The 144,179-nt window shown below is 39.5% G+C and overlaps 5 protein-coding genes across 10 annotated transcripts in view; 2 read left to right on the forward strand and 3 right to left on the reverse strand.

Annotated features, from left to right (window-relative positions):
- Nucleotides 1-6,172: 6,172 nt before the first annotated feature.
- Nucleotides 6,173-27,841, reverse strand: LOC133631491 (vimentin A2-like). The gene is made up of 9 exons (XM_062023743.1): nucleotides 27,291-27,841; nucleotides 23,211-23,271; nucleotides 20,324-20,419; nucleotides 19,987-20,154; nucleotides 13,079-13,204; nucleotides 12,782-13,002; nucleotides 9,373-9,416; nucleotides 9,207-9,292; nucleotides 6,173-9,135 (listed from the first exon to the last, which is right to left on the reverse strand). The coding sequence occupies exons 1-9, from the start codon at nucleotides 27,839-27,841 to the stop codon at nucleotides 9,085-9,087; spliced, it is 1,404 nt and encodes a 467-aa protein (XP_061879727.1). The 3' UTR covers nucleotides 6,173-9,084.
- Nucleotides 27,842-37,724: 9,883 nt separating this feature from the next.
- Nucleotides 37,725-50,460, reverse strand: LOC133631492 (oxygen-regulated protein 1). The gene is made up of 4 exons (XM_062023744.1): nucleotides 50,074-50,460; nucleotides 46,639-47,289; nucleotides 46,391-46,550; nucleotides 37,725-43,010 (listed from the first exon to the last, which is right to left on the reverse strand). The coding sequence occupies exons 2-4, from the start codon at nucleotides 47,278-47,280 to the stop codon at nucleotides 38,257-38,259; spliced, it is 5,556 nt and encodes a 1,851-aa protein (XP_061879728.1). The 5' UTR covers nucleotides 47,281-47,289; nucleotides 50,074-50,460; the 3' UTR covers nucleotides 37,725-38,256.
- An 8,294-nt stretch (nucleotides 50,461-58,754) lies between these two features.
- tcea1 (transcription elongation factor A (SII), 1) lies at nucleotides 58,755-74,074 on the forward strand. 2 transcript variants are annotated; one of them, XM_062023405.1, is made up of 10 exons: nucleotides 58,755-58,982; nucleotides 60,966-61,028; nucleotides 61,108-61,213; nucleotides 64,974-65,073; nucleotides 65,150-65,298; nucleotides 66,333-66,389; nucleotides 66,500-66,654; nucleotides 69,368-69,514; nucleotides 73,210-73,281; nucleotides 73,671-74,074. In XM_062023405.1, the coding sequence occupies exons 1-10, from the start codon at nucleotides 58,908-58,910 to the stop codon at nucleotides 73,677-73,679; spliced, it is 933 nt and encodes a 310-aa protein (XP_061879389.1). In that variant the 5' UTR covers nucleotides 58,755-58,907; the 3' UTR covers nucleotides 73,680-74,074. The 2 variants fall into 2 exon arrangements, with proteins under 2 accessions (XP_061879389.1, XP_061879391.1); XM_062023407.1 differs by having other exon boundaries at nucleotides 65,153-65,298.
- Nucleotides 74,075-82,807: 8,733 nt separating this feature from the next.
- Nucleotides 82,808-117,487, reverse strand: rgs20 (regulator of G protein signaling 20). Of its 2 annotated transcripts, none has more exons than XM_062023745.1 (5): nucleotides 117,029-117,487; nucleotides 96,248-96,414; nucleotides 90,668-90,742; nucleotides 90,373-90,607; nucleotides 82,808-85,933 (listed from the first exon to the last, which is right to left on the reverse strand). In XM_062023745.1, the coding sequence occupies exons 1-5, from the start codon at nucleotides 117,233-117,235 to the stop codon at nucleotides 85,745-85,747; spliced, it is 873 nt and encodes a 290-aa protein (XP_061879729.1). In that variant the 5' UTR covers nucleotides 117,236-117,487; the 3' UTR covers nucleotides 82,808-85,744. The 2 variants fall into 2 exon arrangements, with proteins under 2 accessions (XP_061879729.1, XP_061879730.1); XM_062023746.1 differs by lacking the exon at nucleotides 117,029-117,487 and adding an exon at nucleotides 106,063-106,190.
- A 3,629-nt stretch (nucleotides 117,488-121,116) lies between these two features.
- Nucleotides 121,117-144,179, forward strand: part of atp6v1h (ATPase H+ transporting V1 subunit H) — a 53,657-nt gene continuing 30,594 nt past the window's right edge. For all 4 annotated transcript variants that reach the window (XM_062023748.1, XM_062023747.1, XM_062023751.1 and 1 more), the window contains exons 1-6: nucleotides 121,117-121,232; nucleotides 121,631-121,806; nucleotides 133,557-133,656; nucleotides 133,731-133,820; nucleotides 139,033-139,146; nucleotides 139,549-139,653. In XM_062023748.1, coding sequence (XP_061879732.1) covers nucleotides 121,703-121,806; nucleotides 133,557-133,656; nucleotides 133,731-133,820; nucleotides 139,033-139,146; nucleotides 139,549-139,653 — 513 coding nt within the window. In that variant the 5' untranslated portion in view covers nucleotides 121,117-121,232; nucleotides 121,631-121,702. The remainder of the gene's footprint in view (nucleotides 121,233-121,630; nucleotides 121,807-133,556; nucleotides 133,657-133,730; nucleotides 133,821-139,032; nucleotides 139,147-139,548; nucleotides 139,654-144,179) is intronic.

Below are 144,179 nucleotides of genomic sequence, written 5' to 3' on the forward strand. Positions count from 1 at the left end.
AAAAGCTTTTACAAGCGGTGGCCATATTTGATTGGCCGCTGTGGCGAGCCCATAAGTCACCGGCGCCCTAGCTAAATCATTTAAGTATGCCCTGAACTACACCTGTGCCAAATTTGGCGCTTTTAGACAAAAGTGAAGGAAAATTTCCATAAGGGCCTCCACTAAATGGTCAAATCAAGAGTGTTGTACTATTCTTAGGTAATACGATCGCCGAGCGGTCCCTGAAGTATACACGAATATGATCGAAGCATGGCGGAAATTAAATCATGTGTCCTTCCAAACAAGAAAGAGGTGTTAGAAGAAAGACAGCACCATTTGAAGAAAATATTTTAGTGTTTAAAGACATGAAAACATTAATAGAACATGCATAACCCAATTATCCTAATGAATCACTGTATATGGTTCAGTCCCAACAGTATTTAGTCACTAATATTTACATCTTGCGTTCATTTCACATCCACAGGTGTCACATTGATCAGTGATATTATCTACACTTTATTTACAGTATTACCACATTACTTCATGTAATGTAAACATTTCATTCTTTTCGCCAAAATAGGATATACATTTATGAAAATAATTAAACATGTTTAGTATTGTTTACTCATATTTGAAAATAGGAAATAATAATGTGAGGACACTGACATATTGCATGAAATAAGTGTGAAAATATTTACCTTCAAGATTGTTACACCACTGACAATAGTTTCAAGAGACTACATAAGAGCTTAATATTACAAAATTGTATTATATGCAAACTTATTTCAAATAAATTGTTAACTAGAATCAATAATGCGACTCTTTGAATTTCTGTAATTTCATAATATATTTTCACGTGGCTTTTTATTTTTAGAAAAACCCATTTATATTTCGCAAAGCAATAATTGGTTAATATTTAAAACAAACATGCGTATTTCGCAAGCAAATATTTTTTAGCTTACCTCATTATTAACAACCCTGTCTGCAACTGAAGTGGGTGGATCTTTCCTCTCGATGTCTACGGCAGTTGTAGATGTAAACAAGATGAAGTCGGTAAGGTTTGCTCACTTTCGGTTGACATCCAAAAGTACCAGCTAGTGAAAAGTTTGTTTTCCTTGCTTCAAGTTGTTTCATATGTTTTTGGCGTTTCACATGTACTTCCAAAGCCTTGAGACCTCGTGATCCATAGTCAATATTATCATGACACCACGTGCACAAAACCTTTCCGGGACGATCGATTTTCCGAATAAAATCACCGAACAAAGTCGTAACTTCCTTCTTCCCAACAGTATCAGTGATTTCCCTTCCCATCCAGTCCCATCGAAACTTATTTTTGACATGTTTATCAATTTCTTTTACTCGTAAAGCGTCCTTTCTCTCGAGAACCGACATCGTTTACATACGGAAAATGGCCATAATAACCATTATGAATGATGACGTTATTAACGTCATCATTCATAACAGATGTCCTGATTGGTCACAAGGAACATATCGACCAATCAACTACGGCGTAATATAAACTAGTCTCGAATCTTGATTTAGGGTCGGGAAAAAAACGGAAAAACGGGAGATAATTTTTTTTTTTTTCCCCGAGATTAAAAAAGACGGAATTCCGACTTCAGACGGAAAAATCACATGCCTGAATGTTCTTTTTTATTTTTGCAATAACATTTCCAGAATGTGTGGCGAGCCGGTTAACAATTAGCTGCGGCCCGCAAATGGCGGCCCGCCAAAAAAAACTATCGGCGCAGGCGCTTCGATGTCGTATTTGGCAGTGTAGACACACGTTATTTAGTCTTAAACTGTATATATGTAACCGCCGGTCTTTTCCTCCGCGTTGTGTGGGAATTTTATGGAACACGACCGACTCAGCAGCACTTTACTGATAATACACAGAATACAATTGTTGTCAATAACTTCTTCCCATCGTCGAGCCCCTCTCCCGTTATCGTAGACAAAAGGGCGAGTTACGTACAACAGTGAAATAATTTACATACCTCATTATTCAATTGTCGTCAATAACTTTCTGCCATCGTCGAGCCCCTACACAAATGTAATAATGAACAAGAAAGTGAACTTAAGTTCTTAACAAGACAAACATTTTGTGTCGTCGCATGCACACCTACCTCTCCCGTTATCGAAGACAAAAAGGAAGTCGGGAAGGCGTGTCCAACTTATATAAGAAGACAGGTGTCACAGTAATTATTGCAGTAGGAGGGACAACGAGACAATGGTTCCACATTGACAAAACATCAAACAACATTCAGGTATTTACATGTAACTTACACATTTTGTGTAATTATAACAATAATAAAACATTATAAAATACAGTATTTACCAGACATAATTGACCCTGTTACATATACACGTAACAATATCATTGCTAACACACTGCTGAATATTTACGTTTGTTTTGGTCAATTTGACGGAGATGTAACCAATGTTCCCTCTAATTGTTCATGTGTGTGAGCAAAGGCAAAAAGTCCCTGAGCATTGAGTGGAGGCCATGTGAGCAACATCAGACGTGCACACTGTGGCTACACCAGCAGCACACCTGTCCCAAACATGACTAAATAACAACTTACATCTCCATCCATCCATCCATTTTATGCCGCTTGTCCCTTTCGGGGTCGCTGGAGCCTATATAAGCTGCATTCGGGCGGAAGGCGGGGTACACCCCGGACAAGTCCCCACCTCATCGCAGGGCCAACACAGATAGACAGACAACATTCTCGTATTATTATAATCAAATGACAGCAGTCATTTCCATTTCTAATATAAGTGTTTAGGCCCACTTACAATGACAATAACAACAAATATAGTTGTTCATGAACTGTGTACTGGTATTGTTTGTCTGGGTGGAGGTCCTGCTTTGGAAATAATTTGTAGCCCTTTCAGACATTGCATTTAGTTCCCAGTAAAACATTCACATGTTGCACAATGAGATGTAAGCAGGGGATCATGTGTACATTCCTGCAACTTCCTGTTTGTAAAAAATATATTTTTATTAGTATTTCTTTAATATACTAACAGCCTTTCATGATTAATATTTATAAATTAAGATTCCTAATAAATGACACTAGAATAAGCACACATTTGATTGGTAAATCATGGTGTAACGACCTGGAATGACACTTTATGTGTGGTGTTGAAGTTGTCCGACTTTTTGTGTGGCTGTAAACGCATCACTGGCTAAGTGCCATATGAGTTGAGTTGAGTTGAGTTTGAGTTTATTTGGAACATGCAAGCATACAACATGATACATCACAATTTCCAGTTTCTCTTTTCCACAAGTTCGAAAAGGAGTAGGAAGAAGCAGAGCTTATTTAATCCTACCCCTTTTCTTTACATAACAGTTGCAAAACTTTTTGTACACTTCCTGTTCACAATTTTTTCACAATAAACTCCATAAGTAATCACAATAAAAATAAATAAATAAATAATAGTAAGAATTTAATAATAATAATTGGTGAAGTAAGTCATATTTCATATGATGAGATAAGTAAGATTACTTTAAGAATGAATAAATGGATGGATGAAATAAATTGAGAATGTTTGTCATGGTTCTTCTTCTTTGTACTTTGTAAACACTTTAAGTTTGAAGAGTTTCTTGAAGTGTATCATATTAGTACATTGTTTGATTGCTTTGCTTATGCGTATGTTCTCTATATCCAACATTATGTATTATTCTAACTGTATATGTGCATGTGTTGGCGCAAGTGAGAAAGAGCGAGCGGCTGCTGTTGATATAACAAAGTTGCTTTTGGTCTGGTTTGTACTGCAGAAAATGACCACTTTTGCTAGATATCTTTTTTTTTTACTAATGTTTTGGTGATGTGTTTATGGCCGACAATAAAGAGTTTTGCTCAGTAAAGTGATGGATGGAATTCATGTCCTCAAAGCGTCTCGACAGACGTTACAATATTTGAACAATAATGACAAAAACTGTTTTCTGGGGGCGTGCCTTGAAGGCACTGCCTTTAGCGTCCTCTACAACCTGTCGTCACGTCTGCTTTTCTTCCATACAAACAGCGTGCCGGCCCAGTCACATAATATGTGCGGCTTCTACACACACACACACACACAAGTGAATGCAAGGTATACTTGATCAACAGCCATACAGGTCACACTGAGGGTGACCGTATAAACAACTTTAACACTGTTACAAATATGCGCCACACTGTGAACCACACTGTGGTGGTAGTGGGGGGTGTATATTGTAGCATCCCGGAAGAGTTAGTGCTGCAAGGGGTATTTGTTCTGTTGTGTTTATGTTGTGTTACGGTGCGTACACTACCGTTCAAAAGTTTGGGGTCACATTGAAATGTCTTTATTTTTGAAGGAAAAGCACTTTAAACTAGTCTTAACTTTAAAGAAATACACTCTATACATTGCTAATGTGGTAAATGCCTATTCTATCTGCAAATGTCTGGTTTTTGGTGCAATATCTACATAGGTGTATAGAGGCCCATTTCCAGCAACTATCACTCCAGTGTTCTAATGGTACAATGTGTTTGCTCATTGGCTCAGAAGGCTAATTGATGATTAGAAAACCCTTGTGCAATCATGTTCACATATCTGAAAACACTTTAGCTCGTTACAGAAGCTACAAAACTGACCTTCCTTTGAGCAGATTGAGTTTCTGGAGCATCACATTTGTGGGGTCAATTAAACGCTCAAAATGTCCAGAAAAAGAGAACTTTCATCTGAAACTCGACAGTCTATTCTTGCTCTTAGAAATGAAGGCTATTCCACAAAATTGTTTGGGTGACCCCAAACTTTTGAACGGTAGTGTATGTTCTCCCGAAATGTGTTTGTCATTCTTGTTTGGTGTGGGTTCACAGTGTGGCGCATATTTGTAACAGTGTTAAAGTTGTTTATACGGCCACCCTCAGTGTGAAATGTATGGCTGTTGACCAAGTATGCATTGCATTCACTTATGTGTATGTAAAAGCAGCATATATTATGTGACTGGGCCGGCACGCTGTTTGTATGGAGGAAAAGCAGACGTGACGACAGGTTGTAGAGGACGCTAAAGGCAGTGCCTTCAAGGCACACCCCCAATATTGTTGTCCGGGTGGAAATCGGGAGAAATTCGGGAGAATGGTTGCCCCGGGAGATTTTCGGGAGGGGCACTGAAATTCGGGAGTCTCCCGGGAAAATCGGGAGGGTTGGCAAGTGTGCTCTACCACCGTGTGTGCGCAGTTTGCTGAAAAACTCAGTGTACTCGGCGCTGAGTTTAGCTGGCGATTTGGCGACTTTGATGGTCAGAAATGTAGATTTGAACTGCTTAGTAACTTGGCAGTTGATGTGGAAAAAGCAGCAACTAACCTCCAAATGGAGCTGATTGAACTCCAGTGTGATGACACGCTGAAGTCAAAGTATGATGCTGTTGGCGCCGCACACTTTCCACAATTCATCCCTGACACAATGCCTCAGCTTCGCACCCGAGCTGCTCAATTGCTCTCCATGTTCGGCAGCATTTATCTATGTGAGCAACTTTTCTCCTCAATGAAGATGAGTAAAACGTCTCACAGGATACGTCTGACTGATGAACACCTTGGTTGGATAAGGAAGGTTGAGCCCCGACATTAATGAGCTAGCATCCTAGCAAAGATGGCAGGTATCAGGCATTATAACACTGAAATGAGACTTTTAAAGTCATTTTGATAGTAGGCTAATATAGACACTTACGTCATGTGTTGCCTTCACTATAACACTTATATTCGGCTTTCCATTTTTTGCGGCTCCAGACAGATTATTTTTTTGTATTTTTGGTCTAATACGGCTCTTTCAATGTTTGGGGTTGCCGACCCCTGCCCTAAACTTACAAGCTCCAATGGTTCCATGACCGAGTTTTTCATTCAAAACATTCGCATCTCAAAACATCACAGCCCTTTAAAATAATTTTAAAAAAATTTGTTAGGGTTGCCAAACCCCTGAAATAAAATAAGGGACACCTTGCAGGGCTGGTTGACCTTATTTATTTCTTCTGGCCTTTTTTTTTTGTATGAAAGGAGTTTTATACTATCCACAAAGGTTGAATGGAGGCAACTGGACTACTCTTGTTTGTTGAAGATGTTTTAGAGTTGCATCCATTCAACCCTACAAACCCCAAAAGCAGTGAAGTTGTCACGTTGTGTAAATGGTAAATAAAAAGAGAATACAATGATTTGCAAATCCTTTTCAACTTACATTCAATTGAATAGACTGCAAAGACAAGATATTTAATATATTTGCTCATTTGGAATTTGATGCCTGCAACATGTTTCAAAAAAGCTGGCACAAGTGGCAAAAAAGGGTGATAAAGTTGAGGAATGCTCATCAAAGACTTATTTGGAACATCCCACAGGTGAACAGGCTAATTGGGAACAGGTGGGTGCCATGATTGGGTATAAAAGCAGCTTCCATGAAATGCTCAGTCATTCACAAACAAGGACGGGGCGAGGGTCACCACTTTGTCAACAAATGGGGTTTTAAAACAACATTTCCCCGTAATATCATCAAAAGGTTCAGAGAATCTGGAGAAATCACTGCACGTAAGCGGCAAGGCTGAACACCAACATCGAATGCCCGTGACCTTCGATCCTTCAGGCGGTACTGCATCAAAAAGGGACATCAGTGTGTAATGGATATCACTTCAGAAAACCACTGTTGGTCGCTACATCTGTAGGTGCAAGTTAATACTCTACTATGCAAAGCGAAAGCCATTTATCAACAACACCCAGAAACGCCGCCGGCTTCGCTGGGCCCGAGCTCATCTAAGATGGACTGATACAAAGTGGAAAAGTGTTCTGTGGTCTGACGAGTCCACATTTCAAATTGTTTTTGGAAACTGTGGCCGTCGTGTCCTCCGGACCGAAGAGGAAAAGAACCAGCCAGTATCTGTGATGAATGGGGGTGTATTAGTGCCCAAGACATGGGTAACTTACACATCTGTGAAGGCACCATTAATGCTGAAAGGTACATACAGCTTTTGGAGCAAAATATGTTGCCATCCAAGCAACGTTAGCATGGACGCCCCTGCTTATTTCAGCAAGACAGTGCCAAACCACGTGTTACATCAATGTGGCTTCATAGTAAAAGAGTGCGGGTACTAGACTGGCCTGCCTGTAGTCCAGACCTGTCTCCCATTGGAAATGTGTGGTGCATTATGAAGCCTGCAATAGCAGAAGGGAGACCCCCGGACTGTTGAACAACTTAAGCTGTACATCAAGCAAGAATGGGAAAGAATTCCACCTCAAAAATGTGTCTCCTCAGTTCCCAAACCTTTACTGAGTGTTAAAAGGAAAGGCCATGTAACACACTGGTAAAAATGCCCCTGCGACAACTTTTTTGCAATGTGTTGCTGCCATTTAATTCTAAGTTCATGATTATTTACAAAATCAAATTTAGCTGCTCAGTTTGAAGGTTACATGTTTTGTCTTTGCAGTCTATTCAAATGAATATAAATTAAAAAGGATTTGCAAATCATTGTATTCTCTTTTTATTTACCATTTACACAATGTGACAACTTCACTTGTTTTGCGTTTTGTGTTATTGCATGAAGGTGTGCTGTTATTTGACAGTTTCACATTGCACAGCAGGGGAGAAGATAGGTGTTAATCATCATAAAAGAACTGACTGAGTCCATATTAAACATTAATGGCACTGCACGTGTGGATCTTTTCTTATTAGTTTCACACAAACTCTATCACACCTGCTTCACAATCGTATGACTTTATTGCTGCTTACAGGGAATTGTGACATGATTTCTCATATTGGGGACTGCTGCTGCTCGTGTGCTCGCGCCCAAAATGGACTACAAATGAAGATGTTTGTAGACGTCTACAAAGGAGTGTTAAGGCCACGTTGAAAACATAAAAAACGAGTTTAAGTACATGGTTCATTTTTTTTGAGAAAAAAAGTCATATTTTCCAGACAACATTATGATCTTGAGAAAAAAAGGTTTTATAAGACACTGCAGTCACATTTTAATGAATTTTGTCCTGTGATGTATTGTCTTAACTCCCATGAGTGACATTTGGAGCATTTATTCTTACATTCATACTGTTTTCTACAAAAACATCTTGAATCTCGTAAGACTACAACATTTCCAACTCTTTTTTCTTGAATATGCATCTTTTATTGTGGTAAGTTTAAAAGGTAATAGCTGTGAATATAGTCATTCATCAGGTTATTGTATTCTCAGGGCAGTGACTCCATCCCAACTGGACTGTTGAGTTTGTCTTAGAAGACCTTTAAAGGCCTCTCATTGGAGCAGCCTCATCAGTTCATGATCATAGACCAGCGATAGTTTAGTTCTATTGGAGCAGCCTCATCAGTTCATGGTCATAGACCAGCGATAGTTTAGTTCTATTGGAGCAGCCTCATCAGTTCATGGTCATAGACCAGCGATAGTTTAGTTCTATTGGAGCAGCCTCATCAGTTCATGGTCATAGACCAGCGATAGTTTAGTTCTATTGGAGCAGCCTCATCAGTTCATGGTCATAGACCAGCGATAGTTCAGTTCTATTGGAGCAGCCTCATCAGTTCATGGTCATAGACCAGCGATAGTTTAGTTCTATTGGAGCAGCCTCATCAGTTCGTGGTCATAGACCAGCGATAGTTCAGTTCTATTGGAGCAGCCTCATCAGTTCATGGTCATAGACCAGCGATAGTTCAGTTCTATTGGAGCAGCCTCATCAGTTCATGGTCATAGACCAGTGATAGTTCAGTTCTATTGGCGCAGCCTCATCAGTTCATGGTCATAGACCAGTGATAGTTCAGCTTTAAGTCTGAAGGAGCTCGGAAGAAAAGTGAAATGTCTTCTCAGGCAAACTGAACTGTCCAGCTGCGATGGGTTAAATGCCTTGAGAATCTTCATAGAATATTTAGTGGCTCTAATGGTCCTTTGTAAACCTTTGTGTGGTTGACTGTGTGTTGTTGTGTATCTTAACTGTGTCTAAACAAAACCAACATACTGTGGATAAGAGATGGAAACCCAACTACTACTTACACAATCATCACATATAAAAGGCACTTTGAGAAGCTATTTTTGTGTAACTGTGGGTGGAATATAAATGAAAATATTGCTCTTCCGTTGGTCTTTTGGCCCAAGCCTCATTAGTAGTTTTGCTCCATGTCATCCTGGTTCTGGGTCGACTCGTTGATCACCTTAACAAAAAACGAAAACACATTTTAGTTGATTTGAGAGGCTTTTTCCGATCACTTTATGTGCTTTTTACCTGACCGTCTCTGGTCTCGATGGTCTTGATGAGAACCTTCTTGGTTGTTGTGGTTTCAATGTGAGGTCTGGAATCAAGCATGGTTTCTACAACAGGCGAAAAACAACCAGCGTGTTACAACAAAATCCATTCATTGGTGGTACAAAATGTGTCCAAGTAAAGCTACCTCTCAGGTTCAGAGAGGAAAAGTTTGGCAGAGGGGTGTTGATTCTGGAAGAAAAAGAAAGCACCACGTCACTAATTCTCTCTCATGATGTTCTAAACCAAGCCTTGTTTCCTTTCCTTTTCTAGAATATATGCCACAGGAGACTTGCTGGGCTGCACAATACCAATGGTTCACCCAACATAATACTCTTAGGCTTACAGGTCCAGTGGAACCTGTTTATGTCCACACCTGAGACTCACTGACTCAAGTTGACACAAGCAGTCGTCCACTTAACCAAAACCCGTATTAGACTTTGCCAGCACATTTACTGTATTTTCCGGACCATAGGGTGCACCGGATTATAAGGCGCACTGCCGATGAGCGGCTCTAGTCAGGTACCGGATTATAAGGTGCATTAAAGGATTCATATTATTATGATTATTTTCTAAATGTAAAAGACTTCCTTGTGGTCTACATAACATGTAATGGTGGTTCTTTGCTGAAAATGTTGCATATCTTCAAGTCACTTTCTTTTGTGGGCGGTCTTATCTACATGCCTCCACTTGGACAGCGTCTTCTCCCCGTCATCTTTGTCGTAGCGGTGTAGCGTGCAAGGACGGGAGTGGAAGAAGTGTCAAAAGATGGAGCTAACTGTTTTAATGACATTCACACTTTACTTCAATCAATAACGGAGCAGCATCTCCTCATCCGGAAACAACAACAACAACGCCCGAAATGTGTCCCGTGAAAAAACGTCCGACCGGAACTCTCTAATAACTAAAGTTCCTTGGGTGATAATGTAAAGTCACTACACCGGTATGTTTTAGTGCTTTCATGGCGAGTTTACTGACAGATATAAGTAAGAAGTTTACACTACTTTATATTAAAAATGGCAACAGTGGAGGATGAATGTCACATAACAAGAAGATAGAGAAAAAGAAGAAGATTATCGACTGTGGTGTCAGCACGGACTACAAAGGTGGACGCGCGCAATTTTTCAGGACTTATGCAGATCCCAAATAAACATCAGCAAGTACCAGAAGGTAAGACAAGTTTTTTTTTGCAAAATATTGTGAAACCAAATGCCAGATAATGTCTTACCTTATACACACACCATAATAATACTCCTATGTTGAAGCACAGTACAATCCATCAAGCGATGTGGTTTCATAGCTTACCAAAGTCCTACTTAAACATTTTGATAGAATTTTGAGCGCCGTGTGTAATGTTCTACAAACCCCGTTTCCATATGAGTTGGGAAATGGTGTTAGATGTAAATATAAATGGAATACAATGATTTGCAAATCATTTTCAAGCCATATTCAGTTGAATGCACTACAAAGACAACATATTTGATGTTCAAACTCATAAACTTTATTTTTTTTTTGCAAATAATAATTCAATTAGACTTTCATGGCTGCAACACGTGCCAAAGTAGTTGGGAAAGGGCATGTTCACCACTGTGTTACATGGCCTTTCCTTTTAACAACACTCAATAAAAGATTGGGAACTGAGGAAACTAATTGTTGAAGCTTTGAAAGTGGAATTCTTTCCCATTCTTGTTTTATGTAGAGCTTCAGTCGTTCAACAGTCCGGGGTCTCCGTTGTCGTATTTTAGGCTTCATAATGCGCCACACATTTTCGATGGGAGACAGGTCTGGACTGCAGGCGGGCCAGGAAAGTACCCGCACTCTTTTTTTTTACGAAGCCACGCTGTTGTAACACGTGCTGAATGTGGCTTGGCATTGTCTTGCTGAAATAAGCAGGGGCGTCCATGAAAAAGACGGCGCTTAGATGGCAGCATATGTTGTTCCAAAAGCTGTATGTACCTTTCAGCATTAATGGTGCCTTCACAGATGTGTAAGTTACCCATGCCTTGGGCACTAATGCACCCCCATACCATCACACATGCTGGTTTTTTAACTTTGCGTGGATAACAGTCTGGATGGTTCGCTTCCCCTTTGGTCCGGATGACACGATGTCGAATATTTCCAAAAACAATTTGAAATGTGGACTCGTCAGACCACAGAACACTTTTCCACTTTGCATGAGTCCATCTTGGATGATCTCGGGCCCAGCAAAGCCGACGGCGTTTCTGGGTGTTGTTGATAAATGGCTTTCGCTTTGCATAGTAGAGCTTTAACTTGCACTTACAGATGTAGCGACCAACTGTAGTTACTGACAGTGGGTTTCTGAAGTGTTCCTGAGCCCATGTGGTGATATCCTTTAGAGATTGATGTCGGTTTTTGATACGGTGCCGTCTGAGGGATGGAAGGTCACGCTCATTCAATGTTGGTTTCCGGCCATGCCGCTAACGTGCAGTGATTTCTCCAGATTCTCTGAACCTTTTGATGATATTATGGAGCGTAGATGTTGAAATCCCTAAATTTCTTGCAATTGCACTTAGAGAAACGTTGTTCTTAAACTGTTTGACTATTTGCTCACGCAGTTGTGGACAAAGTGGTGTACCTCGCCCCATCCTTTCTTGTGAATGACTGAGCATTTTTTGGGAAGCTGTTTTTATACCCAATCATGGCACCCACCTGTTCCCAATTAGCCTGCACACCTGTGGGATGTTCCAAATAAGTGTTTGATGAGCATTCCTCAACTTTATCAGTATTTATTGCCACCTTTCCCAACTTCTTTGTCACGTGTTGCTGCCATCAAATTATAAAGTTAATGATTATTTGCAAAAAAAAGTTTAAATATGTTGTCTTTGTAGCATATTCAACTGAATATGGCTTGAAAAATATTTGCAAATCATTGTATTCTGTTTATATTTACATCTAACACCATTTCCCAACTCATATGGAAAGGGGGTTTGTATATGTTCAATGGAAATATTTTGGTGTTGTTTACTTCAGTTATATTGCAGTCTACACGTATCTCTTATGTGTGACTGCCATCTACTGGTCACACTTATCATTACACCATGTAACAAATAAAATTGCTTCGAGGTCGGTAAGCCCAACCAAAACTATTCCGTACATTAGGCGCACCGGGTTATAAGGCGCACGGTCAAGTTTTCAGAAAATGAAAGGTTTTTAAGTGCGCCTTATAGTCTGAAAAATACTTGTGACTTTCGCCAGAGACAAAAGTAGAATGTTATTATATTTACTGAACAAAAATATAAACGCTGCACTTTTGTTTTTGCTCCCCTTTTTCATGAGTTGAACTCAAGGATCTGTAACTTTTACTATGTACGCAAAAGACCTATTCCTCTCAAACATTGTTCACAAATCTGTCTAAATCTGTGTTAGTGAGCATTTCTTCTTTGCCAAAATAATCCATTCCATCTCACGGGTGTGGCACATCAAGATGCTGATTAAACAGCATGCCCACAATAAAAGGCCACACTTCCTTCTCTCATTTGGGACATTTCCTGGAAGTTTGACGTAAATCCGGTCATAACTTTTTGTGTTAGGATTACCTGCTCTCCTCTCCTTCCAGCAGCTTCCTGTAGGTGGCGATCTCAATGTCCAGGGCCATCTTGACATTGAGGAGGTCCTGGTACTCCCGCAGGTGACGGGCCATCTCGTCCTTCATGTTGTGAATGTCGTCCTCCATGCGGGCGATGGTGTCCTGGAAGCCTCCCGTCTCCATGGAGAAGTTCTCCTCCATTTCACTCATCTGGCGCTCCAGGGACTCATTCTGGGAGGGAAGAACACACGAGTGACGTGGAATCCCTCCTTTCCATGCGCCGTGTATGACAACATTGTATACTCACGCTTCCCTTGAGGGCATCCACCTCGCAGGTGAGAGCCTGCACCTGACGTCTGTAGTCGTTAGCCTCCTGCTTAGCCATCCTCAAAGCCTCGTTATTGCGGGCCGCCGCTTCAGTGAGGTCGGCAAACTGCTCGTCACAATGCAGAGAGAGAAAGATGGAGGCTGCAGAAATGAGTCCTTCAATAAATGATGTTAGTTTGGGGGGGAGTAAGAGTGGGACAAGGATGTAAATAATGAAAGATGTGATATTGGCTTGCTGTGGAAATGTACCGTAATTTCCGGACTATAAGCCGCTACTTTTCCCCCTCGTTCTGGTCCCTGCGGCTTATACAAGGGTGCGGCTTATTTACGGCCTGTTCTTCTCCGACACCGACGAAGAGGATTTCGGTGGTTTTAGTACGCAGGAGGAAGACGATGACACAATGATTAAAGACTGACTTTTCATATACCGGTAGGCTGGTTATTTTGATAACGTACAGGCGAGTACTTTGTATTACTTTGCACCGTTGTATTATTTGTACTCTGCACGAATGCTGTTCGCCATGTCAAAGATGTGAAAGTTTGATTGAATGATTGAAAGATTTATTGTTAATAAATGGGACGCTTTGCGTTCCCAAACAGTCATCTCTGTCCCGACAATCCCCTCCGTGGTAGCAGGAACCCCTATATACTACGCTAATTACACTATATACTACGCTAATTACACTATATACTACGCTAATTACACATCAAAACCCTGCGGCTTATAGTCGGGTGCGGCTTATATATGGAGCAATCTGTATTTTCCCCTCAATTTAGCTGGTGCGGCTTATAGTCAGGTGCGGCTTATAGTCCGGAAATTGCGGTACTTTGACTTGATGCATTTCAACCTGCCATAACACATAGTAACCACTGGGGGCAGTAGAAACAAGCTACAATCATGGCCCACTCCGTTTCAAAGTTGGCCACAAGATGGCAGTCACGTGCCTCCACTTGGACAGCGTCTTCTCCCCGTCATCTTTGTTGTAGCGGTGTAGCGTGCAAGGACGAGGGTGGAAGGATAATAATAATACTTTTTATTTATAAGGCGCTTTTCTGGGCACTCAAGGACACCGTACAAAATCACAAAAATAAAATCAAATTGGATAAAAAACAACAACAACAACAACAACAAAGATAGAGAAGAAAAGATGATTACAATGAATGGGTGAGGGCGGACCTACGTCACTTCCGCCTACCAATCCCCTAGCAATCGGGAATTCGTTGAAAACAAACCAGCTCACAGCGAACACGGCATTGACAGAAAAAGCATTTAACGAGCGTTGTGGCTTGGAAGTCGGCGTTAAATCCTTCATTTACGCATTTTTACTTATTCGCATATCGTGTGAAAAAACGGAAATGTATTATTTGCGTCAGACTCGTCTCAGTGAACTTTAAAGCTTCTCAGGCTTAGCTTAGCTTGCTAGTTAGCTTAGCCTGCGCGCTACTAAGAAAGAGACGCGGAAGTTATCAACAACAAGATCAAGTGTTAGTGTATAAAATATCGACATGTATTGTTTAAGTACAACTGTTCTTCGCCAGGTGTTCTTTGGCCGCCCTGGCTTACGTTTTCCCGGTGGTGTCCATCTTAACGCTGCCTTTGGTATCCTCTCGTTGTCCGGTTTTCGAAAATAGCTAGCTAGGCTATAGACTATATAGTATATACCGCATGTTATTTTTGTACAACAACAACTTCAGCTGTCGAACGTTATAAGGTACAAATTCAACAAGTACAACATTAGCACGGACGGTATAGCCAAGTTGTGGTTAAGAAGGTGGATTTTTGTTCCTTATATTTACCAGAAACGAAGTGATCCGAACACACGACCCGGGACTTTGGGGCACTCCAGTGAGAACCGTCCTCGTTTTCCCGGTGTAAAGCTGCGAGCCATTTGTTTCGTCTCTGTGGGCTTTTATCGCGCTTTGGCAGAACAAAATACAACCTTTGTTTTCCCTGTTTCCAGTTGTGGTTAGCACTACCAAAAACTACACAGTTTTTCGGCATTTTGGAGGCAGAATGACGGGTTTAACCAGCGTAGGTCGACAGGTTAAAGAGTAATGGCAACGGTTTGTTTTCAACGCCAGTCTTGTTGCTATGGCTCGAACAACACGTATGTAGCTCAGTTGCCCGGATGTCGGCCCTCACCCACAGGCAGTCAGGAATAGGTGTGTTTTGAGTCTTGATTTGAAGAGGGATATTGAATCTAAGTTGCGAAGGTCTGGTGGTAAAGAGTTCCAAAGATGTGGGGCAGACCGGCTGAAAGCTCGGGCACCCATGGTGGACAGTTTAAATAAAGGGACAGTGAGATGGATGGATGAAGAGGATCTTAGGGAACGTGAGGGCGTGGCGACATGGATCAGGTCAGAGAGATATGATGGAGAGAGGTTATGGATGGCTTTGAAAGTGAGGAGAATTATTTTAAAGTGGATGCAATGTTTGATGGGTAGCCAGTGGAGTTGCTGCAGAACAGAGGTAATGTGCTGGATTTAAGGGGTTCTGGTGATCATCCGGGCTGCAGAGTTCTGGAGAAGCTGAAGTTTGTGAAGTGACTTGTGGGGGAGACCAAACAGGAGAGAGTTGCCGTAGTCCAGGCGAGATGTGACCAGGCTATGGACTAGAATGGCAGAAGTATGAGGGGTAAGGGATGGGCGAAGACGATTAATGTTCCGAAGATGAAAGTAAGCAGATCGGGTAATGCTGTTTATGTGGGCTTGAAAGGAGAGTGTGCTGTCGAGGATGACACCCAGACTCTTGACTTGGGAGGAGGGTGAGACAGAGGAATTGCAGAGAGTAATGGACAAGCTGTTGGTTTTGGCGAGAACGGTTTTTGTACCGACAAGTAAGATTTCGATTTTGTTACTATTGAGTTGAAGGAAATTGGATGAGAACCACTACTTGAGTTCACTGAGGCAGTCTGTAAGGGAGGAAGGAGGGAGAGAGGCAGTGCCGGCCCAAGCCTCCATGGGGCCCTAAGCAAAATTTGATTTTGGGGCCCTCTATTTCTGCCAATAATATTGATTGTTGATCATTCACACACCTACTAGAAACTCATTGCGGCTCTGGCAGTGTTGTTTACATGATCCTATTGTCAGCCTGGCATGTCTTTACAAATGACATGTCATATGGGGGTGGCCCAGTTAAGAACATAAATAATACCAATGAATGAACGAATGATGTCCAGAGTGCCACATATGGTTCCTAATCTTAAAATGTAGAAAACATTCAGCTACAAGAGTGGCCTGGGGTTGAACAGTCCAAGTGATAAAGCTTTGTATTTACAGTAAAAGTGTCATCTTGTCTCATCAGTCTTGTACATAATAGTCTTTAATTACTAATTTAGATTTTTAGGTAATTGTTCATATTTAATGTTTACTTTGTACAAAGAGAGCGCAGTCTACTGAAGTAAAATTCCATGTGTGTTAAACATAACTGGACAATAAAGCTGATTCTGATTCACTTGATTATTTTTGGTAACAAAAACCTGAAACAGCAATGTGCAAAAATAATTCGTAGTGCAAGAAAAACAATAAAGTGCAACAATAAAATCACTTAAATATATATAAAAAGGAACACATTCAATTGTACAAAAAACAACATAATTAAATTAAATATCAAGCAAATACTTAAATAATATTAATGAACAGAGTTACCAGAAACAAGGTAACATAACGGTTTATAAACAAATATAAAGTTACTACATATTAAAACTATGTAAATGTACATAACGATGTGCAAAAAATTTGGGGGGAAAAAATCAAAATAAACTACCTTAAATTAAGGTCCTTAATTCACACATTTGACCATCACATCACAGTTTTGTTCCTCTGTTCTTCACCACCCACACCACTCCACCCACTCCTTAAAACCTGTGCTTCCTGGCTTTTCTGGAGGCAAAGTCATTTATGACATCACTGTAAGAAATCTGATGGCCGACTTTGTTATTAATACTAATCACTGCCATGTACGAGTCTGACTCAGACTCGTACATGCAAAAAATAAAAAATAAGAATTTTTTGTTAATTGCTTTTGGGGGCCCCCTGGTGGCCGCGGGGCCCTAAGCAAGCGCTTAGTACGCTTATGCCTTGGGCCGGCTCTGGAGAGAGGCAGTTGGTTTGGTGGAGATGTAGAGCTGGGTGTCATCCACATAACAGTGAAAATATATTTAAAATTTACGGAAAATATTGCCCAGGGGAAGAATTTAATGATAAAAAGCAGGGGACCAAGGACAGAGCCCTGGGGGACACCAGAGGAAACGGGAGACGGAGGGGATTTGAATGAACGGAGTTGAACAAACTGAGTGCGGTCGGAGAGATATGATCTAAACCAGTGAAGGGGTGTGCTTGTGATGCCAATACTGTGCAATCTATGGAGGAGGACAGTGTGTGAAATGGTGTCAAAGTAAAATCTAAGAGGATTAGGATAGTGAGAAGACCAGAATCAGCTGCCAGGAGGAGATCGTTTTTGATTTTTACTAGTGCTGTTTCAGTTCTGTGCAGGGGGTGGAAACCAGACTGGAATTGTTCATATAGGTTATTTAACTGTAGGTGGGAGTGAAGTTGGGAGGAGACAGTTTTTTCAAGGATTTTTTAGATGAATGGGAGATTTGAAATTGGACGAAGATTATTGAAATTATTTGGATCTGAGCCTGGTTTTTTCAAAATTGGTGCTATAGCTGCTGTTTTGAAAGCAGAGGGAACAATTCCAGTAGTGAGAGAAGAATGGATGATATTGGTGATGAGGTGGATCAGGGAGGAGAGGCAGACTTTCACCAAAGCAGTAGGGAGGGGATCTAAAAGACAGGTGGATGGCTTGGATCGACGGATAAGTGCAGTGATGTCCAACTGAGAAGGCAGTGAAAAACTAGAAAATGAATGGATGAGGGAGGCAGGGGGGGGTGAACTGGGGTTGAGGAGAAGAAGAAGGAAGTTATTGGTGAAAGAAGTGTCAAAAGATGGCGCTAACTGTTTTAATGACATTCAGACTTTACTTCAATCAATAACGGAGCAGCATCTCCTCATCCGTGGCTCACTAGTGCAACAACAACGCCCGAAATGTGTCCCGTGAAAAACCGGTCAACTGGAACTCTCTAATAACTAACGTTCTTTGGGTGAATAATGTAAACTCACTACACCGGTATGTTTTAGTGCTTTCAAGGAGAGTATACTGACAGATATAAGTTAGAACTTTACACTACTTTATAGTAGAAATGGCAACAGTGGAGGATGAATGTCACATAAGAAGATAGAGAAAAAGAAGAACCTTATCAACTACGGCACAGACTACAGTGGTGGACGTGCGCACATTTTTGAAATTTTGCGGTCCTTATACACACACCATAGTAATACTTGTATCTCTGACTAGGGTAGTCGTAATGGGCCGACAATCCATCAAGCGGTGCGGCTTCAAAGTCCTACTAAAACATTTTGACAGATTTTGTCGTATGCCGAGTGTAGTGATGTTCTATATTTTCAATGGAACATTTAAAGTTTTGGTGTTGTTTACTGGCGTCATATTTCAGTCTACATGTATCTTTTATGTGTGACTGCCATCTACTGGTCACACTTATCATTACACCATGTACCAAATAAAATTGCTTCGAGGTCGGTAAGCACAACCAGAATTATTTCGTACATTAGGCCAGTGTTTTTCAACCGTGCCGTGAGATACAGTCTGGTGTGCCGTGGGAGATGATCTAATTTCACTTATTTGGGTTAAAAATATTTTTTGCAAACCAGTAATTATAATCCACAAATAATGTGTTGTTGTTGAATGTGTGTACTGTCTGGAGATCGGCAGACTTCCCACGTTATACTCTTCCTTATCAGTAAGTGGCAGCAGGTAGCTAATTGCTTTGTAGATGTCGGAAACAGTGGGAGGCAGGGTGCAGGTAAAAAGGTGTCTAATGCTTAAACCAAAAATAAACAAAAGGTGAGTGCCCCTAAGAAAAGGCATTGAAGCTTAGGGAAGGCTATGCAGAACCAAACTAAAACTGAACTGGCTACAAAGTAAACAAAAACAGAATGCTGGACGACAGCAAAGACTTACTGTGGAGCAAAGACGGCATCCACAAAGTACATCCGAACATGACATGACAATCAACAATGTCCCCACAAAGAAGGATAAAAACAACTAAAATATTCTTGATTGCTAAAACAAAGTAGATGCGGGAAATATCGCTCAAAGGAAGACATGAAACTGCTACAGGAAAATACCGAAAAAAGAGAAAAAGCCACCAAAATAGGAGCACGAGACAAGAAGTAAAACACTACACACAGGAAAACAGCAAAAAAGTCCAAATAAGTCATGGTGTGATGTGACAGGTGGTGACAGTACACCTACTTTGAGACAAGAGCTATAGTGATGCATGCTCGGTTATGCTTTAAAGTCATATCCAACAATTGCGACAACGACTTTTTACTGTCAATATCGGCTGCTGAGTTTCATTTTTTAATGATTTCTGCTGGTGGTGTGCATCCGCATTTTTTCAATGAAAAAAATGTGCCTTGGCTCAAAAAAGGTTGAAAAACACTGCGTTAGGCGCATCGGGTTATAAGGCGCACTGTCGATTTTTGACAAAATAAAAGGATTTTAAGTGCGCCTTACAGTCTGAAAAATACGGTAACCGACTAATGCCTACATTCTCCTAAAATTACTTATTATTTTTGTGTAATATTTTGGTAATTTTTACAATTACAATTGAACATCTAATCAATATTTTGCTGCCCTAAAGTCGAATGTTTTGTTTTTTTAAATTGTATGTTTCAAAAATAAGATGAACAGAAATGCGGGTGTAGAATTGTGTTGCTTTTTAAATTGCAGGCTGCGTAATATATGATAGAATAGAAAGTACTTTATTGATCCCTGGGGGAAATTCAGCTGATGATCCTAACCTTGGATTTGTACCATTCCTCAGACTCCTGGATGTTTTTGGAGGCCAGGTTCTCGTACTGCAGGCGGACGTCCCTCAGAGCGGCAGTCAGGTCAGGCTTGGCCACTTCAGCCATGTCCACTTGTGCGTGCTGCTGCATTTGGATCTGGTTCTGCAGTTCCAGCATCTCCTACAACAGCAGCCACAAGAAAGGCTATGTTGGTCTAACAGGAATCTTGAAGGATGTGTTCCCATCGCCTTCATTGCTGCATCCATTTTGCCAAAGGCATTGTCGCCAGAAACAAAGATTTGTCCGCTATTTCCCGCAGCAGCTCCAAGCACAAGAAGAAGCAGCTTACCTCATCGTGTAGCTTCTTGAGGAAGTTAATTTCCTCTTGGAGGGACTCTACCTTCCTCTCCAGGTCCAGTCTGACCAGGGCAGCATTGTCCACATCCTGGAACATGACACACACTCCTTTAAGCTTGGTGAGGTTCAAGGTTCAAGGTTCAAGGTTCAACTTTATTGTCCCCGCGGGGAAATTTGTCTTGAGCACAGTGCATCATTGCTTTCTTAGCATACACAAAAACAACAGAACAAAAACACAAGCACAGACACAACCACAAGCAGACAACTAACATTTAAACATCAGAACATGGAGCTTGATAGACATAGGTGGCACTTTGATGTAGGCATAAAATCTACAGTATGGAGATAAAGATAAAGTACCAGTGTGCATTGCACTAGAGCTCATGGATAAAGTGCTGTGTGCTAAAGTGCTTAGTTCTAAAGTGCTATGTGCTAAAGTGCTATGCGCTAAAGTGCTATGTGCTGATGTTTGAACAGTCGGATCCTGGATCCACAGATGCGGTTACAGACCGGGCATGTGAAAGAGGTGCTGGGGGGAGCAGGGGTGGCTTGGCGAGCATGCCTCTTCGCACGCTTTGCTGCACAGTGTTGTGTGCGCTGTTCCTCTATATAATCCACTCCCTGTGAAGAGTGGGAGCACCAGAGGTCTCGGCAGGAAGCAAGTTCCCGAGGTGTTCCCAGGCCAGCCGGCAGACATGGTCTTCCCAACGTGTCCTGGGTCTTCCCCGTGGCCTCCTAACGGTCGGACGTGCCCTAAACACCTCCCTAGGGAGGCGTTCGGGTGGCATCCTGACCAGATGCCCGAACCACCTCATCTGGCTCCTCTCCATGTGGAGGATCAGCGGCTTTACTTTGAGTTCCCCCCGAATGGCAGAGCTTCTCACCCTATCTCTAAGGGAGAGACTCGCCACCCGCTTGTACCCGTGATATTGTCCTTTCGGTCATAACCCAAAGCTCTTGACCATAGGTGAGGATGGGAACGTAGATCGACAGGTAAATTGAGAGCTTTGCCTTCCGGCTCAGCTCCTTCTTCACCACAACGGATCGATACAGCGTCCGCATTACTGAAGACGCCGCACCGATCCGCCTGTCGATCTCACCATCCACTCTTCCCTCACTCGTGAACAAGACTCCCAGGTACTTGAACTCTTGAACTTTCAACTATTTTCCCTCAAATATTTAGCCTATGAAGTGTGTTTTATCCGATTACTAGATTGATAGAACAAAATAATCGGTACTCGATTACTAAAACAAATCGATGGCTGCAGCCCTATGGTCGTATGAGCTGTTTCATGTTTACATAAACAAAAGGTCAATCAATCAATCAATCAATCAATCAATGTTTATTTATATAGCCCTAAATCACAAGTGTCTCAAAGGGCTGCACAAGCCACAACGACATCCTCGGTACAGAGCACACATACGGGCAAGGAAAAACTCACCCCAGTGGGACGTCGGTGAATGACTATGAGAAACCTTGGAGAGGACCGCATATGTGGGTAACCCCCCCCTCTAGGGGAGACCGAAAGCAATGGATGTCGAGTGGGTCTGACATAATATTGTGAAAGTCCAGTCCACAGTGGATCCAATACATCAGCGGGAGTCCAGTCCATAGTGGGGCCAGCAGGAAACCGTCCCGAGCGGAGACGGGTCAGCAGCGCAGAGATGTCCCCAACCAATGCACAGGCTAGTGGTCCACCCGGGGTCCCGACTCTGGACTGACAGCACTTCATCCATGGCCACCGGACCTGTGCAACTCCCCCTCCCAAGGGACAGGGGAGAAGAGGAGAGAAGAAAAGAAACGGCAGATCAACTGGTCTAAAAAGGTGAGAATCATGTTGCAGTGGAGTTGTACCACAATGACGAGGGTTATTGTTGTGCTGCTTAATTTAGTCACCAAAGTGCTTGCATTTTCACTGAGAATGTACAGAAAATGTTGGCAAATTGCAATAAAGTGTCAAATGGCACTTTTTCATATAAATACCTCACCCCACCTGCTTTAATGTAACCTCCCTACTGATGAATTCATGAGTGTTGCCATCACCCGGCCGAATTTAGCAGCGTTAAATGGCTCACCTGAGCATAAAAACACTGCATTGTCCTTTCTCAATTATTGTTTGTTCCTTTCTGCGTTTTTTTGCGATGACGCCACACTGCCGTGCTTTGTCCACGTGTTGGCAGGCCGGTCGGTGAGGTATCAGCGAATGAAGCAGCTTAGCGTGGGCTGTTATGCTGCAAACAAAGTGTGCTATTCAACGGGCTCTCCCAAACCGGTGACCGTCTGCCTGACTGAGCGACAACTGAGCGTGCGGGCAGGGAATGCCTCATTGTTGCCCCGCTGTCGCGGTGGCACGACACGTCGACCTTCTTCCTGCCATTCATGTACAAAACAGTCTTTCCGACCCCTACAGAACATGTGCATCCATACGTAAACATGCAAGGATCCTGGATTATATATTTTTCCGTGTACCTAATGTTATGGTATGAGGCATGAGATGAATTCCTGACAAGTACTGAATACCCCTGGGAGAACCAAGCCGGCTGGATTGTCCTCACGCTCTGATAAGCCCATTGGACCCACACTGTGGATGCCAGGGTGCAGCTCATTCAGTGTGACCAGTCAGACTTAAAAAGATCTCTCTTTGCAGGCCTGATCAAACAAGCAGTCAAGCCTGTCTTTTCTTACTCTCGCTACGTTGGATCATGGCTACAATCTGCTGTCGTGTCACCACAGGGTGCATTCCTGGGCAGCCATGGAGGAAGGGAGACAGTCACACAGATGAACAAGGAGACACGGGTGATCATTTAGGTCCGACTCCCAATGGTCGGAGACCTCAAGCTTCCTTGTGTTGTTGCGTGAGGCGTGTCGCAGTGTGTACCTGTCGGAAGGATTGCATGTTCGCCTCGGCCTCCTCCCGCAGGGATATCTCGTCCTGCAACCTGCCGTGACAGGAAGTACATATTCAGTAATAGGGCATCTCTAAAACACTTCATTAGGTACACCTCGAAACTAGGGGTGTAACGGTACACAAAAATTTGGGTTCGGTACGTACCTCGGTTTAGAGGTCACGGTTCGGTTCATTTTCGGTACAGTAAGAAAACAACAAAATATACATTTTTTGGTTATTTATTTACCAGATTTGTAAACAATGGCATAACATTGGGACGGTATAGCTCGGTTGGTAGAGTGGCCGTGCCAGCAACTTGAGGGTTGCAGGTTCGATCCCCGCTTCCGCCATCCTAGACACTGCCGTTGTGTCCTTGGGCAAGACACTTTACCCACCTGCTCCCAGTGCCACCCACACTGGTTTGAATGTAACTTAGATATTGGGTTTCACAATGTAAAGCGCTTTGAGTCACTTGAGAAAAAGCGCTATATAAATGTAATTCACTTCACTTCACACTTCACATACATATACACACAGGGTCCATTGCCAGGGTTACCGGTAATGTGGTCAACATATATAAAAACTAAATAAGATCAGGCTCAGAATGGTTTCTTAACAAAACCTTACTACATATAAAGTGCTTTTTTTGATTGATTGATTGGGACTTTTATTAGTAGATTGCACAGTAAAGTACATATTCCGTATAATTGACCACTAAATGGTAACACCCCAATAAGTTTTTCAACTTGTTTAAGTCGGGGTCCACGTTAATCAACATTAAACTGCCTCAAGTTGTTGTTCAGATTAAATAAAATGACAAAACTTTTCTTCTACATATAAAAAGTGCAACATTAAACAGATCCAAGTCAACCCAGCCTCAGATTAACTTTTCTCCCCCCCAGCCTGGCTAACTTGGCAGTAAGAGGATATATAGGCTCATTGTTCTTCCACCATAGAAGTGGGTCAAAATCTAGTTTTTAATGCAATATGGACTCTAGAAAAACATTTGTTATTGCTTTAGCCCTGCCTGACTCGCCGAGGAGAGGCTGCTTGAATGCGGTGGTGACGCTTCAAATGGGTTAGCATGTTTGACGTGTTGTCAGAAGCAGCTGCTGAACAATGTCGGCAAACCTCCGTCCTCCATTGTTGTATCGCACCGCGAGCCGAAATGTTCCCAAACGGGAGATCTTAATGAGGCAGGAGGGTCTTCCAGCTCTGGCTTTTACAAACGTACATGTTGTCCTAGCCCGGTCGCTGCTAGCATGCCGTGTGTTGTGCCTCGGTGTGCATTGTTTACACAACGTGCGGTACGCTACTTAATATGTCCGTGTGGAAACTCGTTCGGTACACCTCCGAACCGAACCGAAACCCCTGTACCGAAACGGTTCAATACAGATACACGTACCGTTACACCCCTGCATTAAGTATGCAGCTGAGCCGCATCAGAGTGGTCAAAGAGCCGCATGCGGCTCCGGAGCCGCGGGTTGCCGACCCCTGGACTAGACGTATAAGATTTCATGGGATTTAGCGATTAGGAGTGACAGATTGTTTGGTAAACATATAGCATGTTCTATATGTTATAGTTATTTGAATGACTCTTACCATAATATGTTACGTTAACATACCAGTTGGTTATTTATGCCTCATATAACGTACACTTATTCTGCCTGTTGATTTATTTTAAATTGCCTTTCAAATGTCTATTCTTGCTGTTGGCTTTTATCAAATACATTTCCCCCAAAAATGCGACTTATACTCCAGTGCGACTTATATATGTTTTTTTCCTTCTTTATTATGCATTTTCGGCCGGAGCGACTTATACTCCGAAAAATACAGTATATATATATATATATATACACACACACATATACAGCCCGGCCCCCGGCTAAATTGGTTTAACGCAATGCGGCCCCCCCGAGTCAAAAAGTGTGGGGACCCCTGGTATACACAATGTGGATTGTTACGTCCATGCATTGATTGTCAAAAGATGTTTGAGAATTGTCAGAATGTGTACTTTTCTCTATTTTTAAACAAAGAAAACCACCTGAAGCTGTCTTTATTTTTAAATGATCACGCCATGATTCTACCAGTCCGGCCCACTTAAGAGCAGATGTGGCCCCTGAGCTAAAATGAGTTTGACAGCAATGCTGATAATAAGGAGGTGTGCCTTATGCAGACCTGGGCATATTAAGGCCCGGGGGCCACATGCGGCCCGTTAAGCTTTTCAATGTGGCCCGCCGGACATTCCCAAATCATTTTTTTAGATCCGTAAGATGTAAAGTGTAGCTGCCATTATGATGTTTTCTAATGACCCGTAAGTCTTCAACTATACTCAGTATTTCAAAGGTTGGAATCTGCATCATATACTAGTTACTATGGTAATCTAATTACTATGGTAATCACAGTCACAACAGCTCAGATGAGGCACCAAGCAGTGTGGGCGGGGAGCGTTTCCACAGAGTGTTTCCAGAGCCTGAAATGTGGGTGTCAGGGACAGACTCAGAGGGAGATTTTTACAACAAAGTTCTAAAGCTTAGTGATAAATTAACCATAAAAATCCTATTTTTATGGTTAATTTACTCTAAATTTCTACTGTAATTTTTTTTTTTTTTTAATAGTTTATAAAACTGTAGAATTGAAGACATTATGTGTAAATAAACAATCTGCCTGTTATTTGAAGTAATATGCCAGTAATGACAAACTATGTATATTTCTTTTTTTTTTTTACAGAAAAATACCAAATTAATTATACATAGCATTTTGTTTTCTTAAATTACTTTCAAATTCATGTAAAATTACAGTAATTATCTTTCATTAAATATGTAGCTTGTTATATAAAAGTCTATGTCCATACTAACAATCTAAGCGTAGAAAAAAGGTATTTTTCTGCAGAACTGTTTGCATCGTCACTTTATTAAAGGTGGTTGATCTTGATAATTTAGTAAAAATCTGTAAATTTACGATATTTTTCCCGCAAAATGTTTCATGTAAATTTCTGTAAATATAATGTTTTTGATCATTATTTGGTTCACAATGTTTTACTTTAATTTTATGCTTTTCGTTTGGCAGCCTTAACTGCCAGTAGATGACCGTTTTTTTTACAGAATTAATTTTTTTACAGTGTATATCACATATATCAGATTGTAGATGTGTTTTTTTACCCTTCGCGTTCATATTTGGCTGTTTGTTGCATTTTTGTTGCATTTGGCTTGATTGTAAAATACGTGGATGGAGAGGGGGTGTGACGTTCATATGTTGTCAATATTCAGTGTTTTATCCTTCATAGTTAATATTCTTTATATTGATGTACATTCTGGGTGTCTCATTCAGAAAAAATCTGTAAAATAATGTTAATTTTCTGTGGAACTGCCAGCATTGTCACTTCATTAAAGGTGTTTGATCGTAATCATTTGGAAAAACTCTGTAGAATAAAGGTATTTTTCTGCAGAACTGTTTGCATCGTCACTTTATTAAAGGTGGTTGATCTTGATAATTTAGTAAAAATCTGTAAAATTGCGATATTTTTCCGCATTGGTTTCATGTAAATTTCTGTAAATATAATGTTTTTGATCCTTATTTGGTTTACAATGTTTTACTTTAATTTTATGCTTTTCGTTTGGCAGCCGTAGATGACCGTTTTTTTTACATAATTAATTTTTTTACAGTGTATATCACATATATCAGATTGTAGATGTGTTTTTTTTTACCCTTCGCGTTCATATTTGGCTGTTTGTTGCATTTTTGTTGCATTTGGCTTGATTGTAAAATATGTGGATGGAGAGGGGGTGTGACGTTCATATGTTGTCAATATTCAGTGTTTTATCCTTCATAGTTAATATTCTTTATATTGATGTACATTCTGGGTGTCTCATTCAGAAAAAAAAAAGTAAAATTGCATTCCGTTTAAATTGGTCTGTCATTAAATTTTTAGCATTCAATCAGACATTATTGTGAGGTTTTGTATTAGTGTTCCTAAAAATGGACACATTTTCTTTTCTAAATTTTGCCCCCGAGTTTAAAACAATTGCCCAGGCCTGCACTAGTGGAGTAACGGGCGGTGTCCACGCCTACTTTTCCCGGTGTCGGTCGATGTCGTCGGCCAGGTTGTCGCGGTGCACCTCCACCCGGGCCTTGTCGTTGGTCAGCAGGTCCACTTGGCGGCGCAGCTCCCGCAGCTCCTCCTCGTACAAGTCGCCCACTCGGGACGTGCCTTTGCCGCGGAGCTGCTCCAGCTCGGCCAGCAGGATCTTGTTCTGCTGCTCCAGGAAGCGCACCTTCTCGATGTAGCTGGCGAAGCGGTCGTTGAGCGACTGCATCTGCGCCTTCTCGCTGGTGCGGTTGGCCATGAACTCGCTGTTGATGGCGTCGGACAGCGTGAAGTCCAAGTGCTCCGAGGCCAGCCGGGGCATGGCGGCGCTGCTCCGGAGCCGCTGCGTCTTGGCCGCGTAGATGGTGCTGGCGGGCGCCGACGACAGCCCGTAGGACACCCGGCTGGTGCGTACGGGACTGGAGTACTGGCGGCTGGAGTAGCTGCTCCTGAGCGCGCCTCTCTCTCTCTCTCTCTCCCCGCCAAACATCTTCCTGTACGAGGAATGAGGCGCTGCTGCTCTGAACGACGACATGACGACCAGCTTTGTGGCTCGCTGGCCGCTTCACTGCTCTTTTATAGGCTCCATCCTATGCATATTAGGCACCAAAAGGGGCCAATCAGCATGCTTGGGCCGCGCCCCCATTTACGTCATCATGTGGTCCTCAGTGCAGTGAAGTCAACCTGCCGTGTTATGTTTTGTTGTTAGTGTATGACCAAGGTGTCAAACTCAAGGCCCGCGGGCCAAATCTGGCCCTCCGCGTCATTTTATCCAAAAAAAAAAATTATAATTTAATTTTTATTTTTTTTATAACTTTATAAAAAGTTTCTCGTGCGCACGAGATACATGTCTAAAAAATAAAAAAATAAAAATATATATTTTTTTAACTTTATAAAAAGTTTCTCCTACACAAGAGATACTTGTATAAAAAAAAAAAAAAAAAATTGTTTTTCTTTTTCTTTTTATAACTTTATACAAAGTTTCTCGTGCGCACGAGATACCTGTCTTTAAAAAAAAATTTATAATTATTTTTATTATAGTTTTTTTATAACTTTATAAAAAGTTTCTCGTGCAGACGAGATACATGTCTAAAAAAAAAAAAAATTAAATAAAAAAACATTTGAAATCCCCCCCACCCCCATGTCCCTTTAGGGGCTCCGTAGTAAGAAAATAAGAAAGTAAAGAAAAAAAATATAATGTATTTTATTGACACATATTATTTCCAGGCTTTTGCGGACCACATAAAATGACGTGGAGGGCCAGATTTGGCCCGCGGTCCTTGAGTTTGACACCTTGGTCATACACTAACAACAAAACATAACACGGCAGGTTGACTTCACTGCACTGAGGACCACATGATGACGTAAATGGGGGCGCGGCCCAAGCATGCGCACGAGAAACATTCTCTTTTTATAACTTTTTATAAAGTTATAAAAAAATAAAAAAATAAAAATAATTATATATATTTTTTTAGACATGTATCTCGTGCGCACGAGAAACTTTTTATAAATGTCTAAAAAAAATTAAAAAAAATTATAATTTAAAAAAATTTTTTTTTATAACTTTATAAAAAGTTTCTCGTGTGCACAAGAAACTTTTTATAAAGTTATATAAAAAAATAATAATTATAACTTTTTTTTTTTTTTTTATAACTTTATAAAAAGTTTCTCGTGCGACATGTCTAAAAAAAAAAAAAAATTATAAATTTTTTATTTTATTTCTTTTATAACTTTATAAAAAGTTTCTCGTGCACGAGATACATGTCTAAAAAAAAAAATAATTTAAAAAAATGAAATAAAATTAGAAAAAAAAATGTTTTCCCCCATGTCCCTTTAGGGGCTCCGTAGTAAGAAAATAAGAAAGTAAAGAAAAAAAATATAATGTATTTTATTGACACATATTATTTCCAGGCTTTTGCGGACCACATAAAATGACGTGGAGGGCCAGATTTGGCCCGCGGGCCTTGAGTTTGACACCTTGGTCATACACTAACAACAAAACATAACACGGCAGGTTGACTTGACTGCACTGAGGACCACATGATGACGTAAATGGGGGCACGGCCCAAGCATGCGCACGAGAAACATTCTCTTTTTATAACTTTTTATAAAGTTATAAAAAAATATATTAAAAAAATGAATACATTTTAATTGTTTTTTTTATTTATTTTTTTTAGACATGTATAAAAAGTTTCTCGGGCGCACGAGATACATGTCTAAAAAAAAAATATATATATAATTTTTTTTTTTTTTTATAACTTTATAAAAAGTTTCTCGTGCGCACGAGATACATGTCTAAAAAAAAAATTATAATTCTTTTTATTTTATTTTTTTTATAACTTTATAAAAAGTTTCTTGTGCACACGAGATACATGTCTAAAAAAAATTTTTTTTAAATAATAAAACAAATTAGAATTTTTTTTTTTCTTTTTTCCCCAATGTCCCTTTAGGGGCTCCGTAGTAAGAAAATAAGAAAGTAAGGACAAAAAATATAATGTATTTTATTGACATATTATTTCCAGGCTTTTGCGGACCACATAAAATGACGTGGAGGGCCAGATTTGGCCCGCGGGCCTTGAGTTTGACACCTTGGTCATACACTAACAACAAAACATAACACGGCAGGTTGACTTCACTGCACTGATGACCACATGATGACGTAAATGGGGGCGCGGCCCAAGCATGCGCACGAGAAACGTTCTCTTTTTATAACTTTTTATAAAGTTATAAAAAAAATTTAAAAAATTCTCGTGCGCACGAGAAACTTTTTATAAAGTTATAAAAAAAAAAATGTAAAAAATTATTATTTTTGAAAATTTTTTTTAGACATGTATAAAAAGTTTCTTGTGCGCACATGATGACGTAAATGAGGGCGCGGCCCAAGCACGCGCACGAGAAACGTTCTTTTTTTATAACTTTTTATAAAGTTATAAAAAAAAAATTATAATTTTTTTTTTTTTTTAGACATGTATCTCGTGCGCACGAGATAGTTTCTCGTGCGCATACCAAATCTGGCCCTCCACGTCATTTTATGTGGCCCGCAAAAGCCTGGAAATAATATGTGTCAATAAAATACATTATATTTTTTTTCTTTACTTTCTTATTTTCTTACTAAGGAGCCCCTAAAGGGGCATGGGGGAATTTTTAGTTTTTATAATTTGTTTATTTTTAAAAATTTTTTTAGACATGCACGAGAAACTTTTTTATAAAGTTATAAAAAAATAAAAAAATAATTTATAATTCGGTTCTATCCGGCCCGCGTGATGAGTTTGCTAAGTATAAAAATGAGCCAAAATTTTTGAATGAAAGAAACTGCTGTTTTAAATGTGTCCACTAGATGTCGCAATAGTAATTATTTGTATCTTTGTAGATGATGCTACGTATGTACAAAATAAACCACACGATGTTAGTGCACCAGTCAAGGAATATGATCAAACTACATAAATAACACCCTGTAATTTGGTTTCGATATTATTTTTTATTGTTGATAGATTGAAAATGAACACCAATGAGTTGACTGATGAACATTATCACATCATTTATTCAGGAAGTATAAATAACGACAAATAAAGATAGAATACTGCAACATGTAAGTGTAAAAAAAAACCAACAACGTTATGATTTGTACATTTTCAGAATGTGCTTGTTCTATTTTTAAACAAAGAAAACAATCTGAAGTTGTCTTTATTTTTAAGTTATTGTGCCGTGATTTTACCAGTCCGGCCCACAAGAAAATCACAGCTCCCCTGTCACAGTAGTGCAAAATTACTATTTTTGCACCAAAGCCGTACGAAATATGCAAACACAAGGGAGTGTGTACTATGCTGTCGCACACTTCACACAAAGCACAGAGAGATATGACAGTCAGGAAGATAAAAACTCAAAAGATTGAGTGAATGATCATATTTATTCTGTACATTATTTTGAGTAATTCATGTAAAGTACATATTATAACAAGAAGGACCTTGTTTAGACACAGTCCTGTCTCGTGGATCAGGTGGGTCAATCCTCCCCTTGGCCTTAGCAATAACATCTCATTTGACAAATTGCATTGGTGTGCTGCGAGCGTAGCAACACATGTGAGTGTCAGGAGTTGCAAAATGACTTGTGACTAAAAATAACTCTCTCCAGTTGACTTTTTTAACGTTTGTGTTACCTTATCGAGCTGGGGGGGGGGGGGTCACCCAGCGCTGGACTGCAGGAGTGCAAACATCACTGACTACGTTTCCATGAACTAAATTACAAAACCCAAAAGCAGTGAAGTTGTCACGTTGTGTAAATGGTAAATAAAAAGAGAATACAACAAATCCTTTTCAACTTATATTCAATTGAATAGACTGCAAAGACAAGATATTTAACGTTCACACTGAGAAAGTTGTTTTTTTTTGCAAACAATCATGAACTTAGAATTTAATGGCAGCAACACATTGCAAAAAAGGCATGTTCACCACTGTGTTACATGGCCTTTCCTTTTAACAACACTCAGTAAAGGTTTGGGAACTGAGGAGGAAGGCCAGTCTAGTATCCGCACTCTTTTACGATGAAGCCGCGCTGTTGTAACACGTGCAGAATGTGGCTTGGCATTGTCGTGCTGAAATAAGCAGGGGCGTCCATGAAAAAGACGTTGCTTGGATGGCAACATATGTTGTTTTTCAGCATTAATGGTGCCTTCACAGACGTGTAAGTTACCCATGCCTTGGGCACTAATTAAAGTTAAAGTACCAATGATTGTCACACACAGGCCTGGCCCTAACCAATCTGGCGCCCTAGGCAAGATTTTAGGTGGCGCCCATGCCGCCCCCCCCCCCACTTCGGCAGTGAAGTGTATATACTCACAAGAAACCGAGTAGCTTTGTCTTTGACCTTTTTTTTTTTACTTAAAGAAAGCAAATTAACATATTATATGAGAATGTTATGTCATGATTATCTTTAACCAAATCACAGCAGTGCTCAAATTAAAAAACAGCATTCCCTCTCATGTGATATTGCTTAATTAACATTAATGATGTGCACTTTAACAACTAGGCTTACAACTATACCTAATATATAAAGGGGTGGAAAAGTGACTATTACCTGCAGGGCAAACATTAGCTAACCAGAAGGCAATAACAATGTAAACAAAAAACACCTGCTTAAAAGATCTAATACAAATGTCCCCGAGGAATGTAAGGTGGGAGTACTGTAATTACCTAACGTTACATTATTATTTTCCATAACAATTTAGCCCCCTCCACAATATTAACCCGACGTTAAAACAGAACTAGCTATTTATTGATTAGCAATTGCCGAATCATGTAACATTAGCTTAATGCTAAAAAGCCAGGTTACTATCACATTCTGTAACAGACAAATAATTTCATGTAGGCTAACGTTACCTACCTGCTACCTCTGTCTTTTTCTCGTTTCTCCTCTTCTTTTCTCTTTTTTCTTCCCTGGGCACCTGACAGTTTTGGCCGTTTTGACATCTTGTGTTGATTTTTTGATGTGGTAAGAGTCATGATACGGGAAGGGAGGGGGCGCACCGTGCGGGGGGGGGGGGGGGGGGGGGGGGTAATGTTGTAACAAATAATATTTCTATTAAATAGGCTTTACTTTGCATTTTAATTAATGTGGGATTATTTTTTGTATTTAGAAATAATAGTACCAACTTTTTTTTTTTTCTCCAACATTTGTGGCACTGGCGTGGCGCCCCCTGATGGACGGCGCCCTTAGCATTTGCCTATACGGCCTGTGCCACGGGCCGGCCCTGGTCACACACACACTAGGTGTGGTGAAATTTGTCCTCTGCATTTGACCCATCACCCTTGTTCACCCCCTGGGAGGTGAGGGGAGCAGTGAGCAGCAGCGGTGGCCGCGCCCGGGAAAGTAATACACCCCCATACCATCACAGATGCTGGCTTTTGAAAAAAAAAATTAAGTTTCCCAGTTCGAAGATTAAATATCTTGTCTTTGCAGTCTATTCAATTGAATATAAGTTGAAAAGGATTTGTTGTATTCTCTTTTTATTTACCATTTACACAACGTGACAACTTCACAGTTTTTGGGTTTTGTATCATACCTGCTTCCGAGTTATACTCTGCACATTGAGACTGGCGCATGCGCGACACGAAGGGTCCCCTCCGGCGTGTACACCCACTCGAGAGATCTGGTTTTCAGCCGCATAATCCCGGTGTGTAAGTCCAACTTTACAAAAATCGGACACGATCGGATGAAGGTGCTTGCGTGGGTAGTAGGAGGCTTATTCAGAGTCAAACCATTTGACAAATTGGACTAATTTAGTGCATGGACATGTACTGACTGTATCACGCATACAAGGGGGCCCGTACAGGGGTGTACTCAAGTGAGAAAACAGTGCAACCCCTTTGCATGAACTGAAAATGGGCATTCACATGGTCAACCCCCTAGGAAGCAGAAGGGAGGTGTGTGTTGTGCACAAATTCCTGCTCCCAGGCCTCTTTATGAAGCGGCCCTGCCAGTATTGCTTGCAGAGCCAGGCGGGGATTGTGTATTGCTGACTTGTCAGCTAACAAAGGAAAGAGAATGCAGGCAGTCGGCGCTAATTATTGTTTGTTTGCCACCCCTGCGTTTGGTTGGGTCACTGTTAGGGACAAATTGTTTTCATTCCATGCAGGGAGAATTAGGGACCTCTGCCATGAAGGTGGTTGTTTGGGCTATTGTACTCTAGAATTCAAGCTTACCGGTATGTCAAAGCATTTCTACAAACCCCGTTTCCATATGAGTTGGGAAATTGTGTTAGATGTAAATATAAACGGAATACAATGATTTGCAAATCCTTTTCAAGCCATATTCAATAAATGCACTACAAAGACAACATATTTGATGTTCAAACTCATAAACTTTTTTTTTTTTTTGCAAATATTAATTAACTTAGAATTTCATGGCTGCAACACGTGCCAAAGTAGTTGGGAAAGGGCATGTTCACCACTGTGTTACATGGCCTTTCCTTTTAACAACACTCAGTAAAGGTTTGGGAAGTGAGGAGACACATTTTTGAAGTGGAATTCTTTCCCATTCTTGCTTGATGTACAGCTTAAGTTGTTCAACAGTCCGGGGGTCTCCCTTCTGCTATTTTAGGTGCCAAACATTTTCAATGGGAGACAGGTCTGGACTACAGGCAGGCCAGTCTAGTACCCGCACTCTTTTACTATGAAGCCACGTTGATGTAACACGTGGCTTGGCATTGTCTTGCTGAAATAAGCAGGGGCGTCCATGGTAACGTTGCTCGGATGGCAACATATGTTGCTCCAAAAGCTGTATGTACCTTTCAGCATTAATGGTGCCTTCACAGATGTGTAAGTTACCCATGTCTTGGGCACTAATACACCCCCATACCATCACACATGCTGCCTTTTACACTTTGCGCCTAGAACAATCCGGATGGTTCTTTTCCTCTTTGGTCCGGAGGACACGACGTCCACATTTTCCAAAGACAATTTGAAATGTGGACTCGTCAGACCACAGAACACTTTTCCACTTTGCATCAGTCCATCTTAGATGAGCTCAGGCCCAGCGAAGCCGACGGCGTTTCTGGGTGTTGTTGATAAACGGTTTTCGCCTTGCATAGGAGAGTTTTAACTTGCACTTACAAATGTAGCGACCAACTGTAGTTACTGACAGTGGGTTTCTGAAGTGTTCCTGAGCCCATGTGGTGATATCCTTTACACACTGATGTGGCTTGTTGATGCAGTACAGCCTGAGGGATGGAAGGTCACGGGCTTAGCTGCTTACGTGCAGTGATTTCTCCACATTCTCTGAACCTTTTGATGATATTACGGAGCGTAGATGGTGAAATCCCTAAATTCCTTGCAGTAGCTGGTTGAGAAAGGTTTTTCTTAAACTGTTCAACAATTTGCTCAGGCATTTGTTGACAAAGTGGTGACCCTCGCCCCGTCCTTGTTTGTGAATGACTGAGCATTTCATGGAATCTACTTTTATACCCAATCATGGCACCCACCTGTTCCCAATTAGCCTGTTCACCTGTGGGATGTTCCAAATAAGTGTTTGATGAGCATTCCTCAACTTTATCAGTATTTATTGCCACCTTTCCCAACTTCTTTGTCACGTGTTGCTGCCATCAAATTCTAAAGTTAATGTTTATCAGTTTGAACATCAAATATGTTGTCTTTGTAGCATATTCAACTGAATATGGCTTGAAAATGATTTGCAAATCATTGTATTCCATTTATATTTACATCTAACACAATTTCCCAACTCATATGGAAACGGGGTCTGTATATAAATGTCGGCCTTGGCAGAGGAACTGATTCCAATTCTAGTTCCTCAGCAGTGCCTTAGGAAACCTCCGTCAGTGTGCAGCAGGACAAATGCAAAAGTCATAAGTTCTGTGCGTTATTACTTGAAAAACCGCCTCCATCGAGTCCAGCAAAAAGCCCCCTTTGTTTTTATCTCCCATGATGTCTAATCAGCCCGACCTCTACACCCCCCTACCCCCCCAGCCCCCAGCCCTAAGCACCCGGTTGTCATAGCAATCATTGCCAACTGTATTCAACAGAGCTCAGAAAGAGGGGCTGCCCTGCTCAGCACAGCCAAATTAGGCAAATCCAAAAGTGAGGATATACAAATCCACACCATGGGGGTGTCTATCGGTAATGTGGCATGTAGTTTAAATGAACTAGCTTATTGCTGCTCTATCTGTAATGTTTTCAGTGCAGGTTTCTTGGAAAAGTGTGCAAATTATAAAAAAGAGCACATTCATTATGAGGAATGGCCTTTTTGACTGTTAAAGCAATCGAGGAAGGAGGCTTTTCTCTAAATCACCATAGTGACAGACCAAAGCCTTGGATGGAATCCAAAATGGTCACTTTATAACGACTGCGCTCTTGTTCTCTCAATGAATGTGTGTGTGGTGGGGCCTGGGGGTTTAGTGGTTGAAGGAGCCACAGCCTGACTACACCACACTTTTCCCCCTGGAGGAATAAGTTCCCGGTAGTAGCATTAGCAATAAGTAGGGATGATGTTCGAAACCGGTTCTCCCGGTTGTTCGATAAGAAAAGAACCGATTCCATGGACTCGAATCGAGGCCACTATAGTAAAGAAAAAGAGTTGGTTCTTTATTCGAATCCCTGGGAACGAATCCCTTTTTTTTTTTACTAGGAAATGCCCTGTGGCACGTCCCAGGAAATGACGTAGCTCAGTCATTAGGCAGCAGATACAGAAAGCAGCAACAACAATGGACCGGTAAAAACGCCTCATTTTACAAAAAAATACGACGAGGAAACGGCTATCTGCAATTATTGCCAGGCTTCGCTCTCATGTAAGGGGGGAAGTAAAACAAGCATGTTGAAACATGTTCAGGCTGCACATAACCTGAACGTTAGAGAAAGGTGTCGTGGAGAAGCAGCGACAAAGCACGCTCCTCTTCAACCTGCAGCGCCAATTCCAGTGATAGTGCTGGTGAGTAACTAACGTTAAGTGTTGCCGGTTAATTTCCATATCTGCTCACTCGTCGCCTTTAGGCAAAAATAACATTACCTCGTATGTCAATCCAGGATTGCAGTAACGTTAGCTGGACTAACGTTACTTAAGCATAGTCAGTGGCTAACAGTAACGTTAACGTTAGCCTTTTTGTATGTGTCTGATAACGTTAACGTTATCTTGTAGCCTACACCAGTGGTCCCCAACCACCGGTCCGTGGATCGATTGGTACCGGGTCGCACAAGAAATAAAAAAATATAAATATATTTTTATTTTTTTTATTTCTATTTTTAAATTAAATCAACATAAAAAACACAAGATACACTTACAATTAGTGCACCAATCCAAAAACCTCCCTCCCCCATTTACACTCATTCACACAAAAGGTTTGTTTCTTTCTGTTATTAATATTTCTGGTTCCTACATTATATATCAATATAAATCAATACAGTTTGCAAGGGATACAGTCCGTAAGCACACATGATTGTATTTTTTTATGACAAAAAACAAACAAAACCATACCTTGGGTAACAACAGTCAATATTTATTTATTTTATTTTATTTTTTTAGGGGGGTAACAACAGTCAATATTTATTTAATTTTTATTTTTTTACGTATAAAATAAAAGTGAGCTTTTGTTAAACCAAATATTGTGTTTTTTTCCCATAAACAACCTATCTGGATTCGATAAGAGAATCGATAAGGAATCGGTTCAATAAGAGGATTCGATAATGGGCTCGAACTCGATAATTTCTTATCAAACATCATCCCTAGCAATAAGTCAGTAAAAAAAAACAGGTTCATTTCGCGATTTAGTAAAAAAGCCAGCTTGTCACTTTGCATCACATCGAGTGTCAATTGCATATGGCTGGTAACTTCCGGGAGCATCACCCTAACTCAATGACAGCTGCAGCTGACGCCCTCCTCAATGTACCCTCTCCGCTACAGAAACCATCAAGTAGGAAGACAGTAAATAACATTTACATAATTGACTTTACTTCTCCATAACGCATTGACAATAAAGTCCATTTACCGATAGCCTACGGGAATCAAGACCATGTTGTCTTCATGTTTAGAAGTCACATGCTCTGCTGTTGCCAACCTTATGAAAGTCCTCAAAGCTGCTGAAGGCATGAGCAGTACTTGGTCTAAACACTAATAATGTTATCACATTTGTTATCCATGCATGATAAGGGTAAATAGAAATGGCACTTGTATGAATAGAGCAATATTTTATTGACTCATTTACATATTTATACAATATAACATCACATTTTGTCACTTATCAGTCCTTAGCTATAAACCTTCATTATTAGTTGATATTTTATACTGTATAGTATCAAAGAAACATAAAAAAAACAAGGCGGTGTAATGGAATAAACATGACCATAAAGCTTGGTTAATATTTTGGCAGAATTGTGTATTATAAGGAAATGTATCACAAACATTTCTCCAAAAATGTTGTTAAATAATCAAGGGTAAGACTAGTTCTAGTCATAGAATGAGGCAGTACTGCCCACATCTCACATGCGATGATGCATCTAAAGAGTCTTGTGACTGCAGTACTGCCCTTGTACCACCAGATGTTCCTCTTGCTACTTCCCCAGTTAAGGAGGACTCCCCTACCTCAGGGTGCACTTTTCTGTCTGGCACTCTAAACTCCACTGACACAAATGAAGAAAGGCTTCCGTTCTTATTTGCCCAAGTTTTGGAGGTGTCGATAGTTGGCGACACCCTGAAGCCTTGCTCTTCCAAGCTGCTCGTATCGTTGCTCCTGCTTGTGTCACTGGCATCCTCTGGGAAAGGGTCTGAATCACTTCCATGGGGCATGGTGAAGTAGCAGCACCTTGGAGGTTGAGGCTTGGCCATCTCTTCCAGCTCTGATGAGGATATAACTGTGAGAGGGGTGTGCTGACTAGCAAGGTGAGTCGAAGAGTCCTCACTTGAGTTCTCTTGAGTTGAGCTGCTGTCCAAATCCTGATACATGCCTTGAGAAACTGGAGGCGAATTCCTTATGAGGTGATTTTCCTTGAGCAGCCATCTACCTTCGTCAATCAAGACGCCGTCATTGAGGTCTTGGGGCTGTTCTGACTCAGTCACTGGGTCGCTATCCAATTTTGATGTGTTTACTTTGCTACAATAAGACAGAACCTCTCTGGAGGCTTTAGTGAAGGAGTCACAAGAAGATATACTTCCTCCGCTTTGTACACCGTTTGAATTATTTGCCATGGACACTTTGGAGTTTTTCCCCAGATTCGCTCCCTCAGAAGCTTCTTCACTACTCTCCGAAACTATGTCTACAGAGTCCTGACTTTGATATCCACCACTGTCCAAACTTTCTGGTCTGTAGTCGGACAAATCAGAGGTTATTGGGCTCGGAAGGCATGTTGAACCATACAAACAATCCCTTTGGTTCTCAGGAATAAGAGTTTGCTTTGTTTCAGCGATTTGAGCACGATCCGGCTCTATCCTAATGTTGCCACGATCGTCATAGGTAAATATGAGCGAGGAAGACTGCAACGCAGAGTTGACAAAGTCCAGGAGTTCTTGTGATATTTCGACTGGGTGGCTTAGGCTGTTGCTTCTACCTTGATGATGCAGCTGTGCGTGGTTAAAAGAATCATTTGCATTAGCTGCATCCTCCTCACAGTGCTCATCAGACAAATACTTCAGATATGATTCCTTGCTATTTTCAACTTCCACGTTTGCCTCCATGCTTCCATTCTCGTCTATCTCACTGGATTGTGGACTTTTTCTAAAGGTTTCATCAGAGACACTTCCTGTGTTGTCCAACTCTTCATTTGGTTCTTTGCCAAATCCCTCATTTAAATATTCAACATTATCTTCACCATCTGTCCTCTCCACTTGAGTTTGCGTCTGATTAGACATTTCCACTTCCTCGACAGCTATGATCCCTTCTGCAGATTCGTCCTCTGCCTCTTTATCTTCAACTTGCTTTTCTATCTGTTCTGATACAACAGGATTAATTTCTTCTTCATCTGGTAAAGGTTCAGGGGTGTGACTATTATCATGGCAGTCCTCCCTAATGAGTTCAGTTTCTACCTCCTCTGTGTTTTCTTTTTGCACTTTTTCGTTGTCCACTTTTTCAATCATCTCGACAAGATCTCCCACACGTTCTGCCTTGATGTCTTCAACCTGCTTTTCTACTTCGTATACCTCATATGTGTCTTCTCTCCATTCCTCGTTACTCCCCTCATCATCCTGTGCCACCACATCGTTCCCCTTGTCTTCTTTTTCAGCTTTACACTCATCCGTCTCAACACCACCCTCTCCTGCTTCCTGATGTTCCTTATCTGTTGTTCCATCCTCTGAATCAGCTACATCTGCTTTTTGCTCCTCTTCTTCCTCATCTGATTGTTCTTCTTGTCCTGTGTTTGCTTCACTTTCTTTACTTACTGCTTCCTCTTCTGTGTCCCCTTCACTTTGTTTTAATTTAGTCTCCCTTCCATCATGATCTTTCTCTCCTTGAACCACTGCCTTCTCATTCTCCATCATGTGGTCTTCTTCTCCCTTTACCAGTGCCACATTTTTCTCGTCTACTGAGGATTCATCTGTCTCTATTTGCAATACTTCGGATTCTTCTGCATTTTGGCCTCCTTTCTTAACTCGTTCTTCTTCAGACTGAACCATCATCCCCCCAGTGTTATCTTTACCAGTTGGGTTTTCATTGTAGCAAGCATTATCAAAACATTGTTTTGATTCAGTGTCACAGTCTAGCACAACCGACTCCATACCTGGGTGGTTTGTTTGATTACATTGTTGTTTCAAAGGTAAAATTGTTCCTTGGCGAATTGCTGAAGAAATCTCTGCTCTGAGTTCATACGGCATACTCAGCTCCTTCATTAGCTCATCAAGACCCAAACCCCAGACTTCAAATGCATCCCTCTCACAAACTGCATTTTTGGCTTCTAGAACTTTGGCAAGAGATTCGGTCTCCATATTTTCAGTTAAAGTCTGGAAATCTGTCCAGCACTTAATTAGCTCCGAAGACGCTCCACTGTGCAAATCAGTCAGTCTTGCAAGTTGCTCATTCCGGTCCTCGATGGCAGAGATGTCTTGCAGGGATTTCACAATAAACAAGGCCTCAGGGACGACATTGTCCGCTAAAATGTCTCTCACAGCACTCACTAACAAGAATGACAAGAAGGCATTGAATGAAGAGCCAAACAATGAAGCCACATTTGATGAGAAATCAAGTGGACTGACCAATTTGTGGGTGGACTGAATTGACAAACAAAGTTGCTGCAGGACAGTTGTTATATCTTTATTTGGCCATTTGGGTGACTCATTGTCCGTTGAATGGGTTGATTTAAAACATTGATTTGACCCTATGCAATTTGTTTGGTGGACGGATTCGAATGTGTCACTTAGTACCGAATCACCTCTCAGCTTCTGTTCATTTGGCCCCCGTGTAATTGTTTGCCCTCTAAGCGAAACCGATAGACAAGGAGACAACTTTGTCAAATCATTACAATGTGACTTATAGTAGTCTTGCGGGTCGTTCTGGGTTTGGTTGTTTTCCTCCATTTCTGAATCACAACCTATCTGAAATAATACCTTTGTTTGTGAGTCCGTCTCAACTGTGGTTGCCTTCTCAATGTACGCCACTGGGTCTGGAGTAACCTCCTCTAACCAGTTCTCAACATATTGGTGTATTTCGGAGGGGGTTGGATTAAAAGAAGCCTTTGAAACATTCTGGCTCAACTCTAAGGATGATATCCTTTTGCCCTTCGTGGATTTGGTCTTTTTTCTTGAACCAAATGACTTTTGGAGCTTTAAAAGATCTGAAACGTTCTTTTTCATCACAGGCCTTACCGACGGGGTATTGACATTGTGACCGTTATCCTTAGCAGCTTTATTGTTGTTGTGTTCCTCGGTTGAAGCTCTAAATGATGATTCTGATTCCTTTTCATGTCTATTTGTCCGGTCTACTTTACGGTTTAGACCACTTTTAGCACTTTCTGATGAACTGTTTTTCGCTCCACCAACATGGCTACCGATCTTGTCAGTTGATAGATTTGTGCCTTGCTTTGTCAGTCTGCCAGAGCTGTCATACTTTTTACCAGCTAAACCTGACTGTGAGGCCTTTTTGGTATCTGTATTTTTCTGGAGCTTATGTGGTGGGACATTTTCAGTTTTGTTTTCATTCTTAGACGTAGAAGAAATACTGTTTGCCAGTGGCTCTGACGACAATGATAGCATCTCCTCTTTCTGTCTTTGGAGTGAGTCAGCAGTCTGTTGCTGCCTGCTAAAGTCAATTTCATTGCTGGAAGTTGGCCCTGAGGCAGTGGACGGATTGCTTTGTGGTCCTTCTGATGAACAATGCCAAGGTTCATCTTCTTCACCAGACCCCTCCTTTACAAGGTAATTATTGTAGCAGCCTTGACTCTCATAAATATGCATCACAGTCTCTCTAACATCCAAGCCAGTATTTTCTATCTTAAGAACCTCTGCAACTCCTGTGGACTTGTGGAAAGAGGTGTTGTTGAATGAATGTTTTAGAACAGACTTCCGGTGCTTTGGAACAGGTTGGGTGTTGCTGCCCTGTCTTACTATGCAGTATCCCTCAGCTGTGTGTCCTTCAGCAGTCCTCTTTGTACAGGAATAATGGCCAAATGTGCTCTCTTGCACCCCAGTGTCAGTCAGCATCTTCACACTCTCAACAGACGGCTGCTTCTGCACACGACAAGGACCTGGAGTAGGAGTTCGTCTATAACATTTTCTTGCAACTTTTGATTCCTCGCTGTCATTAAAACTAACATCTTCATTTGTGGAAGGCTGATTTTCCTTTTTCTCCCCATCTTTACATATATTTGAGGGTTCGTTGGCAACATAGATGTTTGAGTCAGGTGAAATGTTGCCTGACTCTGTTACTAAGGTACGAACTGTCCTCCTGGGGCGGCTGACCGTGGTGGTCCAGTGGAGCACTTCCTCCTCCTTGATGGTCAGGCGCACTTTCATCTCCACTGTCATGCTGCCGTCTTGATTCACTCGGAAAGATTTCTCGATGTCGTCGTCCAGAGGTAAAATGCAGGCGTGGTGCTCGTTGTCCGCCCTTGTGGTCCCGCACGCCTCCAGGCACGTACTTCTAAATCTAGATCCAGAGCAAAGATTCCGACTGTCCGTACTTCCGTTTCGAGATTTGTTTATCTGGTTGATGATATATTGCTCAGATGATAAGGAAAAGTTTCTGGAGCGTCTTCCACCGGAAAGTAATTTGTTGTTGTCTTTATTGGGCAATTGGGTAGTGAAAGATGGGAAAGAAGAAAGGATAGATGGTTATCACTCTGCTGATAATATCATTATTATCAGCTGTTTGACCATTTCAGCTGCAATTAGTCAACATTAGCATAAAGCTGTTAAAGGGGAACTGCACTTTTTTTCAAAATTTTGCCTATCCTTCACAATCATTATGAGAGACAAAACGACTGATGTATTTTTTTTAATGCATTCTAACTTGTAAACAAATGTAAATAAAAGTCCGCCTGCAATGGAGCCGATAGGATGTTCTCTATTCAGACCCCCAAAATTGCTCTTAAAACCATCCAAAAAATGCCGACAATACTCCATTTACATTTCGTGATTTGAATGTTAACCAAGTATTAGTGATATCGTTTTTATAAGCGCTAACACTGACAGACTATTTTTAGCGGCGACGTGGTCAGAGGGAGCTAACCGCTTGTGCTGCTATGTTGACATCATCGGCTGGTGAGCTGCTTTCTCGCCTCGCAGCTGGTGAAAGTTTATTTTAGATCATAAATAACGCCACTCACCCGGATAGTAGAAGGATGACGGCAAAATCTGCCGAGTTGGTCAACTTTGGCATCTAATTTAGACCCAGGAATGGCGAGAAAGACACAAAAAGACGCTCAGTTCCACCCCCCTTTTTTCATCACGATGATTATGAGTCCTTCTTCATCTAAAAACCTACTCAGTGGCCTAGTGGTTAGAGTGTCCGCCCTGAGATTGGTAGGTTGTGAGTTCAAATCCCGGCCGGGTCATACCAAAGACTATAAAAATGGGACCCATTACCTCCCTGCTTGGCACTCAGCATCAAGGGTTGGAATTGGGGGTTAAATCACTAAAAAATTATTCCCGGGCGCGGCTACGCTGCTGCCCACTGCTCCCCTCACCTCCCAGGGGGTGATCAAGGGGATGAGTCAAATGCAGAGGACAAATGTCACCACACCTAGTGTGTGTGTGACTATCATTGGTACTTTAACTTTAACTTTAACTTTAAATGGGAAGTTTATTCTAGATCATAAATCATGCATCTCACCTGGACAGAACACGTCTGAGTAGGTATTCCGACAAAAAAATCTAAATGGGAATACATGTATATTAGCAGTCGGCATCCTAATGACAGCACACTTTGTACAGTAAGTGACGTTTTATTACGTTTGTTGGCTCCCATAAAGTCTGCAGTGAATAGTATTGATTGATTGATTGAAACTTTTATTAGTAGATTGCACAGTGAAGTACATATTCCGTACAATTGACCACTAAATGGTAACACCCCAATAAGTTTTTCAACTTGTTTAAGTCGGGGTCCACTTAAATTGATTCATGATACAGATATATACTATCATCATAATACAGTCATAACACAAGATAATCATCAGAGTATATACATTGAATTATTTACATTATTTACAATTCGGGGTGTGGGGTATGGAGGAGGGGGGGGTAGGTTTGGTTGGTATCAACACTTCAGTCATCAACAATTGCATCATCAGAGAAATGGACATTGGAACAGTGTAGGACTGACTTGGTAGGATATGTACAGCAAGTAGTGGACATAGAGAGAGAGATCAGAAAGTATAAGAAAAAGTGTCTACATTTCATTATTTACAATCCGAAGAGGTATGATGTGGAAGGGAGGGTGTTAGTTTAAGGTTGAAGTTGCCTGGAGGTGTTGTTTTAGTGCGGTTTTGAAGGAGGATAGAGATGCCCTTTCTTAGTAATCATTGATGTTGTTGAAAACCGAACGCCGTGATGGATTTTTGAAATGAATGCGCCGCTAAATGCTTAAAATTATCAAAATACGTAAATATTACATGTTATTATGAATTGTGCCTGTGACTACATTAAATATGAATGAATGAATGAATGATCTTTATTGTCATTGTGCATGTACAGGTACAGGTCCAACGAAATGTAGGTTGCTTCCCTAAGGTGCTTTGCATTTTAAAAAAAAAGAAAAAACCACACAATATACAAAAACAACACAATATACACAATATGCAATATGGCCTAGGACCACTCTAAGAGGCAATGTAAAAAAAACGAGACAGTAAAAAGTATAAAGTGACTAGTGAACTGACTAGAGAGGAGTAATGCTGGTTCCCAGTGTGCTGAGGGGGTGGGAGTCAGCATTTCCTACCTCCTATGCTGTGCAGGCATTTTGTTTTGGATTAATATGTAAATAAATATGATAAATATTGTCCAGTTGGCATGTAATCGCTGATTGCACAGTCCCGGATCGTGATTGACCGGTGGCTTCCTCATGTTGCACGTGAGGGAGTTTTTATTTTATTTTTAATTTGTTTTATTTTTACATTCCAGCTGCGTTTAGTGCAGTTATGGCCCGGGGGTAGAAACTGTTCTTAAATATATACTGATAGTGTGTATATAAAACTTTGATAGAGGTTTTTGGATGTTTATTAGAGCGTTTTCAATCAATCAATCAATGTTTGCTTATATGGCCCTAAATCACGAGTGTCTCAAAGGGCTGCACAAGCCACAACGACATCCTCAGCTCAGAATAGTTTTATAGGCAGAATAGAGCGACTCCGTTGGGCTCCATTGTAAGCGAACTTTTGATCGCATTTATTTACTAGTTAGAATGCATTAAAAAAAAGAAAAACATTTGTTTTACATAAGGACTGTGAATGATAGGGAACATTCCAAAAAAAAGAATGGTGGCAATGTCTCCAAAAATAAACTGTCATGGTCTTTTCGAACAGTATTCTTGTTCTCGGACTTTTGATTTTTTTTTTTGTAACTACACTACCGTTCAAAAGTTTGGGGTCACCCAAACAATTTTGTGTTTGAGCCTTCATTTCTAAGAACAAGAATAGACTGTCGAGTTTCAGATGAAAGTTCTCTTTTTCTGGCCATTTTGAGCGTTGAATTGAGCCCACAAATGTGATGCTCCAGAAAGTCAATCTGCTCAAAGGAAGGTCAGTTTTGTAGCTTCTGTAACGAGCTCAACTGTTTTCAGATGTGTGAACATGATTGCACAAGGGTTTTCTAATCATCAATTAGCCTTCTGAGCCAATGAGCAAACACATTGTACCATTAGAACACTGGAGTGATAGTTGCTGGAAATGGGCCTCTATACACCTATGTAGATATTGCACCAAAAAGCAGACATTTGCAGCTAGAATAGTCATTTACCACATTAGCAATGTATAGAGTGTATTTCTTTCAAGTTAAGACTAGTTTAAAGTTATCTTCATTGAAAAGTACAGTGCTTTTCCTTCAAAAATAAGGACATTTCAATGTGACCCCAAACTTTTGAACGGTAGTGTATAATATTTACATCATCGAAACATAATAATGTTGGATATGTTTACGACCCACATGACTGTGACTTGATACTTACGAGCTTGAGGCTGTTGCGTAGATGCTTGCACTGCTTCCATAAACATCGCCTGGACCGTCTGGCTTGTCCCATGAAAGCTGTGATTGCCTATCATGAATGGCTCATTGCCTGCTGCCACAATGAATCCAGAGCACAAGATCAGGGCTGCCAGACCGCCAATCTGGAAGAAAAAAAAGTCAAAATACCTCCTGGGAGTCATCACTGAAGGTTACCTGAGAAATGAAGTGAAATGTCATGAAGATACGCACTCTTCTACCGTCAACAGAGTAGAGTTTCAGCACCGGAAACTGCAAAATCTGGGAGAGGTAGTCCAGCAGAGCGTCAAAGGTCGGCGCCGTGCGTTTCTGCAGCACAATCGTGCGTCTAAGTGTAGGATCCTTGTTCCTGATGACCACCAGCCTCTTTGGAGTTCTCACGGCCACACGTCGTGCCACTTTTGCCGGCCTGTTGCCAGTTCCGTCCCCCTGGCGCCTCCACCGCCCCGCAATGAAGGCTCTCGGGGTGTTCCAGGGTACCTGCCGTCGGCTCACCTCCTCCAGGTTAAGAGGCTTGACCCGCCTCTGGTCGGAACAAAGATAGCAGCCCCCGTCCTGTAAATCATCCAATCCCTTTACAAAGTGTGTCCCTCGAGGAGTGGTGATGGTCCGCACCCCAAAGGGCAGAGGCACTTTTTTGGATAGGGTGTCAAGGAGGGCGTCGAATGTCTTGAAGGTGCGGCCATTTATAACCATGCGGTGCCCGCTGAATTTATGATCGCCGCTTTTGTAAAAGCATAGCCGCTTAGGGACTGAGGGGTCCGACGTGGGCTGTACTGATCGGGAGGGTAATGTGTGCCCGCTGGCCGAGGAAACCCTCTGCAGGGACTTGTCCTGTGTGGGCGTGTTGTTCATGTTGAGTGACTGTGGAGACGACACACAACATTTTTGACATGAATATTGCACTCAGAAATATTGTGTTCAATACTGTCAACATTAGGGACGCCTGCACAATCTAATACAAGAGCTGGATGGTCAGCGCCTGAGCGCTGCGGCCGACCATCATGACCTCGCACTCCCTTCCCTCTGTTGCTAGATATCTGGAGATGTACGTTATAATATGTATATGTGCTTTGCTATGGAGGTTTTTTCCCACTCCCTTAGGACCCCAGTCTAGATTGTATTTTTTTACTCATCCTCCCCGAGCGTTTTACCTTTTTCCCATCTTTTACGGGGCCCCTTGTGGCGACCCATCAGCGTTCCTGTTCTGTAACCCTGTACACTGTTTGTTTGTCTAATCTTGAACAGGTTTGTACTGAAAACAAAGTTCTGTTGTACTTGTGCAATGACAACAAAGACCTATCTATCTATCTATCTATCTATCTATCTATCTATCTATCTATCTATCTATCTATCTATCTATCTATCTATCTATCTATCTATCTATCTATCTATCTATCTATCTATCTATCTATCTATCTATCTATCTATCTATCTATCTATCTATCTATCTATCTATCTATCTATCTATCTATCTATCTATCTATCTATCTATCTATCTATCTATCTATCTATCTATCTATCTATCCATCTATCTAATATCGATGTAATCATAGTAGTATCGACTAGATACGCTCCTGTACTTGGTATCATTACAGTGGATGTCAGGTGTAGATCCACCAATGGCATTTGTTTACATTGTGACGCCGGTGAGCTGCGGTGTGTAGTGAAGCATGTTTAGCTATTCCTCGTCCTGCTGTGATAATGTTACTTGTAAGAAACTTACTTTATTTGTCGCCATGGAGGCGAGGATTAGCCGCTAGCTAGCTAGCCATGTCTTACGGCACCTCTTCCTGAGGGTGTTTCAGTGTTATAGTTTCACCTTTATCATTAGTTTTTAAGCCAAAGTGCGTCCATTCTCCCTTTTCTGTCTACACACTGTGTTTGCTTGTAAGTACTCTGTGTGTGTGTGCGCTGTCGAACATGCTTGTCTGCTCGTAAAACCAACAATGACACGACGTGACGACGGCAGGGGGGTGGGGAACCGGTGCTTTTTAGATGCGGTATAGTACCGAATATGATTCATTAGTATCGCGGTACTATACCGTACAACCCTAAAAACAATAGAACCGCAAATCTTTTTTATTGCAACCAAGTCTGGCTATTCAGTCTAGTATAAGCAACACAATATATAAGATGAAACATAATTTAACATTGTTTGGATTTGGAAGTCAACCAATTATTTATATGTTTAACTTTGTAGATTCCACTTACCGTATTTTCCGGACTATAAGTGGCAGTTTTTTTCATAGTTTGGCCGGGGGTGCGACTTATACTCAGGAGCGACTTATGTGTGAAATGATGAACACATTAGCGTAAAATATCCAATAATATTATTGATGTCATTCACGTAAGAGACTAGGCGTATAAGATTTCATGGGATTTAGCGATTAGGAGTGACAGATTGTTTGGTAAACGTATAGCATGTTCTATATGTTATAGTTATTTGAATGACTCTTACCATAATATGTTACGTTAACATAGCAGTTGGTTATTTATGCCTCATATAACGTACACTTATTCAGCCTGTTGTTCACTATTCTTTAGACATTTTAAATTGCCTTTCAAATGTCTATTCTTGCTGTTGGCTTTTATCAAATACATTTCCCCAAAAATGCGACTTATACTCCAGTGCGACTTATATATGTTTTTTTCCTTCTTTATTATGCATTTTCGGCCGGTGCGACTTATACTCCGGAGCGACATATACGCCGAAAAAATACGGTATTTGCGTTCTTTACAAACACTGTGGTTAAAGACAGCAATCATGTTATATAAACAAATCAGTGGAATAGTTTTCACTATGGCGCTTCTATTCAACCACAAGTAGAATACAAACATTTCAAAATAAGCTCTAATTCAGTGGTTCTTAACCCGGGTTCGATGGAACCCTAGGGGTTCGGTGAGTTGGCCTCAGGTGATCGGTGGAGGTCAAAATACACCCGACTCATTGTGTAGATAAAATCTTCTCTCTATCGGCGTATTACGGATACGACAACAGCAGAAGTCAGACTGATTTGCAGGTGTGTAATTTGTTGTGAGTTTATGCACTGTGTTGGTTTTGTTGTTTGAAAAAGGTGATGTTCATGCACGCTTCATTTTGTGCACCAGTAATATAACATGGTAACACTTTAGTATGGGGAACATATTCACCATTAATTAGTTGCTTATTAACATGCAAATTAGTAACATATTGGCTCTTAACTAGTCATTATTAAGTACTTATTAATGCCTTATTCGGCATGGCCTTATTATAACCCTAACCCTCTAACCCTGACCCTAACCCTAACCAAATAACTCTAAATGAAGTCTTTGTTACTTAGAATATGTTCCCCATACTAAAGTGTTACCAAAAACATACAACTTTGTCTTGAATTTGAAAAAAAAACAACATTGTATTTTTCACTAAAGAAGGGTTCGGTGAACGCGCATATGAAACTGGTGGGGTTCGGTACCTCCAACAAGGTTAAGAACCACTGCTCTAATTGATAAAATATCTAGACAAAATGGTGATTGCCTTCCTTGCCTAGAGCAAAACATAAAGCCTCAATATCAACTGGTACAAAGCAAGACATAACCATCGCAATTGAAGCAACTGAATCGACTGAATAGGGAATTAGCAAACATACATTCTACATCTCATCTTACCTTATTTCTCACATTGCAGCGGATTCAGAGAAAGCACCAAGGTAGTATCCGTCAACGTCCAAGCTACGGTCAAAGCCTCTCAGCCGTGTCCCAGAGCTATTTTAGGCCATGTAGCACGGTGGCCAATTTGCTTAATCTTTGTCCGGCATTCCAAAGTAAGGCCAGCATTAAAAAAAACAGCCAAAACATCAACACACTGTATGTGCTGTTTCAGAAATAGATTTGCGTGGAAGAACGGGATTATAACTCTGGTAGACATCACTAACTCATTAGCCACCCGGTTTCCATTTAAAAGAAAAAGCGGAGCTCACTTTTAGGCTTAGAAAGTGGTGCGATGAGGATGGAAGTTAATGGTATCCTCAGTTCAAACGATATCAGGAAGGCATCCTCTCTCCTGCACAGTTGACTTGAACTGCTAGCATCTGCAAGTAGCCTGCATAATCAGATTGGGGATGTCTTGGCCTAATAGGGATTAGTTGGAAGAGTGTGTGCAATTGCATGGTTTCAGAAAGTGGTAGTGCACAGACCTGAAGGAGACGAGGGAAGCTCGCCATACCATGTAGAACATGAAGTAGTACCAACGTTTTAGGGCGTTGTATAGTAGACTACGCTCAATGTCGTTAACAGTGGATCACTTCATGTAGTTTAATTCACTTATATGCAGTTGGTCAAAAAAAGTGCATTTTGTATTTGTGTACCTTTACCTGGAGCAGGGGTCGGCAACCCGAAATGTTGAAAGAGCCATATTGGATCAAAAATACAAAAAAATAATCTGTCTGGTACCACAAAAAAATGCAAAGCTGTAAATAAGTGTTATAAAGAAGACAACACATGATGTAAGTGTCTACAATAGCTATATTAGCCTACTATCAAAATGACTTTAAAAGTCTTATATAAGTGTTATAATGAAGACAACACATGATGTAAGTGTCTATATTAGTTATATTAGCCTACTATCAAAATGACTTTAAAAGTCTTATATAAGTGTTATAATGAAGGCAACACATGATGTAAGTGTCTATATTAGTTATATTAGCCTACTATCAAAATGACTTTAAAAGTCTTATATAAGTGTTATATTGAAGACAACCCAATCGTAAGTGTCTATATTAGCTATAATAGCCTACTATCAAAAATACTTTAACAGTTTTAAACAAGTGCTGTAATGAAGACAACACATGATGTAAGTGTCTATATTACCTATATTAGCCTACTATAAAAATGACTTTAAAAGTCTTATATAAGTGTTATAATGAAGGCAACACATGATGTAAGTGTCTATATTAGCTATATTAGCCTACTATCAAAATGACTTTAAAAGTCTTATATAAGTGTTATAATGAAGGCAACACATGATGTAAGTGTCTATATTAGCTATATTAGCCTACTATCAAAATGACTTTAAAAGTCTTATATAAGTGTTATAATGAAGGCAACACATGATGTAAGTGTCTATATTAGCTATATTAGCCTACTATCAAAATGACTTTAAAAGTCTTATATAAGTGTTATAATGAAGGCAACACATGACGTAAGTGTCTGTATTAGCTATAATAGCCTACTATTAAAATAACTATGTGTCGCAGTCTGAAACAAATCATCGTTGACAGAAATGTTGAAATGTAATATTTATTCTACACATTTTTACAACCATTAGTAAATCAGAGGCTACTCAGAAGGTGAGACAACTCCTGGAAATGACTGGCTTTTAATGGCCAGATTTATTACAATCGTTGGCAAGCTAGATAATGTTTGCTGTGGTCTGGAACAACATGGCTGAAATGCAGCCAATATTACATACAGATAATGTGTCATGAGACATGCAAAACTAAATTACATATAAAGAGGATACAAGTAAAGGAAATTAAATGAGCTCAAATATACCTAGTAAATAGCATGTTAGCATTGATTAGCTTGCAGTCATGCAGTGACCAAATATGCCTGATTAGCACTCCAACAAGTCAATAACATCAACAAAGCTCACCTTTGTGCATTCACGCACAGTATAAAACTTTTGGTGGACAAAATGAGACAACGAAGGATTTGAAGATTTTACATGTAAGTAAGTGAGTTGAAGAACCGCCGAAATGAGTAGGACAAAACAATGTTCACCAAATCCTCTCATCAGGGAAGCATACACACACACATATTAAACAGTGGTAGTTCTAACAATTGGGAAGGTTTGTGTCATGTTTGTCCTCAAACAAAAAACATACTAAAACAAAAAAATTATTTTTCTGGATGCTTGTAAACTGTACGTGTTGCTCCATGCCGACATGTTAGGATGAGCAAACACCGATCAAAAGACAGTGGGCCATTAGGAGGGTGACCTACTGTATGTCCCTTAACCTTTAAATCAGGGGTGTCCAAACTTATTCCAGCGAGGGTCGCATACGGAAAAACTTGAAGGAAATAGGTTGCCGCTTTGATACATTGTGTGCATTAAAGATGCTCAAACACCCTCATTGTATGCCAACAAAACATCCCCATCTTTGCTTTGTATAATATGTGGCAAAGCAAATTAGAGTCATATCTAAACATAATGAATTTGTCAAACAATTACACATCAAATAGATTGGGGCCTCACTTGGGACACCCCTGCCTGAACTGAGAGGTCACAACACTGACAGATGCCCACGTCAACAGGGAGCCATTTGGTTATTCAGCAAAAACTATTCAAAATAACTCCTGAAAGATCTTTGATTTCATGTAAGATGGCCAAACAATGGATAATGTACTTAGTAACTTGGTCAACCAGCTGTTAAGATCTATATATTGCATCGTTTGTGGTCATTCGAAGCAAAAAGTAAAAACACATGCCTTTGTGAAAAGAAAAGAAAAGTTCTGGTTATAAGAATTTGTGTTTTGGCGCCCTCAATGGACAAAGGTGTTGAAACACATTATTATGCCAACATTTGTCAAATCTAGTCATGAATTTGTGGTTGCCGATACGATTCAGCGATGATATATATACTGTATATATTTTTTTACAACGATACGATCTAAAACCTATATGTCAAAGTCAAGTGAGATCCGGCCCGCGAATGAATGATCCGCGGCCCGGTACCGGTCTGTGGATCGATTCGTACCGGGCCGCACAAGAAATTTAAAAATAATAACAATAATAAATAATATTTTTTAATTTTTTAATTTTTTTTATTAAATCACCATAAAAAACACAAGATACACTTACAATTAGTGCACCAACCCAAAAAAACTCCCTCCCCCATTCCCACTCATTCCCACTCATTCCCACAAAAGGGTTGTTTCTTTTTGTTATTAATATTTCTGGTCACGGGCCGGCTGGAGCCTATCCCAGCTGCATTCGGGCACCTCACCACAGGGCCAACACAGATAGACAGACAACATTCACACTCATATATATATATATATATATATATATATATATATATATATATATATATATATATATATATATATATATATATATATATATATATATATATATATTACACTACAGACAACATTCACACTCATATATATATATATATATATATATATATATATATATATATATATATATATATATATATATATATATATATATATATATATATATATATATATATATATATATATATATATATACATATATATATATATATATATATATTACACTACAGACAACATTCACACTCATATTCACACACTTGGGCCAATTTAGTGTTGCCAATATATAAAGATATGTATATATATCAGAGGTGGGACCAAGTCATTGCTTTGCAAGTCACAAGTAAGTCTCAAGTCTTTGCCCTCAAGTCTCGAGTCAAGTCCCGAGTCAAGACAGGCAAGTCCCGAGTCAAGTCCAAAGTCAAGACTGGAAAGTCTCAAGTCAAGTCACAAGTCCTGCATTTTGAGTTTCGAGTCCTTTCAAGTCCTTTTAACCACAGACTAATATTTTTACACGGATTGTGTATGCTTTTAAACCGCTGTATTTATTTATTAAAACAAGTGCATTTGAAATAGCAGGAAAAAAAATAGTACTGACATTGCAATTCATAATAGCACTATTAACCAGTCATTTTAATAGTTTAAACAATTTTAAACATTTAACTCATTCCTTTACAGAATAAACACATTTGCAAAAACAAGTGCAACTGTACTTATTTGTACAAAAGTGTTAACATTGTATTTCCATGGCATATTGCATTGTAACTAGTTCCACAGCAGTTTGTATTCTGTTCTCATTGATCTCATCTCATACTGTACGTGTGTTTATGTGTGCGTACATATGAAAAACATAACAAATACACGAACATAACAATGAACAGAGTTTTACTTTTTAGATGTCAGGGCCCTATGCAATATGTACACATATTCTTAATACAGTAAACATTTTAACTGACCTTTATTTGACTATGTTTGTCTTTTTGTAGGTGGCTAAAATACACGGTGCTGCTGACCGCCGTCTAACGTTATGTTACTGTGTGTGATACATTGACTAACGTAACGTTAAGTGTAGGTACCTCATGCAACCCTGCTTAAAAAAATCACTTGATAAAAAGTATGAATAAGGTAGCAAACTGCAGTGGACGCAACAGATTGCTGTGTTTGAAATGATGTTATAACCATAGACATCTTATAAGTAGACGCAGTATTGGTTGCTGTGACGCGAGCATATTGCATCTTGAAGTGGTGATGAGGAGCCGGCGAGCAGCCTAAACTGACAGTTGACAGGTAGAAAACAAAGATGCCGGGCTGGTGTTCAGCGTTTTTCTGCTCAAATGAGCGGACTGTTGAAAATAGGAATCGGGGGATTACTTTTCACAAGTAAGATTTAACATTAATGTACTATTGGTTGTATTTTATGAAAATAACATTACCACATAGTTGAGAAGGAGCAAAGATCTTCAATATTTGTATGTGAAAATCACAAATAAATCTTCTGGGGGAGGATGACGACCCTACAGGGATTTGCTTTACAAACTTTCAGACCCACCTAAAACAAAATTCACCAGCCGCCACTGATTATGATGCATTCTCATTTTAGGCAAAATATAAGACAATACTTTCTTAACAGTATAATTGTAACCAGGAATAAGTCTTCAAGTAACAATATTCAAATACTAACATTGTTGGGTAAGACAGCATTTGGTTTTATTCTGAATCCAGTGAAACAGATTGGTGGTTTTAGCTGATATAAAGACTTTCAGGTGTTTATATATGTTTAAGTATTTGGCAGACGCTTTTTCCAAAGTGACATACATAAAAAATACATATATAACAATCACTGTAAACATGATAATTTAAGGGAAGAATGTAATACAAAGTATCAATACAAAGTGTCAAGACAGAATAAACTCTCTGCTGCTGCAGCAACAGAGATACGGTCTATAAGATATATAGATATCTAATGTATTCATACATTGTTTATGTAGGATATACGCATGTATATATAACGTAATTATATTGTTTCTTCAACTTAAAAAATAGCTGACCTTTTTTTCCCCCCTTCTCTGGGCTTATATTCCCGGTTTTGATCTCGGACGTCTGGTCACTTATAGCATATAAGAATATTATATTACTGTTAAGCAAACTATGAATAATAAAATATGTGTCCGTTATCATAGCTACACGTATGACAAAAAAGCGTGTGAAAATGAGTGGTATTCAGTGAGGTAAAATGAATTAAATGCGCTGACAGTTCATTGCTCCTGTCAAATGAATTGCACTGAGTGGAGCGGATCACCACTCCAAGATGGCGGCCCCGCGTCTCGTCTGCGCCAGTAAGCAGTAGCGCTCCATGCTGCGTGCCCTTATAAGATGTCTATGGTTATGACGTTAGCAGTGAGTTTACAGCCTCACTGATTTAACTACACAGCAAATAAAAGTCACGTTACTTAGCCAATAAACGTTATCTTACATTCAAAACTTACCCTTCTTTGTGCAACTTCAAATGTCGAACGAAGTTGGAAGTTGTTGCGTCTCCGTCTGTAATATTCGAACTGCGTGATTTGCATACGGCAATTCCTTTTTTGTTGACCAAGTCGTAGTTTTTATACCCGAACGAAACCAACTTTGGTATAAATCTCTCTCACTGGCGCGTTGTTTGACAACTCTTGTTCATTGGTTGTCCTGCAATTTGATTGGCTGAATGCTGTGTGATGAAAACAATGTATATCTAATTTGATTGGCTGTTGTACTAGAGCACACATGCTGACACGCAGCACACACGCTGATAGACAGACACGTACAAAATGAAAGCTACGGAGCGCTCCAAAATAACTTTTTAAGCTTTAGTTTTTGGGGAAAGTAGCAAGTCATGTCAAGTCAAAAGGCTCAAGTCCAAGTGAAGTCACAAGTCATTGATGTTAAAGTCTAAGTCGAGTTGCAAGTCTCTTTACATTTTGTCAAGTCGAGTCTAAAGTCATCAAATGCATGACTCGAGTCTGACTCGAGTCCAAGTCATGTGACTCGAGTCCACACCTCTGATATATATATATATATATATATATATATATATATATATATATATATATATATATATATATATATATATATATATATATATATATATATATATATATATATATAATTACATTACAGACAACATTCACACTCCTATTCACACACTCAGACCAATTTAGTGTTGCCAATATATATATATATATATATATATATATATATATATATATATATATATATATATATATATATATATATATATATATATACATATATATATATACATATATATACATATATATATATATACATATATATATATGTATATACATATACATATATATACATATATATACATATATACACACACATATATATATATATACATATATATATATTTATATATATATATATGTATATATATATATATATGTATATACATATATATGTATATATATATATATATATATATATATATATATATATATATATACATATATAAATGTATATATATATTATATATATACTGTGTATATATATATATATACATATATATATATATTTATATACATATATGTATATATATATATACATACATATATAAATTTATATATATATGTATATATATTATATATATACTGTGTGAATGTATATATATATTATATACATACTGTGTATATATATATATATACATATATATATATATATGTATATACATATATGTATATATATATATATATATACTGTGTATATATATATATATATACATATATATATATGTATATACATATATGTATATATATATATATATACATACATATATAAATTTATATATATGTATATATATTATATATATACTGTGTGAATATATATATATATATATATATATATATATATATATATATATATATATATATATATATATATATATATATATATAATGGCAACACTAAATTGGCCCTATTGTGTGAATATGAGTGTGAATGTTGTCTATCTGTGTTGGCCCTGTGGTGAGGTGGCAACTTGTTCAGGATATACGTCACCTTCTGCCCGAATGCAGCTGGGATAGGCTCCAGCCGGCCCGTGACCCCAAGAATGACAAGCAGTTGAAAATGGATGGATATATATATATATATATATATATATATATATATATATATATATATATATATATATATATATATATATATATATATATATATATATATATATATATATATATATATATATATATATATATATATACTAGGGCTGCGAATCTTTGGGTGTCCCACGATTCGATTCAATATTGATTCTTGGGGTCACGATTCGATTCTAAATCGATTTTTTTCGATTCAATGCGATTCTCGATTCAAAAACGATATTTTCCCGATTCAAAAGGATTGTCTATTGATGGAATACATAGATTTCAGCAGGATCTACCCCAGTCTGCTGACATGCAAGCAGAGTAGTAGATGTTTGTAAAAAGCTTTTATAATTGTAAAGGACAATGTTTTATCAACTGATTGCAATAATGTACATTTGTTTGAACTATTAAATGAACCAAAAATATGACTTATTTTATCTTTGTGAAAATATTGGACACAGTGTGTTGTCAAGCTTATGAGATGCGATGCAAGTGTAAGCCACTGTGACACTATTGTTCTTTTTATTTTTATACATGTCTAATGATAATGTCAATGACTGCTATGTTGAAATTGTAACTAATATTGATACTGTTGTTGATAATATTCATTTTTGTTTCACTACTTTTGGTTTGTTTTGTGTGGTGTTTGTGTCTCCTCTCAATTGTTCTGTTTATTGCACTTCTGAGTGTTGCTGGCTCGGCTTTGCTTTTGGAATTGGATTGCATTGCTATGGTATTGCTGTGTATTGTTTTGTTGGGTTGATTAATTAAAAAAATAAAAAATAAAAATAAAAAAAATAAATGAAAAAATTAAAAATTAAAAACATCGATTTTTTAAAAATGAGAATCGATACTGAATCGCACAACGTGAGAATCGCGATTCGAATTCGAATCGATTTTTCCCCACACCCCTAATATATACATCATATTGAACCCTATGGGTGAGGAATGGGATGGCACCTCAAGTTCACATGTGAGTCAAGGCAGGTGGCCAAATACTTTTGGCAATATATGTCTATTGTTGATCCACTTGTTGCTTTTGTCCACTGTAAACCCAAACGAGGGAAACATGTTTCCAGTGCAGCAATCGTGTTATCCGTATGGATTAGCTCCCCCTGCAGCCATCTTGCATCGACTAGTCAGGTCTGCTCCAGAGCGGAGGGGTCAGTCGGGATCCGCAGAGCTTTCCTCAGACTGGCCCGGTTTCATTTTCTGGATATTTCCCCCCCTTCTCGTCCCTCTAACGCCTCATTGTTGGACTCCGAAGGTCTAGTCGGTCATCATGGGCAAGAACGAGGAAGAGGAGATCATTCGAATCGCTAAGAAAATGGACAAAATGGCGCAGAAGAAAAACGGGGTAATGTGATGATGAGAATGAATGCTCGCGGTCAGTGAGTAAAGTGGCCATTAGCCGGACACCGTCCTCTAAATGCTCGTCTGTCGTGATGTTTTATTCTGTTTTACAGCATTTCCCTCCATGTGTAGTGCTGCGGCTGTCTTTTAACAAGGTTCCCCGGGGGATAACCTACCTGTTGTTCTGGCCACCCGGCTAGCTAGCAAACACTTAGCTCGCGCGGGCTAGCTGTTAGCCGCTAGCAATAACATGGTCTCTAAAACATTGTTTTTCCAACCACTGTGCCGCCAGATGCAGTCTAGTGTGCCGTGGGAGATGATCTAATTGCACCTATTTCAGTTAAAACATATTTTTTTGCAAACCAGTAATTATAGTCTGCAAATGTTGTGTTGTTGTTGAGTGTCTGTGCTGTCTAGACCGTGTAATAGTTACTCTTCCATATCAGTAGGTGGCAGCAGGTAGCTAATTGCTTTGTAGATGTCGGGAACAGCGGGAGGCAGTGTGCAGGTAAAAAGGTGTCAAATGCTTCAACCAAAAATAAACAAAATGTGAGTGCACCTAAGAAAACGTAAATGACCGCCATAACCACAACACCAGGGGGAGTTCCACTAACCACGTTAAACCCAGATTCCGATCTAACAAAGGTCTTAACTCATTCTCTTTCTGTGCCACATCAATGTGGAATGCGCTCCCAACAGGTGTAAAAGAAAGGGCGTCTCTATCCTCCTTCAAAACCGCAATAAAAGTACACCTCCAGGCAGCTACAACCCTAAACTAACACCTTCCCCGGATTGTTAATAATCAAATGTAAACAATCAAATGTAGATCATTTTTCTTATGCCTTCTGATCTCTCTCTCTCTCTCTCTCTCTCTCTCTCTCTCTCTCTCTCTCTCTCTCTCTCTCTCTCTCTCTCTCTCTCTCTGTCTCTCTCTCTTGTTGATGACTGATGATAACAACCAAGCCTAACCCCCCCCCCCCCCCTCCACACCCCGGATTGTAAATAATGTAAATAATTCAATGTGATTATCTTGTGTGATGACTGTATTATGATGATAGTATATATCTGATAGTATATATCTGTATCATGAATCAATTTAAGTGGACCCCGACTTAAACAAGTTGAAAAACTTATTCGGGTGTTACCGTTTAGTGGTCAATTGTACGGAATATGTACTTCACTGTGCAACCTACTAATAAAAGTCTCAATCAATCAATCAAAAAAGGCATTGAAGCTTAGGGAAGGCTATGCAGAACGAAACTATAACTGAACTGGCCACAAAGTAAACAAAAACAGAATGCTGGATGACAGCAAAGACTTACTGTGGAGCAAAGGCGGCGTCCACAATGTACATCCGAACTTGGGATGTCCCGATCCAGGTTTTTGCACTTCCGATCCGATACCGATGTTGTTTTTGCACTTCCGATCCGATGCTGGCCGATACTGGCCTATCCGAGCATGTATTAAAGTTTAAAGTTATTTAGCCTACTTAGTTGTCAGATTCATGTTGACAAGGGTTTTAGTACTCTTGATAACAACTAGCCAGCTGAATTAGGTGAGTTTGAATAATGCACAATGGTTGGTAACAAGAAACTGACCTGTTTATTCAAGGATAAACACAAAATAGACAAAATTATACATGACAAACAGAAATGGCATCATTGAACTAGGCCTGGGCGATATGGCCTTTTTTTAATATCACGATATTTTAAGGCCATATCGCGATACACCATATATATGTGGATATTTTGCCTTAGCCTTGAATGAACACTTGATGCATATAATCACAGCAGTATGATGATTCCATGTGTCTACATTAAAACATTCTAAAATGTAAGCATAGCGTGACGTAACCAGCCTGATCACCCCATTCCCACACAAGTCTTTGCCCATTACCACAATTATTTAACTGAATGGCAGGAAGTTAGTGACCTCATATTATAGTCCACATGGCGGGTTTTAATGCAGTGATTATATCCCTCTTTAGTCTGGGGCTTTGGACCTGCTAAAGGAGCTGCGCAGCGTCCCCATGACTCTGGAGCTGCTTCAGGTACATTAAAAAAAATAGTCACACTTCATATTTAATCAAACTGCCAGTGATGTTTAATGCTGATGGTGTATGTCCGCAGTCCACCAGAATTGGGATGTCTGTCAACGCCATCCGCAAGCAGAGCACAGATGAGGAGGTGACATCACTAGCCAAGTCTTTGATCAAGTCATGGAAGAAGCTTTTGGGTAAGTAAAAACTCTTTTTAAATCGATGCATACTTAAATGTTCTAGCTGGGAAATGACTACATAGAAAACATTTTGTTGACATTCTTTTTATTCTAATTGGAATAAAGTTTGCTTTCTATTAATGCCACATCCACACAACACATGTTGTACACATTAGGGCTGCATGGTGGTTAGCATGTATAAATATAAAGGTCTATTTGAAATAGGGACATATACAGAAACATAGATATCTGAAACAATTATCCAATGTATGCATCATAGTGTTTGTAGCCAAAGCTAATTTACAACACTTGTCCCCAACAACAACAACAACACAGATCCAACAACATTAAAATAGGAAAATAAAAATAATGAGGCGAAGAGAGTCGATAATAATGATAATAGTAATAATACAGACAAAGTGCAAACTAGATAAGAACCAATTAGTAAAAATGAGTAAAAACTAAACATGGGAACACGATTGTTGCTCAACTAGCCACAATTTTGTTTGTTTTTTGAAAGTGACAAATGCAGGTATACATTTCAAAGTGTCAGGTAGAGAGTTCCATAGTTGTGCTCCTTTTATTGAAAAGGCAGTCTGGGCAAAAAGATGTTCTACGGAATGGAACGCAACAGTTGCCTCTTGACGTTGCTCGGGTGGTATATCTGGTACCACTATGCAGTCTTGTAATTGCCTTGCAGAGCAATTGGGGAGCAGAGTTATTTAAGCATTTAACAACCAGTTTGACTGTGTGTAACAGAATAAAATTGGTAAAACTTAAAATATTGTATTTGGTTAAAATTTGGCAATGATGATATGGTATACTCTTCTTGTCTAGGACTTTCAAGGCGCGGTTATAAAGACACTCAATGGTCTTGATTGATGACTGGTGTGCCTGGGACCATGTAGTTAAGCCATAAGATATGTGTGAAAGAATCATTGGATTCATAAAAGTAAAAGCACAGCTGAGAGTTAAGCAGTTTCTTATAATCTTAAAACAGTTTAGGTTTGCCTTCGGGGTATACTTTCTGATGTCACTTCCTGTGTGGGTCACTTCCTCTCCGAACTCAGTTTGTAAACGATCAATGAGTCCATACAAAGCTGAGAGCCGGAGATTCAAGAAATACACGGCACACTTACCCGTGTGAAAAATTATCCAAGGAGGGGTACCTTAAACGATGGGTTAGTGTGGCTGAAACGGGGCTTAGGCTAAATAATTATTCATTTAAGGGGTTATCTGGCTTAGTGTAGACATAGCCTAAAAGTCTGGAAAGCTGGGTTCTAACCTATGTTGGAACATCTCTGTGTGGATTTTGCATGTTCTTCTCTGTGCTTGTGTGTTTTCCCTGGGTACTGCGGCTTCCTCCGCATCCCAAAAACATGCATGTTGCGTTAGCTGTGGACTGTGGCCCCAAGGACTTTCCAGGCACAAAATCCCTCGTTTTTTTTCTTGGAAATACATTTTGCCGGGCAGAACAAAGTTTTAATGTGGAACCAACCCAAACTACTTTTAAGAAGGCACGTAAATAAGACCGCCCAGTAAACAGCCCATCCTGAAGAGATGGTCAGAAAGTGGCTTGAAGATGATCTATAAAACATAATCTATGCAACATTTTGACCAAAGAACTACCATTACATGTTATGTAGACCACAAGGATATATTTTAAATGTAGGATAAACACAATACAACCCCTTTAAGGGAATGGTGTATTACTAGTGAGAAAATTGCAAAGTGGGAAAAGCTAATTATTGACACAACAGTTACAAGTCATTTATTAGCAGTTGGTTATAAGTTCTGTCAGTTTTGATAATTTTTCCATTAATCGCCCATCTCTCTATTGGTGGTTATCCTGCCTTCCTTAAGCACACTTGTACACGAAGGCAGTAAGTTCAACACCTTCCGCTCATCAAAACTCTGAACACCAGGTTGACTGATGGAGGCCAGGTTTATTGACAATTGAAAGGGTGAAACTGTAGAACACAAACATTGTAAATGTAAATGCATGAATTAAATGAATTTAATAATGTCATATTACAGACCACAGATTATCAAGTATTCCGTTTGAATTAAATCTAAGTTTAACTTTGTCACACACCACTGTATGTGTTGTTATGATTACTAATACCAGTGAAAGATGACCTTTCTACTGTTTAAATTGTCTTAAGTAACAGTACAACAAACGTCCACTAAATGGAGGCAGATGACAACAAATGAAAGTTAGCCGACATGAACAAGTAATGTAATCAGAGATCGTCTAACATCATAAAACACACACATTTCACAGCTAAATATGACTCATTGTGTACTATAAACATTAAATATGGGTACATACCAACGTGGCCACGAACAGCATAAGATGTGATAGTTGTTTCCTGAGAAACACGAGGAGTGAAGCGGAGTTGTGTGCACCAGTCTGAAATCTTTCCGAAGTCTAAACATGTGACCTATCTGCGTGTTTCATAAAGGTACAGCTCACTTAACAGAACCAACTGAAATGACTCGGAAATAAACACACACTAAATAAAGTAATCTTAATAACTGAGGCAGAACAGTGGTTATTTAACTGTGTACACATTGTTAATGTTTGATGTCCAATATTAAGCCTATCTATTTAAATTATTGGACTTTTTTATTTTACAAAAATTATACAAAAGGCTTATAAGGATTATAGGGCGCATTAAAGTGGGCATATAATTATATATTTTTTGTAATTTGAAAACACTTCCTTGTGGTCTACATAACATGTAATGGTGGTTCTTTGCTCAAAATGTTGCATAGATGATGTTTTACAGTTCATCTTCAAGCCGCTTTCTGACCATCTCTTCAGGATGCACCGTTTTGTGGGCGGTCTTATTTATGTGGCTCACTTTCGGCAGAGCCTTTTCTCCGTCATTTTTGTTGTAGCGGTGTAGCGTGCAAGGACGGGAGTGGAAGAAGTGTCAAAAGATGGAGCTAACTGTTTAAATGACATTCAGACTTTACTTCAGTCAATAAGGGAGAAGCATATCCTCATCCGTGAAAAACCGTCCGACCGGAACTCTCTAATAACTAAAGTTCCTTGGGTGAATAATGTAAACTCACTACACCGGTATGTTTTAGTGCTTTCATGGTGAGTTTACTGACAGATATAAGTAAGAACTTTACACTACTTTATATTAGAAATGGCAACAGCGGAGGATGAATGTCACATAACAAGAAGATAGACAAAAAGAAGAAGCCCTTTGACTACGGCACGGACTACAAAGGTGGACGCGTGCACATTTTCAGGACTTATGCAGATCCCAAATACAGATCAGCAGGTACCAGAAAGTAAGAAAAGTTGCTTTTGCATAATATTGCGAAACAAAACGCCAGATAATGTCTTACCTTATGCACACACCGTAATAATACTCTATGTTGAAGCACAGTACAATCCATCAAGCGATGCGGCTTCATAGCTTACCAAAGTCGTACTTAAACATTTTGGTAGATTTTTGAGCACCATGTGTAATGTTCTATATTTTCAATGGAACATATACAATTTTAGTGTTGATTACTCGAGTCATATTGCAGTCTACACGTATCTCTTATGTGTGACGACCATCTACTGGTCACACCTATCATTTCACCATGTACCAAACAAAATAACTTTGAGGTCGGTACAATTGGCGCACAGGGTTACAAGGCGCATTGTCGAGTTTTGAGAAAAAGAAAGGATTTTAAGTGGGCCTTATAGTCCTAAAAATACGGTAATTGTGGGGGAAATGACTGGAGATACATGCTTTTTGTTGGTCTGCAGACGGGCCTGCAAGTGGAGACAAATCCTCAGACGAGAAGAGGAAAGAGCAAGGCGCCCCTGTTTCGCCCTCGCAGGGAAGCCCGGAACCAAAAGAAGAAAGGTAACAAGAAGAGTTTTGTAGTTGTTGGCGTGTAAGATTGTGTCTGTTATGTGTCTGTGTTGTATTGATTTGCTAGCAGCTCCAGCAGTAATTCCAGCAGCAAGAGCGAGCACGCTGACGTCTCAGCCAACACGCTAATCAACACCTTCCCTCGTGCTCCCACCACCTCGGACTCCATAAGGATCAAGTGTAGAGAGTTGCTGGCCAATGCCCTTCAGACCGGAGGTATTATTTTGATCATGAATACTAGAATTAGGGTTGCACGATTCATCGATTTTAAATCATAATCCAATCATCATTCAGGACACTGTTAAGATTAAAAAATCGTTAAATCGAAATTTTTGAAATTGTGTCGCTATATTTAGTAAGGAGAGGTATAAATTAAAAGTGAAAGGAGTGTGTCTTGCCTCGTGCATTTATCAGGTAATCAAATACAAGCGGTCATAAAAGGAAGTATTTACCGCATGAGCAAAGATCTGCCTTTTGTTTAGTTTTTTGAAAATTATTTATACAAAGTTTAATGTATATGTTCTAAAAAGAACTAAATTTATAAAGATAATAATTTTGCTTAGAGGAAGATGCAATGTATCCAGTACAGTAGTTTTTGATCAAATAAAAGCTGAATTGGTTTTAAAAAATCTCTCTCATTTTTATTCATTAGTTTCTTTAAAAAGTAGTGGGAAAATCTGGAAAAAATGGATTGGAAATGATGGGAGATTTCATTTTTAAGCCATATCACCCGGGCATAATATAGCCTCTTTTATTTCTCGCTTATTTCATTACAAATAACATGATGATGTTAGCAACCCCACCGCTCTGTTGTCTTTTGTAGTTGTTTTTTTCCACAACATTTCATTTTTACATATGATAGATATAGCTTTTTTTTTTAGCTTATTTCATTACAAATAACATGATGATGTTAGCAACCCCACTGCTCTGTTGTCTTTTGTAGTTTTGTTTTTTTCACAAAATTTCATTTTTAGGCCTTATCACCCAGGCATGATAGATATAGCCTTTTTTTCTATCTTATTTCATTACGAATAACATGACGACCTTGGCAACCCCAGCGCTCTGTTGTCTTTAATCAAACAATCGTAATTGTTGAAAAGTTTAGAAAAGTTTTCAGAGAAAAAAAAATCTGGATTATATTTTTGGCCAAAATCGTGCAGCCCTTCATTATTGTTATTATTATTACTATGTTAAGAACTATTGTCAATATAATTTAAGTGGGTAGTTCTTCACTTGATGTCTGTTTGCAGAGGATTATATCGCCATCGGTGCGGATTGTGATGAACTTGGCGCTCAAATTGAGGAATATATCCTTTTTCTGCTCATGTCAAGCTATATTATTTATTTTGGTGAATAGCCTGAAGGACATAGTTTTGTAGTCCTCAAGCAGGTCTTAAGCTCCTTGACGAAGGATTACGCATATTCCAAGAGTTTAAGAACACAGACATGAAGTACAAGAACCGCGTGCGGAGCCGAATTTCCAACCTGAAGGACATGAAGAATCCCAACTTGAGGAGGACGGTGCTGTGTGGGAGCGTCACCCCCGAGCAAATGGCCAAGATGCCCGCTGAGGTATGTTTACTGACCACCCAAGGCATCTCATATAGTGTTTATTGTTACTTAACTGCAAGAATTACCAGACGGGGAGGTCATCATTTCTATACATGCATTTTTACAAAAAAGATCAACTATGTTTTGTAGGCATGGGAATCTTACAGCAACTCAGGATTTTATTTGATTCCGATTTTGGGAGTGACGATTCAATTCAGATTTGATTCTCAATTCAAACTAGTTCTCGTAATACCGTATGTTGTTTTGTAAACAAACCTTTACAAAACAGGTTACAAAAGCTCATCTTGGCTGCTGACATATGATGTATATGCGGAGATGCACTATAAACACATTTCTAAATATAGATTTTTTTTATTTTTATTTTTTTAAATTCTTTGATTTATTTATTTTTTTGTCCTGTCCAGCTTCTCAGGCAAATCATATAGTTGATGTAGATGCCCATATCGGCTGTTCAGATTTACTTTACAAAAGAGAAGTGTAGGATACTTCTGTTGTTGCCTTATTTGTATTTGACTTTATTAAATGTATTTATATTATCATTTGGTGCAGCCGGGCCGGAGCAGGAGGGGATAGAAAGAAAAAAAAGGAAGACAGAGGGGGAATTATGGGGACAAGAGGGGGGTAAGACAGAGAGACAACAACAGCAAACACAACAATAACAACAACAATAGAGCAACATCAGCAAATAGGATATGTACAAATATGATGGTAAAAGTGATAGCAAAGAAGCAGTTAGCGAAATAAATAATAATACAGAAATGACAATGAGCATTACTACACTACCAATGGAGCAATACAAATGCCAATAGATATAGTGCTATTGATAATGAATAATATCAATTGTTTTAAATGCAACAATACATATACGTAATGATAACTAGAGATACAAAAGAATGCAGAAAAATGGAGGGGAAGATAGAGAAGCAACCTTTATTAATCTTGTAGATTGTTATAGTAACAATAGGTTAATTAAGTTTTGTCAGTGTGCCATGTGTTACCCAGTTTACCCTAGGGCAACAACGTTAATATATGTTTGATGAAACGTGATTATTGAAATATTGATTCTTTAAAAAAAAAAAAAAATTAGATTTTTGAAAATTACTGATTTAGAAACGGAATAAAACAAAATGTGAATTCCAACGTGAACAAATTGTTGTAGTGACCCCTAATATTTTGATAAGGGTGTAACGGTACGCCATAACCACTAAAGGTGGGGGAAATAATCGATTTTTAAATGCATTGCAATTCGGATATGAACGATTATAAAATCGATGAATAAAAGTCAATAATAAATGTATTTATTATAAATAAAGTAATGCAGACAGTTCTAAAATTTGTCTGACTGCAGCGAGCCACCTCCCTGAGAGATCCAACCAGCTCCTTCATCATAGGGCACTAATGTTACAGTTTTGCACACATTTCTATTAATGTAATAAATGTAATAGGAATTTCTTATTAAAAGTGCTCTGTTTTTAAAAGTTGCAGGTGATAAACGTGTATTTAGTGAGACGAAAAGAAATATAAAACTGAGTTAATATACTTAAATTAAAGATGCATCAATAATTGATAGTCGAATTGTAGCTCCTGAATCGTAATCAAATCGTGAGGTGGCCGAATATTCCCACCTCTAATAACCACGGCTCAGTGCATATCTCAGTTTTAAAAGGGAACTACACTTTTTTGGAATTTTGCCTATTGTTCACAATTATTACGAGTTATGACATATTTTTTTGCATTCTAAATATTAAATCAATGCGATCAAAAGTTTGCTTACAATGGAGCCTATGGGAGCCACGCAATTCCGCCAATGGAGCCCTTAAAAACACCCAAACACCTCCATTTAGGTTTTATATACTGTACATGATGTAAGTGTATATGTAATGTAGCAAAGGGCACATTTATAATAACATTTAATATTTACATATTTTGAATATTTTAAGAATACAATTATTTTAAGAATACTCTGCGCATTAATTTAAAAAACGCATCTCGACTTTATGAGAGCCAGCAAACATAATAAAAATCACTCACCAGTATTGTGCAACATCTGCTGTCATTAGGTTGCCGACTGTTTGGCCGTTCATATATTCCCATCAAGATGAAGAATCACTCATAATCCTCACAAAGAAATGTTTTTTGTCGGAATACCTACTCAGACGTCTTCTGTCCAGGTGAGAAGCATGATTTATGATCTAGAATAAACTTACAGGGAGCAAGGAAGCAGCTGATCACTCGATGATGTAAACATAGGGACACACGGAAGTGATCACGGCGCCGCTATAAAGTTTGTCGGCTTTAGCGCTTATAATAATAATATCACTAATACTTGGTTAATAGTCAAGTCACGAAATGTAAATGGAGTATTGTTGGCGGTTTTTGAATGGTTATTTATTGGATTTTAAGGGCGGAATAGAGGAGCTCCCATTGGCTCCGCTGTAAGCAGACTTTTTTTTACTTAGAATGCATACAAAAAAAATCCTCCCATCATGTCTTTCATAATGATTGTGAACGATAGGCTACATTTTTTTAAAAAGCGCAGTTCCCTTTTAAGGCCGCGGTTTGGCTCAATTTTACAAAACGTTAAACTGCTTTGCTTTGCTCTAAAGGCAGTCTGTGTTGTAGTAAAGGCAAGATAGCATCAGTCATTGGAACCACCTGTGTTATCTTTTTGATTGTTTAAGATTAATCTTTGCCACTTTTCTTCTTTCTGCAGGAAATGGCCAGCGACGAGCTGAAAGAAATGAGGAAAAATTTGACCAAAGAGGCCGTCCGGGACCACCAAATGGCCACCACGGGTGGCACCCAGACAGATCTGTTCACCTGTGGCAAGTGCAAGGGAAAGTGCTGCACCTACACACAGGTACATCCTTTGGACTCATTTCATTGGTCTAACTAAGGTTGTCACCATAGCAGAATTTCATTAGTCAATACCGATACCTGTGAATTTACCCGATTCTTGATCTTTATTCAATACCAGGATAAAAACAAAAAATAACTGAATCTGGTACTTTTAAATTCGCTACTTTATTGAAAAATGTCAAGTATTTAAGATCACTGTGCTTCAACATCTTTTCGCACAGAATTTAAATTGCAGTATCAGCTTCGAGATGGTTAATATACATTTATTTATACACTATAGCAGGGGTCACCAACGCGTTGCCCGCGGGCACCAGGTCGCCCGCTGGCGTGTTCTAAAAATAGCTCAAATAGCAGCACTTACCAGTGAGCTGCCTCTATTTTTTTAATTTTATTTATTTACTAGCAAGCTGGTCTCGCTTTGCTCGACATTTTTAATTCTAAGAGAGACAAAACTCAAATAGAATTTGAAAATTCAAGAAAATATTTTAAAGACTTGGTCTTCACTTGTTTAAATAAATTCATTAATTTTTTTACTTTGCTTCTTATAACTTTCAGAAAGACAATTTTAGAGAAAAAATACAACCTTAAAAATGGTTTTAGGATTTTTAAACACATATACCTTTTTACCTTTTAAATTCCTTCCTCTTCTTTCCTGACAATTTAAATCAATGTTCAAGTAAAAAAAAAAATTTTTATTGTAAAGAATAATAAATACATTTTAATTTAATTCTTCATTTTAGCTTCTGTTTTTTTGATGAAGAATATTTGTGAAATATTTTTTCAAACTTATTATGATTAAAATTCAAAAAAAATTCTTCTGGCAAATCTAGAAAATCTGTAGAATCAAATTTAAATCTTATTCCAAAGTCTTTTGAATTTCTTATAAAATTTTTGTTCTGGAAAATCTAGAAGAAATAATGATTTGTCTTTGTTAGAAATATAGCTTGGTCCAATTTGTTATATATTCTAACAAAGTGCAGATTGGATTTTAACCTACTAGTATTTAAAACATGTCATCAAAATTCTAAAATGAATCTTAATCAGGAAAAATTACTAATGATGTTCAATAAATTCTTTTTTAAATTTTTTTATTAAAAAGATTCGAATTAGCTAGTTTTTGTCTTCTTTTTTTCGGTTGAATTTTGAATTTTAAAGAGTCGAAATTGAAGATAAACTATGTTTCAAAATTTAATTTTCATTTTTTTCGTGTTTTTTCCTCTTTTAAACTGTTCAATTAAGTGTTTTTTTCATCATTTATTCTCTACAAAAAACCTTCCCTAAGAGGAAAAAAAATGTACGACGGAATGACAGACAGAAATACCCATTTTTTTATGTGCAGTTCAAAGTGTGACATGATTTATTTAAAAATTTGAGAGTTGATTTTTGTATTTTACATAAGTTATTATTTGTACAAACATGATGCAAAGTAATTCATGATTTGTTAAACAATGTTAGTGGCTAGCTAGTTAAAATGGGATATTGTGATCTTACAAGACTGTCTTAGAAGTGATCATTTGAAAATGTTCAATTTGAAAAATGTGTACTTAGAGAAAATATAAAAATAAAGTGTTGCATATTGATATTTATCTGTTTCTATATATATTTATTGTGAGAAATCATTGAGATGATCAGTGTTTCCACAAAGATAAATATAATTAATTATTAATAATAACATAGAGTTAAAGGTAAATTGAGCAAATTGGCTATTTCTGACAATTTATTTAAGTGTGTATCAAACTGGTAGCCCTTCGCATTAATCAGTACCCTAGAAGTAGCTCTTGGTTTCAGAAAGGTTGGTGACCCCTGCATTATAGTATACATACAAAAGAACAGCAGTGTTCTATAACCTCCCAATATATGAAAACCAACAATGTTGTGCTTATAAATATAGTGAACTATTTTACATTCTAAAAAGAACAGCAGTGGAGTGGAGGCTTCAAGTACGGGTATATAAAACAAACCATACTGTTCTCAATGTTCTTTCGATATGGTGGTAGTGTGACATCATCAAAGATTTGTTTATATTTGTTGTTAGTATCAACTAAGTGTTGCCAAAAGACGGAAGAGTGTCTCTAAGCTGCGTCTTAGCACTTACGGAAGTAGTAAAGATTTCGTCGTAAGATTCTATACGTTTACTGCACGCTGGCTGTGTTAATGCACACTTCCTAGGAAAAGTCTGTTGGAAGATACCGCATTAGTAGATAGATAGATAGATAGATAGTACTTTATTGTAAACTGTAGGCAAGCAGTGGGGCTTGGTATAATCTTAGATGGAATCCGCCTTTATTGACTGTTAATGTGTGTGTTTGTCTGAATGTGTTTGACTGTGTCGGTGTGTGTGCGCGCGACCATTCCTGTCCAACGTCGCGACAGTCAGGCTCGTCATGATGTAATAATGTCCAATCAGCGTTGTGCCTCTTCAAAATAGAACAAAGAAAAAGTTGAACACGAGCACAAACTAATACAGATTTAGTGCTAACTTTTCAACATCAATGGCATTCATCAAAAATACTAGAAGAACTTACCAACGAAATAGATGGTAAACAGTGTGCAGCTGCAGTATTTATGGATTTAACCAAAGCATAGTGTGTTTATGATTAACTCAAAATTAAACGTGATTACTCGCAGATGAATATCATTATCATCATTAGTAAGTGTACCCTAGACAGATCATTTTCCAATTTTTATTACACTGACTGGATAATTACACAAAAAGCACATAAACACGCTTTTAATAAGAATATAGAAAATTACCTGGTGTCTTGCCTGATTTTGTATTTTGCAGGAATACATAATTTGTATTGCTGCTGTAGGAGCACTTGCATTCAAAGGAGAGGAGCTACAAGTCTATGTTTTACGCAATAATATCACAAAATGTGGATTGTTAAGATGATGGTTTGATTGTCAAATAATTTTGGTATTGTAAAGTAATTTGTGACATTTCTACCTGAATAAATGCTTCTGATATTCTGTAAATTACATTTTGTTAAGTTAATGTTATTCATATCACTGCATGACAATGTTTTAACCTTCTCTATTTATTGATAACATTTATTTAGCCTGCTAACCATTATTTATTAATAAAGTTTTGTATTTAGCCTGCTAACCATTCTGTAATTGCGGACTACCAATCAGAACAGGTTATAAAAGAATATACACTTTATTTCAATCTGCTAGAAAACAATTACTTAAGTAAAAATATCACAGATTACATTACAAAACATGATCGTAATGTAAAAGGATATTTTTCATCTGCTGTTGGACCAGATGTGACGCGTAGCACTATTATTGTAAAGCCAGAAGTGGGTAATTGGTATGAGAAGAGGTGTCTTGACATGTTATGACGAAAGTCTCCAATTAAAAAGTCACTCTGGACTTCCTGTCTACGGTCTGTTTTTCTGCTGAGCTTTAATTCAATTTTACTAAAGCAGTTACTGTAACAATCTACATTTTATGTTGTCAATGTACTCAACTGTATTGTAAACACGGTTGTAAAGCTCCACCTCTCTACAAGTGGCAAAGCGCTCCAGGCGTTCACTCCAATTATTTTTATTTGATTTTATTGTTAATTAAAGATTGATATTAGTATGGACCATTCAAAAAAAAGTACAATTTGGTATGGAAGTATTTTGACAACCCTTGGTCTAACTAGGCATCAGAAAGGGATTTTTCAGTGCTATATTTTGTTTTTTGCAGGTCCAAACTCGCAGTGCTGATGAGCCCATGACCACGTTTGTCTTCTGCAATGAGTGCGGAAATAGGTGGAAGGTATGTTGCTTTTTGAATATTTTATGAATCCCTGCTTAGACTTTTACTAATTATTACTTGCGGTCAGAAACAGTTTCAACTTCTACTGTATATTTAAGGATGCACTGTCCTTTTTGAAGAACGGTGGCTCGTTAAAAAAGCTGCCTTTGGTTATGTATTGTTCACATGTATTGTATTCTATATTGTATTATATATTTAAATAAGCAAAGAATGTCAGGTTCCAGTCAGTATGTATGTCGATTTCCTCATTTACATTTTTTAACATTTTGCTGTGTTAAGCATTTAGTATACTCATTCACTTGCTTCTATCTTTAAGGCCACTGGTTTCTATTGCATATGTTTTATGTGGATATTGTTGATTTGGCTTTTTTTCTTTGTGTGTGTCTTAGTTTTGCTGAGTCTGCAGGCATCTTCCTTGGCGCTTGGACAAGTAGCAAAAACTCTGGACCAGATTGGAGCTTTTTATCATGTGGTAGATAAGCATTGTGCACCAAACACAGTGTAAGGATGCCACTACAATTGGACTAAACACCTTGTTGATAGTTTGAGCTAATTGTAAAAGCCTTGACAAGCTCCAAGCCCCTTACTTTCTCATGCAATCTTATATTGTCAATAGTTGTTTCCCCTTTATTAGATGTATGCAATCAAGCTTGACTCATTCTTTTTATCAGCGTTTTTATACGTAGTTTTAACACAGTGGACAGTGTTGTTCTGCTTTCCCTTCACAACAACACAATATTGTTTTATTTAATTTCCCAATAAAGTGTATTCAATTTGATTACAAAAACAAAAACCAGTGCAGTTGATGGACACAGGTAAAAGACAAAGGCAAGAGAGTATTTCCTAATGGTGGCTTTCTTTGTCCACATGCAGTACAGGATAACAGATAAAGGTGACCTATTATGTAAAACTGAGTTTTAAGGATGTTGTTTACGAGCACCAAAAGTGAGACAAATCTATCATTTGTCTTCTTTACTTGTCACTTTTGAAGTTCTGTGTTCACCACGTCAAGGAAAAACCTTTCTCATGGCCATGGGACCAACTCCAATCTCGATGATAGCACACCGTGTTTACGTCTACCACTTCAGTGGGCAGCTTTGTGAAAAGAAAGAAGGTGGGTCTCGCCACACATCTGAATATGAAGTTTGGAGCTCTTCCAACTAACTGCCAGTCAGGAGTTGAACGTTTGATCATCTTGCTTTTTCCTCGTGAGAAAGTTAACCTAGAACAGGGATCCCCAAACTTTTTGACTCAGGGGCCACATTGGGTTAAATTATTAAATATTTTATTAATTTAAGTAATATATACTGTATATATGTATATATATTTATTTATTTATTCATATATATATATATATATATATATATATATTAGGGCTGCAACTAACGATTAATTTGATAATAGATTCATCTGTCGATTATTACTTCGATTAATCGATTAATAATCGGATAAAAGAGACAAACTACATTTCTATCCTTTCCAGTATTTTATTGAGAAAAAACAGCATACTGGCACCATACTTATTTAGATTGTTTCTCAGCTGTTTGTACATGTTGCAGTTTATAAATAAAGGTTTAAAAAAAAAAAAAAAAAATTACCTCTGTGCATGCGCATAGCATTGATCCAACGAATCGATGACTAAATTAATCGCCAACTATTTTTATAATCGATTTTAATCGATTTAATCGATTAGTTGTTGCAGCCCTAATATATATACATACATATGTATATATAAATGTATATATATATATGTATATATATATATATATATATATATATATATATATATATATATGTGTGTGTGTGTGTATATGTATATATATATATATATATATATATATATATGTGTGTGTGTATATATGTATATGTATATATATATATATATATATATATATATATATATATGTGTGTGTGTGTATATATGTATATGTATATATATATACATATATATATATATGTATATATATACACTACCGTTCAAAAGTTTGGGGTCACATTGAAATGTCCTTATTTTTTAAGGAAAAGCACTGTACTTTTCAATGAAGATAACTTTAAACTAGTCTTAACTTTAAAGAAATACACTCTATATATTGCTAATGTGGTAAATGACTATTCTAGCTGCAAATATCTGCTTTTTGGTGCAATATCTACATAGGTGTATAGAGGCCCATTTCCAGAAATTATCACTCCAGTGTTCTAATGGTACAATTTGTTTGCTCATTGGCTCAGAAGGCTAATTGATAATTAGAAAACCCTTGTGCAATCATGTTCACACATCTGAAAACAGTTTAGCTCGTTACAGAAGCTACAAAACTGACCTTCCTTTGAGCAGATTGAGTTTCTGGAGCATCACATTTGTGGGGTCAATTAAACGCTTAAAATGGCCAGAAAAAGAGAACTTTCATCTGAAACTCGACAGTCTATTGTTGTTCTTAGAAATGAAGGCTATTCCACAAAATTGTTTGGGTGACCCCAAACTTTTGAACAGTAGTGTATATATATATGTATATGTATATATATATATATATATATATATATATATATATATATATATATATATATATATATATATATATGTATATATATGTATATATATGTGTGTGTGTGTGTGTATGCATAATAGTACCACCACCATGCTTGACGGTAGGCTTGGTGTTCCTGGGATTGAAGGTCCATCTTTTCTCCTCCAAACATATTGCTGGGTATTGTGGCCAAACAGCTCCATTTTTGTTTCATCTGACCACAGAACTTTCCTCCAGAAGGTCTTATCTTTGTCCGTGTGATCAGCAGCAAACTTTAGACGAGCCTTAAGGTGTGGCTTCTGGAGCAAGGACTTCCTTCTTGCATGGTAGCCTTTGCATATATTAAATTATTTGTATATATGTTTTAACATGTGTATGTGTATATATTTTTATTTAACTTGGGAAGTCCCACGGGCCAGATTAAGGACGCTGGCGGGCCAGTTCTGGCCCGCAGGCCCGAGTTTGGAGATCATGACCTCGAAAAATGTTGGGGTTTTTTTTTGCTGAAGTGTTTGCCACTCGACTGTAATGTATCGGTGGCAATCAAACAGCCTTTTGCTTTGTGTCGTAACAAATGTGCGTCATTTCCCCCTTTAACAACAGAACAGTACAGGCCAAAAGTTTGGACACACCTCCTCATTCAATGTGTTTTCTTTATTTTCATGACTATTTACATTGTAGATTGTCACATCAAAACTATGAATGAACACATGTGGAGTTATGTACTCAACAAAAAAAGGTGAAATAACTGAAAACATGTTTTATATTCTAGTTTCTTCAAAATAGCCACCCTTTGCTCCGATTACTTTTTCGCACACTCTTGGCATTCTCTCCATGAGCTTCAAGAGGTAGTCACCTGAAATGGTTTTCACTTCTCAGGTGTGCTTGAAGCTCATGGAGAGAATGCCAAAATTCCAAAAAAGTGGAGTGCCCCTTTAAGAAGCAGAGTTACAATGCCATCTACTGTACGGACTTAGAATGACTATCTGCACAGACACTTCCCTTGTGATTGATTTCCTTCCTGTGCACTTAAGATGTGACTTTAAGGTTTTACTACTTACATATCAAATACTACACGGTCTAGCTCCATCCTATCTTGCTGATTGTATTGTACCATATGTCCCGGCAAGAAATCTGCCTTCAAAGAACTCCAGCTTATTAGTGATTCCCAGAGCCCCCCAAAAAATCTTGCGGGCTACAGAGCGTTTTCTATTGGGGCTCCAGTACTCTGGAATGTTCTAGCAGTAACAGTTAGAGATGCTACCTCAGTAGAAGCATTTAAGTCCCATCTTAAAACTCATTTGTATAATCTAGCCTTTAAATAGACCCCCCTTTTAGACCAGTTGATCTGCCGTTTCTTTTCTGCCCTGCCCCCCTCTCCTGTGTGGAAAGGTTATCAGATGACGCGCTAGCTGCTCAAAGTAGGGACCCAGGGTGGACCACTCATCTGTTCATCAGTTGGGGACGTCTCTGCACTGCTGACCTGTCTACACTCAGGATGATCTCCTGCTGGCCCCACTATGGACTGGACTCTCACTTTTATGTTAGATCCACTATGGACTGGACTCTCACACTATTATGTTAGATCCACTATGGACTGGACTCTCACACTATTATGTTAGATCCACTATGGACTGGACTCTCACTATTATGTTAGATCCACTATGGACTGGACTCTCACTATTATGTTAGATCCACTATGGACTGGACTCTCACACTATTATGTTAGATCCACTATGGACTGGACTCTCACTATTATGTTAGATCCACTATGGACTGGACTCTCACTATTATGTTAGATCCACTATGGACTGGACTCACACTATTATGTTAGATCCACTATGGACTGGACTCTCACACTATCTGTTGGATCCACTATGGACTGGACTCACACACTATTATGTTAGATGCACTATGGACTGGACTCTCACACTATTATGTTAGATCCACTATGGACTGGACTCACACTATTATGTTAGATCCACTATGGACTGGACTCTCACACTATTTGTTGGATCCACTATGGACTGGACTCACACACTATTATGTTAGATGCACTGTGGACTGGACTCTCACACTATTTGTTGGATCCACTATGGACTGGACTCACACACTATTATGTTAGATCCACTATGGACTGGACTCTCACACTATTTGTTGGATCCACTATGGACTGGACTCACACACTATTATGTTAGATCCACTATGGACTGGACTCTCACTATTATGTTAGATCCACTATGGACTGGACTCTCACACTATTATGTTAGATCCACTATGGACTGGACTCTCACTATTATGTTAGATCCACTATGGACTGGACTCACACTATTATGTTAGATCCACTATGGACTGGACTCTCACACTATTATGTTAGATCCACTATGGACTGGACTCACACACTATTATGTTAGATGCACTATGGACTGGACTCTCACACTATTTGTTGGATCCACAATGGACTGGACTCACACACTATTATGTTAGATCCACTATGGACTGGACTCTCACACTATTTGTTGGATCCACTATGGACTGGACTCACACACTATTATGTTAGATCCACTATGGACTGGACTCTCACTATTATGTTAGATCCACTATGGACTGGACTCTCACACTATTATGTTAGATGCACTATGGACTGGACTCTCACACTATTATGTTAGATCCACTATGGACTGGACTCTCACACTATTATGTTAGATGCACTATGGACTGGACTCTCACACTATTATGTTAGATCCACTATGGACTGGACTCTCACACTAATATGTTAGATCCACTATGGACTGGACTCCCACACTATTAACTAAATCAACTCCACGTCCATTGCACCGGTCGCCCAGGGGGGGTCCCCACACCTGTGGTCCCCTCCAAGGTTTCTCGTTGTTCCAATTGGGTTAATATTTTTGTTGCCCTGATGTGGGATCTGAGCCGAGGATGTCGTTGTGGCTTGTGCAGCCCTTTGAGACACTTGTGATTTAGGGCTATGTAAGTATACTTTGATTGATACGAGTACCGTATTTTTTGGACTATAAGGAGCACTTAAAATCCTTTAATTTTCTCCTTATAATCCGGTGCGCCTAATGTACGGAATAATTTTGGTTGTGCTTACCGACCTTGAAGCTATTTTATTTGGTACATGGTGTAATGATTGGGATATGACTCAAGTAAACAACACCAACATTTTATATGTTCCATTGAACATATAGTACATTACACACGGCGCTCAAAAATCTATCAAAATGTTTTAGTAGTATTTGGTAAGCTATGAAGCCACACCACTTGATGTGCTTCAACGTAGGAGTATTATTATGGTGTGTGTATAAGGTAAGACATATTATCTGGCGTTTTGTTTCACAATATTGTGCAAAAGCAACTTTTCTTACCTTCTGGTACCTGCTGATCTGTATTTGGGATCTGCATGAATACTGAAAAATTGCGCGCGTCTGCCTTTGTAGTCCGTGCTGACACCATAGTTGATAATCTTCTTTTTCTCTACTTGTTATGTGACATTCATCCTCCACTGTTGCCATTTCTAATATAAAGTAGTGTAAGGTTCTTACTTATATCTGTCAGTAAACTCACCATGAAAGCACTAAAACATACCGGTATAGTGAGTTTACATTATTCACCCAAGGAACTTTAGTTATTAGGGAGTTCCAGTCGGACGTTTTTTTCACGGGACACATTTCGGGAGTTGTTGTTGCACTAGTGAGCCACGGATGAGGAGATGCTGCTCCGTTGTTGATTGCAGTAAAGTGGGAATGTCATTAAAACAGTTAGCGCCATCTTTTGACACTTCTTCCACTCCCGTCCTTGCACGCTACACCGCTACAACAAAGATGATGCTGTCCAAGTGGAGGCACGTAAATAAGACCTGCCCACAAAACGGCGCATCCCGAAGAGACTGTCAGAAAGTGAGTTGAAGATGATGTGTAAAACATCATCTATGCAACATTTTGAGCAAAGAACCACCATCACATGTTATGTAGACCACAAGGAAGTCTTTTATATGTAGAAAATAATATATAATGTGACCCCTTTAATGCGCCCTATAATCCGGTGCGCCTTTTGTATGAAAAAAGACCTGACTAGACCCGCTCATCGGCAGTGCGCCATATGGTCCAGAAAATACGGTATTCTGAGTTACGAGCTTGGTGGTGGAGCGCCACTTGCTGGTAGGTTGGTGAGAGTGCGGAAATATGACCACATCACACCAGTTCTCAAATCCCTTCACTGGCTTCCTGTTCCACTCAGGATTGAATTCAAAGTCTCCCTGCTAACCCACCAGTGCCTCCATGGAAATGCCCCCCCTCTACCTCAAAGAACTACTCACCCCCAAATCCTCCACACGACACCTCCGCTCCGGACAGGCTAACGTACTCCAACCTCCGAGGACAAAGCTATGAACAATGGTTCACAAACAAACGTTCCACCGCTCCCAGTCTGTGGAACGCTCTCCCTGACCACCTGAGGGCACCACAGACTGTGGATGCTTTTAAAAAAGGCTTAAAAGCCCTTCTTTAAAAAAAAAAAAGGCTTTTTTTTAGATATATGCATACTAGTTATAGCTATTAGGCTGTTCTAGTTTTTATTTGTATTTATTATCTTTTTATTTTTTTTAATACACTGTAGCACTTTGAGATTGTTTACTCAATATAAAGTGCTTTTTACAAATAAAATATATTATTATTAGAGATGTCCGATAAATGCGTTAAAATGTAATATCGGAAATTATCGGTATCGGTTTTTTTTATTATCGGTATCGGTATCGTTTTTTTGTTTTTTGTTTTTTTTTTACACTCATTCACACAAGAGGGTTGTTTCTTTCTGTTATTAATATTCTGGTTCCTACATTATATATCAATATATATCAACACAGTCTGCAAGGGATACAGTCCGTAAGCACACATGATTGTGCGTGCTGCTGCTCCACTAATAGTACTAACCTTTAACAGTTAATTTTACTAATTTTCATTCATTACTAGTTTCAATGTAACTGTTTTTATATTGTTTTACTTTCTTTTTTATTCAAGAAAATGTTTTTAATTTATTTATCTTATTTTATTTTATTAATTTTTTTTTTTTAAGTACCTTATCTCCACCATACCTGGTTGTCCAAATTAGGCATAATTATGTGTTAATTCCACGACTGCATATATCGGTTGATATCGGTATCGGTTGATATCGGTATCGGTAATTAAAGAGTTGGACAATATCGGAATATCAGCAAAAAGCCATTATCGGACATCCCTAATTATTATTATTAGGTTGAGGTAGCAGTGTATACATAAGAACTGGATGAAGTGCACAGTAGGGATATTTGGAGACGGTGTAGGCGGGGACAAACAAACACAGCTAATTAGCATTAAGGCTACAGACACACAAAACGGTAACAGAATACATTTAGTTAAAAAGTCCAGAGTGGTTAAAATTATTGTGCTTTTTATTTTATCTCAATCAAAATGCCCACATGTCATCTTTTTCTTATTAGAGTAGCAGGAAAAAACTAAACCATATACTTGTAAACATTCACATTATTTGTCTTTTCTCAGTAAACGTAGCAGTAAAATAACGTTTCATATTGTAAACAGAAGAGGAAACTATGTATTCATAGGCGTCACGCCAAACCCAAAGTTGGCTTAGATCGCGTTTGAGGTCGATCGACCAGCCGCCTCCGGCCGTAAATCCGTAGCGGTCTCCCCGACATGCTGCTTGGTGGCTCTTCTAAAGTGGACCCGTGTGGTCAAATACTCCGACCGGACGCCATTCGGCCAATGAGAACTGGCTGTCGTGTTCCAGCCAAAAGCACCTTTAATGGCGAGAGCTTGAACCTTGAGAGAGATGTCGTCCACACAGGATGTCAAGGCACTTCCCCGTGTGGGGATCTTGTCTTTGAGTGACACGGTCGTGAGGCCAGCAAAAGTCCCAAAACAATCCCAAGCAAACCACAAGAACACATAAAGTATAAAGGATCCAACCCTTGGCAACTCCAATTGTAGTCAATGGAAACACTCCGGCTAGCAAATATGCCAGCTTTGGTGTGGCCGCTAACCCTTGACTGTCCATGGAAACACTCCGGCTAGCAAATATGCCAGCTTTGGTGTGGCCGCTAACCCTTGACTGTCCCTTAAAAACTCTTCTTTTAGAAAGTCTTGTCAAATATGTAGATGTTGAAATTGTTTGACATTTAGGGAGGATGTATGCTGGTTCATGTCAGGCAGGCAGAGAGTATCCAGGGTGGTACTTAGCCTGCTAGCCGCCTTAGCTTAGTGTGATAGAAAGTAGCAACGAGTTAAGGTAGAGCAGGGGTCACCAACCTTTTTGAAAGCAAGAGCTACTTCTTGGGTAGTGATTAATGCGAAGGGCTACCAGTTTGATACACACTTAAATAAATTGCCAGAAATAGCCAATTTGCTCAATTTACCTTTAACTATGTTATTATTAATGATATTTACACTTGATTGAACGGTTTAAAAGAGGAGAAAACACGAAACAAAATGACAATTAAATTTTGAAACATAGTTTATCTTCAATTTCGACTCTTTAAAATTCAAAGTTCAACCGAAAAAAAGAGAAAAACTTAAAAAAAGAATTTATGGAACATCATTAGTAATTTTTCCTGATTAAGACAATTTTAGAATTTTGATTAAATAGGTTAAAATCCAATCTACACTTTGTTAGAATATATAACAAATTGGACCAAGCTATATTTCTAACAAAGACAAATCATTATTTCTTCTAGATTTTCCAGAACAAAAATTTTAAAAGAAATTCAAAAGACTTTTAAATAAGATTTAAATTTGATTCTACAGATTTTCTAGATTTGCCAGAATAATTTTTTTGAATTTTAATCATAATAAGTTTGAAGAAATATTTCACAAATATTCTTCGTCGAAAAAACAGAAGCTAAAATGAAGAATTCAATTAAAATGTATTTATTATTCTTTACAATAAAAAAAAAAACATTTACTTGAACATTGATTTAAATTGTCAGGAAAGAAGAGGAAGGAATTTAAAAGGTAAAAAGGTATATTTGATTAAAAATCCTAAAATCATTTTTGAGGTTGTATTTTTTCTCTAAAATTGTCTTTCTGAAAGTTATAAGAAGCAAAGTAAAAAAATGTATGCATTTATTTAAACAAGTGAAGACCAAGTCTTTAAAATATTTTCTTGGATTTTCAAATTCTATTTGAGTTTTGTCTCTCTTAGAATTAAAAATGTCGGGCAAAGCGAGACCAGCTTGCTAGTAAATAAATAAATAATATTAGAGGCAGCTCACTGGTAAGTGCTGCTATTTGAGCTATTTTTAGAACAGGCCGGCGGCCTACTCATCTGGTCCTTACGGGCGACCTGGTGCCCACGGGCACCACGTTGGTGACCCCTGAGGTAGAGTTTAGCACAGGGGTGTCAAAGTCATTTTAGATGGGGGGCCACGTGGAGAACAATCTACTCCCAAGTGGGCCAGACTGGTAAAATCACAGCATGATAACTTAAAAATAAAAACAAATTCAGATTGTTTTCTTTGTTTAAAAATAGAACAAGCACATTCTGAAAATGTACAAATCATAATTATTTTTAGGTTAATAGTATTAAATCTTTATTCATCCTTATTTATATTTTCTGAATAAATGATGTGATAATGTTCATCAGTCAACACATTGGTGCTCATTTTCAATCTATAAAGGTAAAAAAAACTTCATTAAAATCAAATTACAGGATGTTATTTTATGTAGTTTGATCATTTTCCTCCACTGATGTTGTCAGAAAAATTGTATGTAAATTATCAAAAAACTTTCCGTTCTCTGAGTTTCCAGTGAACAGATGAGAGCTGTCTTTGTTGCGCCAAGCAAAGGCTTGGAAAATTCCGCTGTGTACGATGGGAGGAGACGGGAGGGGTTATCTATTGTCCTCGAAGACCTGCCCAAGCTGAATCCAGGACCAGCCCAAACCCGAGGCATCTTTTTCTTTTGTGTTAATGTGACCGAAAACAATGACTGTTTACATACTCCCCATTCTTGTTGAGACGTGTTGTTGCGTAAACATTGAATATCTAAATGAAAGAGGAGACGTAAACCTTTTTCGTCAGAGCGTGGGTGACACTGTAGAGGTTACAGGTCGACACGTTTTCTCCTCAATATTGAGTCCAATTTGAATTCTGCCTCTGTTTGATTCTTTGCCTCTTGTCTTGTTTAATAGATGTCATCAGTGTTTGAACCTGACATCTTCTTGGTCCTTCGAGGCGGATTCCAACACGTCTGATGATTCCAGCAAGGGTGAGTAAAATGAGAAGACCATGGCACCCACATCTCCCATTGAGGAGCTGCTTTTCCTGCACCCGGGCTGGAATCTGAAGACTGACGGAAAACCGAGGACTAGAGGAAGGAATGCAGAGTGCAGTGAGTCCCAATTGAATTCTGCCTCTGTTTGACTCTTTGCCTCTTGTCTTGTTTAATAGATGTCATCAGTGTTTGAACTTGACAGATGTACTAACATCATGTGGTTTATGTTAGATCCACTCTACAAAGATACAAAGAATTGCTATTGCGACATCTAGTGGACACATTTAGAACAGCGGTTTCTTTCATTCAAAAATTTCAGGTTAATTTTTATACTTTGCAAACCTCTTCGCGGGCCTGATCCGGCCTCTCGGGCCGTACCTTTGACACCCCTGGTTTAGTATATAGTTAGTTTATACATACAAATATATATGACAACATGTATATGTTAAATCTTTCATAGAGTTATTGACCATTAGCCACAATTTTTTTGGCAACTAGCTCGGCAATGAACTCCCAGTAGAAAACATTGATGATGCAAATTAGTAATATCATTTATAAATAAGGGTTGGATGAACAGAATAATGTAATGTATTAAATACAATAAATGAGTAATTTATTATATATGTAAACAAGTGAGTTTCGAGATTTAATTCAAAATAATATATCCTCCTGAGAACCTTTTGTGTTTGCTCGATTTTTTTTGTCAGAGTTACACATTTTGGAAAGAAGAAAAATAGCCCTGTTGTGCAAAACAAAAAATGTCCACTGCAGAGGATGCAGGCTCCGAAGAGGATATCGTACAAATATACATTTTCTCACATGGCACAAAAACCACGCTTGTGAAGTCGTTCTACCGAACTGGAGTTGCCAAGTCACACGCACCGGAAAGTCAGGTTGTGTCTCAAAATAATGCTTCAAATAAAAACTACAGTCCAAGGGTACCTCCGTGCGCGCGCACACACACACACACACACACACACACACACACACACACACACACACACACACACACACACACACACACACACACACACACACACACACACACACACACACACACAAAGCTGCCTGCAAGTCAAGCTAGCGTATAGCCTTTGCCTTGAGCTTTGATTTTCATACGCAGTTAAATAGAACCAGGTGTCCCCACATAAAATAACTACTCATTTGTACTATTTACAAACTCCTATATACATATATATTATATATATGTCTATAATATATATGTATATTATGTATATGTATGTGTATATATTATATATGTATGTATATTTATATATATATGTATATGTGTGTGTGTATATGTATATGTGTGTATATATATATATATATCATAAAGTAGGCATTATATAACCGCGCCCCTTAACAAAAATGATGTACAAAAAAACCTACAAAAAAAAACCCTGAAATAAAATATAATATTTCTATCAAAAGAAACAAGAACAAACCAAAGTATTTTTGGAGTATTTTGCTATGTAGTACGTGTAGCAGTACTTGTGATGTGGAGCCCTCGCAAGATGCTGAGACCTGAGTGTCGGCGTTTAGGTGCGGATCACGATAGCTAAGATTCCCGGGGTTGGTGCAATCCCGCACTGGACACACAAAAAAGAAACTAGGAAGCAAAAACAAAAAAATGAGGAGTTGAGGACGGGGGTCTTAAGACTCGGGGGACTGCTCGGACAGAGCGTTGATCAGGTTTTTGTAGGCGGCAGAGTTCATGTAGCGGGGGTACGAGTCTCTTTGCATGAGGGTGTAGATCTGCAGCTGGGCGTCGTCGAAGGTGTGCGAGGTGGGCTCCTGTATGCTCCGGTTGATGGACTCGCGCACGCGGGAGTCCAGGCTCACCTGGGCGAGGGAGGGGGCACACGTCCAGTTACTCAACAAGGACAAAACATACAACATCGCAACAGATATGAAGTAACCTTACTAGCTAGACAATATCTCGTCTGATCTGATGGATTGATACAAAACCATACCGACATATGATACAATAGTCAAAGCATGGTGGCACTTTTGTATTATTTTAGACATTAGTATTCAAATTTCAGTCTTTTCTTGTAACGTTATGTCCTATATTTTTGCTGTTTTATTTTATACAATATGATAAAGTCCAATAAATCTTGAACACTTTGGACACCAGTGCAATAGTTGCATTCGACCCGTGAAAACAATAAGATGCAATCTATACGATCATATGAGTACGATACAACACCGTGAATTAGGCTAGAGCAGGGGTCACCAACGCGGTGCCCGCGGGCACCAGGTCGCCCGTAAGGACCAGATGAGTCGCCCGCTGGCCTGTTCTAAAAATAGCTCAAATAGCAGCACTTACCAGTGAGCTGCCTCTATTTTTTAAATTGTATTTATTTACTAGCAAGCTGGTCTCGCTTTGCCCGACATTTTTAATTCTAAGAGAGACAAAACTCAAATAGAATTTGAAAATCCAAGAAAATATTTTAAAGACTTGGTCTTCACTTGTTTAAATATATGCATACATTTTTTTACTTTGCCTCTTATAACTTTCAGAAAGACAATTTTAGAGAAAAAATACAACCTTAAAAATGATTTTAGGATTTTTAAACACATATACTTTGTTACCTTTTAAATTCCTTCCTCTTCTTTCCTGACAATTGAAATCAATGTTCAAGTATTTTTTTTCTTTTTTTTTATTGTAAAGAATAATTAAAACAATTTAATTTAATTCTTCATTTTAGCTTCTGTTTTTTCCACGAAGAATATTTGTGAAATATTTCTTCAAACTTATTATGATTAAAATTCAAAAAAAGTATTCTGGCAAATCTAGAAAATCTGTAGAATCAAATTTAAATCTTATTTCAAAGTCTTTTGAATTTCTTTTAAAATTTTTGTTCTGGAAAATCTAGAAGAAATAATGATTGGTCTTTGTTAGAAATATAGCTTGGTCCAATTTGTTATATATTCTAACAAAGTGCAGATTGGATTTTAACCTATTTAAAACATGTCACCAAAATTCTAAAATTAATCTTAATCAGGAAAAATTACTAATGATGTTCCATAATTTCTTTTTAAATTTTTTTCAAAAAGATTCGAATTAGCTAGTTTTTCTCTTCTTTTTTTCGGTTGAATTTTGAATTTTAAAGAGTCGAAATTGAAGATAAACTATGTTTCAAAATTTGATTGTCATTTTTTTCGTGTTTTCTCCTCTTTTAAACCATTCAATTAAGTGTAAATATCATTCATTATTAATAATAACATAGAGTTAAAGGTAAATTGAGCAAATTGGCTATTTCTGGCAATTTATTTAAGTGTGTATCAAACTGGTAGCCCTTCGCATTAATCAGTACCCAAGAAGTAGCTCTTGGTTTCAAAAAGGTTGGTGACCCCTGGGCTAGAATATGTGGTGGATTGAGAAACACCTTGCGGTGCAGCTTGGACACATCTTCAGTAAAGAACCGAGGTTCATTGGGTGTTTCGGGTCTTTGATCTCTATACACCCTCGCCTGGGCAACCCAACTGGGGCTGATCAGGCTCCTGCTTGTGTCCAAGCAGCGTACTACTCCATCCGTCTCCCCTTTTGATCCACAACCACCTTGAGGCTTTCTCAGCAGCCTCGCTAATGTTTCTGGTGGCTCTTCTCTCTGGCAACCCTCTGATTCCAAGAGGTCTGAATGCTTGATGCACAGATTGCCCTAGAAAGCCCCTGCAGCCCACTTCTATAGGCTCACAGCGGGCCCTCCAACCGCTATCTCTGCATGCCTCGACCTGCTCAAGGTATTTGGCCTTCTTTCGCTCATGGGCCTCCTCCATCCAGTCTTCCCAGGGGACTATAAGTTCCAGCAGCACAACATGCTTAATTGAGTCAGAAGTTAATACAAGGTCTAAACTGAATTATACAGTGTACCGTTTTCTTATATGATTGTGAGCTGGCATGTGTTTGTATTTGGTCACAGAATCCTTTAGAGGATTATTCTACTAAGGGCAAAAGTGCACATGTTCGTCACAAACTTTCCAGAGAGTGGTGGACTCTTGCCCCCAGGAATCCTACAGGTTTGGATTTTATGAGGAAGTGTTAAGACATTAGCAACATCTGGTAGGAAGCCCCTACAAGTAGGAGTAGAGGATAGGGGTCGGAGGTCACCCGACTCAAACCCATCACAGGAAATAGGCTGACTGGCCAAGCAACAAACTGGGTGTTGTCCAAACTGGCTGGCCCCAGGGCTAGAACAACAAAGAGTAACTGTGTAAAAGGTATTTAAGGACAGTGGTCAGAGAAGACAGCAGAAGAGTGATCAGGCTTGTACTCTTTCTCCTGGAGCTGCAGTTCCAGTCTGAGGCTCGATGAAACAAATAAAGCTTTTTGTTCGACGATTCCTCCTTGGCGTCTACTTGGCTCATCACCCAACAAATATACAACAATTGCAATGTAGATATGTTTGTAAGATGTGATAGAACTATAGAAGACTTAGGCGACTCAAAATCCGCCAGTCGCTTTGAAAGTAAAAAGCTGGGTTTTGTACTTGTCTGATGCGCTTCCTGTTTTGCCAGTAAGGCACACACACAGTTCCTGAATGCAATACCGTGAATGATTTAATGCAGCAGCAAAATCTACCAAAAAACAACTTGCTAAGTTCGTCAAATAGACAGCAGGTAGTTGAAGTGTCCGAAGCGTTCAATTGCGTCCAATACTACTCAACAGAGCGTTCAGTAACATCCAACGTCTCCCATAAAGTATCTGTAAAGTGTGCAATATAGTGTCAACAAAAATGATGGTTGCCCAGCTCAACTGTCGCTGTACAATCACATAGATGGCAAGGATAGATACAATACATAGATGGGTATGATACGTCACAACATCATGAGAGATGCGATAGCTAGAGCATTAAAGGCCTACTGAAATGAAATGTTCTTATTTAAACGGGGATAGCAGATCCATTCTATGTGTCATACTTGATCATTTCGCGATATTGCCATATTTTTGCTGAAAGGATTTAGTAGAGAACATCGACGATAAAGTTCGCAACTTTTGGTCGCTGATAAAAAAAGCCTTGCCTGTACCGGAAGTAGCGTGACGTCACAGGTTGAAAGGCTCCTCACATTTCCCCATTGTTTACACCAGCAGCGAGAGCGATTCGGACCGAGAAAGTGACGATTACCCCATTAATTTGAGCGAGGATGAAAGATTCGTGGATGAGGAACGTGAGAGTGAAGGACTAGAGTGCAGTGCAGGACGTATCTTTTTTTTGCTCTGACCGTAACTTAGGTACAAGCTGGCTCATTGGATTCCACACTTTCTCATTTTTCTATTGTGGATCAGGGATTTGTATTTTAAACCACCTGGGATACTATATCCTCTTGAAAATGAGAGTCGAGAACGCGAAATGGACATTCACAGTGACTTTTATCTCCATGACAATACATCGGCAAAGCACTTTAGCTACTGAGCTAACATGATAGCATCGTGCTTAAATGCAGATAGAAACAAAAGAAATAAGCACCTGACTGGAAGGATAGACAGAAGATCAACAATACTACCAAACACTGGACATGTAACTACACGGTTAATGCTGTCCAACCTGGCGAAGCCTAGCAATGCTGTTGCTAACAACGCCATTGAAGCTAACTTAGCTACGGGACCTCGACAGAGCTATGCTAAAAAATTAGCTCTCCACCTACGCCAGCCAGCCCTCATCTGCTCATCAACACCCGTGCTCACCTGCGTTCCAGCGATCGACGGCGCGACGAAGGACTTCACCCGATCATCGATGCGGCTGGTGGCTAGCGTCGGATAGCGCGTCTGCTATCCAAGTCAAAGTCCTCCTGGTTGTGTTGCTGCAGCCAGCCGCTAATACACCGATCCCACCTACAGCTTTCTTCTTTGCAGTCTTCATTGTTCATTAAACAAATTGCAAAAGATTCACCAACACAGATGTCCAGAATACTGTGGAATTTTGTGATGAAAACAGAGCTGTTTGTATTGTGATACAATGTGTCCGAATACTTCCGCTTCAACCATTGACGTCACGCGCATACGTCATCATACATAGACCTTTTCAACCGGAAGTTTCTCGGGAAGTTTAAAATGTCACTTTATAAGTTAACCCGGCCGTATTGGCATGTGTTGCAATGTTAAGATTTCATCATTGATATATAAACTATCAGACTGCGTGGTCGCTAGTAGTGGCTTTCAGTAGGCCTTTAACGGAATAAGAGGCCATGAAGATTAGATCCACAATGTAAAGAACGATAGAGTCTGATAGATGACTTATATTGGTAAAATACATTAGAATGGATGGATGATGCAATACCTCTTTCGGGGAGAGGATGGAGATGTAGTCCTCGTAGATGACCCGGGCCTTCTCCTCTATAGCGCTTTTGTTGCTCTCCTTGCCAAACTCCTGGCACGCCAGCCAGAAGAGCATGTTCTCCTCGCTGAACTCGGTGCGCAGGAACTGGCGAAAGGCGTTCCTCCCAGCAGGGCAGCACATCAGCTTGTCGAAGGACTGGGCCCACGAGTGCACCTCCTCCAGCGTGGGCTTGGGGCTGCGGAGCGACAAGGTTTATAGCCCGGGTGCTGCAGCGGTCGATGTAAGATGCACTTACCAGTCTTCACAGTCTACTGTCCCTTCTTTGACGTCGTAGGATGTCTTTCGGTTCCTGTCGTCTCTGTCCTCGTTCCTGTAACAATAATGGAAGTAGACAAATATTTCACATTCTGCCTAGCAACAAGGGGTGAATGGTAGATCTTTATTTATGATGTCATAACCATGCACAGTTTCCCTGTCCTTTTTGTACTGATTGGCTATTGCAACTGTCTATCAACTGTATGTGCCTTGTTCGTCTACACTGCACAGACCACCGCGTTGTTGATGGCCTCAGGCAGATTTCAATGGCAGCAAGCTAGCTGAATTCTGATTGGATAAAAGCTCTAACGTAAAAACAGCAACACTGCAGACTAATATGACATCAGGAGAACATGATGAATACTTTTATATGTTTATAAAATGTAAATTGAAAATATAACTATCCTGCCTTCCTTATGCACACTTGTACACGAAGGCAGTAAGTTCAACACCTTCCGCTCATCAAAACTCTGAACACCAGGTTGACTGATGGAGGCCAGGTTTATTGACAATTGAAAGGGTGAAACTGTAGAACACAAACATTGTAAATGTAAATGCATGAATTAAATGAACTTAATAATGTCATATCACTGACCACAGATTATCAAGTATTCCATTTGAATTAAATCTAAGTTCAACTTTGTCACACACCACTGTATGTGTTGTTATGATTAATAATACCAGTGACAATTGAGCTTTCTACAGTTTAAATTGACTTAAGTAACCGTACAACAAAACGTCCATTAGATGGCGGCAGATGACAACAAATGAAAGTTAGCCGACCTGAACAGGTAATGCAATCAGAGATTGTCTAACATCATAAAACACACACATTTCACAGCTAAATATGACTCATTGTGTACTATAAACATTAAATATGAGTACATACCAACAATGCCACGAACAGCATAAGATGTGATAGTTGTTTGCTGAGAAACACGAGGAGTGAAGCGAGTTGTGCGCACCAGTCTGAAATCTTTCCGGAGTCTAAACACGTGACCTATCTGCGCGTTCCTTAAAGGTACAGCTCACTTAACAGAACCAACTGAAATGACTCGGAAATAAACACACACTAAATAAAGTAATCTTAATGACTGAGGCAGAACAATAACTAACTTTTGTCAATTTATGATCATGATTTATGTTAGGCCAGCAGACGAGTCTGGCAAATATAGTGGAAGCTCTGCGTGTATTTAGTGCAGGTATGCAGGCCGAACCCCACTAACTTGAATGGAAACGGAAATATTCCAGGGCCATTCCGCAGCCGTTACGCATCCGGTGGAAATCAGGGTGTGTGTTGTCTACAGAGGTGGTTAGAGTAGCCAAAACTTGTACTTAGTAAGAGTACCGTTACTTTTGAGCAGTTCTTCTTAAATAGTAGGCCGGGCCCCTTTAGGGCGGCACAGTGCGATGTCAGGGTGGTGACGCCCGGGGAAAATGTATCAGTCTCATGCAGTGTCATGCTTCAAAAAGCTGTGCACTACAAAACGTGTTTATTATAGCCATTAATCCTGACCTCCTCATTTTGATTAAAAAAATTAAAAAAAATCTGCACAAATTGTTTTAATTGTTTTTTTTTCATAGATTGACATCTTTTATACATCGAGTTAATGTTGCTGATCAATTTGAATTTGTTATTATTAATTGAAATTATTTCATTAACATTTTTCACTGTCAGATGGTTCAAGTTATTCGAAAAAAGTTTATAGTTTAAATAAGTTTGGGGTTTTTTTTAATGCAAATTGATGCACTTAAATAATTTTTTGTTACAGACTAAACAAGAGGGTAAGGTTATTGTTTGTTGTAAGTAGGGAGGTCCGATGCGTTAAAATGTAATGTCGGAAATTATCGGTATCGGTTTTTTTATTATCTGTATCGGGTTTTTTTTGTGTTTGTTTTGGTTTTTTTTATTAAATCAACATAAAAAACACAAGATGCACTTACAATTAGTGCACCAACCCAAAAAACCTCCCTCCCCCCATTTCTTTCTGTTATCAATATTCTGCTTCCTACATTATATATCAATATATATCAATACAGTCTGCAAGGGATACAGTCCGTAAGCACACATGATTGTGCGTGCTGCTGCTCCACTAATAGTACTAACCTTTAACAGTTAATTTTACTCATTTTCATTCATTACTAGTTTCTATGTAACTGTTTTTATATTGTTTTACTTTCTTTTTTATTCAAGAAAATGTTTTTAATTTAGTTATCTTATTTTATTATTTTTTTTAAAAAAGTACCTTATCTTCACCATACATGGTTGTCCAAATTAGGCATAATAATGTGTTAATTCCACGACTGCATATATCGGTTGATATCAGTATCGGTTGATATCGGTATCGGTAATTAAAGAGTTGGACTATATTTGAATATCGGATATCGGCAAAAAGCCATTATCGGACATCCCTAGTTGTAAGTTGATCTATATTTCTTTATGTTTTCCTTTCTTAAATGTTAATAAAGATACAAAGTTATGTAGAGGTGAACATACAGTGGTGGTCAAAAGTGTACATCCACTTGTAAAGTACATCATGTCATGGCTGTCTTGAGTTTCCAATCATTTCTACAACTCTTATTTTGTTGTGATGTAGTGATTGGAGCACATACTTGTTGCTCACAAAAAACATTCATGAAGTTTGCTTCTTTTATGAATTTATTATGGCTCTACTGAAAATGTGAGGGTCAAAAGTATACATACAGCAATGTTAATATTTGCTTACATGTCCCTTGGCAAGTTGACCTGCAATAAGGCGCTTTTGGTAGCCATCCACAAGCTTCTGCTTGACCACTTGACCACTAAATTGCTGCAGTTCAGCTAAATGTGTTGCTTTTCTGACATGGACTTGTTTCTTCGGCATTGTCCACACCTTTAAGTCAGGACTTTGGGAAGGCCATTCTAAAACCTTCATTCTAACCTGATTTAGCCATTCCTTTACCACTTTTGAGGTGTGTTTGGGGTCATTGTCCTGTTGGAACACCCAACAAGACCCAACCTCCGGGCTGATGATTTTAGCTTGTCCTGAAGAATTTGGAGCTAATCCTCCTTTTTCAGCAGTTCCATTGGCAGCAAAACAGGCCCAGAGCATAATACTACCACCACCATGCTTGACGGTAGGAATGGTGTTTCTGGGATTAAAGGCCTCACCTTTTCTCCTCCAAACATATTGCTGGGTATTGTGGCCAAACAGCTCACTTTTTGTTTCATCTGACCACAGAACTTTCCTCCAGAAGGTCTTATCTTTGTCACGAAGATAAGACCTTCTGGAGGAAGCTTCTGCTTGAATTTTTGACCACTTTTCTTGACAAAATTGGTGCAGTTAAGCTCAATTTGTTGGTTTTCTGACATGGACTTGTTTCTTCAGCATTGTCCACACAGGACTTTGGGAAGGTCATTCTAAAACCTTCATTCTAGCCTGTAAGAATAATGTAAGTAGACAAATATTTCACATTCTGCCTAGCAACAAGGGGTGAATGGTAGATCTTCAAACATATTGCTGGGTATTGTGGCCAAACAGCTCCATTATCTTTGTCACAAAGATAAGACCTTCTGGAGGAAAGTTCTGTGGTCCGATGAAGCAAAAATGGAGCTGTTTGGCCACAATACCCAGCAATATGTTTGAAGATCTACCATTCACCCCTTGTTGCTGGGCAGAATGTGAAATATGTGTCTACTTACATTATTCTTACAGGCTAGAATGAAGGTTTTAGAATGACCTTCCCAAAGTCCTGTGTGGACAATGCTGAAGAAACAAGTCCTTGCGGGCGGCGTGGCGTAGTGGGTAGAGCAACCGTGCCAGAAACCTGAGGGTTGCAGGTTCGCTCCCCGCCTCTTACCATCTAAAAATCACTGCCGTTGTGTCCTTGGGCAGGACACTTCACCCTTTGCCCCCGGTGCCGCTCACACCGGTATGATGAATGATAGGTGGTGGTCGGAGGGGCCGTAGGCGCAAAATTGCAGCCACGCTTCCGTCAGTCTACCCCAGGGCAGCTGTGGCTACGGAAGTAGCTTACCACCACCAGGTGTGAATGATTAATGGGTTCAGAAAAACATGTAAAGCGACTTTGGGTACTTAGAAAAGCGCTATATAAATCCCAGGTATTATTATTATGTCAGAAAAGCAACACATTTAGCTGAACTGCAGCAATTTAGTGGTCAAGTGGTCAAGCAGAAGCTTGTGGATGGCTACCAAAAGTGCCTTATTGAAGGTAAACTTGCCAAGGGACATGTAAGCAAATATTAACATTGCTGTATGTATACTTTTCACCCTCACATTTTCAGTAGAGCCATAATAAATTCATAAAAGAAGCAAACTTCATGAATGTTTTTTGTGAGCAACAAGTATGTGCTCCAATCACTACATCACAACAAAATAAGAGTTGTAGAAATGATTGTAAAGTCAAGACAGCCACGACATGATGTTCTTTACAAGTGGATGCAGGCCCGGCCCGTGGCATAGGCCGTATAGGCAAATGCTAAGGGCGCCGTCCATCAGGGGGCGCCACGCCAGTGTCACAAATGTTGGAGAAAAAAAAAAAAAGAAAAAGAAAAAGTTGGTACTATTATTTCTAAATAAAAAAAATAATCCCACGCTAATTAAAATGCAAAGTAAAGCCTATTTAATAGAAATATTATTTGTTACAACATTACGCCTCCCCCCACCCCCTCCCCCCCCACGGTGCGCCCCCTCCCTTCCCGTATCATGACTCTTTTTGGACGTCACCACATAAAAAAGTCAACACAAGATGTCAAAACGGCCAAAACTGTCAGGTGCCCAGGGAAGAAAAAATAGAAAAGAAGAGGAGGAGAAACGAGAAAAAGACAGAGGTAGCAGGTAGGTAATGTTAGCATACATGAAATTATTTGTCTGTTACAGAATGTGATAGTAACCTGGCTTTTAGCATTAAGCTAATGTTACATGATTCGGCAATTGCTAATCAATAAATAGCTAGTTCTGTTTTAACGTCGGGTTAATATTGTGGAGGGGGCTAAATTGTTATGGAAAATAATAATGTAACATTAGGTAATTACAGTACTCCCACCTTACATTCCTCAGGGACTTTTGTATTAGATCTTTTAAGCAGGTGTTTTTTGTTTACATTGTTATTGCCTTCTGGTTAGCTAATCTTTGCCCTGCAGGTAATAGTCACTTTTCCACCCCTTTATATATTAAGTATAGTTGTAAGCCTAGTTGTTAAAGTGCACATCATTAATGTAAATTAAGCAATATCACATGAGAGGGAATGCTGTTTTTTAATTTGAGCACTGCTGTGATTCGGTTAAAGATAATCATAACATAACATTCTCATATAATATGTTAATTTGCTTTCTTTAAGTAAAAAAAAAGGTCAAAGACAAAGCTATTCAGTTTCTTGTGAGTATGTACACTTCACTGCCTAGGGCGCCACATTGGTTAGGGCCAGGCCTGAGTGGATGTACACTTTTGACCACCACTGTACATCCATTTTATAAACAAATGACACTATTTCTAGTCGCTCCCCCGACGACTTGTGGTTGTGGAACATGTGGAAGTAAGAGTGTGTGTGTGTGTGGTACCAGGAGCAGCTACAGCAGCAGCACCAGCAGAAGCAGCATGCGTTGGACACCCGCGGGTTGGCCTGGCCCGCCTGGGCCTGCTGGGTTGCTGCAGTTCCTCCCGCTGCCGACTCCTGCTGCACCGACATCTGCCTCTTTCGCATCTCCATCGGCTCTGATCCCATGGGCTGCCAGGGCACATGGAACACAAACACACTTTATAGTACGCTGAATGATGGCCTGATCTGTGTGTGTGTGCACCAGCGTGTGTGGGTGTGCAGGAAACACATTTTGTCAGCGCCAGTGATTGAAGGAGAGCGAAGCGGTAGAGATGTACTAAAGCCAAAAGCAGTCAAGTTGTCACGTTGTGTAGAAGGTAAATAAAAAGAAAATACAACAAATCCTTTTAAACTTATATTCAATTGAATAGACTGCAAAGACAAGATACTTAACATTCGAACTGGTAAACTTTTGTTATTTTTTGCAAATATTAGCTCATTTGGAATTTGATGCCTGCAACATGTTGCCAAAAAAGCTGGCACAAGTGGCAAAAAAGAGTGATAAAGTTGAGGAGTGCTCATCAAAGACTTATTTGGAACATCCCACAGGTGTGCAGGCTAATTGGGAACAGGTGGGTGCCATGATTGGCTATAAAAGTAGCTTCCATGAAATCCTCAGTCATTCACAAACAAGGACGGGGCGAGGGTCACCACTTTGTCAACAAATGCCTGAGCAAATAGTTTAAGAACAACATTTCTCAAGCAGCTGTTGCAAGGAATTTAGGGATTTCACCATCTTCCGCTCCATAATATCATCAGAGAATCTGGAGAAATCACAAGCAGCAAGCCAAAAAAAACAACATTTAATGCACGTGACCTTCAATCCCTCAGGCGGTACTGCATCAAAAACCAACGTCAGTGTGTAAAGGATATCACCACATGGGCTCAGGAACAGAAAACCACTGTCAGTAACTACAGTTTGTCGCTACATCTGTAGGTGCAAGTTAAAACTCTACTATGCAAAGCGTAAGCCGTTTATCAACAACACCCAGAAACGCCGCCGGCTTCGCTGGGCCCGAGCTCATCTAAGATGGACTGATGCAAAGTGGAAAAGTGTTCTGTGGTCTGACGAGTCCACATTTCAAATTGTTTTTGGAAACTGTGGACGTCGTGTCCTCCGGACCAAAGAGGAAAAGAACCATCCGGATTGTTCTAGGCGCAAAGTGTAAAAGGCAGCATGTGTGATGGTATGGGGGTGTATTAGTGGCCAAGACATGGGTAACTTACACATCTGTGAAGGCACCATTAATGCTGAAAGGTACATACAGCTTTTGGAGCAACATATGTTGCCATCCAAGCAACGTTAGCATGGACGCCCCTGCTTATTTCAGCAAGACAATGCCAAGCCACGTGTTACATCAACGTGGCTTCATAGTAAAAGAGTGCGGGTACTAGACTGGCCTGCCTGTAGTCCAGACCTGTCTCCCATTGAAAATGTGTGGTGCATTATGAAGCCTAAAATAGCAGAAGGGAGACCCCCGGACTGTTGGACAACTTAAGCTGTACATCAAGCAAGAATGGGAAAGAATTCCACTTCAAAAATGTGTCTCCTCAGTTCCCAAACCTTTACTGAGTGTAGTTAAAAGGAAAGGCCATGTAACACAGTGGTAAAAATGCCCATGTGACAACTTTTTTTGCAATGTGTTGCTGCCATTAAATTCTAAGTTCATGATTATTTGCAAAAAAAAAAAGAGTTTCTCAGTTCGAACATGAAATATCTTGTCTTTGCAGTCTTTTCAGTTGAATATAAGTTGAAAAAGATTTCCAAATCATTGTATTCTCTTTTTATTTACAAATTACACAACGTGCCAACTTTGCTGGTTTTGGGTTTTAAATTAATTCAGCATATATTTGTGCTTTATTGCGAATTTATTGAATCTTTTTCACAATGTGTGCCCCTTTTTTCTGACTCTGCCCTGCCCCAAAAGTGTCTGGTCAAGTTAACCAAAATGTACGTGCATAAGTCCGGCGTGACCCTCGGCCCGTCCTGTAGTGTTCCAGTGGATGTTGCGCAATACGTGGACAGAAATATGGGTCAGAAATGGACAAAGAAAAAGTGCACTGAGTGGCAAGTTGGGCGTCAAGGCCCTGGCAGGTCGCTCTCCCGACCGAAGTTATTTTCATATGTCGTCGTTGTGAGCTGAGTCATCACTGCAGCAAACACCAGCTGCTGCTGGAGTTGCGTTCAGACGGGTGGAGCGTCACGTTTAGCACATCAATAACGCAAAATACGTTTTGTTAACATCAGGCTTTGATTGCCAAAGATGTTCGCCCTGTAACTGATGTCTGTCTGTCAAGACCGTACTTCATGACCTGGGTACAGAAATGGTCAGCACACAGCTGCTCTTGGAGCTCGGTTAGATACATATCACTTGTAGGAAGACTGTCCATCACAGAGTCAATGATATTGGTATATGCCATTAAGTCGATGTCTGCTCTTGTCATGCTGTTTTTAAGCGGGTGACAGGAGAGTGTCAGCAGTTGTGAGGCTCTTTCCAGGTGTATATGTAATTGTGTAAGAGTACCTTGTTAAGCGCATCCTCAATCTTTGTATTCTAGATGGCAGCGCATCCAGTGCCTGCCCAACCAGTAGGCACACAAGTGGCTTGAGGTTGGTTTCCAGTTTAAAGTGTAGGCCTAGGATGAAGTGGCTAAACCTCTCACAGCCCCATGACAGCACTAGTGTCTCTTTCTCCAGCTGCGTATATTGCTGCTCCGTGTCAGTCAAGGACCTGGAGGCATACACAACCGGCAACCAAACCTCTCTGTCACTCTGGGGCATCACTGCACCTAATCTGTAGGATGATGCATCGGCATCAGCCATTTTTCAGTGGCTGGCTAGGGTGGCAAAGCTAGAGGACTGGTGCAGTGGAGAGCTCCTCTTTGAGGCTGCAGAAAGCCCCCTGCTGTTCATGACCCTAGTAACACTGATTCTTTTTGGACATCAAATCTCAAAGGGCTTTATCCTTCTCAGCCAGGTTAGGTAGAGCCCCCCAGACAAGAATATTGTCCAAGTGACATACCACCTCTTTATAGGCCGGAAATTACCTCTGTTACCAACATATTTTGAAAGTGCTCTTGCGCGGAGGAGATACTGAAGGGCAGGCGGTCAAGTTGATAGCACCTGAAAAGTGTTATGAATGTGGTATCGAGGGCTGATTCCTTGACCAGGGGGTTCCGCCAGAAACCCATGTTTGCGTCTAGTTTGGTGAAATATTGTACTCCTGTGTACCGTGGGCTACCACCATGTCGCAACACCAGTCAGTTGGTTCTTCAATGCGACTGATGACTCCGAGATTTTCCATATTTTCCAATTCTTTTTTTACTTTGCTTACAAGTGGCAATGGGACTCGGCGTGGCACTTTGAGGGAGATTGGCTTTGTGTCAGGCTTGAGTTTGATTGTGTAAGGCTTCTGAACCAGCCTAAACCCATTGCAGATTTTAGGATAAGCCTGTCTTACTGACTCTAGGTCCAAAGCGTCAACTTTGGCCACTAACTTGAGACTTAGTGAGGCTGGTCTGCTTAACACTGCCACCTGTAGGCCTCTCACTACAAAGACCCTCTCTGTAACGTTCCTGTCTTTGTATGAGAGTATTTCTGTGACTGACCCAAGGACAGTTAGTTTAGCCCCGCCTGGTCCATAGAGAGGTTTGTCGGTTTTTTCTAACTCCCCGTCTCTGTGCATGACACTTTTGTATACCTGCTCAGAAAGGCTACAGTTCTGCCCCTTATGCTAATTTCTGCCATCCAGGGGTCCTCACCAGAGGACAGCTAACCTAAGAACATCTCATTCACATCTTCGGCAACCTTATGCACATTTTTGCTTTCCCGAAGTGTCCACAGTTACCACAGTAGTGGCACTCTGCACTTTTAGATGGGCACTTTGACAAAGGGTGAGAGGGTGATTTTCTGCATTTTCCACATCCTTTAATTTCAGCTCCGTTCTGCACTTATTTATCTGTTTTCCAGTTTCTGTTCTGACCATGAGTCTGATTTTTGCTCTTGAATTTGTTCTGTTTCTCCTTCTTTAAATGCATAGCATCTATAGTTGTTATACTGGTGCTTAACTCCCTCAAATCAGTATGTTGTCTTTTGATCTCTTCAGACGATCTGGCTATGGTGATGGCTTTAGCTCGGGTGAGGACTTTATCAGGTTGCATTCTCTCTAACAGGGATGAATCCCACTACTGGTCTGTCCGTCAACAGGTCGTCGTGTAGGTTGCCACTCACAGTTCTCTGCCAGGGTGTACAGTGCTTGGATGTACACATCCACGCTCTCTGAAGGCTGCTGTACTCTTATGTTGAATTTGGCCCGTTCATAAATGACGTTTTTCTTTGGCATAAAGAACTCGTCAAATCCGTTTTTGACTGAAGCATACAGTTGTTACTGCTCTGCCATCAGATCTAGCTCTCTCTGCACGTCGTCAGCCTCGTTCCCCATGCAGTACATCTGTGTGTTTACCTGGTTCACTTCGGAGGAGTTCAGGTTTCTCGGCAATCTAAAACACTAACGTTCTTATGGATTTCTCCCACTTGTGTGGCTTTGCGAAGTTGAAAGGCTCTGGTGGTTTGATGGTGAACTTCGCCATCGGAGGTGCTGCCGTCCCCGCCTGGGCTGCTGCCGCTTCGCCCTTGTTTCTTTTCAGTAGACATAATGTTAAGCTTTGTGCACTCTCGCTCAAAGTAATCTTTCTCTGCATCCTGTTTGTGACGCCATTTTGTGTTTTGATTTGGAGGCAAGGAAGACTGAATTTTTTTCTCAAGCTCTCACAACATTTCACACCACTTCCCAGGCCCCCACCCGGACTCGCCCCTCATTGGTCCCACCATGCCCCATGGTGGGACCTTATTATTATTTTAGAGGTCAACATCGTGTATGTGGTCAAAGCTTAGTTTGTGATTTCTGCCTGTGGTAAAAGCTTAAATGAAGTGAATTATATTTATATAGCGCTTTTCTCTAGTGACTCAAAGCGCTATACATAGTGAATCCCATTGTCTTAGTTACATTTGAACCAGTAACTCTCCTAGGTTTTGCTCACATTTTATTTATTTTATTTCGACTCGCCGAGACAGTCGTAGCAAAAATGTGTTTTAAGAAATATAACTGATATCAATATAATACTGAAATGGAAAATACTACATGTTAAAAGTATATCAAAGAAACCTTTAACAAAGTTAAAGAACTTGTGCGTTCTTTGACTATATTCGACTTGAGTGGGCGCCCCTTTTTTGTCTTCTCTCATAAAATGTAGAAATCTTTCGCCCTTTTTCATAACCTCTCGAGGAACTCTGAAGAAAGTTTGATCATTTCCGCGATTTGAATGGTTTTAACAGCCTAAATAAAACAATGCAAGCGTAGTACATTTTTCTTGGAGAAAGGCAAAATGAACGCAAAGACAACAGACGTGACGTCAGGGAATACAACCTATGCCCGACTGCCACTCGTGGTACGCGGGCTCTATCTAGTGGTACGCCAAATAATTACTTGATTAAACTACAGTGTTTAGTTTTTCCTACATTCAAACACAGTGTTACTATTCAAACTGTGTGTAATGTTACATTGGCCAAAACTATACAACATACTTGTTGAATAAAACCCCTGCCTTGTTTTTAGTGTGTAGTCTTTCACGTTGACCTGATCACTGACGTTTCACAACACACCTTTCCGATAAACATCCGCCATAAGGTAACGGAGCATAAAATAAATTATTGATGATTAATCCGCTACACCTCCCTGATACCGAAGTACATGTCAAACTACTTCCATAACGTAAATGACCGCCATAACCACAACACCAGGGGGAGCTCCACTAACCACGTTAAACCCAGATTCCGATCTAGCAAAGGTCTAAACTCATTCTCCTTCTATGCCACATCAATATGGAATGCACTCCCAACAGGTGTAAAAGAAAGGGCATCTCTATCCTCCTTCAAAACCGCAATAAAACAACACTTCCAGGCAACTTCAACCCCTGACTAACAAATGGTAAATGGGTTGTACTTGTATAGCGCTTTTCTACCTTTTTAAGGAACTCAAAGCGCTTTGACACTATTTCCAAATTCACCCATTCACACACACATTCACACACTGATGGCGGGAGCTGCCATGCACGGCGCTAACCAGGCCCATCAGGAGCAAGGGTGAAGTGTCTTGCTCAAGGACACAACGGACGTGACTAGGATGGTAGAAGGTGGGGATTGAACCAGGAACCCTCAGATTGCTGGCACGGCCACTCTCCCAACTTCGCCACGCCGTCCCCACACCACATCCCACCACCCCGGATTGTAAATAACCAAATGTAAATAATCAAATGTATTTCTAATGTATATACTTGTTCTTATGCTTTCTGAGCTCACTATGTTCTCTGCTCGCTGTACATATCCTACCAAGTCACACCTACACTGTTTCAATGTCCATTTCTCTGATGATGCAATTGTTGATGACTGAAGTGCTGATATCAACCAAACCTTCCTCATCCCACCGCCCGGATTGTAAATAATGTAAATAATTCAATGTACAAACCCTGTTTCCATATGAGTTGGGAAATTGTGTTAGATGTAAATATAAACGGAATACAATGATTTGCAAATCATTTTCAAGCCATATTCAGTTGAATATGCTACAAAGACAACATATTTCATGTTCAAACTCATAAACATTTTTTTGTGTGCAAATAATCATTAACTTTAGAATTTGATGGCAGCAACACGTGACAAAGAAGTTGGGAAAGGTGGCAATAAATACTGATAAAGTTGAGGAATGCTCATCAAAGACTTATTTGGAACATCCCACAGGTGTGCAGGCTAATTGGGAACAGGTGGGTGCCATGATTGGGTATAAAAGTAGATTCCATGAAATGCTCAGTCATTCACAAACAAGGATGGGGCGAGGGTCACCACTTTGTCAACAAATGCCTGAGCAAACAGTTTAAGAACAACGTTTCTCAAAGTGCAATTGCAAGAAATTTAGGGATTTCAACATCTACGCTCCATAATATCATCAAAAGGTTCAGAGAATCTGGAGAAATCACTGCACGTTAGCGGCATGGCCGGAAACCAACATTGAATGACCGTGACCTTCCATCCCTCAGACGGCACTGTATCAAAAACCGACATCAATCTCTAAAGGATATCACCACATGGGCTCAGGAACACTTCAGAAACCCACGGTCAGTAACTACAGTTGGTCGCTACATCTGTAAGTGCAAGTTAAAGCTCTACTATGCAAAACGTAAGCCATTTATCAACAACACCCAGAAACGCCGCCGGCTTCTCTGGGCCTGAGATCATCTAAGATGGACTGATACAAAGTGGAAAAGTGTTCTGTGGTCTGACGAGTCCACATTTCAAATTGTTTTTGGAAATATTCGACATCGTGTCATCCGGACCAAAGGGGAAGCGAACCATCCAGACTGTTATCAACACAAAGTGTAAAAGGCAGCATGTGTGATGGTATGGGGGTGTATTAGTGCCCAAGACATGGGTAACTTACACATCTGTGAAGGCACCATTAATGCTGAAAGGTACATACAGCTTTTGGAACAACATATGCTGCCATCTAAGCGCCATCTTTTTCATGGACGCCCCTGCTTATTTCAGCAAGACAATGCCAAGCCACATTCAGCACGTGTTACAACAGCGTGGCTTCGTAAAAAAAAAGAGTGCGGGTACTTTCCTGGCCCGCCTGCAGTCCAGACCTGTCTCCCATTGAAAATGTGTGGTGCATTATGAAGCCTAAAATAGGACAGCGGAGACCCCGGACTGTTGAACGACTGAAGCTCTACATAAAACAAGAATGGGAAAGAATTCCACTTTCAAAGCTTCAACAGTTTCCTCAGTTCCCAATCTTTTACTGAGTGTTGTTAAAAGGAAAGGCCTTGTAACACAGTGGTGAACATGCCCTTTCCCAACTACTTTGGCACATGTTGCAGCCATGAAATTATTTGCAAAAAAAAAATAAAGTTTATGGGTTTGAACATGAAATATGTTGTCTTTGTAGCATATTCAACTGAATATGGCTTGAAAATGATTTACAAATCATTGTATTCTGTTTATATTTACATCTAACACCATTTCCCAACTCATATGGAAACGGGGTTTGTATATACTCTGATGATGAACTTGTGTGATGACTGCATTATGCTGATAGTATATATTTGTACCATGAATTGATTAACGTGGACCCCGACTTAAAGAAGTGGACAAACTTATTGGGGTGTTCCCATTTAGTGGTCAATTGTACGGAATATGTACTGTACTGTGCCATCTACTAATAAGAGTCTCAATCAATCAATCAAAAATGCCAGCATGTTTGGTGATCAATCACACTGTGAAGTAACAAAGTATAGTAATTAGGGATGATAAATGTGTTAAAATGTAATATCGGAAATTATCGGTATCGTTTTTTTTATTATCTGTATCGTTTCTTTTTTTTGTTGTTGTTTTTTTTTTTTATTAAATCCACATAAAAAACACAAGATACACTTACAATTAGTGCACCAACCCAAAAAACCTCCCTCCCCCCATTTATTTCTGTTACCAATACATTATATATCAATATATATCAATGCAGTCTGCAAGGGATACAGTCCGTAAGCACACATGATTGTGCGTGCTGCTGCTCCACTAATAGTACTAACCTTTAACACTTCATTTTACTCATTTTCATTAATTACTAGTTTCTATGTAACTGTTTTTATATTGTTGTACTTTCTTTTTTATTCAAGAAAATGTTTTTAATTTAGTTATCTAATTATTTGTATTTTTTTTTTTTTTTTTAAAGTACCTTATCTTCACCATACATGGTCGTCCAAATTAGGCATAATAATGTGTTAATTCCACGACTGCATATATCGGTTGATATCGGTATCGGCGCAAATTGGCAGCCACGCTTCCGTCAGTCTACCCCAGGGCAGCTGTGGCTACGAAAGTAGCTTACCACCACCAGGTGTGAATGAATGATGGGTTTTTAGCATGTAAAGCGACTTTGGGTACTTAGAAAAGCGCTATATAAATCCCAGGTATTATTATTATTATTATTATCGGTAATTAAAGAGTTGGACAATATCGGAATATCGGATATCGGCAAAAAGCCATTATCGGACATCCCTAATAGTAATAATGTGCACAGAATAATATTCCTCTTCTTTATCAGAATCTCACGCAGGAAAGAACAGATCACGTCGTCAAGACAAACAAAAAGGTGTCACCAGCAGGTCGGAGACGAACAAATCACCGTCGGATCGTTTATGTAACGCACACATGCACGGACGCGCGCGTGCACGCTACCTGACGCGGGGGCGCGCGCGCGGGCATCATCAGAATAAGCTGCATGCTAGGAAAGATGGAAGAGCAGCTTGCTTGCACAAAGCACATTTCAAAGTGGAAAGCAGCGACATGTTTGTGTCCCCTTGACATATTGTGCCACGCAGGAATATGACACATTGTGCCACGCAGGAATATGACATATTGTGCCACGCAGGAATATGACATATTGTGCCACGCAGGAATATGCATCTTCTTGACCGATGATCAGACAAATGCGAGGGGATGCATGGGGGGGGGGGGGGGGGGGGGTGGGGGGGGGGGGGGGGGGGGCACGTTGAATGGCACAATGCTAAAATGCAACAAGAGGGAAAAAAGATGTTTCTAAGGTGGTTTGATGTCCACGTCTTCCTGCTCCTTCACAACACGAAGCCAAAGAAGCAAGAAGATGCTTCATGATGGCCACACACTTCATCACACGGCGACCAGAGGAGCAAATAAAACATACTCACAATTCCACCATGTATGCGCAGCGACACAAGGGTAAAAAGATAATTGTGAGGACAATTACGTCGCTCTTGATTGCATCCGTTGGCACATTCAGCTTCTCTCTCTTTTTTTTTTTTTTCTTTCTTTTTTTTTTTTTCCTCTCCTCCTCCCTGACCGGCTGCTCAGAGACAGTGCGCATGCGCACTCTCTCCCGACTCGTAGTAGAGCGCAGAGCGAGGATGGATGCAAACCAGTAATTATAGTCTGAAAATGATGTGGTTTTTTTGATTGATTGAAACTTTTATTAGTAGATTGCACAGTTCAGTACATATTCCGTACAATGGACCACTAAATGGTAACACCCCAATAAGTTTTTCAACTTGTTTAAGTCAGGGTCCACGTTAATCAATTCATGGTAATTCATGTTGTTGTTGAGTGTCAGTGCTGTCTAGAGCTCGGCAGAGTAACCGCGTAATACTCTTCCATATCAGTAGGTGGCAGCCGGTAGCTAATTGCTTTGTAGATGTCAGAAACAGCGGGAGGCAGGGTGCAGGTAAAAAGGTGTCTAATGCTTCAATCAAAAATAAACAAAAGGTGAGTGCCCCTAAGAAAAGGCATTGAAGCTTAGGGAAGGCTACGCAGAACGTAACTAAAACTGAACTGGCTACAAAGTAAACAAAAACAGAATGCTGGACGACAGCAAAGACTTACTGTGGAGCAAAGACAAAGTACATCCGAACATGACATGACAATCAACAATGTCCCCACAAAGAAGGATAAAAACAACTGAAATATTCTTGATTGCTAAAACAAAGCAGGTGTGGGGAATAGCGGTCAAGGAAGACATGAAACTGCTACAGGAAAATACCAAAAAAGGAGAAAAAGCCACTAAAATAGGAGCGCAGGTAAAAAGGTTTCTCATGCTGAAACCAAAAATAAATAAAAGGTGAGTGCCCCTAAGAAAATGCATTGAAGCTTAGGGAAGGCTATGCAGAACAAAACTAAAACTGAACTGGCTACAAAGTAAACCAAAACAGAATGCTGGACGACAGCAAAGACTTACTGTGGAGCAAAGACGGTGTACACAAAGTACATCCGAACATGACGTGACAATCAACAATGTCCCCACAAAGAAGGATAAAAACAACTGAAATATTCTTGATTGCTAAAACAAAGTAGATGCGGGAAATATCGCTCAAAGGAAGACATGAAACTGCTACAGGAAAATACCGAAAAAGGAGAAAAAGCCACTAAAATAGGAGCGCAGGTAAGAAGGTGTCTAATGCTTAAACCAAAAATAAACAAAAGGTGAGTGCCCCTAAGAAAAGGCATTGAAGCTTAGGTAAGGCTATGCAGAACAAAACTAAAACTGAACTGGCTACAAAGTAAACCAAAACAGAATGCTGGACGACAGCAAAGACTTACTGTGGAGCAAAGACGGCGTCCACAAAGTACATCCGAACATGACATGACAATCAAAGAAGGCTAAAAACAACTGAAACATTCTTGATTGCTAAAACAAAGTAGATGCGGGAAATAACACTCCAAGGAAGACATGAACGATGGACGCTTTTGACCTTCCTTCTTTTCAATAACACCTGGTGTCGAACTTTGAGATCGGCCCCAGTCCACAAAAACATTTCAACATCTCACCCAAGTTAATTGGGCATACATGCACGCACCCGCCCCTCCCCCAATCAACGCCTTCACCACTGCTTAATTCCTCTTCGGGGTTATGGACGGCTGAGTAGCGCTTTATAGCAGCAGCCGGCCTCCAGGGCCCCAACCCCCCCCCCCCCCTGTTGCGAGTTGTTGTGATTACATGTATCATGTTTATGTGTGCTATGCTATGTGAGGTTTTTTCCTTGGACTCAGTCTGGACCCCTCCCTAGGGTCCAGCCTTAGACTGATACTTTTTGTACTCTTCCCCCTTTCCCAATGTCACCTTTTTCCCACCTTTTTTAAGGAGCGCCGTAAGTGGCTGATCCGTTGGCGGTCCCGTCTTGGGGGGGTGTATTAAAAAAAAAAATTTTTTTTTAAATTTTTTATTTTTTTTTTTTTTTACATAAATAAATACAATCATGTGTGCTTACGGACTGTATCCCTGCAGACTGTATTGATCTATATTGATATATAATGTATATATTGTGTTTTTTATGTTGATTTAAAAAACATCGGTCCGCGGACCGGTACCGGGCCACGGCCCGGTGGTTGGGGACCACTGCCATAGAGTTTATTGAATGAGACACCCAGAATGTACATGAAAATAAAGAAAGTGGGATTTACAATATCAACTATGAACCATAAAACACTGAATATTAACAACATATGCACGTCGCTCCTCTTTTACGACTCAGACCAAGCAAAACACAACAAAAATGTAAAAAAAAAGCAAAATAAAAGTGTAATAAACACCTACAGTATGATATATTGTCACGTGTTTCTGACACACGCGTTTCGGGCTGGCTGCTCTGAAAACAAGCCCCGCCCACTCTGCTTTGTTCCTGGTCTGAGCTGCTGTGACATAGATTACAGTAATAACTCCTATAACATGGATTACCCTAATAACTCTTATAACACTCAAAAGCGCAGATTTCGACCATTGAAATACTTTCTATAGTTCCAGACTTACGCTCATTTAAAAAGATCACAGCACATCATGTAGGCGGCGACAGTTTTCATGTCAAAGAACTACAAAACATTTAGTGGAACGTCCGGCGGGCCGCATTGAAAATCTTAAGGGGCCGCATGTGGCCCGCAGGCCCTATTTTGCCTAGCTCTGCTGTATAGTACAGTCCTGCACCGTCACTTTTACTGTCAGACAGTCACTATTCTGTACATCGTGTTTCCAACTTCCCTCCCACACATTTGTCGTCCAGTTCAAACTTTCCACTTTCCAAAATGCTCAGCTCATTCATGACATGCAGAGCATCCTCTTTTAGTTTGCAAAAAAATTCCCACATTTCCAGGAATTCCATTTGAAATAAATGGGATTTTTTTTTCAAGTTGCACATTTCTCAACCAAGTCAAACATTCTTCTCTTTACCCCCACTTATAACTACATTTCATTGTCTAGTGTAAATCATTATATCATTATAATTGATGATGTGAGGAGGTGGCGACTTGTCCAGCGTGTACCCTGCCTTCCACCCGAGTGCAGCTGGGATAGGCTCCAGCCCCCCTGCCACCTCGAAAAGTACATAGTGGTAGAAAATAGATGGATTTAATGTGTGTGCTTGAAAAAAAAAAATCAAGGCTGCCCCAATCAAAGATGGCTGACAAGTTGCCTTCTCTGTCATTACAAGGTAAGATTACAACATTTGGTATTTATTTATTTATTTTTTTCATTGTTGTAAATGCATCAAAATTTGTTAAGACTATTTTTCACTCTTGGTTCCTGGAAAGATCTTCAAATATATTTTTTTAATTAATATATATATATATATATATATATATATATATATATATATATATATATATATATATATATATATATATATATATATATATATATATATATATATATATATATATATATATATATATATATATATATATATATATATACACATACATATATATATATATAAAAAAATAGTTGGCATATATTTTAATAATAAAAAATAATAACAATAATTAAAAAAATATATATATATATATATATATATATATATATATATATATATATATATATATATATATATATATATATATATATATATATATATATATATATATATATATATATATATATATATATATATATATATTAATTAAAAAAATATATTTGAAGATCTGTCCAGGAACCAAGAGTGAAAAATAGCCTTTTAGCTAATTTTGATGCATTTACAACAATGAAAAAAAATAAAATAATAAATATTAATGTTATAATTTGTGTGTGTATGTATATATATATATATATATATATATATATATATATATATATATATATATATATATATATATATATATATATATATATATATATATATATATATATATATATATATATATGTATAGTCAACAAATAATTGAGTTCACGATTAATCTCCAAGACAGATTCACTATAATTAACTAGTGTTTATATAGTTTAATTTTTTATATATATATATCTATATATATATAACAAAACAAAAAAAACAAATATATATATATATATATATATATATATATATATATATATATATATATATATATATATATATATATATATATATATATATATTTTTTTTTTTTTTTTTTTTTTTTTTTTTTTTTTAAATTTTTTATTTTTATTTTTATTTTTTTTTTCGTTTTTTTTATTTTTTTTTGTTTGTTTGTTTCGTTTTAATTTTTGTTCCCAAAGTGTAAGACCCTTGTCTATGGCTTTGTCTTTTCACTTTTTAAATGTATTCAATGTAGTAAAACAACACAAATAAAAATGGAAAATAATAGTTATTTAACAAAATATTACACCAGTTATATATATATATATATATATATATATATATATATATATATATATATATATATATATATATATATATATATATATATATATATATATATCAGTCCTTTTGAGAAAAGAAAACTGAACATGTTGTGCAATGTGTTCCACAATGTTAAGACGATTTTTTTATTTTATTTTATTGCTAAAAGTATATTTTCATTTTTTGCCATGCTGACATTTTGAAATGTACAAAAAGCATTAAAAAGCACACAGTAAGCGTCCAGCAATAACAACAACACAAAAGGAACAGTGAGCTGCGTTCCTCCATCCTGAGGGCCCTTTGGGAATATTCAATAGTGACCACAATCTCAGGAGAATACTCAGCCTCACATGCTACACGTCGTGCTCCAATTTCAGGCTTTTATTTATTTCATCAAATCATGCTGTATAACAGTTGAGTATAATTGGCTAATATCATAAGTATACACATATTACTTATATTACATAAGTATACATATATTATTTTTCTGTGTCAAAATAAATGATGTAAATAACGCCATACAAAGAGTAATTTACTGTGCGTGTGTGTGTTTGTGTGTGTGTGTGTGTGTGTGTGTGTGTGTGTGTGTGTGTGTGTGTGTGTGTGTGTGTGTGTGTGTGTGTGTGTGTGTCGTACAGTACAGGCCTGACTGTACAGCAGCGATGATTAAGAGGACAACACTGCCCTCTAGCGGCAGCTGTGAGTACAGCAGGGATGCTTCCATCCACAGCACAAATGATCTCTTTTTGGTTCAACATCAACACACAATCTCTTTCTTTAATTACTTTATTATTTTTACACTTTATTCCTGCTTATTTGAAACTCACGTGCAAATAATTCCCAGTTAAAAGTGTGTTAATGTTTGACTTTTGGAATTGTTTTTGCTGGACATTAACAGCAGATGGCAGTAAACATCTGTTTCTTACCTTGCTGACGTCATGATGGACCTACCAACACTAAAACAAGAACGGTGCAACACTTTAAAGGGGCTGTTTGGGCGATTTCTTCACAGTAACATTGTTCAAAGCAAAAAAGAACACTATGTTAGCATTAGTGCTTTAACAAAATTGTCCATATTTTGCACAATTACAAAGTCCTGAAGACAATAAGCGGTAGAAAATGGATGGATGGATGTAATAAAGCAGTTCAAGAGAAGCAAAAAACAGTTTGCAGTCATGTTGTTGTTGTGACAGAATATACATTCAATGACAGCTAACACTAACTATCCAAATCGTTCATAGCTAACAACACCTTAAAGCTATTGGGCGTGCATGTGTTACGTACGTATGTAATCACGTCATTGCGTACAAGAAGCCAGAAGGTGGAATGTAATCTATAAAATACACTGAACAAAAAAATAAACACGGAACTTTTCCCATTTTTATGAGTTGACTAAAAAATATACATTTTTGCTATATACGCAAAAAACCTATTATTCTAAAATATTGTACGTAAATCTGTCTAAATCTGTGTTAGTGAGCATTTCTTCTTTACCTACGTCAGTGGTTCTTAACCTTGTTGGAGGTACTGAACCCCACCACAGGGCCGGCCCGTGGCATAGGCCGTATAGGCAAATGCTAAGGGCGCCGTCCATCAGGGGGCGCCACGCCAGTGCCACAAATGTTGGAGAAAAAAATAAAATAAAAAAATAAAAAGTTGGTACTATTATTTCTAAATACAAAAAATAATCCCACGTTAAATAAAATGCAAAGTAAAGCCTATTTAATAGAAATATTATTTCCCGCACGGTGCGCCCCTTCCCTTCCCGTATCATGACTCTTTGGATGTCACCACATCAAAAAATCAACACAAGATGTCAAAACGACCAAAACTGTCAGGTGCCCAGGGAAGAAAAAAGAGAAAAGAAGAGGAGAAACGAGAAAAAGACAGAGGTACCAGGTAGGTAACGTTAGCCTACATTAAATTATTTGTCTGGTACAGAATGTGATAGTAACCTGGCTTTTTAGCATTAGGCTAATGTTACATGATTCGGCAATTGCTAATCAATAAATAGCTAGTTCCGTTTTAACGTCGGGTTAATATTGTGGGGGGGTGAAAATAATAATGTAAAGTTAGGTAATTACAGTACTCCCTGGTGTACAGTCATTTGTAAGTCATTCTAGTTAATGCAATATTAAAAAGCACAAATAGAGAACTCTGTAGGATCCCCTTTTTTGTAATATAGTTGTTAAAGTCATACTGGTTTGATATCTTGTTTTGTACAGTGCCTTATTTAAAATGTATTTTTAATTTATTTTATGCAACTTGTTGACACGTTTTATTTTGTGTTTATGTATGTAAAAAATATATTGTATTTCATATATTCATTTTTTATTTTTTGTATTCATTTATTTATTCATATTTTTTTAATCTTGTTAACTATTCTGATTGTTAATTTGCTTTCTTTAAGTAAAAAAAAAGGTCAAAGACAAAGCTATTCGGTTTCTTGTGAGTATATACACTTCACTGCCGATGTGGGGGGGGTGCCACCTAAAATTTTGCCAAGGGCGCCAGATTGGTTAGGGCCGGGCCTGCCCCACCAGTTTCATATGCGCATTCACTGAACCCTTCTTTAGTGAAATATTAAAAAAAAAAAATTCAAATACAAGACAAAGTTATATGTTTTTGGTAACACTTTAGTATGGGGAACATATTCTAAGTAACAAAGACTAAATTTAGAGTTATTTGGTTAGGGTTAGGGTTAGAGGGTTAGGGCCAGGGTTAGAGGGTTAGGGTTAGAGGGTTAGGGTTAGGGTTAGGGTTAGAGGGTTAGGGTTAGGGTTAGAGGGTTAGGGTTATAATAAGGCCAAGCCGAATAAGGCATTAATAAGTACTTAATAATGACTAGTTAAGAGCCAATATGTTACTAATTTGCATGTTAATAAGCAACTAATTAATGGTGAATATGTTCCCCATACTAAAGTGTTACCATGTTTTTTTACTGGTGCACAAAATGAAGCGTGCATGAACATCATCTTGTTGAAACAACAAAACCAACACAGTGCATAAACTCACAACAAATGACACACCTGCAAATCAGTCAGCTGTTGCCGTATCCGTAATACGCCGATAGGGAGAAGTTTGTATTTACACGATGAGTCGGGTGTGTCTCAACCTCCGCTGAACCCCTGAGCCCGACTCACCGAACCCCTAGGGTTCCATCGAACCCGGGTTAAGAACCACTGGCCTAGGTAATCCATCCCACCTCACAGGTGTGGCATACCAAGATGCTGATTAAACTGCGTGAGTATTGCACAGGTGTGCCTTAGGCTGCATTCGATAAAAGGCCACTCTGAAATGTGCAGCACAATGCCACAGATGTCGCAAGTTTTGAGGGAGCGTGCAGTTGGCATGCCGACGGCAGGAATGTCCACCAGAGGTGTTGCCCGTGAATTGAATGTTCATTTCTCTACCAGAATTTCTCAGAGAATTTGGCAGCACATCTAACCGGCCTCACAACCGCAGACCAAGTGTAACCACCCCAGCTCAGGACCTCTACATCCAGCAGCTCCATGATGGCCTGAGACCAGCCACCCGGACAGCTGCTGCAACAATTGAATTGTTGAACAATAAGATCATATGGACAGCCGTAAGTGTCGACATTTTGCTTTATATTTATTATTTTACTTATTTTTTGTCTGGTTTTGTATTTGTTTTGTATCATCCCGTGAGGTGTATATTACTTTTTTTTTGTTCGGTTTGTACTTCATGAGGTTTTACACTTATTTTTTTTGTTTGTTTTCATTATATTTGGATGTATTTGTTTGGTTTGTATGCTTGTGAATCTGGACTATCCATGACTACTTATTATGTTGAAGGGGGGCAGGAAATATAAGATGTTCTTCATCCTGTTCCTTCTCAAGGATAGGTGTGTAAATATGTGTTTACCCCGGGATTGAACTCAGGACCTTCGTATTGTGAGGCACATGCACTAACCCCTGTTCCACCGTGCTGCCGTAGGTCATAAATGATTAGTTTAATATGAATAGATCAGAGGTGTCAAAGTCATTTTCACTGAGGGCCACGTCACAGTTATGTTTGGCCCCAGAGGGCCACTTCTCACAGTGAATATTATTATTACACCTTTTTTTAATGCATTTTATTAGTAGATTTTTTTAAACTAAAATGTAGAAAAATATGGTAAGTTGCAATAATTTCACCTCAAAATGTAGTGTATATTACTGGAAATGGAAAAACAGTACTGCTGTTTTTATGGTAAAAAAAAGAAAAAAGAAAAGGCAGCTCAGTCACCAGAATTCTACTGTAAAATTTACATTTGTTTTTTTACTGTAAATAAAAAAAATGCAATCTCACAGTCAAATTTTGGCACCTGAGCTGCCAGTTTTTGTTGTTGTTTTTTTTTTACCGCAAATCAACAAGTGTAGATTGTTCCGTGTATTACTGTAAATGCCAAAACGACACCACAGTTTATTACAGTAAAGAAAAAGTAGCGGTTTTTTTCATTTAGAGAAAAATGCTGTAAAAACCAAAATAAATTTCACAATTTCACCATGAAATCTATTGCTACTTTTAAACTGCACAATTTCAAGGATAACTTGCTTTGAAATCATTATTATTAGTATTTATTTCTATTGAAAAAATGGTTTGAACGTATGATGATATAGTTTTGCACAATTAGACAATATGTGAGTTAACATAATTTGCGATTACATGGAATACATATCTTTTTTTTACTCCCAAAATAGAAAGAAAGAATATATTTAGTAAGAAAAGTCACGGTACTTTATTGATACATATTATTTCCAGGCTGTCCAGGGCCAAATAAAATGAAGTGGCGGGCCACATCTGGCCCCCGGGCATTGAGTTTGACACCTCTGGAATAGATTATAAGCAGAAAAATAGAATAGATTGTGATTCTGTGGAGCAAATAGAATGAAAAAAACAACAACGCTAGCAAACCATACCAAATAAAACCCAGTTCAGCGTCCATGGTCAAATATTAGATGGCGACATCATGTGAGCCTCACCCCTGAACCCTGCCACAGATAGATTGCAGTCCTGTGTGAAACATTGCATTTTCTAGACCAGGGGTGGGCAATTAATTTTTACCGGGGGCCGCATGAGCAACCCGAGCACTGCTGGAGGGCCACACCGACAATATTTCAATTAAATTTTGCTCAAATTATTTTTAATATACCGTAAGATTAAAAAAATATATAATAATAATAATAATAATAATTTCATTTAACCTAACTTAACTTTATACAAAAGCAGATTGATTTTTATGGTTTTATTTTTAACACTGTTTTACACAACACTTCCTGATGTATAATACAATGCAAAAATGTCAATTTCTGTCACTTTATCCTGCATCCTCTTTAAAAGTCCAACATTTTTCCCCGTCAGATTTGGACAACCATCTGTTGTCACACCTGCCAGCTTGTCCCATTTCAGTCCTAACATGTCCAAACACGCATTTACCTATGTGAACAAGTCATTACCTGTGGTTGTCTCTTTAATGGCTGCCAGCTACTCCGTGATTTGAAAGTCTGCAGTTATCCCACGTGAGAAGATGAGCAGCTGGGCGGTGTCACGTACATCGCAGCTCTCATCCAAAGCCAGCGAAAAACAGTCACAGTCGGCCGTTCTGTTCTTCAGCTGAAGCTCCAAGTTTCCAGCGATGGTCTCAACCCGCCTTGTTACAGTGCGTCGGGAGAGTGACACGTTCCCAAATGCTCCCCTCTTCTCCGGGCATATCAGCGCAACAGAGTCCAATAAGCACTCCTTAATAAACTCTCCGTCAGAAAACGCCTTACTTTTTCTGGCGATTTTGTGAGAAATGACGAAACTTGTCCTGACGGCTGCATATCTGGGGGTGTGAAATTTGGCAAAAAGTCCTTGTTGGGTTTGCAGTTTTACCATCAACGCATCAGCGCGCGCTTCATCAGACAGATTCCGGTATTTTTCCTCGTGCTTCGTGGTGTAGTGGAGATTCAAATGATATTCTTTAAACACAGCAAGCTGTGTACCACAAATTAAGCACACGGCTTTACCTTTAATTTCTGTAAAGAAATACTTGGCAGTCCATGTCTTGTTGAAAACACGCCATTCCTCATCAACTTTTCTCTTTTTAGCGTCTCGGGGGTAACCGGGCATCACTTGTCGCTGTGCACCTTCACTCACAGGTTACACCCGGACATACGCCCATAAATAACACTCTTCAAAATAAAAGCAGCACAGTTGTATTGCACGCACGACTTAGATGTTTTTTTTAATTTATTTTGTAATTTGTGATTGCCGCTGTTCACATTCACTCACAACCGCGCACGAGCATACGTCCACACGGAAGTAATACAAATAACGCTTTTCAAAACAAAAGCAGCACCGTTGTATTGCACACTCCACATAGATACTTTTTAAAATGTATTTTGTAATTTATGATTGGCCTCACGCGTGCCGGACAGGGACGCACAAAAGGCCGGATGTAGAATGCCCAGGTCTGTTCTAGACAAAGTTGGATCTGTAGGTATGGTATGAGAGCCACATTTGGGTTGCCTACCTCAAGGCACACCATCTCCTGCTCCTCATGGTCGGGGTCGTTGTAGCTGACCGCACAGCCCGCCCCGCGTCGGCAGGCCCGGGACAGCCTCTGCATCCGCTGCCACATGCCGGCCCAGCCACGTCTGATCCCCCGCAGGGCCGACGCGGGCCTGACCTGCCACTGCTCGGCCCCTCTAACACACGGCATGCTGCGTCCTGGTGGCATCGCTCGCCACGTGAGGCTCGGTCGGGGGAAGGCCGAGCTCCTCGGACCTTTCTCGTGCGCTCGGGCGGCGGGGTGGCATCCTGGTGGACGTAGTGATGGCGAAGGTTGGAGGAGGAAGTAGACTGGGATGACAGGAAGAGTGTTGTGTAGCAAAAAGAGGCAGGGCAGATGGGGATTAAGGCGATGTTCCCTCCTGATTCCTCAGTCGGTGCTTAGACCGGATTAACACAGGAGCTCTCAGAGTGCCATGAAGACGAGTGACAGGCGGAGACTTCCTCGGGGATTGTTTCAGCCACATGATGAATTTCCTGCTGGCAAGTGGATCAAAGCCCACAATGGACACTGTCACAAAGCAACCCCTGATCATGGAATTGATTATCTAATTTCTCTCTCTCAATTGGGCAGCTATTATTTTGTGTGAGCATCAACATGTCAATTATGTTTTTTTTACTAAATGGTCCCTAGGGGTTGGGAGAGTGGCCGTGCCAGCAACCTGAGGGTTCCTGGTTCAATCCCCACCTTCTACACTGCAAAAAGTGACATCTAAGTACGATGGAATATCTCAAATAAGGGTGATATTTGCTTATTTCCTGTCTGATAAGATCATTCTTCTCACTAAGCAGATTTTATGTTAGAGTGTTTTACTTGTTTTAAGTGTTTTAGTCCTAAATGATCTCAGTAAGATATTACAGCTTGTAGCTGAGATTTGATGAGCTATATTGAATAAAACATGCTTGAAAGTATTTTTGTCCAAATGTCCAAATCACACCCAGCAATGGTGCACAGGAAGGCGGGGAAGAAGAGGGGAAAAGGCGGCCGAAATGGTCAAAAGTCCCAATTTTGTCCAAACTACCTCCCCGGGTTCCAGGCCCACAAGTCCCACCGCCGGCCGCACAAGTCCCGCCGCCAGGCCGCACAAGTCCCGGGATGCAAAAAATGTCCAAAACGCACCCAGCAAAGTCCCACGGGAAGTGGGGGAGAAAAGTGAGAAAAGTCGTCAAAAGTCCCCAAAAATGTTCTAAATACCTACCCAGGTTCGAGTCCCACAAGTCCCGCCGCCGGCCGCGCAAGTCCCGGGATGCCCAAAATGTCCATAACACACCCAGCCGAGTCCCACGGGGAGGGGGGATAAAAGTTGGATAAGTCGGCAAAAGTCCCAAAAATGTTCAAAATACCTACCCAGGTTCCAGTCCCATGAGTCTCACAAGTCTTAATTAAGACTTGTGGCACTCGAACCTGGGTGTGATTTTTGAACATTTTACCGACTTTTCTCACTTTTCTCCACGCCTTCCCGTGGGACTTTGCTCGGCGCATTTTGGACACTTTGGGCATCCCGGCCGGTGGCAGGACTTGTGGGACTCAAACCTGGGTAGGTATTTTGAACATTTTTGGGACTTTTGCCGACTTTTCCAACTTTTATCCCCCCTCCTCGTGGCACTCGGCTGGGTGTGTTATGGACATTTTGGGCATCCCGGGACTTGCGCGGCCATACATAAGATTTTATGTTAGAGTGTTTTACTTGTTTTAAGTGTTTTGGTCCTAAATGATCTCAGTAAGATATTACAGCTTGTTGCTGAGATTTGATGAGCTATATTGAGTAAAACATGCTTGAAACTATTTTTGTCCAAATGTCCAAATCACACCCAGCAATGGTGCACAGGAAGGCGGGGAAGAAGAGGGGAAAAGGCGGTCAAAATGGTCAAAAGTCCCAATTTTGTCCAAAATACCTCCCCGGGTTCCAGTCACACGAGTCCCGCCGCCAGGCCGCACAAGTCCCGGGATGCAAAAAATGTCCAAAACGCACCCAGCAAAGTCCCACGGGAAGTGGGGGGAGAAAAGTGAGAAAAGTCGTCAAAAGTCCCCAAAAATGTTCTAAATACCTACCCAGGTTCGAGTCCCACAAGTCCCGCCGCCGGCTGCGAAGTCCCAGGATGCCCAAAATGTCCATAACACACCCAGCCGAGTCCCACGGGGAGGGGGGATAAAAGTTTGATAAGTCTGCAAAAGTCCCAAAAATGTTCAAAATACCTACCGAGGTTCCAGTCCCATGAGTGTCACAAGTCTTAATTAAGACTTGTGGCACTCGAACCTGGGTGTGATTTTTGAACATTTTACCGACTTTTCTCACTTTTCTCCACGCCTTCCCGTGGGACTTTGCTCGGTGCGTTTTGGACACTTTGGGCATCCCGGCCGGTGGCAGGACTTGTGGGACTGGAACCTGGGTAGGTATTTTGAACATTTTTGGGACTTTTGCCGACTTTTCCAACTTTTATCCCCCCTCCCCGTGGGACTCGGCTGGGTGTGTTATGGACATTTTGGGCATCCCGGGACTTGCGCGGCCATACATAAGATTTTATATTAGAGTGTTTTACTTGTTTTAAGTGTTTTGCTCCTAAATGATCTCAGTAAGATATTACAGCTTGTTGCTGAGATTTGATGAGCTATATTGAGTAAAACATGCTTGAAAGTATTTTTGTCCAAATGTCCAAATCACACCCAGCAATGGTGCACAGGAAGGCGGGGAAGAAGAGGGGAAAAGGCGGCCAAAATGGTCAAAAGTCCCAATTTTGTCCAAAATACCTCCCCGGGTTCCAGTCCCACGAGTCCCGCCGCCAGGCCGCACAAGTCCCGGGATGCAAAAAATGTCCAAAACGCACCCAGCAAAGTCCCACTGGAAGTGGGGGAGAAAAGTGAGAAAAGTCGTCAAAAGTCCCCAAAAATGTTCTAAATACCTCCCCAGGTTCGAGTCCCCACAAGTCCCGCCCCCTGCCGCGCAAGTCCCGGGATGCCCAAAATGTCCATAACACACCCAGCCGAGTCCCACGGGGAGGGGGGATAAAAGTTGGATAAGTCAGCAAAAGTCCCAAAAATGTTCAAAATACCTACCCAGGTTCCAGTCCCATGAGTGTCACAAGTCTTAATTAAGACTTGTGGCACTCGAACCTGGGTGTGATTTTTGAACATTTTACCGACTTTTCGATTCGATTCAAAATCGATTTTTTTTCTATTCAACGCGATTCTCGATTCAAAAACGATTTTTTCCCGATTCAAAAGGATTCTCTATTCATGGAATACATAGATTTCAGCAGGATCTACCCCAGTCTGCTGACATGCAAGCAGAGTAGTAGATTTTTGTAAAAAGCTTTTATAATTGTAAAGGACAATATTTTATCAACTGATTGCAATAATTTAAATTTGTTTGAACTATTAAATGACTTATTTTATCTTTGTGAAAATATTGGACACAGTGTGTTGTCAAGCTTATGAGATGTGATGCAAGTGTAAGCCACTGTGACACTATTGTTCTTTTTTATAAATGTCTAATGATAATGTCAATGAGGGATTTTTAATCACTGCTATGTTGAAATTGTAACTAATATTGATACTGTTGTTGATAATATTCATTTTTGTTTCACTACTTTTGGTTTGTTCTGTGTGGTGTTTGTGTCTCCTCTCAATTGCTCTGTTTATTGCACTTCTGTTGCTGGCTCGGCTTTGCTTTTGGAATTGGATTGCATTGTTATGGTATTGCTGTGTATTGTTTTGTTGGATTGATTAATTAAACCCTTTTTTTTTTTTTAAATAAATAAAAAAATTTAAAAAATAAATATATAAAAATTAAAAAATGGATTTTTAAAAAATGAGAATCGATTCTGAATCGCACAACGTGAGAATCGCGATTCGAATTCGAATCGATTTTCCCCCACACCCCTAATATATATATATATTTTGCATTCTATTTTAGTTACTTTGAATTTACAACCCCTGGCACTGTTTTGTACTGCTTTTGTACTTACTTTGATTATTATTTCTCAACTGTTTGTGAATGTTGAAATGTATAAATAAAGGTTTATAAAAAAAAAACAAAAAACTAAATAAATAAAAAGAGCACGAAACAATTGTTTATTTCCGGGTAGAGGCACGTGACTGCCTGTCACATGACCCCGCGTGACGTCACCGCAGTCAGCTGACGGCAAGTGCGTTCACTACTACGTGGGTGAGTGATTCAACCTCTTCTGTAATCGCATTTTAAGTAGAAATGCAACATTTTTGTGTTCACATTGTGTTACAATTCGTGTCATTGAATGACGTTTTGCTGAAAAAATTATAAAATATATTGTTGAAAGGGAAACGCACGATACTAGCACGATACACGAACATGACTATCCTATGTGGAATAATTTGTTAAAATATTTTATTAACGAGCTTTATTAACGTTTTTATGTTCTTTATCTGCTATCAAGGCATATTAGTACATAAATACAGGAGGAAAGGACCGTCAGACGTATGTTGTGACATATGCTAGCTCCTCGCTACTAGCTTGATTTAGCGCCTCTTCGGCTTCCGTCCGCCACTGTTGATAACAATTCAGCTTCATGTCGCTTTCTTTTGCAGAACATCTATCCTTCCCCTGGTGTCCTGCCTCACGTCGTCTACCAGCAATAAGAGCCTCCAGCATCATTGAAGATGGATATCCGCGGGGCTGTGGACGCTGCTGTCCCCACCAACATCATCGCTGCCAAGGCGGCGGAGGTTCGAGCTAACCTGGTCAACTGGCAGTCTTACCTGCAGTGAGTAGAGCCTCCATTTGTGTCTTTGTGTCACTTAAGCCAGTGTTTTACCTGCAGTGAGTAGAGCCTCCACTTGTGTCTTTGTGTCACTTAAGCCAGTGTTTTACCTGCAGTGAGTAGAGCCTCCACTTGTGTCTTTGTGTCACTTAAGCCAGTGTTTTACCTGCAGTGAGTAGAGCCTCCACTTGTGTCTTTGTGTCACTTAAGCCAGTGTTTTACCTGCAGTGAGTAGAGCCTCCATTCGTGTCTTTGTGTCACTTAAGCCAGTGTTTTACCTGCAGTGAGTAGAGCCTCCATTCGTGTCTTTGTGTCACTTAAGCCAGTGTTTTACCTGCAGTGAGTAGAGCCTCCACTTGTGTCTTTGTGTCACTTAAGCCAGTGTTTTACCGGCAGTGAGTAGAGCCTCCATTTGTGTCTTTGTGTCACTTAAGCCAGTGTTTTACCTGCAGTGAGTAGAGCCTCCATTCGTGTCTTTGTGTCACTTAAGCCAGTGTTTTACCTGCAGTGAGTAGAGCCTCCACTTGTGTCTTTGTGTCACTTAAGCCAGTGTTTTACCTGCAGTGAGTAGAGCCTCCATTAGTGTCTTTGTGTCACTTAAGCCAGTGTTTTACCTGCAGTGAGTAGAGCCTCCATTCGTGTCTTTGTGTCACTTAAGCCAGTGTTTTACCTGCAGTGAGTAGAGCCTCCATTTGTGTCTTTGTGTCACTTAAGCCAGTGTTTTACCTGCAGTGAGTAGAGCCTCCATTTGTGTCTTTCTGTCACTTAAGCCATTGTTTTACCTGCAGTAAGTAGAGTCTCCATTTGTGTCTTTGTGTCACTTAAGCCAGTGTTTTACCTGCAGTGAGTAGAGCCTCCATTAGTGTCTTTGTGTCACTTAAGCCAGTGTTTTACCTGCAGTGAGTAGAGCCTCCATTCGTGTCTTTGTGTCACTTAAGCCAGTGTTTTACCTGCAGTGAGTAGAGCCTCCACTTGTGTCTTTGTGTCACTTAAGCCAGTGTTTTACCTGCAGTGAGTAGAGCCTCCATTTGTGTCTTTGTGTCACTTAAGCCAGTGTTTTACCTGCAGTGAGTAGAGCCTCCATTTGTGTCTTTGTGTCACTTAAGCCAGTGTTTTACCTGCAGTGAGTAGAGCCTCCATTTGTGTCTTTGTGTCACTTAAGCCAGTGTTTTACCTGCAGTGAGTAGAGCCTCCATTTGTGTCTTTCTGTCACTTAAGCCATTGTTTTACCTGCAGTGAGTAGAGCCTCCATTAGTGTCTTTGTGTCACTTAAGCCAGTGTTTTACCTGCAGTGAGTAGAGCCTCCATTCGTGTCTTTGTGTCACTTAAGCCATTGTTTTACCTGCAGTGAGTAGAGCCTCCACTTGTGTCTTTGTGTCACTTAAGCCAGTGTTTTACCTGCAGTGAGTAGAGCCTCCATTTGTGTCTTTGTGTCACTTAAGCCAGTGTTTTACCTGCAGTGAGCAGAGCCTCCATTTGTGTCTTTGTGTCACTTAAGCCAGTGTTTTACCTGCAGTGAGTAGAGCCTCCATTTGTGTCTTTGTGTCACTTAAGCCAGTGTTTTACCTGCAGTGAGTAGAGCCTCCATTTGTGTCTTTGTGTCACTTAAGCCAGTGTTTTACCTGCAGTGAGTAGAGCCTCCATTTGTGTCTTTGTGTCACTTAAGCCAGTGTTTTACCTGCAGTGAGTAGAGCCTCCATTTGTGTCTTTGTGTCACTTAAGCCAGTGTTTTACCTGCAGTGAGTAGAGCCTCCATTTGTGTCTTTGTGTCACTTAAGCCAGTGTTTTATCTGCAGTGAGTAGAGCCTCCATTTGTGTCTTTGTGTCACTTAAGCCAGTGTTTTACCTGCAGTGAGTAGAGCCTCCATTAGTGTCTTTGTGTCACTTAAGCCAGTGTTTTACCTGCAGTGAGTAGAGCCTCCATTCGTGTCTTTGTGTCACTTAAGCCAGTGTTTTACCTGCAGTGAGTAGAGCCTCCATTTGTGTCTTTGTGTCACTTAAGCCAGTGTTTTACCTGCAGTGAGTAGAGCCTCCATTTGTGTCTTTCTGTCACTTAAGCCATTGTTTTACCTGCAGTGAGTAGAGCCTCCATTAGTGTCTTTGTGTCACTTAAGCCAGTGTTTTACCTGCAGTGAGTAGAGCCTCCATTCGTGTCTTTGTGTCACTTAAGCCAGTGTTTTACCTGCAGTGAGTAGAGCCTCCACTTGTGTCTTTGTGTCACTTAAGCCAGTGTTTTACCTGCAGTGAGTAGAGCCTCCATTTGTGTCTTTGTGTCACTTAAGCCAGTGTTTTACCTGCAGTGAGTAGAGCCTCCATTTGTGTCTTTGTGTCACTTAAGCCAGTGTTTTACCTGCAGTGAGTAGAGCCTCCATTTGTGTCTTTGTGTCACTTAAGCCAGTGTTTTACCTGCAGTGAGTAGAGCCTCCATTTGTGTCTTTCTGTCACTTAAGCCATTGTTTTACCTGCAGTGAGTAGAGCCTCCATTAGTGTCTTTGTGTCACTTAAGCCAGTGTTTTACCTGCCGTGAGTAGAGCCTCCATTCGTGTCTTTGTGTCACTTAAGCCAGTGTTTTACCTGCAGTGAGTAGAGCCTCCACTTGTGTCTTTGTGTCACTTAAGCCAGTGTTTTACCTGCAGTGAGTAGAGCCTCCATTTGTGTCTTTGTGTCACTTAAGCCAGTGTTTTACCTGCAGTGAGCAGAGCCTCCACTTGTGTCTTTGTGTCACTTAAGCCAGTGTTTTACCTGCAGTGAGTAGAGCCTCCATTTGTGTCTTTGTGTCACTTAAGCCAGTGTTTTACCTGCAGTGAGTAGAGCCTCCATTTGTGTCTTTGTGTCACTTAAGCCAGTGTTTTACCTGCAGTGAGTAGAGCCTCCATTTGTGTCTTTGTGTCACTTAAGCCAGTGTTTTACCTGCAGTGAGTAGAGCCTCCATTTGTGTCTTTGTGTCACTTAAGCCAGTGTTTTACCTGCAGTGAGTAGAGCCTCCATTTGTGTCTTTGTGTCACTTAAGCCAGTGTTTTATCTGCAGTGAGTAGAGCCTCCATTTGTGTCTTTGTGTCACTTAAGCCAGTGTTTTACCTGCAGTGAGTAGAGCCTCCATGTGTGTCTTTGTGTCACTTAAGCCAGTGTTTTATCTGCAGTGAGTAGAGCCTCCATTTGTGTCTTTGTGTCACTTAAGCCAGTGTTTTACCTGCAGTGAGTAGAGCCTCCATTTGTGTCTTTGTGTCACTTAAGCCAGTGTTTTACCTGCAGTGAGTAGAGCCTCCATTTGTGTCTTTGTGTCACTTAAGCCAGTGTTTTACCTGCAGTGAGTAGAGCCTCCATTTGTGTCTTTGTGTCACTTAAGCCAGTGTTTTACCTGCAGTGAGTAGAGCCTCCTTTTGTGTCTTTGTGTCACTTAAGCCAGTGTTTTACCTGCAGTGAGTAGAGCCTCCACTTGTGCAAACATAGACTAACTGGATCTGAGCGTCTTTGTGTCACTTAAGCCAGTGTTTTTCAACCACTGTGCCGTAAGATACAGTCTGGTGTGCCGTGGGAGATGATCTAATTTCACCTATTTGGGTTAAAAATATTTTTTGCAAACCAGTAATTATAGCCCGCTAATAATGTGCCGTTGTTGAGTGTCGGTGCTGTCTAGAGCTCGGCAGAGTAACCACGTTATACTTTTCCATATCAGTAGGTGGCAGTGTGCAGGTAAAAAGGTATCTAATGCTTAAACCATACTTGCCAACCCTCCCGTTTTTAGCAGGAGACTCCCGGTATTCAGCGCCTCTCCCGACAACCTCCCGGCAGAAATTTTCTCCCGACAAACTCCCGGTATTCAGCCGGAGCTGGAGGCCACGCCCCCTCCAGCTCAATGCGGACCTGAGTGGGGACAGCCTATTCTCACGTCCGCTTTCCCACAATATAAACAGCTTGCCTGCCCAATGACTTCATAACTGTAGAATGATCGAGGGCGAGTTCTTGGTTTCCTATGTGGGTTTATTGTTAGGCAGTTTCATTAACGTCCTCCCAGCGCGGTAACAACACACAACAACAGCAGTCACGTTTAGTCTACCGTAAAGCAGTTCTTCTGCCGTAAACAGCAATGTTGTGACACTCTTAAACAGGACAATACTGCCATCTACTGGATAGCCTACGGAACACTGAAATTCAAGTATTTCTTTTATGTATATGTATAATAAAATAAATATATATATATATATAGCTAGAATTCACTGAAAGTCAAGTATTTCATACATATACATATATATATATATACATATATATATATATATACATATATATATATATATATATATATATATACATATATATATATATATATATATATATATATATATATACATATATATATATATATATATATATATATATATATACATATATATATATATGTATATATATATATATATATATATATATATATATATACATATGTATATATATGTATATATATATATATATATATATATATATATATATATATATATATATGAAATACTTGAGTTGGTGAATTCTAGCTTAAATATATTCCCCACTTAACCACGCCCCCAACCACGCCCCAGACCACGCCCCCCACCCACCACCTCGCGGTATCGGAGGTCTCAAGGTTGGCAAGTATGGCTTAAACCAAAAATAAACAAAAGATGAGTGTCCCTAAGAAAAGGCGTTGAAGTTTAGGGAAGGCTATGCAGAACAAAACTAAAACTGAACTGGCTACAAAGTCAACAAAAAACAGAATGCTGGATGACAGCAAAGACTTACTCTCTATCCTCCTTCAAAACCGCAATAAAAGTACACCTCCAGGCAACTTCAACCCTAAACTAACACCCTCCCGGATTGTTAATAATGAAATGTAAATAATCAAATGTAGATACTTTTTCTTATACTCTCTGATCCCTCTCTCTATGTCCACTACTTGTTGTACATATCCTACCAAGTCAGACCTACATTGTTTCAATATCCATTTCTCTGTTCTCAATTGTTGATGACTGATGATAACAGCCAAACCTACTCGGGGGGCCACATTTAGAGAAAAAAATGTGTCTGGGGGCCGGTATATCTATTTTTAGGAACACTAATACAAAACCTCACAATAATGTCTGATTGAATGCTAAAAACATTATGACAAACCACCTTAAGAAACGTAATGGAATTTTACATTTTTCTATGAACGATAAATATCTGAATATTGACAAAATATGAATGTCACACCCCCTTTCGATCGACATATTTTACAATCAAGTGAAACGCAACAAAAATGCAACAAACAGTGAAATATGAAGGCGAAGGGTACAAAATAAACCCACCTACAATCTGATATATCACTAAGCTTTAGAACTTTGTCGTGAAAATCTCCTTCCGCGTCTGTGGAAACGCTTCCCGCCCACACTGCTTGGTGCCTCGTCTGAGCTGCTGTGACATAGATGACCATAGTAATTAATTAGATGACCATAGAACCTAATTAGGTGACCATAGTAACTAGCATATCATCCATAAGCGCAGATTCCAACCATTGAAATACTTAGTATAGCACAAGACTTACGGTCATTAGAAAACATGAGTGCACATCATAATGGCAGCTAAACTTTCGATCTTAAACATCTAAAAAAATTATTTGGGAATGTCCTGCGGGCCAGATTGAAAATCTGAACGGGCCGCATGTGGCCCCCGGGCCTTCATTTGCCCAGGTCTGACATAGTGTGTAGAGCAGCTGTGCCAGAAACCTGGGGGTTGCAGGTTCGCTTCCCGCCTCTTACCATCCAAATCGCTGCCGTTGTGTCCTTGGGCAGGACACTTCACCCTTTCCCCCGGTGCCGCTCACACTGGTTGATGAATGATGGGTGGTGGTCGGAGGGGCCGTAGGCGCGAACTGGCAGCCACGCTTCCGTCAGTCTACACCAGGGCAGCTGTGGCTACGAAAGTAGCTTACCACCAGCAGGTGTGAATGAATGATGGGTTCTCACTTCTCTGCGAAGCACTTTGAGTGTCTAGAAAAGCGCTATATAAATCTAATCCATTATGAAACTGCTACGGGAAAATACCAAAAAAAGAGAAAAAGCCACCAAAATAGGAGCGCAAGACAAGAAGTAAAACACTACACACAGGAAAACAGCACAAAAGTCCAAATAAGTCAGGGTGTGATGTGACAGGTGGTGACAGTACACCTACTTTGAGACAAGAGCTATATAGATGCATGCTTGGTTATGCTTTAAAGCAGCGTTCCTCAACCTTTTTTCCACCAGGGACCGGTTTAATGTATGCATTATTTTCACGGACCGGCTTTCTACGTATGGCACATAAAAAAAGCAAAAAAAATGTGCCTTTTGCTACAATCTGGTACATTAACATCAGGGTTTCCCATAAACTGCCAAGATACCTGTGGCGGTGGGGGCGTGGCTATGGGCGTGGTCACATGACATCATCGAGTAATTTGCATAATTTACTACAATGATAAGATTTTCTCTAAAAAGGCTCAAAAAATGTATACTTACTAATTAATAATAACAGTTTTGTTTTAAACGTGCATCCATCCATCCATCCATCCATCCATTTTACAATATAATTACAACACTTAATGTACATATTTATATACAGATTTGAACAATGAGTTATTCACTGAAATATATTTATTAATTGTGGTTCTTACAAAAAATATATCTTATAAAAGCTAAAATGTCTCTTAAAGCTCTGCCCCTTTAATTAGTGCATACTAAATAATTTAACTTTAGCCTACTACTACAAGCATATTATTTACCAGCAACATAAAGTGAAACAGAGGCAGAGGTGTCCTGCCACAGTCTGTAACAAATAAACAGAAAACAGTAGTGGTCAAATACAAATAAGGCAACAAGAGAAGAATCCTACACTTTTCTTTTGTAAAGTAAATCTGAACAGCCTATATGGGCATCTACATCAACTATATGATTTGCCTGAGAAGCTGGACAGGACAAAAAAATATATATATATTTTATTTTATTTGTGGCGGACGTAATTCTTTTGTGGCGGGCCGCCACAAAAAAATGAATGTGTGGGAAACACTGTTAACATGTTGTATGTTCATTAATGTGCATTGTCCCATGTACTCTAACAAAGGAGTTGTAATATACCTGTACATCTATTAACCATCGTATTGGTGGGTTTAGTGGGACAGGCGAAAGTTAATTGAAAGAAAATGTGGTAGTTTATAAATAAATTAATGTTTCTCTGCGGCCCGGTAACAAATGCATCACGGACCGGTACCGGTCCCCGGACCTGTGGTTGGGGACCACTGATTTAAAGTCATATCCAACAATTGCGACAACGACTTTTTATTGTCAATATCTGCTGCTGAGTTTCATTTTTTAATGATTTCTGCTGGTGGTGTGCCTCCGCATTTTTTCAATGAAAAAAAATGTGCCTTGGCTCAAAAAAGGTTGAAAAACACTGACTTTAGCAAAGACAATCTGAGTCACAATCTTGAGTGGGGCTTCCTGTTTTCTGCACATTTTTAACTGTAGCCTTTTGCGCTTGTAACGCAAAAAAGAGACAACTTGAAGTATCTTTTGACACACAGAAACGTGTGCGCCGTTTATTCCATCAAAGACGAGACTGAATGACTGCTTACATCAAAGAGACTCAAAAAGGCGGTCACACCAAACTCCCACCTTTGGGTAAATCTCCTGACGGTCACGTAAAGGGGCTGCACCGAATTACTCACTCTTAACCATAGACCTCTTATAAGTAGACGCAGCATTGGCTGCTGTGATGTGATAAATTGAGCCGCCATCTTGAAGTGGTGATGAGGAGCCGGCGAGCAGCCTAAACTGACAGTTGACAGGTAGAAAACAAAGATGCCGGGCTGGTGTTCAGCGTTTTCCTGCTCAAATGAGCGGACTGTTGAAAATAGGAATCGGGGGATTAAATCAGTGCACCCGGTCGTAAAGGTGTTATTTTTCTTAGCCCGTTTACATGGCGTGCAAAACATCTTTCCATCGTCATAAGTGAGCCGTTTGCTGAAAAGTGGCTCCTGAAGCCAGTCTTCATTGAAGCTTCGCTTGTTGGGTTTATTGCTCGCCATGACCAAAACAATAAAACGCGGGAGTCCTAATACCGGAAATGCAGTATTTGTGATCGATAAAATTTTGAGTGTATCAAAATGTAAGAAATAGTACCGGAAAATGCATTGCTTTGAAGTCAATCAATAATGAATCATTTGACCCGGCAAATATAAACAAAACAAAACACCGGCAGAAAGTGATAATCGATAAAACATTTAAAAAATTGCGTCCTTTCTGATTTCAATGTGTAAAAAGTAAGGGTGTAACGGTACACAAAAATTTGGGTTCGGTACGTACCTCGGTTTAGAGGTCACGGTTCGGTTCATTTTTGGTACAGTAAGAAAACAACAAAATATACATTTTTTGGTTATTTATTTACCAGATTTGTAAACAATGGCATAACATACATATACACACAGGGTCCATTGCCAGGGTTAATGTGGTCAACATATATCAAATAAAAACTAAATAAGATAAGGCTCAGAATGGTTTCTTAACAAAACCTTTCTACATATAAAGTGCTTTTTTTGATTGATTGATTGATTGAGACTTTTATTAGTAGATTGCACAGTACAGTACATATTCCGTACAATTGACCACTAAATGGTAACACCCCAATCAGTTTTTCAACTTGTTTAAGTCGGGGTCCACGTTAATCAACATTAAACTGCCTCAAGTTGTTGCTCAGATTAAATAAAATGACAAAACTTTTCTTCTACATATAAAAAGTGCAACATTAAACAGTTTCAAGTCAACTCAGATGAACTTTTCTCCCCCCCCAGCCTGGCTAACTTGGCAGTAAGAGGATATATAGGCTCATTGTTCTTCCACCATAGAAGTGGGTCAAAATCTAGTTTTTAATGCAATATGGTCTTAAATCTGCTGCAATAAAAACATTTGTTATTGCTTTAGCCCTGCCTGACTCGCCGAGGAGAGGATGCTTGAATGCAGTGATGACGCTTCAAATGGGTTAGCATGTTTGACGTGTTGTCAGAAGCAGCTGCTGAACAATGTCGGCAAACCTCCGTCCTCCATTGTTGTTTCGCACCGCGCAGCCAAAATGTTCCCAAACGGGAGATCTTAACGAGGCAGGAGGGTCTTCCAGTTCTGACTTTTATATGTTGTAGTAGCCCGGTCGCTGCTAGCATGTCGTGTGTTGTGCCTTGGTGTGCATTGTTTACACAACGTGCGGTACGCTACTTAATATGTCCGTGTGGAAACTCGTTCGGTACACCTCCGAACCGAACCAAAACCCCCGTACGAAACGGTTCAATACAAATACACGTAACGTTACACCGCTAGTAAAAAGACACACAAAGTGCGTTAACGCCAACACTGTTTATGTAAAGTCTACGTAATTCAATGAGATGCACAAGCACTCCTCCATCCCTGTGTTGCAATGCCCCGCTGCAACTTGTGGTATTTCCACGACAAGTGTTAAATGCAATTAACAGGAACATGCTAGCATCACACACCCAAACCTACGCTGTGAAAACTAGACATGTTGAGGCTTTATATCAGCGGCAAGTGGCAGCCCGCCGGCCACATGCAGCCCAAAAGAGCTTTCCATCTGTCCTCCAGAATAGAATGGCTGAATTCAACAGTACTTTCACTATATCTGTTGCAACTGCGGCATTTTATTGCGAAAAGATGTTGCTCACTTTGAGGGGCAGTTCTGGATTTCCTATTTTGACCGGTGCAAGACTTGATTGAAGACGAAGCAATTGGTGCCATGCATGCCATGCTGCATATTTATATCATGTTTACTCGTCTCTTCACTCCTTCATTGTTGTTTTAGTAGAATTTCTCTGCCATTAGATAATTGCAGGATGGGTGATTGCATTAGTTATAATGACACAATTAATACTACAATTTACCTGAATATGTAGACTTTTTTTTACCCTTAAGATGCGTTCTGATTATGTTTTAGAAGGTTGCAGCTGTCATCAAAGTGCAGTTAGGAGCGGATTTGTGCCCGCCAAGAGGTCGCTAATGTCCGAACAAGCTGTAATCATAACTCGCCCTCTTTCTAGTCCAACCATATAAGATACGCCCCACATTAGGGCTGCACCTAACGACTATTTTGATAGTTGATTAGACATCGATTATCTTAACAATTAGACTTCTAATCAGATTATGAAGCATAAACATATTCAGTAGCTCTAATCTGCTTTTTAATTCAGCTTTAAGGAGACATATTATGCAAAAGCAACTTTTCCTATCTATTGCTACCTGTGTTTTTGTATTTGGGATCTGCATAAGTCCCACAAATTTGAAGTCAAACCGTTTATCAGGCATGTGAAATTTCCATGAAAGCACAGAAATCTGCGTTTTTAAACGTTCATTTTTGCGTCAAAATACCACTTCCGCATTTTTTAAAATGAAATATCAATTCAAATATGATCTAGACAACATTTGTTGAACGCTCTCCTCAGCCGTAGGTACTCGCTGTTCCTCTTGCCTAAATGCCACACTGAGTTGCGGGACAAGCTAATATGATTAGTAGCAAAATAGATAGCCGTCAACGTATATCTTACTCTTGGCATTCTCTCCATGAGCTTCAAGAGGTAGTCACCTGAAATGGTTTTCACTTCACAGGTGTGCTTGAAGCTCATGGAGAGAATGCCAAGGGTGTGCAAAGCTAGTAATCAGAGCAAAGGGTGGCTATTTTGAAGAAACCAGAATATAAAACATGTTTTAATTTTTTTTTCATTTTTTGTTAAGTACATAACTCCACATGTGTTCATTCATAGTTTTGATGCCTTTAGTGACAATCTACATTGTAAATAGTCATGAAAATAAAGAAAGCGCATTCAATCAGAAGGTGTGTCCAAACGTGTGGCCTGTACTGTATGTAAGTTGTATATATATATTTATATTTATGTACTGTATATATGTATGTATGTTCGTGTATACACACACATATATGCATATGTGCTGTACAGTATGCATGCTTGGGTCCCTTTTTCAGGAACATTTATACAAAAACTCACAATAATGTCTGGTTGAATGCTAAAAACGTTATGACAGACCACCTCAAAAAGCGGGATGGAATTTGACATTTTTGTACTGAATGAGACACCCAGAATGTACATGAAAATAAAGAATGTGAGATTTACAATATTAATTAAAATCGATGAAACACTGATTATGAACAACATATGAAAGTCACTCTTCTTTTACTTCTCAGACCACCTCCCCGATCATTATCTTTTACAACCAAGAAAATGTCAACAAAAATGCAACAAACACGGCAAAATATGAATGCAAAGGGTAAACAACACCTACAATCTGATATAATATCACTTTTCTGCAGAACATTGTTGTTACAATTTGTTTCCACGTCTGTTCCGGACACCCGCGTTTCAGGCTGGCTGCTCTGGAAACAAACCCCGCCCACACTGCTTGGTGCCTGGTCTGCCAGGAGATGCTGTGACGTAGATTACCATAATAACCTGTTAATCACTCAAAAGCGCAGATTCCAACCATTGAAAATCATTTCTATCGGTCTGTTTTAGATGGACGAAAATGTTTGGAAATATTGTACAGTTTCAACTTTTTTACACCGCGGTACACCTTCAAACTGATAACCAGTCCATGCCGGTGTCTGCTGAGGAAAGGACAAATGTAAAGCTGCTTTTTGTATGCTTTGTTTTTGGTCCACTGCTGCCAGATTTAACCCAAATTACTTTAATGTTTGTTTGTTTTTAGGAGTCAGATGATCTCTGCAGAGGACTGTGAGTTCATCAAGAAGTTTGAGGTGGCCAACTCTGAGGAGAAACAAGTCATCCTGACCAATGAAGGCCATCAGGTATTTTCCGATAGTAGACTCATCCATTCATGACTTTTAGGAGTTTGTATTTAATTGTATGTACTTATTTTCAGTGTGCAAAGACCTTTCTCAACCTGATGGCTCACATCTCTAAGGAGCAGACTGTCCAGTACATCCTGACTCTCATTGATGACACTCTGCAGGTACTGTGCCTCAACACACTTATTTAGACAATACTGTAAACGTTGTAATTATAGTTGATTTACCTGAACCACACGATTACAAGCAGGCAATAATTGGCCATGACAAGTTGCAGACGGGGGCAGCACGGTGGAACAGGGGTTAGTGCATGTACCTCACAATACGAAGGTCTTGAGTAGTCCTGAGTTCAATCCCGGGCTCGGGATCTTTCTGTGTGGAGTTTGCATGTTCTCCCCGTGACTGCGTGGGTTCCCTCCGGGTACTCCGGCTTCCTCCCACCTCCAAAGACATGCACCTGGGGATAGGTCCCTCCCACCTCCAAAGACATGCACCTGGGGATAGGCTCCTCCCACTTCCAAAGACATGCACCTGGGGATAGGTTGATTGGCAACACTAAATGGTCCCTGTGTGTGAATGTTGTCTGTCTATCTGTGTTGGCCCTGTGATGAGGTGGCGACTTGTCCAGGGTGTACCCTGCCTTCCGCCCGAATGCAGCTGAGATAGGCTCCAGCACCCTCCGCGACCCCAAAAGGGACAAGCGGTAGAAAATGGATGGATGGATGGATGGAAGTTGCAGACGGCACCGTTTTGATTCCTGTCCAAAGCCTCAACTCTAAGCCTTTGGAGATGTCCAGTCTCCAAGCCTAGACAAATCTGAGGGTTGCGTCAGGACAGCCGGCTTAAAAACTAAAACAAATCCGACATGCCATTGACAGGAACAAGCTAAAAGCAACAATACCAATGAGTGTAAGCCCGTTGTTCACAAGACAAAGTTTGGTCATTAATAGATGAACAACACACGACAGTGAGCAGAGGAACAGTGATATTATATCGAGTAAGTGGATGTTTTTTTATCCTTTTGCCTTTATTTTTTGCCGTGTTTCTTACCTCTTAGTTGCTCTTGCTTGTTTATAGAAGATGTTGATCAAGGAGGTGGTCTGCAGTAGAGGAGCAACATTCATGTCATTTAAATATTCAGTGTTTTATTGTTCATAGTTAATATTGTAAAAGCTGTGTTTTCATGTACATTTGAGTGTCTTTTTCAGTAAAAAACGGAATTAACTTTAATTATTTTACTGATATATATGACAGTTAGAATGTACATAAAATATAAAATGTGAGATTTTACAGTAAAAACTGAAGAATACACTGGATATTGAGAATATGCGTTGCGCTCCTGCAGACCACATCCTTGACATAATTTTTGAGCCAGAGCAATAAAGATACAACAAATACAGCGAAACATAAACGCAAAGGGTAAAAAACCTCCACATATTTGATATAATGTCACTCTTCTTCAGAAGTGTGCTGACACTCACTATCAGGCTTTTGCTCTGTAAACAAGCCCCACCCACTCTGTTCCTGCCTCGTCTGCATGATGCAGTGCTTTGTATGTCACTCAAAAGTTCAGACTTTAACCATTGGAATAATTTCTATAGTTTGAAAATATCCAGCAGGCCGCGTTAAAGTCTTAATTATTTTACATTATGCCCACGTTGCCCAGTTAACTGCTTTTTTATGCTGTTTTGCAAGGCCCGTGTCACGTGACTTTAAACTTGACACCTGGCTGGTTCAATCAATCAATCAACCAAAGTTTTGTCTGAAAGGGCTGCACACGCCACGACGGCATGCCCACATCAGGGCAAGAAAAAACTCGACCCAATGGGAACAAAGAGAAACCTTGGATGGGACTGCAGATGAATCCCAGCTTTAACTGTTCAGGGCTGATGACAGTGTGTGTGGCGTCATGTGGGAGAGCAATTTGCAGATGTCAACGTTGTGAATCGAGAGGCCCATGGTGGGGGCGGGGCTATGGTATCGACAACGAACACAAGTGCATTTTATTGATAGTGTTTTGAATGCACAGCGATACCATGACGAGATCTTGAGGCCCATTGTTGTGCCATTCACCCGAGACCATTACCTCATCCTGCAGCATGACAACGTACAAGTTGCAAGGATCTACAGCAGTGGTTCTTAACCTTGTTGGAGGTACCGAATCCCACCAGTGTCATATGCGCATTCACCCAACCCTTCTTTAGTGAAAAATAAAATGTTTTTTTTTCAATTTCAAGACAAAGTTATATGTTTTTGGTAACACTTTAGTATGGCGAACATATTCTAAGTAACAAAGACTTAATTTAGAGTTATTTGGTTAGGGTCAAGGCATACTTGCCAACCTTGAGACCTCCGAATTCGGGGGATGGAGGTGTGGGGGGGTTGAGGTGGGCGGGGTTTGGTGGTAGCGGGGGGTGTATATTGTAGCTTCCCAGAAGAGTTAGTGCTGCAAGGGGTTCTGGGTATTTCTTCTGTTGTGTTTATGTTGTGTTACGGTGCGGATGTTCTCCCGAAATGTGTTTGTCATTCTTGTTTGGTGTGGGTTCACAGTGTGGCGCATATTTGTAACAGTGTTAAAGTTGTTTATACGGTCACGATCAGTGTGACCTGTATGGCTGTTGACCAAGTATGCATTGCATTCACTTAAGTGTGTGTGAAAGCCGCAAATATTTGTGACTAGGCCGGCACGCCGTTTGTTTGGAGGAACAGCGGACGTGAAGACAGGTTGTAGAGGACGCTAAAGGCAGTGCCCCCAATATTGTTGTCCGGGTGGAAATTGGGAGAATTTCGGGAGAATGGTTGGCCCGGGAGATTTACGGGAGGGGCACTGAAATTTGGGTTTCTCCCCGGAAAATCGGGAGGGTTGGCAAGTATGGGTTAGGGTCAGAGTTAGAGGGTTAGGGTTATAATAAGTCCATGCCGAATAAGGCATTAATAAGTACGTAATAATGACTAGTTAAGAGCCAATATGTTACTAATTTGCATGTTAATAAGCAACTAATTATTGGTGAATATGTTCCCCATACTAAAGTGTTACCATGTTTTTTTTACTGGTGCATAGAATGAAGCGTGCATGAACATCACCTTGTTCAAACAACAAAACCAACACAGTGCATAAACTCACAACAAATGACACACCTGCAAATCAGTCTGACTCTGCTGTTGTCGTTTCCGTAATACGCCGATAGGGAGGAGTTTGTATTTACACAATGAGTCGGGTGTGTCTTGACCTCCGCCGAACCCCTGAGACCGACTCACCGAACCTCTAGGGTTCCATCCAACCCAGGTTAAGAACCACTGATCTATACACAATTCACATACACATCCCAGTTTTCAGCTTCCAGGAATTGTGTAGCATCTTGATATGCCACAACTGTGAGGTGGGATGTATTATCTTGGCAAAGATGTGCTCACTAACACTGAATTAGACAGATTTGTGAACAATATTTGAGAAGAATAGGTCTTTTGTGTCAATAATAAACGTTTTAGATCTTTGAGTTCAACTGGAATAGGAATCAGTTCGAATTATTTAGTGCCCTAAGATTGTTCTTACTTCTTAAGAACCATATTAATGTTTGAGTGTTTAAGTATGTTTATCTTTTTCCTGTTTAATTTGTAAAGTTTTAGAGTGGGTTTTTTTAATGATAAAAGCAAAACAAGTGTTCCACGTCCAGTTTATGTGACGTCACACTAGAGCTGGGTGATAAAACATTATCGATATATATCGTAAAACAACTTGCCTTCAACACTCAAATGAAGATTTGAGTGTTGTTTGTTTACACCTTTCTTTGCGACTGGCTTTGGGGCAGCTCCTTCAGCAGCAAGCGACTTTGTCGGTGTTTCAAATACCGTTGTAACCATGCTGGCATGTCAAGTGACTGATAAGGTTTGATGTGTTGAAGCTGTGTTTTCTTTCCCTCCTCACGGAATGTTTGCAAAACATTTGGTGCAGAAAGCAGGAGTCTTCCTCTGAAACAGCAAACAAAGTCCCATCCATTTACAAAGATTTAGAGGAGTTTACAGCAAGGCCAGTCGGCGAAACTGAGCGCTTGATTTGCCCACCCTGACCCACACTGCAAAAAGTCAGTGTTCAAAAACAAGAAGAAAAAAAATACAAAAATTAGGAGTATTTTATTTGAACTAAGCAAAATTATCTGCCAATAGAACAGGAAAATGTGGCTTGTCAAGACTTTCCAAAACAAGTAAAATTAGCTAACTTCAATGAACCCAAAAATACCCTAAAATAAGTATATTCTCACTAATAACAAGTGCACTTTTCTTGGTAGAAAAAAAAGACCTTTTTGCTCAATATGTTGAAAAATATTCTTAAATGAAGTAAGTGCCATTATCTTGACATAATGATATGCGCTCGGCATTACATTTACTTATACTAAAAACTAATTAATTGTTCTTAATGGAAATTCAACAAGGCAAGCGCTTGTTACTCTCGGGGTCTCCTAGCCGCTCAGGCAAATCATATTGTCTAAAAATGCATTTTTCCATGGATAACATGACATCATCGCGCCAAGTGCGCATATATACAGCCCGGCCCCCGGCCAAACATTTTTAATGTAATTTTGAAGAATTCATCTGAATGTGCATGAACTATTTCTGTTCAAAATGGTTAGAAATGTCACATGTTAAATGTTTAAATATTAACTGTCAGTTTACTGTACTGTGCCAACTGTACTACTATATGAGTACGTGTTTTCTATTGTTTCATTGAAAATAAAACAGCAAAGTCCATTTGGCTGTCATCTGTTTTAATTATGAAACACATTTGTGTCAAAGTCATGATTTTTTTTTTTTTTTTACATGCTTGAAATAAGAAATGATGACTTTAAAAAAGTAGTTTTCTACTTGTGAGTGTTGATGACACAGCTTTGCAACAGTTGATATTCTAGTTTCAAGCATGTTTTACTCAATATAGCTCATCAAATCTCAGCAACAAGCTGTAATATCTTACTGAGATCATTTCAGAATCAGAATCAGAATAGTTTTATTGCCATTGTTTGAGAACGGGTTCACAAAGCACCAAAACACTTAAAACAAGTAAAACACTCTAACATAAAATCTGCTTAGTGAGAAGAATGATCTTATCAGACAGAAAATAAGCAAATATCACCCTTATTTGACATATTTCATCTTACTTAGATTTCAGTTTTTGCAGTGCACTTACAGCACAATACATGCAATCTCACCTAAAATGAGCATTTTTTTCCCCCCCGAGGCTAATTTTCATGTTATTGGACTTATTATCAGTATGACGTCTTAATTCTAATATTGGCCAGATAATTATTTGTGCTCCCTTGCCATCAGTTTTTCATACAGTGTGGTGTACTTGTACAATAAGGGAAATGTTTCAATGTTTCACAGGAGAATCATCAGCGGGTGAATATCTTTTTTGACTACGCCAAAAAGACCAAGAACACAGCCTGGTCCTACTTTCTTCCCATGCTGAACCGCCAGGACCTCTTCACCGTCCACATGGTGCGTTTTTGAATGGCAAATAAAACATGGAAATAACACCCTCTTGAAGAAGAGCAGACAGCAATTTGCTCCAAATTAACCTTTTTTCCCTCTGGAAAATGCAACCCGGTGAACCTTTCATGTTTGTATCTATTCATAGCAAGCCATCAATAATTCCTCACTAAACATCTCACTCACCTTCTCGTCAAAAACAAGCAGTTAATGTTGAGATGTTTCCATGGCAACCATCTAACGATACATACAGTAGTTCAATTAATGATTACTTTAGTGGAAATTAAACTGACCTCAATCATTACATATGTTAGTTAATTTCTGGTAATTAAGCACATAAACATCAAATTATTTCTACTGCTGTTTACTTAATATCTTCTCTCCTGAATCTGACATTTCTTCCATCCTCAGGCGGCGAGGATCATTGCCAAATTGGCTGCTTGGGGTCGCGACCTGATGGAGGGAAGTGATCTCAACTACTACTTTAACTGGATCAAAAGCCAGCTGAGTTCACAGGTACGTCAGTCTTGCTGTTGGTAATTGCTCAGTTTTAGGGACAGGGTTTCCAAGGATGCTTCACATCTTTGAAAAGGCTTCAATTCATCTTGTTAGATGGACAGATACAAATAATGTTACCTCAGGATACGTGTTTCATTGGTAAAACGAGTTTAATTGTGACACATCTTGTACTTTTAAAAAATTGTATTGCGAAACAGCGTTGTCCTTTGAAATTAATTAAAACTAATTTAATCAATGCTTTGTCTCCCCAAAAACAGCATCATTTAAATTTTAATAACATGCATTCAAAAAATATATATTTTAGACAATAAATATTGTATTAAAAAAACAATACAATAGAACAGGCATGAGCAAATTACCACCCAGGGGCGGTATGCCGCCCGTTAAGCTTTCCAGCCTGGCCCGCCAGACGTCTCCAAAGTGTTTTTTCAAACCTTCACCATCAAAACTGGAGCCGCCAATACGATGTGCATTGCATTTTTCAAATGATTGTAAGTCATGAACTACAGAGAGTATTCCAATGGTTGGAATCTGCGCTTCTGAGTGAGATACGGGTTATTACAATAATCTACGTCACAGCACCTCCAAGCAGAGTCATGAAGCAGAGTGGGCGGGGTTTGTTTACAGTAGCCAGCCTGATACGTGGGTGTCAGGGACAGACACGGAAGCAGATTTCTACAACAAAGTTCTGTTCTGCAGTAAAGTGATATTGTATGATTATTATTATATGTGCGTGTGTGTGTGTGTGTACATTTTTACTGACCAATGTGGTCCCCGAGTCAAAATAATTTCCCATGCCTGCAATAGAATGTAGTATAAACAAGTACAGTACTTTTATGAAGTAATGTAATAATAATATACATTTACCTTGGAGAGTGGACTTCCACAGTATCTCCTTCTAGCTGCTTCTTCGCCAAACAGACCCTCAGCAGCTTCTCCATTTATTCTTTCATGTATAAATGTCCCCCGTTTAGATATTTTTTTAATGTCCTTGTCTGGCATTATTGACTCATTCTGCTTCATGACGCAGACGAGCAGAATAGAGGTAGGGGAAATGATCAGGTTTTTGATGAATCACAATTGGGACATGGAGGATTCTAGATCACTGGACAAACCTCCAAATAGCCATTATGTTCAAGTAATACAGTTTGAAAATGCAGACACACATGGAGGAAGAGAAGAGAAGCAATGCTATTTCGATAGCTTTGTTCCCCGTGACATCACGTCCGCTTATAGACTTAAGACCAGCACAAATACTTGGCAGGAAAAGAACCACTCAAGCAGTACTCAGGGCTAGGAATGTATATTGTTAGGATTTTATCAATATATTACCCTTGTTGATATTCCTTATCAATACCCATATTTTTCGGTACTCTTATCAGTACTATATGTAATTGGTGTAAATAAAGATGTAAAAAAAAAAAGCATCTTTATTATAATTTGTATTGGCACAAGAGGTTAGCATGATGTAACATCTCACAGCAGGGAAGTCTTTTATCAATTCCTGCTTTTTAAGTCTTAAACAAGTCAAATATGTTTGCAGTGCAAGGTGCAATGCAGTTATGTCATCATTTTGTAAACACTGTGTTTATATTCCTTACAATAACACTCACCTAGGGCAGGGGACGGCAACCCAAAATGTTGAAAGAGCCATATTGGACCAAAATTACAAAAACAAATCTGTCTGGAGCCGCAAAAAATTAAAAGCCATATTACATGTGTCATGAGATATACATTTAATTAAGAGGACTTAAAGGAAACTAAATAACCTCAAATATACCTACAAATGAGGCATAATGATGCAATATGTACATATCGCTAGCCTAAATAGCATGTTAGCATCGATTAGCTTGCAGTCATGCAGTGACCAAATATGTCTATTAGCACTCCACACAAGTCAATAACATCAACAAAACTCACCTTTGTGCACTCATGTACAACGTTAAAAGTGTGGTGGACAAAATGAGACAGAAAAAGAAGTGGCATAAAACACGTCCTAGAAAGTCGGAGAAAGTTATACATGTAAACAAACTATACGGTGAGTTCAAGGACGGCCAAAATTAGTAGGACAAAACGGCGCTCGCCAAATACTCGAATCAGTGAAGCATGTTTAATATAAACATTGTGATTTATAACAATTAGGGAGGTTTGTGTCATGTTTGTCCTCCTACAGAAACCATACTAAAACAAAAAAATAGATTTTTTTTCCCCCTCATCTTTTTCCATTCTTCATACATTTTTGAAAAATCTCCAGAGAGCCACTAGGGCGGCGCTAAAGAGCCGCATGCGGCTGTAGAGCCGCGGGTTGCCGACCCCGACCTAGGGCCTAGGGTTGGACAACTAATCACATTTTAATTTCGATTATGACTTCTCACGATTATCACAACATAATAATCGACTAAAAACGATTAATGGGCCACGCAACGTGCATGCAAATTCCGGAGCTTGTGACGGTGAAACGGATGAGGAGCGACTGAGTAAAAAATTTAAAAAAGAGTGTGTCTACTACAAGTTTGGAATGTCACCATGTTTGCTACTTTTTATTTGATACAGCGCTAGTATGCCTGATCAATAATCACTAAACTCAATAAAAAAGTAAGGCATATTTGATTTCCGCGTTGACGTAACCACGGACAGTGTCACGTAATATGCCAATAAAATAAAATCTGCAGTTAAACAAAGAATATCAGGGAAATTGACTTAAATGTAAGTGAAATGTTGTCACTGTGAGAAGAAGAAACATTTGTTCGGGAAACTAATATGTCCGATACCGCTCATTCATCCCTGACATACTCTGCCCCGTGCTGATCTAAATAATGTTGAGACGGTCACCTGAAGCAGCGGCTAAACTACAAAGTAAAGCCAGCAAGAACGATCCATACACCCACAACACATCTTGTCTACTTATGCTTCCGGTCTGACTGCGGTAACAAAATAAAGGTTTCAAAAAAGTACCACACACAAGCATAATGTACTTAAAACACTTATTAATACATTTACACAATGTATGCTTTGACCTAAGATGTGTTGTACCGATAAATGTGAGGATTTTAATTCATTTAATTAACAAACATTTTATTACATTTAATTTCACACATTAAGCAGACACTCTATAGTAGTAAAATAAGAGTAAACTGTAAAAAACTGAATTAAAATCAAAAAGGAAAAACTGAGTTTTATTGTTTTATATTGCTATTGTTATTTAAATTTATTGTGATTACTATTATTTTACTTGTTGTGGTTTATTTGTTACTAATTTAAATACAGGTTTTTTAAAACTATATTTAAAGTTGAGTTTTGATAGTGCAATAAATACTCATGTTTTCAAATAATGAATAACCGTGTAATTAATCATGATTACAATATCAATCAAAAATAATCGGGAATATTATTTGTGCCATAATCGTCCAGCCCAACACTCAGCTGAAAATAATATATATTGGGGCGGTATAGCTCGATTGGTAGAGCGGCCGTGCCAGCAACTTGAGGGTTGCAGGTTCGATCCCCGCTTCCGCCATCCTAGTCACTGCCGTTGTGTCCTTGGGCAAGACACTTTACCCACCTGCTCCCAGTGCCACCCACACTGGTTTAAATGTAACTTAGATATTGGGTTTCACTATGTAAAGCGCTTTGAGTCACTAGAGAAAAGCGCTATATAAATATACTTCACTAAATATACTTCACATATATGTAGGCAGAGCACAGACCTTTTACATGGTACTGTATATCATATAATTTATATCATATCAACATCATACAAATCAATACAATCAGTCTATTGGTTGGGTGTGCAGTTAAGCAAGGTGTGTTCTGAGGCCACGCATATGCGGCGCAGTGGAGTGATGCCAGGCGGCGACAAGAGACCTGATTTTATGATTCTCTTTACTCCGACGTACTGTATAACTGAAAGTGGCGCGGTAAAAGGTCAACTCGATTGGCTGTTCTGCCATTTATTTTTAATTACTTGCTGCTTCACCTGAATAAATATGACACAGCGCGCGTGTCATAATTACGACAGTCAGCTGGATAAAAAGAAAAGTACAGATAGCAGTATCATTAGTCCAGTATTTTCATGGTCTGCTTGGTCTGACCCAATTAGGAACCGGTACCTAAAAATACTGATAGTCTGTGTACATCCCTACTCAGAGCAGACTCCGCCAAACTGTCTCTTGGAAATGTTATAACTCTTTCAATGCCAACAAAGCAAGTGTGCCTGATAGAAGGCGCTCACGGGTAAAGTAAGGCTCCACTTTTCCAGAATGCACTGGCTCAATGTCAATTTACATTGGCTTTGCAAAATACATGATACTGATTAGCATTATCAATTTTACATGGCGATTTCAACAAATGTTAGTAACGATAACCATAACTAAGATGCACATTACAATCAAACAGCTGGTTTGTAATAAGGACAATACTTACAGTACAAAGACTTTGCAGGTCTCAACATTCAAATTAATAGCAAAGACTACTACTTCCTGACCAGACAACACACCATAATCTGTACACTACTGCAATTTAAC

This window comes from Entelurus aequoreus, linkage group LG16, assembly GCF_033978785.1.
Source record: "Entelurus aequoreus isolate RoL-2023_Sb linkage group LG16, RoL_Eaeq_v1.1, whole genome shotgun sequence".
In the NCBI taxonomy this organism is placed as follows: domain Eukaryota; kingdom Metazoa; phylum Chordata; class Actinopteri; order Syngnathiformes; family Syngnathidae; genus Entelurus; species Entelurus aequoreus.

Bases quoted from the DNA above. Each gene is read 5' to 3' on its own strand.
- LOC133631492 (XM_062023744.1), bottom strand. From the start codon at position 47,280: ATGAACAACACGCCCACACAGGACAAGTCCCTGCAGAGGGTTTCCTCG. The intron at 46,551-46,638 runs GTGCGTATCTTC...TTTTTCTTCCAG, and splicing joins ACTCTGTTGACGGTAGAAGA to ATTGGCGGTCTGGCAGCCCT. The intron at 43,011-46,390 runs GTAAGTATCAAG...TGCCCAATAAAG, and splicing joins TACGCAACAGCCTCAAGCTC to ACAACAACAAATTACTTTCC.
- tcea1 (XM_062023405.1), top strand. From the start codon at position 58,908: ATGGGCAAGAACGAGGAAGAGGAGATCATTCGAATCGCTAAGAAAATG. The intron at 65,299-66,332 runs GTATTATTTTGA...GTCTGTTTGCAG, and splicing joins CAATGCCCTTCAGACCGGAG to AGGATTATATCGCCATCGGT. The intron at 66,655-69,367 runs GTATGTTTACTG...TTCTTTCTGCAG, and splicing joins TGGCCAAGATGCCCGCTGAG to GAAATGGCCAGCGACGAGCT.
- rgs20 (XM_062023745.1), bottom strand. From the start codon at position 117,235: ATGCCACCAGGACGCAGCATGCCGTGTGTTAGAGGGGCCGAGCAGTGG. The intron at 90,743-96,247 runs GTACCACACACA...TTATTGTTACAG, and splicing joins TGCTGCTGTAGCTGCTCCTG to GAACGAGGACAGAGACGACA. The intron at 90,608-90,667 runs GTAAGTGCATCT...GTCGCTCCGCAG, and splicing joins ACAGTAGACTGTGAAGACTG to CCCCAAGCCCACGCTGGAGG.
- LOC133631491 (XM_062023743.1), bottom strand. From the start codon at position 27,841: ATGTCGTCGTTCAGAGCAGCAGCGCCTCATTCCTCGTACAGGAAGATG. The intron at 20,420-23,210 runs GTACACACTGCG...GTCATGTTCCAG, and splicing joins ACATGCAATCCTTCCGACAG to GATGTGGACAATGCTGCCCT. The intron at 13,205-19,986 runs GTTAGGATCATC...TGTGACGAGCAG, and splicing joins AGGAATGGTACAAATCCAAG to TTTGCCGACCTCACTGAAGC.